At 34.4% G+C, this 125,143-nt stretch overlaps 3 protein-coding genes across 5 annotated transcripts in view; 2 read left to right on the plus strand and 1 right to left on the minus strand.

Annotated features, from left to right (window-relative positions):
• Positions 1–299, plus strand: part of LOC129803306 (endoribonuclease dcr-1) — a 41,442-nt gene extending 41,143 nt beyond the window's left edge. For all 3 annotated transcript variants that reach the window (XM_055849757.1, XM_055849759.1, XM_055849758.1), the window contains exon 6: positions 1–299. This exon is cut by the window's left edge and continues 332 nt beyond it. In XM_055849757.1, coding sequence (XP_055705732.1) covers positions 1–110 — 110 coding nt within the window. In that variant the 3' untranslated portion in view covers positions 111–299.
• A 6,680-nt stretch (positions 300–6,979) lies between these two features.
• LOC129803307 (uncharacterized) lies at positions 6,980–82,873 on the plus strand. Its single transcript, XM_055849760.1, has 4 exons — positions 6,980–7,126; positions 7,195–8,043; positions 14,972–16,783; positions 82,713–82,873. Exons 1-4 carry the CDS (start codon positions 7,066–7,068, stop codon positions 82,724–82,726), a joined length of 2,736 nt encoding a protein of 911 aa, XP_055705735.1. The 5' UTR covers positions 6,980–7,065; the 3' UTR covers positions 82,727–82,873.
• Positions 33,422–35,606, minus strand: LOC129803308 (uncharacterized). The gene is made up of 2 exons (XM_055849761.1): positions 35,248–35,606; positions 33,422–35,097 (listed from the first exon to the last, which is right to left on the minus strand). Exon 2 carries the CDS (start codon positions 34,699–34,701, stop codon positions 33,808–33,810), a length of 894 nt encoding a protein of 297 aa, XP_055705736.1. The 5' UTR covers positions 34,702–35,097; positions 35,248–35,606; the 3' UTR covers positions 33,422–33,807.
• Positions 82,874–125,143: the final 42,270 nt, after the last annotated feature.

A 125,143-nucleotide genomic window follows, 5' to 3' on the forward strand; every position in this document is an offset into this window, starting at 1 on the left:
TTGTGTGCAGGAATAAATTCATGGAGACTCATGGTTTCGGCACCAACAAATCGAATGCTAAGAAAGCAGCAGCAAAAGCTGCTTTGCAATACCTACGGAAGAATCGTTAAATACTTGTTTCTAATTTAAAAATGTTTTGTAGAATTGTATTTTTTTGTATTGTATTGTTGATGCGCATTTATAAATATTCTTCAATAATTACAAAATCATTATTATTTGTATTGCTACTGCCGTTTTAATTTTGTGGCCAGTCGACAGATTAAAATGATGAAAATCGAAAATAAAATCCATGAAAAGTACTTTTGGTGAATTTTTAAATTAAATTTAAATAAAATTTATTGATACAGTCACCATTCCCTGTGAATATTATACAGGTAAGTTAATTATTCTCAAAGTTATAGCGTTTTTTTTTTTCTTAAAAAAAGCATAATCAGACATGTTTTTCATTTTAGTTAAGATAAGAGTCGAATAACTCGGTCATATGTGACCGAAAAAGAGTGGTCGTGTGACTAAAAAAGTAATTGGATCAAATTGATCGCAAAAACTACGAGAAAATGTGAAAATATTTATTAGAAAATGGATTTAAGAGTGCTAGAACGCCTAAAACTGAAAAAAATTGAAAATTTAGTCTTTTGATGAAAATGTTTGTTTGATGGAAACAATTTTGACAGATGATGCGTGATCAGCCGGGGCCTATTGGCAGCGTGGGAAAAACACGAGTTGTTCGACTCAATTCTGAGAATTTTGTAGCGGTAGTTAATAAAATATACAATATACATATACATTATATTGTGAAAATTTTTCCGAAACAAGATAGCTATTGTGCGTGGAAAAGTGGGATTTTTTTTTTTTTTATTTTCAGTGGCAGAAGTCTTTGATTTAAATTTTATTTCTTTTCGATAGTTTTTGGGTTTTTAATTTATTCGAGAATTCCAGGGGATTTGAGGGCAATTGGGGTATGATTTTCAGGTGTAGTTTTATTTACGAGGGATCCAGAGGAAGATGGTAGCAATCCAGGAAGACCTCCTTGTAGAAGCCCAGAGGTCGAATGACTTGAGCAAGGAATATGAGACGACTGTCACAGCCCTTATTAAGGACTCCAATGAAATTGCTAAAGTTTTTTCACCACACTCAGAAATTGGACAAGGCGTATGAGGCGCTCCGCCCTATTCCTCTGTTTCTTACTTGCCTCCATGAAAATACAGGCTCGCATTTTCAGAGCTCTAATACGTTGGGACATCATTACGATTTGTGAAATACATACTCCTGTGTTCATTATTTGTGGATTTATTATTCAGTTTTTAGCAAAACTAATAAAAATCGAGAAGATTTTGTCACAGACACTTTGTATATGTTCGAAATGCCACTTTGACAGACCGCCAATACAAGACTCTCGCTTATCCGTGGACTCTTTTTCCGGGTTGACATAAAACAATCCGTCGTGAGACAGTTGAATTTTCAAAATTTTGATGATACATTGTTCCCGTTTTAGATTTTTTTTGTTAAGCAAATGTGCTCTATCTACTGTAATTCTTACTCACTGTAACTTTTTTGGACAGTACGCATATGTTTAAAGAGACTGTCGGATTCAATCCATAAATTTTCAATATAATCAAAAAATCGTTAGATTTCAAACAATTTGATGGGCATCACTCGAGGTATCACTCTCAAAATCCGTGTGAAATTTTGGTACCGCTATCACGGATAAGCGAGAGTCTACTGTATTCATAGTACGTCAGAAATTAAGCGCTAAGTCTAATTTTAGGTCTGAAAAGATTTCTGGCTCATCCTCAGTCACCTACTAAACCATTTTAGTGAGGAACTGGCATTAGTCTCAAGTCTGAAGCCGGCCTACAGTCTCCTTTAAGACCTTGAACTTTTATCTACACCTAATTCCTTTCCTTTCCTCTCTTTCTTCTGGATTCCTATAAAAAATTAATCTCTTACATTTCATCTAATTTCTCTCTATTAAATAACTTACTTCTTTTGTAATTTTTATCCCTTTTTCACAAATAAAAACTCTTCACTCTTCTCACGCATCTACTTCTGAGCTTAATGAGCTTCTTTTGGGTTTTTTTCTCCTATTCTATGTCCATTATTGCAGTTGCAATAATGAACATAGAATCTATGAATATTAATTCTATCTTTATTTGCCAAGTTTGTTTAGAAATTTACAACAGCTACTTTTGCGTACAACATTAGTGAATTAAATTAATAGATTTATTAGCAAATGCAAATCTCAGCTTTGAATCGCTCTGCTGTAAAGTTGGTCAATCGCGACTTAGTCGTTTTATATTCTTATTCTGTGATGCAATTCTGACGCCGTCACATTGCTATCCCGCCAAAATTTTCCCGATTTTGCGAAATAGAATATACATCATACACAGAGTCTTCACTTTGTATGAGTGGGCACGGATAAAGAGTGTGGCGCTTTCAGAGGGATGGCATGTGTAGTAGTGCACAAAAAGCGGAATAATTGCTGTTATTTTGAATATCCCGCGAATTTTATCTCGCGAGCTCCTGGAGGTCGTGAGATGGCAAAATAGATGCATTTTAAGTGAAAATTTCACGATTTAGTGCTCAAAAATTTTTGGTAAAATTGTTTCTATTAATTTTATATAATATATAATTACATACATTTAATGTCCACGAGGAAAAATTGAAATAATTATCGATGAATACTTTGGGATTTCTTGGTGTCTCCAGAACATATCCCACAGATACTTATGGTCCATCACTTCAACATTCTGAAATATCTAAATGTGAAAATTCTCAAGAAATGGGTAAAAGTATTTGATGAAATGCATGTTATTTCAATAACGAGTAGGATGGTGTTGTCCAGAAACGATTTGTGAAAAAAAAATCAATGAAGATTTTCCTAGAACTACATTTTTAAACTAGTTAATTTTTAATTTTAATTTTTTCTATAATTTTCTTCACTTTCTTCATAAATCCCTGAATATCCTTCGAATCCCCGAAAAGGATTGGGCAAGACTACTTGTCTTTTTCACGAAAATATTCTCGAAAAAAGAGCTAAGTTCTCTAAAGATCATAAACACGGAGAACTTAAGGGTAAGGGACCGGTGTAACAATTTATTAACAACAATAATCTGATGGTCGTTGAATGGAACATTTCAGCATAGAATAAAAAAAATTTCTTCTCAGAGCTTTTTCGGTTCCCTGCGGACCTTTTTCACGGGTCGAAAATGTCAGGTTTCTGGGATTTTGTCTGTCTTGGGGGCCAAAGGGATGTCTTCATTGGATACATGGGTTCTGAGTCACACACTTCACGAACAATTTTACAGCGATATTTTACTTTTTACAAATAAGGTTACTAGTTACTACACAAGTTAAACAAAATAAAATAAAAAAATCTTTCTTGGCTACTAACTAAGTTTTGCTTAACTCATTTAGTAACTGTATTTGTAAAAAGTAAAATATCGCTGTAAAATTGTTCGTGGAGTGTGTGGTTCAGGACCCATGCACCGCATGTACCCAATGAAGACATCCCTTTGGCCCCAAGAAAGACAAAGCCCCAGAAACCTGACATTTTCGACTAATGAAGAAGGTGCGCTGCGCAGGGCACCGAAATCTCTAGGAAGAAAAAATTTATAATCGAAGGACAAAATATTCATATTTTAATAGATTATTTTGTTCATATTTTACGATGATGTTAACATTATCTGCATTATCTCTTCCTTCCCATACTATGATATTCAGTGGCCCCAGATCTTTCTTCAAGGAAATATTTTCGCGAAGGACACAAGTTGTCCTATACAGCCTTATTTATAAGTTTGAAGAATATTCAAGGATTTATGAGAAAAATCGAGAAAATTACAAGAAAAATTAAATGATAGGAAATTAGTTTGTTCTAGGGAATTTTTCCTTGAATTCTCCTGCAAAAATCATTTCTGGATTCTGGACACCAACGTTCTGTAATGTACAATTATTGAGATAAATACGAGTTTAAACAAGCAAGTTTATTAATTTCTTGAGAATTTTTACCTAAAGATATCTCAGAAATTTGACGTGATATTCCTCCATAAATGTCTTGGGAGAACATGTTCATGAAACACCAAAAGGAAAACAAAAGTACTCATCCACTTGCATCCCCCACAAGAAAGGATTTCATTTTATTGCACTGTGTTTTAGAAAAAAAAACTTTAGGTATTATAGTTCATAATGAAATTGTTTATTAAATACCCAAGGCATTAATAAATTCATATGGAAAAATCATTTAAAAACAATTATTTTGTTACCTTGGACCACACTTGTAAAAAAGAAATTAAAATTTGAGTGATTTGATAAAATTGTGTATCTAACGGAAATGATTTTGAAAATATCCCGCAATTAAAGAGTGAACGAGAGTTTGCGAGCGAGAGCAATGGCATATGATTGAGAAATGACAGCCTCATTGAACAAAGCGTTGAATTTCACGGATTTTTCTCTAGTTTTTCGCGAATTTAATGTTTTAGTAAATCAAATTACAATAATTTTCATCTCATAAAGGGTGTTTCTGTGTTTAAATGTGAATAATTTGCTCAAAACCCAGCGAGCACCAAATGCTAAGCTTTTTCAAATCAGCTGAAAATATATATTTTTTCAGCTGAGCTCTGCTGACCTCGAAGTTACACTAGCTATCGCAGTGGCAATTAGTCAAAGTTATTCTTTTTCCCCAATCGAGTGAGAGACTTTAATGCACTTGGTTTTTGTCTTTGCTGAGTTGAGTAGAAGCTAAGGTTAACCTTTTCCATTATTACAATTTTATGATTCTTACAATAACCACATTTGACATTAAAAAATAAAGCAAAAAATTTAAAATTCACAAAAATTTTAAAAAATCATATTTATAATATATTTTGAATAATATATATTCTTAAACCTTTTCCGAACAATAAATTTAATTTTTTTGTCTAATTTTATCAAAAAAATATTGTGAATTCATTTATAAAAAAATATACTACGCCTAAATTAAAATTGCATTGCCAAGAATTCTTGTCCGCTGTGATTTTAGAAAATTAATAACCCAAGAAATTCTTGGGAATTCTCAAGATATTTTGATATTTAATGAATTCTAAATTCGAGAAATATTGAAAAAACTTCGAAACCTCATGGAAATACCAAGAAGATCAAGAACATATAGAATTTAGAGCCTCTATAATTTTTATTTAATGGTATACACAGTCTAATCAAAATTATTTGAAATGATTTCCAACAAATTAGCATATTTTCCTGACTTTAAAGGTATTTAAAAACTCTCTTCTAAAAAATATAAATGCATATCATTTTAATTTAAAAAATGAATCATCAAATTGAATAATTTTTCATTTCAAAAAGAATGCGTACAGTATTAAAAAAACGATAATTCTTGGTTTCTTATTTTACCACGATAATAAAAGTGCTTTTTTTTGCGTAAAAATGCGCTTTAGAAAATTTATAATCGAAAATTTATAAATAGAAAAGTGCAGCATATACATTATGCATATGCATCGTGCACGGATCATACATTTATTTCACTTGTAAAATATAAAACATTTTATAACATAAAAAAAAAATATATTTTCCGGATTTACCGCAACAAACAAAAACGCTTTTATGTAAATTTTTCAACTTAAATTGTGATAAAACAATTATATTTTATTTTGTAGTATCCATAGAAATTTTTTTGTAGTATTTTTAAAAGGCATTATTGAACTCATTAACTCTTTCCGGACCGCAGCATATACTGTAAGCCAATTTCACTTTTTTTTAAATCAAAAATATATTTGCTCAGAAATTAATTGAGGTCCTACAAAAAAATATTTTACATTTAAACATCCTTATAGTTTGTAATCATTCACAAGAATAGGATTTTTATCAGTTCTAAATAATTAAAAAAAACCTTGTTTTCCACAAAGTGTTCATATGCTGCTTTGTGTACTCAGAGTCCCAAAAGAGGCGAAAAAGTTAAGTGGGAGAGTCACAACTTTTAAATGGATTTTTTTAAATGCATCTGCAACTTTATTTACCATAAAAAAGTTAAAAAAGTAGAAAAATCCTGTTTCAAGATCAATTACAATAGTTGTGACCGACTGTGAGCATAATACATCGATGGCTGTTCCAGGAAAGATGCCAATATTTAATTGCGAAAATTGAGGAAAATATGCTTTTTGCAAAAGAAAAAACATATTTTTCATAAATAATGAATAATTTTATAACCCCCGACTGAATATTTGCTCAGAAAAAAAATATTTTTTTTCTCGGGAAAATGACGCAATTCACTAAAAAATGCAACATTTTTGGTCGGGAGTATGTTTAATACTCTTATTTGACCATTCTCTATAGGCAGCATACCGCAGCATAATTCCTAGTAATAAAAATCTTGATTATAATATCCCCCAAGTTGATAAATAATTTCAGGGGAAATTCCAAGTCCATTTTGACATTTTGAGAGAAAAAGAAAAAAAATGAAAGAGAAAATTTGCTGCTAAATGCTTCCTGGCGCCATCTACCGGCAGTATTTAGTTCTGCCATCATCCACTGCGAGCGCTAAACAGTGCCATTTTTATGTATTTGCTTAGCACTTTTTGTTCGAGAGCTGCTGAATGATTGGCCAGCAGACCGATTCAGCAAAAAAATGCTGAAAATCCTATTTTATTCTGCTAACTGTGCTCGCTGGGAAGTGCACAAAATATGAGCTGAAGCGGCTTCACACACACAACCACCATCCCGAAAAATCTGAATAAATTTCGTGACGGACATCGGAATTGGGGGTCTGATTCGTCGACTTAATGTTTTCCTAAAAATATTACAAATCAATTTATACTTTTATCAATCATTATCATATTTTACTTTTTTTTAACAGTAATAAGTTAAGCCACTGTAATATCGAATGTGCGATATTTTTCGTGTGTCATTTTTCCCGCCATTTGTCCATTTTGTCAATTTCCCCTTGGCTTTTGATAGGGTTTTTTGACAGTCAATTTCCCCGCCGGCTGTCAAACAATTGAAATGCTTCTGTAGTTTTTGTTGTGATTTTGCCGGGAAGGCTATTCTCCTGAAAATTGCTTGTGATTTTTCGAGAAAATGTCCCTTTTCCCGGCTTATTCCGGCACAGCCAGTAATGAAAATCCCGAGAAAAATCAAGGTAGTATCTGATTTTGTTTAAAGCCGTAAAAATTATCAATTACTTTTCATGATTTTTCATGCAATTAGGGAAAGAAGATTGGCTGTCCAACACGAGTTTTGTGCCTCTGAACTTTGCTGAGAAAGCCCAAGAGGCATCTCCATCTCCTGGTCCATCAACAGCAGCTACTTCGGAAGTATCCAAGACATCGGAAAAGAAAAAGAAGAAGAAAAAGAGCAAAAAGAAAGATGAAAACCAGAAAGAAGAAGTGCCAGAGATTGTCTTGGAATTCACTGGACAGGAAAATTTCTATGTGGACAAGACAAGTGCAATTGGGTATTTGAGAGTGGAAAAATTGTACAATCCTGCTTGTCCGAGGTACAACATATCCAGGAGTACCCTGGGGAAGCCCCCAAGGAGTCAGCCTGGCAAGTATAAGAGGTACTTTGCGAGGAAGTCCAAGAAATCTGACCAAGTGCCGGATCAGGAAGGAAAGTATCAGCTGACGGAGGAAGAATTCATGGAAAAGAACAAAGAGTTCAATAAAGTGGTTCGAGAACATCCCAGCAACATTGAAAAATGGGTGGAATTTGTGGAATTTCAGTCTCTGACTCCCATGAAATCATCCACAACGAAAGTGAGCATTGCCGAACGCAAAATGGGCATTCTGGACAAGGCCCTGAGCTTAAATCCAACCAATGAGAAACTCTATTCTGTCTATGTGGACACAATTGTTGCGGTATTCCCTTCATTCGAGGTCACCAAGATCCTGGAGAAGCTCATTGCCAAGGATGCTGTCAGTTACACTCTCTGGAATGCTCAGATTCTGGCCACGCAGGGATCAATGGCGCGTTGTGTGGTTCCGGATGTCCTGGCCCTCTATGACAAATGCATGAGTACGATGTACAGGAAGCACAGGAACGACGCCACAATGCTAAGTGAGTATTGCAAATATCATGAAATTTCTTGTTTTCAGATTGAGCTCAAACCTTCGCAAAGTACATTTTATTCCTCCTCGATCGTAAAAATTTAAAAAAAAAAATTTACTTGAATTTTAAAAGAATGCAATGAATATTTCGAACATTTAGAGCAAAATCAAGTAATTCAGAATCATTCCGAATCCGAAATTCTGAAACTTTCTCGGTGATTCAGATGGGCAAAGCGAAAAAGAAAATGGCGAAGAAGATTAGGGGAAGGTTTTGAAGGTTCGTATTAAAAAAGGAGTCCAAGATTTAAGATTTTTTACTGAATGCCACACACACCGAATCACTTATATCACTATATCAAAAAAAAATCTCTTATTGGGTTCATAATTCTGCCTCACAAAATTCCTGGAAGTACTTGGATTTTCCTCTACAGGAAAATGAAAATGTAGCGGCAATTTTTACGAATGTGCCCTGGTTCAGCTTCGTACCACTTTTTCCCACCTTTGTAGGCCTAATTTTCCCCCGAAAACATTACACAGGACACAAAAATTTGGGCATCACTACATAGATGGAAATTTCATCTACTTGTTTTCACCATTTGTAGGAGGTATCACGCATTAAATATCAATTTTAAGCTATTTTTCTAACACATATTTTTTGACACTCGGAAAACCATTTCTACCTGCGTTCTGACAGTCAGTTAAGAGCTTGGTTAGATATGATTCTCTCATAATTACACTTAAAGTAATCCTCTGATTTTCTCTGACATCTCCAATGAGTCTTACATAACATATTTCGGACGTAACTGATTTCAAAAATGACGAGTCACCAATTTAAAGTGAAATTTGGGGAGTTTCACTTTAAAACAAGGAAAATTGAATGAGAAATACTCAAAATACATCGAAGTGGCAATTAAAGAATCACATCTACCATAAGCAATCTAGTTTCATCACTGCACAAATCAGAAAGTAGTAATCACACCCAGTGTAATCCTTGTTTTTTCTCTAACGTCTAGAATCTCTCTTACAGAACATTTTTTGAACATCAGTGATTCTTAGAATTATCAGTAATTAATTTAAAGTAAAATGTGAAAAATTCCACTTGAAAACAAAGCAAATTGGATGAAAAATTCTCAAAACGCACCGCATGGGCAATGAAAGAATCATACCAACCATAAAAGCAGATTCAGGCTTAATGTTTAATTTGACAGAAGTGAAATAAAAACATCTGATGAAGTCTCATTTTGATGGGGAAGTGCATGTTTTCCTTCGAGATTTTAGTGAAAATTGTTTAATATCCCAAAGTTTTCTTGTGAATTTATTCAGTGGAATCTCTGATGATTGAAATATCCCGAGCGGCGTGCACAGTGTGACCCAAAACAGTGAGGAATTCTCAAATTCGGTGCTCAGTAATTTTGACAGATGTTTTTACGAAGCTGCAAAATTCAATTTTCCTGAGCTGCAATGGTGGTAATTTTTATAAATTTTCCTCCACCCACAAAAACGACCCCCTTCACGTAAAAGATTTTCACGGTAAATATTAACCCTAATAAACCCTATATAACTTGGAATAGTTGCTTTTCGAAAAGACACTTACAGTGTGCAAAAATGCATAAAATATTACACATAAGAATTACGATTTTAGGCCCATTTTTTATTTTTGCTTTTTGGACCTAGGAAAAAGGGCCTAGGCTTCCAAGTTTGTCAGGAAATGTGAGATGTAGGACTAGTTTTTACATTATATGTCCATGGATGAAATTCATTTAGTAACTTGGAAAAAAAATCAACTTTTACGAAGCTGCAACATTACGAAGGTACAAAACCTTCCCCTACAAGCCTTTTACTCAAGAGAACTTCTTGTTTTATCTTTTGTTCATCTAAACCAGTGAAGGAAATCTCAAAAATCCGAATTACAGTAGACTTTCGCTAATTCGGCTCTTTTAAGATCGGGCTACTTTTTAATTCCGGCAGCGGTTACATTTGAAAAACGTTTGTTGACATTTTTCAAGTTTGATTATGATTATCAAATGAATCAAATGTGCTCAAATTTGGCATGGTTTGTCTTAGTTTTGATGTGATTTTGCATTATTGAGGGATTTTCATTCAATTTACGTTATATCAGTGTGTAAATTCAATATGTGTATGCACATGAATAAAAAATCGTTGCATTTCAAAAAGTTTGTTGCCCGAATTTCTGTCTAATTCGGCTGACATTTCGGTCCCATATGCCCGAATTTGAGAGAGTCTACTGTATAAATGATTTCGAACTGACCGATATTATCAAATAATTAAAAGATTAAAAAATTCTTTGTTATTTGTACGAATGTTACGTCTCATGAAATTTCACAACTATCCACAATATAGAACCTTCGTAAAGTACACTCTAGGGAGAGACACTAGAATAAAAAAAATCGATTTTCGAAAATTCGATGTCGAATACCGCAAAATTCCCAATTTCGATTAAAGGTTACCATGGCCGGACTATTTTCTTAAAACGATTTTGGACCTATTTTGAAGATGTTCTTTTCTTTATAAGGCCAATTATTTTTTTGGATTTGATCTATTTAAATAGGGCGAGGCTTCCAAGCTTCGCACATACTTTGGCTTCGGACACTTTATATATTTTTCCCATATTATTTAATGGCTTATCTTACGTGATAGAGTTCCTAAAAAATAGGTCAGCTTCACTGGAGGTTTATGGGAAAATTATGAAATGTTCGAATCCAGAGTGTGTGCGAAGCTTGGAACCCCTGGAACCCTTCCCTTAGAAGATCGATGAGCAATACGAGCAATACCCTCTAAGGCACACTTACGCCAGGAGATAGCTTAACAAAATTGTAATCAAAATAATGATCACAATTTATTGCCATCAGTTTAACAAATATCAAAAAAAATTTAATTTAATTTATAAAAATTAAATTTTCGGAAAATACAAATAAATTACAGCCAAGTTTGGAAAATGAAAGACCTCTGAAACAGACAATCCTAACCAGCTTATGAGAAATTTTCACTAGGACTATCTCTAAAACATATCTGAAAACGAATGAATGTGTTTGGGAAAATTTAGAAAAGAGATGGCAAAGCGTCCCAGCTGCGCGGTCTTGGTTTATAGGTACATACCGCTTTACTACCAATTAAATTAATTCTTAAAGTAAAAAAAGCATTTCGAAATAACAAATTGCCTAAGGAAAGCAGATTTTAGAATATTTTAATATGCGGAACAAACATACGGACAAATAAAAAAGTGAATCCCAGAAAGATATAATTTACGAGTAATATACCGACTTATGACCGATTAAGTCCGACGCAACCGGCTTGGAATTTTCAGGATCTTTTAAAAAATGCAAATTTAAGGAATTTAAGTAAATCGGTTGAAAAATAGGCCTTCCAAGGTGGTTAAACTTTTATCTTCGAAAATTCGATATCGAAATTTATCTATCGAATTAGGCCCAAATCGCCCAAATTAGGTGAGATTCTTAATAATCTCACCTACTATGATCTTACCAAAATTTCATGTCGTCCGATCGAGCTCAAACTTGGCCAAAATGTGTTTCGCCACTTCCTGATCACGAATATATGGGGGGGCTAAGTTACGTTCCCGGCCGGCCGGCCGCTCTTTGGAGCTTAATAGCAACTAAACTAAAAGAGATATCGACTTGCGGTTTTCGGCAAAGGTTATATATCGTATGAAAATTGCAACTTAGTGCAGTGACCCCCCACCCCCCACCCCTCCTTCTGCCATTTTGAATACCCCCATTTTTTGTTTTCTATAGCACCACTCCTATGGTATCGATCGGGCTCAAATTTTAGTATGTTATAGCTGGGCCTTAAATCTTTCGATCAATACCAAACTTAAGGTTCCCCGACCCCCCTAACTCGAGCAATAAGGGTCCAAAAAACAATTCTTAAAATGGCCTTAACTCCGGTTCTAATTATGAGAATTTAAAAAGTAAGGGCGTTTTGGAAAGCTCTCGCGAAATGCCTCTTTCCCTTCTAACGTCGCAAGTTCATAAAACCACCGCTAGGGGCTTTCTTATTAAAAAGGAGATTTCTCAATTTTCTAAATTAAATAACTCAAAAATTCCTTTGTGTATCGGGCTGAAATTTTAGTATGTTGTAGCCGCTGATTATACCTATCAAACAAAAAATACTTAAGTCGATCCATAACCCCTGACCCGAGCTATAAGGAGTCAAAGTTCGAAAATTGACCGGCCTCTATCTCCGGTTCTAATTAACATTTTGACCTAAATTTTGGGTTTTTGGTTTCGTCTCGATGAGCACTTTCAGATGTAAGTTCAAAAAGTTATCACAGGCGGCGCTGCGATAGCGTCAAAATTCATCGAAATTTAAACTCATTTTTCTCAAAAATTCCTTTGTGCAAGTAAATGAAATTTTAGAGTGTTGTAGTCCAGTCTAGGACGTTTCCAAAATGGGGCGTAAGTGCGCTGTGCTTTCAATAGAACCGGAGATATAAGGTGTCAAAGTTCATGAAATTCAAAAAATCATATTTCCGGTTCTATGTGATCGATTTTGATGGGTGAGGGCTTAAACGAAAGACCACACCAAGTGCTACAACTTTCTAAAACATTTGAACTTCGTGGGACCAACACCAGGGGCGCCACAGTCGAAAAACCAAATTCAATATCACATAACCTCTATTATCTCGACTGTCGCTGAACCGATTTTGATGATTACTTCGACATAATTGTAGAGGACATTAGTGTCTACATTTCGTCCATACATCATTTTCCGCTCAGATTGCGCTATCTGTCCGATTTTGTCGTTTAAGTGCGAAAAAAATGACTTTTCCCATAATAACGCTTTGAAACCTGGTTTGATGCCCATTTGACTGCTTCTACTCCACCAAGACACTTAATATAATAGTGTTTTAAATGGAAAGTCTCACAAAATACAACAATTCTTTGATATAGTTGAAGTTCATCAAATGAACACTTGGGGCGCTCTGGTCGAAAAAACGAGTTCAGAAACAAACAACCTCGATTATCTCGGCTTCTGATTAATCGATGAGATCAAGTTCTACGGCAAAATTATAGAGAACATTATGGTCTACATTTCACCCATCTATCACTTTTCTGTCACTCCATCCAAATCTTTGATATTTTGGTTTAAATACAAAATTTGTATAATTGCATGAATTTGATTCAAGATAACTGAATGGCGTCCCCCAACTTCAGCTCTAAATCGAATTTGCATGCACTCCGAGTTAGCTCACGTTAAGAATCTCACCTACATAAGCCGGTTAGGATTATCAGTCCCTTTTGGTAAATATTTTGAGTGATTTATAAATCGGTTTAAATCGGTTGTGAACCGGCAATGAACCGGCTATTTACCGATAAGTAATTTTTGTTCGAATATAATTTTTATTATTCTTTAAACTACAGTAGACTTTCTCTCAATCGGGCATATGGGGCAAAATGTCTTCCAAATTATCGATAGATTTGGACGTCAAAGCCATTGTAAATTCCACAAAAAGCGCTCAATTATGAAGAATCATGATAAAATAAGAGGAACTACTAGAGCAAATTTGCTTCATTTTTGGGTATGTTATAGAGCTAGTTGAGACCTTTCCAACGACTACTTACTCATCAAAATCGAATAGAAAATGGTAGAGATATGAACAAAAACCAAAAATTTTTACAAAAAAAAGTGAAGGCAGTAGTAAAATTTAAAGAGGAAAAGAAGGGACAGAAGAAAAGGAAATTTTTCCTATTCGCTATTTTTAAATAGTCAGAAAGAAAAATTAGCTGATATTAAAAATATTATTTGCCTTGAAGAAGTATAATATGTTTACTCGGATGACCAATGACATTACCATGAAAGTGTATCCCATGAAAGGATTCTGACGTTCATCAGTAACTCACGAACAAAGCTTGAATATCATTAAAACGCATTTTCAAAGATATTTAGGTCAAAGAAAAATAGCATTAAATGTTAAAAGAAACTTTCATATATAAGAAATTCATGACTATCAATAGTCACAATGGCTACTTCTAATGGCCGCCGGCAAAATAAACATTCCGGAAATGTTTATTTTACCCTGCAGTATTGATCCGAAATCGGTGTAAATATTTACCCTTTTTAGGTGTATTGGGGGTTAAAGTTACCTTTTTTCATGTTAATTTTACCCTTAAAAAGGTCTAAAATTAACATTAAAAAATGTTGATATATTTTTACACCTAAAAATTGTTTAAGTTATGAGGAAAAAAGTTAATCGCACCCTCTTTTTTTTCTCGGTGCAGTTGTAGATGAAACTAAATGGCTTGTATAGCCTTACAATTTAGACCACGCCCCATATCAGATTTGTTTTAAAATTTGAAATATTTAAAATTGTAAATCATTTCTAAAAACATGAGTAAATAGGTAAGAACTTAAGAATTCATTTGAGAGGCCTGGCAATTCTGAAGAAATCCTTATAATTTCTAATCGGTCATGAATGGATAATGAACTGATTATACCTAAGAATAATGACAATGACAAAATCACAGAATGAGAGTGTTTTAACTCTTTCCGGACCGCAGCATATGCTGCAAGCCAATTTCACAATTTTTAATCAAAAATATCTAAGCTCAGGAATTGATTGAGGTCCTGCAAAAAATATCTTACATTTGGACATCCTTATAGTTTGTAATCATCCACAAGAATCGGATTTTTATCAGTTCTGAATAATTAAAAAAATTGTTTTTCATAGAAAATGCATATGCTTCTTTGAGTACTACAGTCCCAAAAGAGACGAAAGAGTTAATATAGAGTCTCTCAAGTAGTGGGCGTGGTCAATTTTCGTAGGCGGGGCTTCTTGACATAACAATAAATCGATTTTTTCCAAAATTCGAGCTATCGTACAATTAAAATTTTAAGGTTTTCGTCAATAAGGATTCTCAAGCATTTCTTGGGAAGTAAATTTTGCTACTTCCCCGTTTCAGAATTCTTCACAAGTTGCGCCTTCTTCCTGCGTCAGGCTGGTCTCCTTGAACAGTTTTTCGCCCTTGTAAAATTAGCCCTTGAGCTAAATGTCTCCCCGGATAAATTTTCCGGAATAGATCCCCTGGAAGCTGATCAGAACACCCTCGTGGAATATGAGGAAGTTGTTCTGAGCTCGGGACTTCCGATGAATGAAATTTGGTTGCGTATTGAGAAGCTCAGGACGAGTTTTAACTTTCTCCCTTGTCCTGCGGGCATGAGCTGCACGGATCCTCAGCGTTCGGTATTCAATGAGGATGTATGTCACTTTATCTATCCACTGATTAATCACAGCAATTCTCTGGAACTGGTCTTTATAATTTTGAGACTCCTGAAGGTTCCGCTGCCGATTTATAAAGCATTCTGGGGTGATTGTGGTTCACTGTTGGACCTCGATGCGCCCGAAGAGATGTTGAGTTTCCTGCTGTACTGTGATTTCATGCAGGATGAACTGATCAGGGAGTCCACGGTGAATTTGATCCGGGAACTTGCTGTTGGTCCGAGTTTCATGAGTAGTTGGATTGGGAGTGATATTTATACGAAAGTTGTAGGAGAGATATTACTGAGACTGGCTGATTGTCACTCTGGACGTCAGAGGGTAGTTTTTGTGATGCTCTGGATGCACTTTCAGCGGATTTTGGTGATAATTGATCGGTTGGAGGGCAAGTTGGATGGGAATCGGATGAAAAGCTACAGGCGTGGTATAAAGAATGAACTGAAAAAAGAGGAGAATCGCAATGAGATCAATTACTTCACTGAATATGGGCTAATTGAGTATGAAATGGGCGGAAGGGCTACTGCTGAAGCTGTCTTCGTTGGAGCTACTGAAAATTCCGAAGGAGCTCTCAATGGGGATAGATTCTACGCCGGCGTTAGTTTCTGCGAGATGTGGCTGAAGGAGCGGGAGATGGAAAAAGCTCTAGAGGCAATTTCAAAGTTGTCAATTGGGATTGAAAGTCCTGATAATCACCAGAAATTGCTGATTATCAAGAAATTGCAAGATCTTCAGGCCAATCTTGTGGCTGTTGAGAAGAATTCTGAAGAAATGGGCAAGGAGGCCATAATTCTTCCGGATTATCTGGGAAATGTCATTAAGGCTAATGCATATGGATTGTTCTTGGTGAAATCTGTCAAAGAAGCTCTCAATATGATGCAGTATCTAAAGAGAGTGTTTATAGAGAAGAATCCCCGGCATTTGTTTGTCCAGGAGCGGCTGCATGAACTGGAAGCGAATCTGGAGATCCTGAGAGGATGCGGAAGAAAGTTTGACAGTTGTGCAGAAGCTGTCAAGTATTTTCCGGAAAATATTTTCCTCCATAAATGCCTGATTGGACCAATATCGACACCCTGGTACAAATTGAAGGGTGCTCTGATGAAATGTTCAACTCCTCAGTCGATACTCATGCTGACTGTGGCTGCCCGGACGCGGCATGCTGCCCACGCGGAGGAGGATCAAGCACTGCATCGGAGTCAGCAGCTGCGAGTACTAACGGCCATCAGGATGGTGACTGGTGCTGACGGGATTCTACGAAAGAATCCTCTAATGTGGCGCATCCATTTACGCAGCGCGTACGAACTAGAAGCCACACTTCATCAGTGTCGCAATGTTCTCTTTGCTGCTCTCGATGAGTGCCCATGGAATAAATCTCTGTACCTGGATGGGGCGGTTTATGTGCCGCACGAACTCACCCAACTACAGGATCTCATCATTGAGAAGCAGCTGCGAATTTATGCCCTGCCAGAGGAACTGGAAATTCTCCGTAGCGAAGATGGGGGTGAGTTACTTTAATTGTACATTATCCCTTATATTCTCCCAGACCTCCCAGACAAAGATTCCCTCCCAACTCTGCTGGGGCGTGTGTTGCTAATTAACACGGTGGAATCATACACCTTGGCGGAAAGGATGCGATTTACTCATTATGTCCCTGAACTCATTCCCATCACCGTCTCAGTGTCACGGTGTCGTAAAGTTTTACTAATGATGATGAAGAGTTGACATGGTTACAGGGTGGATCATTTCCTTATTACTGTGACAGTCTTTTACAATTTGAAGTTTAATTTTAATATCAATTTTCACCCAATCATTCTTAACGAATATCTGCCATCCTGGATATCAAAAAAAATCTGACATAAGGTAAGTGTAGCAAATTCCGGCCAGCTTGCAATTCCGGCCACTTTTTTTATTCCTCGAATTTCCATGAATTTTTAGATTTTACGTACTCTAGAGTTTATACAATGCAAAAGAATAACAAAAAAGTAGCTTTCGACAAACGAGACGACGTAAAAAAGACATTGGAAGAATTCCCGAAGGGCAAGGAACCATGAGAATGAAGGTGGCCGAAATAGGGCACCAAAGCTATGCCTATATTTTTATTCATTTTAAAATGTATTAAGAATGATTTTAGAGTAAATAAAGACGGTAAACTCTTTACAAGGTTCCAAGCAACACTCTTTAAGAAGAAAGAATAAAAAAATCACTGTAGGGTAAGTGTGCCAAATTTCGGCATAGTTGCATGTAAGCATCGAAGTCCTAAGTTTGAAATGCAATATTTTTAAAAAATATTGATATTTTTTGTTGCTTCCTTTTCGGGAGGGTTGTGTGGAACCTTCAAGACTAGTTTATCATTTTTGTTTTCTTTAAATCACTTCCTAAAATATTGAAAAATTAATAAAAATATGGACATTGCTTTGGGTAGTATTTCGGCCACTTTGTGTGAAATTTCGGCCACCTTTTTTCTGACCACATTTTGTGACGCATCGGATAGAAAATTTCAAAACGTCAAACGGAACGAGTCTAATATTTAGTTTAATACGTTTATATGACTCACAAGCCCAGAGATCTTCCGTGTAATTTGTCCTGAAGACCTGAAGAGTAGCATCTCAAATTTACGCGCAGATTCCCGTAGCAATTTGCACTTCCTGAACTCTTCCAATGACTTTTTCACATAATCTTTTTCATAGAAGCGATGGTTTTTTTTTCTCTGGACATTGTAGAATTCAGAAATTGAAAAAAAACATAAAATGAATAGGAAATTTAGGAAAGCAAAAGATGTTGCCGGAATAGGCAACACTACCTCACCGGAGAGACGCTCACAAAGTATATACTTTTTTACGCAAAATACAGGATCCAGTTGGGAAATTTTACCCGAAATTTAAAGATTGATTCACTATTAACATAAACAGAAACAATCTTTAATGAAAACTAATCAATTTTCATGAAAAACACCGAAGGAAAACCTTCTGCACTTCACCACAAATCACAAGACTGCTAGAGACACAATCGATCTGTCACATTTTTTGTAAGACTCTTTCCACACTGAGTTTTTACAACGCAATTTAAATTTAAATTATACCTGAAATTTAACGTTCTTTGTGTTAATACATCCTAAAATGAATAAATATTTGAAAGCAAAATGAATTCATTGACTATTCGAAGATCACATACATAATTTTAATTAATTTATTTGCATGGCCGAAATTACACTCAAAGTGGCCGAAATTAGAAGCTGGCCGAAATTTGGCACACTTACCCTATTTAAAATATTATATTTCAAACTTGAGACTTTGGCGCTTGCATACAAATATGCCGAAATTTGGCACACTTACCCTAACGGCGTTATCACACTTGCACATTAAAATTTTAATGTGATTTACATTATTTGTCGCTTGTGAGCGTCAAAATATGTTATTTGTGTCTTTGAGTCACTTAATATTTGGGGTTTTTCTATTTATTGATAAAGAAGTGGACTTGGCCTGCAAAAATAAGTTTAAATTTACCTAAAGCATAAATATTTTTCACATTAAAAAATTAAAGAGAAAATCGCATTAATTTTTCGCATTAATGCTATAAATCAATTTATATCAAATTTTGCGGGCCAAGTCTACCTTTTTATCAACAAATAGATCAAATTTTGAATATAAAATGATTCAAACACACAAATTACACATTTGAACTCTCACTAGCGACAATTAATGTGAAACATATTAAAATTTTAATGTGCAAGTGTGATAACACAGTATAAGTCTAAAAACTCTCAATTTATTAATTATTTAATTTAATTTATTCAGATTTATTTAGTTAATTACTTTTTTCGAAAGTGTCACTTTCCTTGAGCTTAAATGTGAAGAGATATTAACTTCTGGACTTCGGTGACCCCCCCCCCCCCCGCGTTCCCATAAATCGATATGATGTAGAAACTTTCCCAAACCTCTTCCTTCCTCTCCAAAACAATGTGCTTAGAGCATTCCTGACCCCCGGGACCCGCGCTATAAGAGTCCAAAAAAAATTTCTTAAAATGCCCACACTCCGGTTCTAATTGTCAGAATTTCAGAAGTGAGGCCGTTTTGGAAAGCTATCGTGAAATGTCACTTCCCCTTCTAACATTGCAAGTTCGTAAAATCACCGCTAGGGGCTCTCTTATTAAAAAGAAGATTTTTCAATTTTCTTAGTAAAAATAACTCAAAAATGGCATTGTGCATCGGACTAAAATTTTAGTATGTTTTAGTCGCATGCTATACAGTAGACTCTCTCTCAATTGGGCATTTAGGGCAAAATGTCATCCAAATGATCGAGAGATTCGGACGTCAAAGTAATTGTAAATTCCACAAGAAACGCTCAATTATAAAGAATCACGATAAAACAAGAGGAACTAAAGTGAATTTGAGCAAATTTGCTTCAAAATGAAACGTGAAAATTGCCAACAAAATTCTTCGCCCGATTAAAAAAGAGCCGATTGAGTGAGAACCTACTGTATTTTCGAATACCGTAGTTCCTCGAATGTCAAAATAAAGTATCTATTTTTGCTTTGTTATGGGAAAAAAAACAAGGCTAATTTCATAATATTTCTCATAACAATTACCAATAAACCGATTACTTTTGACAATAAATTTTCTGCACTTTTCTGCGAAAATTTAATTTAAAAATTCGAAATTGATTTTGAATTCTTCGAACTCAATTTTCTAAGAAAGAAGATTTTTCAATTTTCTAAGTTAAATAACTCAAAAATTCCTTTGTGCATCGGGCTAAAATTTTAGTATGTTGTAGCCACAGATTATACCTATCAAACAAAAAAAACTACTTAAGTAGATCCATAATTCCTGACCCCAGCTATAAGGGGTCAAAGTTCGAATATTGACCGGCCTCTATCTCCGTAATTCAAACTCATTTTTCTTAAAAACGCGATTATGCAATTTGATAAAATTTTAGGATGTTCTAGTCTAGGCCATGAAGTTTCCAAAAACTGGCGTGGGTTCGCTTTGGTTACAATGGAACCGGAGATATGAGAGGTCAAAGTTCATGAAATTCAAAAAATCATATCTGCGGTTCTATTTGACCAATTATGATGAGTGAGGGCTTAAACGAAAGATCTCACCAAATGCTACGACTTTCTAGAACATTCGAACTTCGTGGGACCAACGCCAGGGCCGCCACAGTCGAAAAAGCAATTTTAATATCACATAACCTTAATTATCTCAACACGTGCTTAACCAATTTTGATGATTACTTCGACATAATTGTAAACGACATTTGTGTCTACATTTTGTTCATACAACATTTTCCGCTCAAACTACGCTGTCTCTCCGATTTTGTCATTTTAGTGTAAAAAAAATAGATTTTTTCCAATAATGGCACTGAGAAAGTACATACTGGTAAAAATAAAAGGACCAAATTGATCCTCTTGCAAAGGATAGATCAAATTAACATGTTCTATTATGATAGGGTAGAGTCAGCCCTTTTGGCAATGTAAGCACTTTTGGCCACCTTAGTGAAAATTTTAAAAGATTTTTGTGTGTTGTTGCCATCCAGCTGGAAAATTTTCGACATGTCGGGCGGCTCATTCAGCAATAGTCGAACGGCAAAAATATTCGCAAATGTGAGTAGTGAAACAGGAAAAAATAGAGAAAATTACATAGAACTTAGCAAAAAACAATAAAATATGTGAAGAGTTAATGAGAAAACGGTGTCTAAGGTGATAGTATAGTACAAAATTGTGGAGTGCATTTGACTTTTTCATTGAGAGTACGTAACGTCGATTTCGCACATATGCGGTAGAGAAGGATGGCAAGTGCACTGGTTTTGGCGCGTCATTTTTTCGTACGGAAAAGGACCGTCTCTTGGAGTCGCTTTTATTACTTCAAGTTAGAGTAAATTTTAAGCCCGTAAAATAACTAATGTATTACTAGCTCAATTTTGAGTAATGCTCTGACTAAAATTCGACGCGAATACGACTAATTTTTAAGATTCCAATTAGGAGCAATTTTTTGACCATTTCTTGTAGAACAAAACTCAGTCATTTTTGAGTCGGAGTAATTGTTTGCCCATTGGGTATAGTTTATAATCATCCACAAGAATCGGTCCAAAAAAATTCTTTTTTCCATGGGTACCCAGAGTCCCAAAGAAGACGAAAGAGTTAAAGGTAAGTAATTGAGTTACGCACTTAGTATTATTAAATATACTTAATAAGTACTTAATGTGTTAGCCGTTGTTCATAATAAAAATTACATTATTGACGACTTTTTCTTCTCTACAATCATAAATAATTCATATCGGAAGAACTTTATTAGAGATATTTTTTTGCATAATCTTGATTATTCCATAGTTAAAAGACCATTAAAATTATTCACATGGAAACTAAAATTTTCTATTTCAGTTCAACCATGCTTGTCATGCAGACAGCACTCTATTTCTCGCTACTTACATCCTTTCACTTAACATCGCAATCTGTACGTAAATATCAGTAAAATCAGTAAAAAAAATCAATGTTCGAATAGTGTTCTTATATAGTTCCTATTTTTAATTACAGCCTATGTATGATATTTCTTTTAAGAGATTTCAGTGTCACAATTTTTTTGGGAATGGCATTTCAATGCAATGTACTGTGAATTTAATTAATCGTACTACAACTTACATTCAAGCATCTGGTATTTCGAACTACTCCGATATTTATCCTACGGGTAGACTGACCGTTTACTATCGATTCTCCAACAATATGTATCGAAAATTTCTAGTTGATGTCAACCTGAATTTTTGTGCTATTTTAAATGGGCAACGTGTAGCAGAATGGTTATCAATCCCTTATAACCATTTTCAAAAATACTCCAATATAAATGCATGTCCATTAAGAAAGGTGAATTAATTTTTGATTTTTTTTTGTATTAGTTTTAAACTGGATTCTAATTTTAAATTATTACAGGGTGTGAAATACTACGTTAAAGATTATGCTATGGATAGTAATATAATTGGAACTATACCGCCAGCAATACCTGCGGGTAGTTATCGTATGGATTACACTATATCTAACGCTGCTGATAACAGAAAACTTGTATTAGCTCAGACCTATGCAGAACTTAGAAGAAAACCAGAAGCAGACATATTATGGAATTAGATTTAGAATTCCATGGTTTACTAATACGCATAAAACTTACATATAGGGTCTTTGTATGAAAAAAATAATATTGTGAAGATTCAATAGTTTGATTGTGATTTAAACCGATTTAGACAGATGCATCCGACCTAGAAATTTAAAGACCTTGCCCCATAGCAAAATTCCGCAAAAATTCCAATGGAAAACTTGCGTCCAAATGGCTAAATTCGCTGGAATTTGACGCTAAAATTCCACTAAGTTTTCCTATGGAATTTAAAGCCGGAAATTCCATGGAAATCATAGTGCTCCATGGAATTTACTAGTACGACATGCTGGAATTCCAGCGTTAAATTCCGCGGTATTCCGCGGAAGATTTATATGGAAACTCACACGTGAAACGTCCGCGGGATAAGCTGGAAAAAACATATGGAAATTTCCACTATCTTTCCATAGTGTTTTATATGGATTTTTCCACTAGTTTTCTGAAATGTCAAACAAATAAAATGGTGTTGCGACAACTTTTAGAATTTGTTTCCAAACCTTCCGCAAACATTTCTAGTGATTCATGTGGCAATTATAATATAATTAATTATGCGACACTGCGTTTCGTGTAGATAATAATGAAGTGATTACATTAAATAGGTCGCCAACCTAAAATAATACTGTTTTTATGTTAATTAATAAATATTTTCGAAAAAATTATTTTTTTTTACAAAATATTTTTTTATTGCTTAAAGTGTTAATTCGTTATTGCTGATTTAGTAAAACATATTATAATCCTCGTAATCTTTGCTATTTCTTTAATATTCGGAAGTAAAATCACGAGGTGCATGTGACAGCTTCATTTTTTCTCCATTTTATTTTGGTGGAAAAATCCACATAAATTCCATGAGCATTTCCATGGATGTATTCTATAGAAAAAATCCAGCATAAATCCATTAAATTTTCCTTGGAACCTATTATGGAAAATTCCTATGGAATTTTTTAAGGAAAATAGTGGAAAATTCCAAGGAATTTTTCGCTTGTTATTCCTATTCCGCTTTCTTTTGCAATGGGGATGGTTTAATTTTGACCTTCGAAAATTCGATATCGAAATGTTTTTCTGACATAAGTGTTTAACTCTTTCGTCTCCTTTGGGACTCTGGATACCCATGGAAAAAAGAATTTTTTGGACTATTTAGAATCGATAAAAATCCGATTCTTGTAGATGATTACAAACTATAAGGATGTCCAAATCTCGGATATTTTTTGCAGGATCCCAATTAACTCCTGAGCTAAGATATTCTTGGTCAAAAATCGTGAATTTTCGATTTTTTGCTTCCTTGGAGGTATTGTGACTTTTTTGATATTTCAAGACCCGAATAAGGAAAAACCTCTCGGGGCCAATAAGTATGATAACTAACAATTACAGATTGCATAAATTCGAAAAATATATATTTTTTTTAATTTTTAAAAAACTTGTTCAAACTTTATGGGTACTCTCGTCCACAAAAATCTTGAGGTCAGATGTAAGGTTATCCCGTCAATGCCCGCCATTTGCTTTTTGACACCAACCTTGTAAGAAAATTCCAAGCGGGAGCGAAATTTTTGCCAATATGGCCGATAATTTTGACATTTGGCAGCGAGGGCCCTATTGCCAATGGCCGCGGCGATTCCATTGGATTTCCAATGAATGGATTTCTGCCATGTCCGCTGATTTTACCGCAAAAAATCCGCGTGGAATTCCCTGGATTTTACCGCTCAAAATCCGCGTAAGTTTCCGAGATGGAATTTGACGCTAAATTTCTTTCTAGCGTTCCATGGACGTTTGCGGAACTCCGTATAGGACCGCCTAATAAGAAATGTCCGCGAGTTTCCATGGATTTTTCTCTAACGAATATTTCCACGGCTTTTCCTATGGATTATTAGCGTATAATCGTCAGTCAGCCCTTTAAAAATTCGGAAAAATCCTCTATATTTCCACGAAATTATCCGTGGAAATTTCCATGCAACGGCCTTAAAGGCTTCCGTGGTTTAATATTACGGAATTCCACGACTTTTCCAGTGGATTTTTTAAATATATTTTTCTTCAAAATAATTCCAAAAATTGTTTAAAAATTTCATGGAACTTTCATAGAGAATTTCCAGAAAAAAACATCCACAAATATGGACGATCAGCGCCAATTGGCAGCTTAGAACTTGGAGAGTATTCATCTATCAGACGAACACTCAATTGTTCTACTTTTGCATTGAAAATATTGCTACCATATCGTTCATTTGAGTATGTCTAGCTCGCAAGAATTATAGCGTTAGGGCGAAAAATAATTGCAGAAGTTTCGCGTTTACTTCCATGGAGTCTTGGTCGGAAAGATATCAGAAAATATAGGGTAAAGTGGTATAAGTTGGACAGTGGTACAAGTTGGACAATGGTACAATTTGGACAGGGCTTTTTGTCTTGATAAATTTAGTACTTCATTTTTATTTGTAAAACTAATTCCAAATTATACACTTTACCCTACTCGGAATATTCAAAGGAAATTTTGAATCAATTTCCAGGGAATGCTCTCAGATATGTTGCAAGAAAATTCCTCGGACTTTTTTTCTAGGAAATCCTCGCGAAAAAAAGCTGATAACTCCGCAGAATTACAAGGAATTATACAAGAATTACACGGAAACTCTCGCGGAAAAATAGAAGACAAATTCCAGGGAATTTTCTGTTACCGTGAAACTTTTCGCCCGATCGGCTACAGGGGGAGATTGCTTTCAGGGAAGTTTTTCCTATTCTTCCAGATTTTGGTGAATTCTGATTGTCCAGGAAGTGTTTTTTCGGCTCTTGAGGAAGCTTAATGTGTCTGCAATAACATCGTGTTGAGTGAAATGTGTTTTAAAGTGTTATTGTGTGAAATATTTTGAGGAATCTGTTGGCAGGCAGGATTTTGGTGTCTTCTTGACCACTTCCTGGACATCCCACAAGATACTAGTCAATAATTCTTCTTGTTTTAGTGATCAACATTGTAAAGGAGTCATTTGACACGCAAAAGTAATTCACAAAATTGATATTATTGGCTTTTGGAAAATTCAAGTTTGTCTCCTTTGCGTTCTTTTGGGGACGAGAGTACCCATGAGTTTTCCAATTTCCCAGACGCGTAGAAAATTCTTTCTCTACAAAAGTATCATATTTGACCACTAAGACTTACAATAAAGTGCGTTTTACTGAAATTCGTTCGCTGGATATGTTGTGGTCCGGAAAGAGTTAAGCACGAAATATTCAGCATGACTATCTCTGAAATATATTTGAAAATATAAAAATAAATTTTAGGAGCCGTTTCCGAAATAAATTAATTTTTATTGGAGGTCATCGAAGATTGGTAGTTGATATCTCTTAGGGTTTAAGCTTCAAATCGGTGACATGTTGAAAAAAAAGGCGGATTATTTTTATCTTTTTCTTGGAACTCGATCAATAAAATAGAAATGACAAAAAATCATGTTAATTTTTTTCATTTATGAGTAACCTTTCCGGTTTTGGAAATATAAGTATTTATTTGCCTCTTAATGTGCAGGTTGTGCTATCCATACTAATTGCCGAGTCAGTGTCGTTTAGAAAGACGAATGTGGTGTTCAAAAAGAGAGTGTCTCTCGTTGATTAGCCCCATCAGATGATGTTGGGTGCAAAAATGTCCTGCGGAATCAAATTCAAACGGCTCCTTAATTAGTACAGCAGACAAGAGAAAGCTTCTGTATCAGAGTTGATTTAATTAAAAATTCGAATCGCTATAAAGTTGAAACGGAAACACTTTTAATTTCTCTAATTCAAACGTAATTCCGCGTGCAAACTTATTGTATAAATTTAGTGTAACTTTTAGCCAGAGGGTACAGCTCCTTCCTTCCATTATATGATTCCTTTTCACACACAAAAGCTAAAGTTCTATAGTATTTGTGTTTAATTTAAGTGAAGTTTCTATTGTGTGGTCTTCTTTTTTTCTCTTGCCCCAATCCTCTTCCTGTGCTAAAACTTGACAAGGAGGTAGGTTTATTAGGAAACTCTGTCTTTTGGGTTGATGTGAAAAATTCCCTTTCTCCTTGTTCTCTTTTGTAGGATTTTCCTTAGTGAGAAAATCAGGGAGAAGAAAAAGTGCAGATTGAGAGGAATATGGGAAGAGGGTGAAAAATGGAATGAAAAGTGTTTCAATTCTACTGTTTGTATGAATTAGAGAAGTTTGTGGTATAAAAGAGATGGGGATCAAACTCAAGAAAATAGAGAGCAAAAAAAAAAAAAGAAAACCAACTTACGCCAAAATGTGTGTGTGTATATGGAGAATGCTATGAATTGTTGGAATTGATTTAAAAGTTTTTCACTTTTCTTTCTTGTTTCTTCTCCTTCCCCTCTGTTTTCACTTTGGTTCCCTTTCCTTTCAGGGATTTTCTTCTTTTTAATGACGTCTTCCAAGAAAACTTTGTAAATTATTCTTTTTCTCGCATATACTTCATGTCATTTGAGACAAGTTGAAAATCTCTATTTCTATCTTACACTTCTCCCTCCTAAAACAAATCCATTTGTCTCTGAATCTCTTTAGTTCTTAGAGGCATTTTATCCAGGCAGAACTGAAAAGATATTGGTTAAATCTTTATAAAAAAAAGAAATCCCATATGTGTTCACTTTCATTCAGAGAGACTTTCGCTTCACTTATGTCCAAATTAGATGAGTTTGTTGGCAGTTTGTTTTTCTTTGAAGAATATTCTTCGACTTCCTTTTTTTTTGGTAGTTGATATTGATAAATATATATATATATATAAAAAGATAGATAGTATTTTAGAAGACAGATTAAAGGGCTTCAGTACCGAGAATTATTTCGTAAACAAGGAATCGACTTGTAATACATAATATTGCTTTTAGACGTATACGGTTTTATAGATGATTTAAATCCGTTTTATCACCTCAAAACCAATTAAATAAAAATGAAATTCAGGTTATAACATACTTACCAGTAGAATTCGGTTTAGACGTTTTTGAGAAAGTGAACTTGCTGAGTAATACTCCACTAAAACCACATTTTAATGATTGACATTAAAACAGCAACAATGCAATGGATAAATTGAGGAGCTTAGAGCAAAAAAAAGCGCTTTTTTATTAGGGAAATGCATACGACTTTTAGAGTTTTTTTTTGCTCTGAGCGCCTCAATTGTAAATACTCCAAGTAGCAAGTATTTCAAGGTGTCCTCCAAAGAATCTCTTCTAATTATCTGGGCAGGGGCCTCTCGACATTTCATTTTTCCATACGTTTTTGCATAGAGGCACTGAAGACTAATGGCAAGTTTTTTCCTAAAGAGAATTGACTTATCAGTCTGCTATATTTCAAAATCGTGCATTAAAAGCTATCTAAAAACACATATTTCATAATGCTCGCCGTAATAATACAAGAACTACGAGGAAATTTGTTTAAGTCGCGGTGCAATATCTGCAAAATTTTTACAAGGAAAATTGAAAAATAGCCTCACTTTTTATTACGCTTGATGGACCCCTGTATCTGGGCTTATAATTGGTATTTTTTAATAATTTGATTAAAGAAATTTTACAAAAAAAGGTTCACAGAAAATCGGTTAATAAACGTCAGATTCAGAATCCAATCAATTTCGGTACAGTAACGGTCTCAGTGTACATTGAGTGTGTGACTCACTCAGTGTGTCTTATCGTTGTAAAGGTCTTTGCGTCAGTTACATGATACTAAAACTTCATAGAAATTCATTATTAAACACGGATTGTATAGTCCGAACAAGCAATTTTCGTTTATCTCTCGGTTCGTACCGGGATCAGGGGCTACCGCGGCCTATTTTTGGAAAAGTCTTGATCTCAACTACAACATTCTAAAATTTCATCGAAATCGAAAATAAGGACTTCAGTATATTCGATAGAAAATCTTCGACGATTTTTGATTCCTGTAAATTCGATTTATTGACTTTCATATTAATTGCCTACTTTTGGAAGCTAATTTATAAAATTATTTTTGAAATTCCCCTAAAGGTTATTCAATTTTTACTGCTTGAACTCCACAGAGAGAGCGTTATATAATCCCTCGATTTTCTCACCCAGCAAAATTTCCACCTTCCTCCATTTATAAGAAATTCCGTCATGTTTTTTGTCCGGCTAGAGCTCAAACGGTTAGACATAGTGACTTAGGACCTTCGGGCGACCCCCCATAAATCGACCCTGGGGACCATTAGCATGCCAAGTAAAAACCAAGTTTTTGGAATTGTTCGGAAACGCGTCGTCATGTATTTTTTTTTAATTCTTGGACATGGCTTAATGTTATTCAGCCGGATCCCAGCAATGAAAAGATTCGCGGTTGAATAGGCTGCGACGATGGCGGCCTCCTAATTTGTTCGGAGCGCGGTGGCCACCATGATAAACTTCTTCTATTTCAGAGCGGTGGCCACCGCTCTAGCGCCACTGACCATGCATTGACTAGGGTAAATGTCCTAATTCAAAACCATTTCCAGACGCTTTAACTTCGACAGAAGATTCAACACATTAAGTTCATAGTTTTCCTGAAGAGAATTATATAAATTTGCTCCTTGACTCTTCTAGAATGTTACTGTTTAGTGAAAATTATTTAGATATAATTTGAAAACTTCTTAAATACAAGAAAAATACGCGTGTGTAAAATGCTTCTATTAGAAACATATTAATCCAAATGGAGACAAGGGACAGTTTCTAATTGGAGACAAACTGTGTAAGTGACACCGCGATGAAAGGCTTCCAAAACCTTGTTGGGTTGCTCCTGAGTGCAGGATTTGTTTTTATTCCTGGGTCTTTTCTCCTTTTTCATCTAAAACAATAAGAAAATCTCTCCAAAAAAAAATCATATTTGCAGGATTTCCTATTGAAGCATTTGCAGAAACTTCAGAAAAACTCTTTTTGTTCACGAAATAGTTAATTGTTTCATTTTAAAACTTCACGTACCATTAACAATAAAGGTTAGCACTTAATTTAACTAAAATTAACCAGAAATATGACATAAATGTTAAACAAAACGAATAAACAACAGTCAACTCATTTTGTTTTTCATTGGAAAACATGGCAAATCGATGAAAAATTCGATGGTGAAAAGGTACACTTTTAATTTTTCTGAGAAATTAACAAATTAAAATTTGTGAATATAAATGGATTTTCGCCTTATTTGGAGCAAAATTAAGTAAATAATGAAACTGAGGTATAGAAAATATATAAATATAGTAATTAAGTACTGTAGTTATCATGAAAACAGTGACATTTCCATTTGGAATAGTGAAAAATTTCCATTTGGAGCAGGTTTTGAAATAGCTTAATTTACCCTAGGAGTCACAAAGGGTCACGCTATGTTAAATTCCCATAAGGTGACTGGTAGTTGTTCAGGTATTCTTTTACTGTGGTACCAACCGCGAACTTTCGTTGCTGGGATATTTCGTCCATATACGAAAATACAATTGACATTGAATGATTTCTAATAACGTACTTTCAAGACCAAAGACTTAAAAAGCTCTAAAGACCATATTTCTCAACAGAATAGTATCAACTTTAGGCTTGTTGTAAAGATCATCGAATTCCTTACAAGCCTGAACCGATTCAATTGGTTTATAACCGATAACTGATTTTTATCCACGATATCGCTCGTGCATTTTGGGCAATGTTTTGAATGAACTCAGTTTAAATCCGTTGTGAACCGGTAATGAATCGGTTATGAACCGATAAGCAACTTTTGTCCGAAAATTAATTCTATCACTCTAAAAACTGTTTTCGGCGTTCTTTTGAGTGATTTATGAAATGGTTCAAATCGGTTGAAAACTGGAGAGCATCTTAAGGCACGAGTTCGTCCACTTCAAAGAGCCTGGGATGCTTTACTCGTGTCCTACATTATTCTTAACATGTTTTAACGTAATCCAAACAAAAACAAAGCTTAAAAAATCTGGTGAATATAGGGCTGAAAATAATTTTTTTAAGAAAATTAAAATGTAAGCCTAGGACTGTAAACGCCAAAACCGATTCCATTTTCATGTTCGTGTCCGTCTGTGTACAAATATATCCCATCCAGATCATTTACCTTTTCCAAAAAAAGAAGTTCTAGCTTAGCAGCTATTGTTGATCCGATTTTAGCTCTCTTAACTGTGGATGTATGGATACGGTGTCCTTTTTTAAGAAAATATAGCTTTCACGAGTCATTTTATTAATGGTCCTATTTCAATGAAAAAATAAACATGCTTTTTTAGCACTTAACTGTTCTCATGTGCTTCTGCAGCTACTTTCCTTTGTGTTAGAACTGTTTTCCCCAGCCCTCGCCGTGTTCTAAAACCACCAAACAGTCGTGACAAGAACCAACACAAAGAAAAGTCGATAATGTAGAAGCACTTGAGAACAGTAAAGTGCTTAATGAAGATATTCATTTTTTATTGGCATAGCACCATAAATCATTCGGTTTTGGACTATCTATACTTCGCATCAGGAGGAGTTTGAAGAAATAAAGCTTATTTAATGCTTTAAGAGTTCCAAAAATTACTATTTTAAAATTTCAACCGGATTTCGTCCATAAAACCTGATATTGATAAAAGAAATATTAAAATATTTTAAAATGGTGTTCAAGTTCAAGGTGGTAAGATTGAGTCATCGGATTTCTAAAAATTATATTTGTATACGAGGATTTTTGGAGAATGATTTAAAATACCTTTCAAACGGCACAGTATTTTAAATGATCTCTTATAAGTTGTTTAGAAGAAAATGAAAAAAAAATTTGTTTTCTTTCTGAAAGGATTTATTTATGTTTTATTTACGAAGAAGGTCGTCTTGGAAAACCAGTTGCTTTTCCAAAATGTCTGTGAATAGAACGCGCTTGGAAGGTTTTTTTTTCTTATCAAAAGACGAAAGAAAGTTGCTTCCTAAAGTGAATTCATGGGGAAATGGAGAGTCAAGAATGTTTGTTCCAACAGGGATATTACTTACCACATATGTCTGACGACGAGAAAAGAATTTTGTTACTGTCCCCCTTGTGATCTTCTTTCACTGCAATTGAAGAGTCGTCTATTCTCTGAAGTCCTTCCAATTTATCTTGAAATGGATTAGAAATCCCCTGGACAGTTTCTTCTTTCACTTTTCGCAACTTCTACCCTCTGTCCGATTAATACACCTTTCTCTGGACGTCGTCAAAAGATAAAAGAGATTTTTTTCACCCCATAGTGTGCACACCTGTTTGTTTTCCCCATCGCTTTGAGGTATATATGGGTTAATGATTGTGAAAAGGGGATGGAGTTTTTGAACAACAAAGCATATAGCGATACACAATCCTGCCAATATTCCCTGTTGAACTTTTAATGAGAAACCTCTCACGTTTTTGGGGTTCAATTGGGAAATTTTTGATAATTTGGTCCAATTAAAGCGTGAACATTAATAATTCTTCTCAGTTTTCTTCTCTGAGATCACTCTGTGGTGCTTAATTAAAATTTAAACCTTATATAATCAAATAAGAAAGGTATTCTGTGGAAAATTCAGTGTTATTCATCTGGAAAAGTAATATGATATTAAGGTTCTCATCAGGAAAATTTCTGGTTACACGGGGTTTTGTTTATAATTTAAGTCTAATTTAAAAGTTTTTTTCTTGAGAGAATGGCGAAAGAAAATTTATAAAGTACTTGAACTTAGTAAAAAGTTTAACTATATAAACATTTCTTTTTCATTGCTTTTTTACATATAATTTTTTATGAGTCGAAGTGGTTGGTTTAATCATAATGAAGAAATAATTTAATTTTATGGAAGAAATTATCATGGATTGGATCTATGATCATTTATTGAATTTTATCCACATGGTTAGTAAGTTTAATGCATTTGATTCCACGGGATATGAGACTGACAACCCCATTCCTGTATATGAAAAAATAACAATGTATATATCCCGAACTCCCCTTGCGGGAAGGACTAAGTAAATTTTTGTTTTCCTGTAGAACATTTTACAAACATTTACGAACAAATGACAAAATTTTACGAATATTTTTTGTGCGTTTACGAACATTTACGAACAAATGTTTGTAAAAGTACAAAAAATGTTCGTCAAATGATCATGTTACGAACAATGTTTGTGAAAAAAGTACAAACTTTTACGAACTTGTTTGTTGAATTCACAAACATTTACGAACATTTTTACAAAATATTTTTTTTCTGTGTACGGAACGTTGTGCCACCATTATTATTATCGCATACAATCCTAATTCAGCGGTCTTGAAATTAGTTTTCTATAGGCCAACTTTCATTTTAACCACCTTTACTTCTCTTTTTGAATTCGGTGAATTTCGATTTCCAACTGACTGAATTTAGGGCGCTGAATACGCATTCATTAATTCAGCATTTTTTGGTTGTTTTGCACAAAATACAGGGAGTTCCGACTTGAGAGAAAACGGACTGAAAGAATTTTATATGAATTGCCTACTATTGGGAGCTCATTTATAAAATAATTTTTGAGTTGCGCCTAAATGTAAGCAAATATTTTTCACGTGGTAAATATGAAATACATTTCTTATGAACACCGCTGAAAATAGGCTAAAAAATTGGCACCGAAAATGTTTTGCATACGTAACGGCGTTTCACTCAATTGTCAAAGTTGTCAAAAAATGAATCGATTTCCGGGGTGCCATATGCGAATCTGAAGGTTTTATTTTGGGATTCCTCGGAAAAGTGTCGTGTGATTTTTTTATTTTTGTATTATGTTTTAAAGATTGTCCAGGCGAACATTTCATCCGTTTACGAAAATACCGTTTAATCATTCCTAGCAGCGGTTTTTCAAGGCCGAAGGTTTAAAAGACACTAGAAAGCGCTTTTATCAAGCGAATGGTATCAAATTTGGGCTCGTTGGAAAGGTCTTGGAATTTTTGATAAGCCCGAACCAATCGGTTATGAACCGGATAACTAAATTTTCATCCGAAATTCAATTATATTACTTTTAAGCTTATTTTGGCAATGTTTTGAGTGATTTATAAATCGGTTCAAATCGTTTGTAAAGCGGTAATGAACCGATAAGTAACATTTGTCTGAAAATTAATTCTATTATAGTAAAGAGAGGTAATCCGGATACTTTTCATAGAGTGCGACTTTAATGCTTGTTTTTGGACTGATGAAATATTTTTTTCCCCATTCCAAATCAATAGAATTATTCTTTGTTTAATTTAGAATCATAATAGAAATAGAATTTTAGCAATAATATTGATGAAAATTAATAAAATTACGATAATATTAATATATGCGCAAGAATGTTACTGCGACGCTTTTATGTAACTCCGTTGAATTCGATCAAACTCGGATGCTCATTTTAAGGAAAAGTTTAATGCATAAAAATGAGAAGATATTATTTCAAAAACATTTTTTTAGAGTTTTATTCCATCAATTCATTTCAATAATTTATTATTTAATTATATATATATTTTTATTTATTTTAAGATTGCACTCAATTCTTTGATTTTTCCTCGGTTTTCTTGGCTGACTTCCTTCCACGTTTTTTCTTTTCAGCTTCAATTGGCATTTGAGCCTTTTCCTTTACCATGTTTTTCTCCTTTAGTTTTATCTCCTTTTCTTCTGCCCTTATTTTTTTGTTCCTCTCTCTGGTCAACTTCCGTTCAGCAATTTCTTTCTTTTTTTGTAAATCCTGCCTCAATTTTTCCTCCTGTTCCGCGATAATTTCCTCGGAAGATACAATATACTGGTGTTTCACATTGCTGGCTTTGTCCCTCTTCTTCTGACGACGTTTTGGAATTTCTCCTGGCCAGAAATAGCATTGTTTTAGTGTGTCGAAGATCGGTTGAGTCTCAGAAGTTGCAGAGAGTTGGTTTCCAGGGATGACTGGATCATTTGAAGGATTATTGTCGGTGGCCTGATCGTGCTGGTTATTGATAATGGACTCCTCTGAATGTTGGAAAACAATTTTCGGGAAATAAAGACCAGCATAGAAAAGTGGCCCATCCATCCAGCCACTCTGTGGTGACGTTCCCATTTTCCATCCTTCTGCGTTGTGAATGGCAATTTTTGGAGTAATGTCAGTTTTATGAACAGCCATTGGAGGAGCAAGTTCGCCAGTAGCTGACACCATGAAGAGTACTGTGATACATTGCTTCGGTCCTGAATTTTTAAGAGATGGAACTACACGTGAACCTCTCCTGGACAGGACATTTCCATCTTCCGGTGTCAAAAAGAAGGCACTTTCGTCGCAATTAAAAACACGGTCTGGTGAAATGCTCAGAAGGTTGTGTTCTGTGAAATATTTAAGACAATTCTGAAACCATTCCGTGAGGTCTTCAGCAGTAACAGTAGCTCTTTCCAATGAGAAGGATTTTGGCTTGCGCATGCTGAGCTCTGGATGACGCTTAAGAAAATTCCTGAACTAAACGTCTCCGGGTCTTCCAGCTGTAAAATGGTTTGGAATTTTGTAGACCTCACAGATGAGTTTAACGCTGTCCAGAACTTGTTCCTTCCCGATGGGATGCCAGCCATCCGCACATCCCAGGATCCATTTGACAAGTTCTTTTTCCTGTTCTTTTGAAAGAATTGTTGGCCTGCCATTGGGGCACTCTTCCGGGTATCTGCCAGACAATTTGTTGTGCAGTGTTGTTCTTGGGACATTGAATGTTTTGGATGCATATGCTATGGTAGAACCATCTCGTACACACTGCAAGGCATTCCTAAGACCTTCCTTAGAGTAGGGCTTGTCCTTATAGGTCTTTTCTTTTGTTCCCTTTGGCATCTGAAACAGAAAAAGAGTCCTGAACAATGCAAATTCCTAACCAAAACATTGACTTTCACCGCATCCGACATGCATCGAAATGTAAACATTCACAAAAATCACTTATTTCTGTATGAATTATTAATATATTATCAATAAACTCTTACTCACCTTGTAGATCAATAACTACACTAACTTTTATTAATAATTTTGATTGCAAATAATGTTTTATTATATAGAAAAAACACTAAACTTTTTCCAGCGACGAGCTGTCAACAGCAAAATTTTCTCAGAAATTAAATTTTTAGTACACAACCCAGCTGACCCGAGCTTAAAAAATATTTCTTTTACCCACTTATTAAACCGATAAAAATATAATTTTTGGTTTTTCTTAAAGTAGAATAGTTATATTATGATACTTCAGTAATTAATTACAGAATTAAAAATATAAATTATATTTTAAGTGGATGTATCCGAGTTAAATCGGTCGCGGCATCCGAGTTTTGCAATCGTCGGAGTTACATGGCCTTACTATATTCCTTAAACTATTTTATGGGACCTTTTGAGTGATTTATGAATCGGTTCAAATCGGTTGGAAACTGATAAATGATACGAAAGTACTTTTGACGTATAGCATCTAAAAGTCACGAGTTTCGAGCACCTTGCAAAGCCTGGGACGCTTTGTCATCCCTTTTTTAAAAACGTGACAGATGTAATACTAGCTAAAATAGATTTTATAAAATACTTCTCTTTTTGTAGAATTAAAATTTTTGGTCTGTAGAATATTTAATTTCTTTCTGTAAAAAATTCTATTACAATTTGATCGTAAAAATGACATTAATATTGATCAGAAACCACTTTAAACTTCTTTAAATAACTTCTCAAATTTTTGATTTTTCTGACCCTTATACTGAGTTATGGGGCTATTCCAATAAATAATGAACATTTTTTTTATCATTATGTCTAAACAGTAGAAGTCAAAACAGTCGAAACAGGAACCAACACAAATAAGAAAAGTCGATAATGCAGAAGAACTTTAGGACAGTAAAGTGCTAAAAAAGCACAAGGACTTCCCCTTTTCATTTTTTATTGGAATAGCACAATTAAACAATTTCGTTATTATTGAAATTGATACAAATCTCGGGTTTTGTAAACTCTAAAATGCTGATTAAAGTATTTTAAAGTGAGATATATAATTTACGTGATGGTATAGCAAGAAATAAACACTTTAAGTAATTAGTTGAACCTTTCATTTAATCATACAAGAGGAACTTTGCCAAATTGACAAATATTCTCATATATGAAAGCCATTCTAAAATGTGAAAATGTTTATCTCGGTAAATGGGAATAGATGGGTAAAAAGGGATAGAAAATGTTCTTATGTGTTTTGCGTGTAGGGATTAAAAATGAAATGTCCTGAACAAGATGTAGTGCTTTCTAAGTTGTATTTTGACCATTTATAAAAGAGACATGAGGTACATGGTTTAAGGCCAGGGTTATAAAGTCCCCAATGGGATTCAAAAGCTTTCTCACACTGGGTGTTTAGGTATTATAATCTGTCAGGGAAATCTCTCTTTAAAGATGTTCCTCAGTAATAGCAATATATTAAATCACTTGTACTAATTTCCATTTTGTATATGTTGCCAACATGTTTGGCAAAACCAAGATGCGGGGCAAGGATATGTGATACAACCCGTTAAATTTATATCGGTGAAGTCCTTTTCCCATGTAACGTATGACTAGGGATATCCGGATTGCTGATAAGGGATCACTCTTTAGGTTTTTGATGTGTGTGTTCTGAGCTTTATATGTATATAATATGAATGAATATATATTATAGAGTCCTATTTTGTGAGATATACTCTCGCGTATATAAAGTTTCTAATTAAATTTTATTTGCTCATACTAAACTGACATATGAGTGCTTTCGAATACAATTAAAAACTCATAACTACATTAGTTATATATAGAAATAATTCTAGTTAATAGTTTGAGTTGCCTAATAAATTAATGCATATTACATTAGGTGAGATTATCAAAAATCTCAACTACTTTAATTCAGCACTGTATCTTCCAAGCAGAAAAATTCACAATTAAGGGTCAATGAAGCACATGACTAATGCAAATTAGTAGTAAAAAAAAGTAAAATTTGATCTGCAAAACATCAAATTTGAACAGTTGGGGAAAGTGCCCATGCTTCGTACGATCCCAAGCTTTATAATCACTAAATTTTTCCCATGTTTCTGAATAAATATGACTTCGCAAAATATTTTAAAAACTGAGCACTTTTCTCTAGAATTTAAAAAATGGCGATGAGTCAAATTTATTGAGAAACATTAGAAAAATGTAGCCATTACGAAGCTTGGGATCGTACGTAGCATGGGCACTTTCTCCTACTAAGTTTGGGACTCTAAAGACACTAAAATTATTATTAAATTAAGTTTTAATTTTTATTTTATTTTATATTAATTTTCATGTCAATTGTTCAAAGATATTTCTATCGAATCTAAACTTGTTTGCATTTATCAATTTACAATCTACCGATTTATAGCATATCTAGAACACTCAAGAAATCGTCTCCTCAAAATGAAACTGTTCTAACTGCATTTTCTTTGTATCTGCAATCGTAGAAAACCAGGTTGCAGAAATGCAGAGATGCTGACAAATGCTGATACAAATTAAATTTACTTAGGAGAGTTTCATTTTGAGGAGACGAAATATCTAAAAATAGTGTAGAATCAATACATTTTAGTTTAAAGCAAAAAAGGGATGGCAAAGCGTCCCAGGCTTTGCGAAATACTCAAACTCGAGATATAGACTCTATACCTGAAACGTATTTTCGCATCATTCACCGGTTTTCAAACGATTTGAACCGATTCATCACTCAAAAGATCGCCAGAATAGTTTAATAAGTAATAGAATTGATTTTCAGATAAAAATTAGTTAGCGACTATGAATCGATTCATTACCGGTTCAGAACCGATTAGAACCGGTTAAATTTTATAGGAAATTCCAAGACCTTTCCAACGAACACAAATACGATACCATTCTGTTGAAAAATGCGCTCTCTAGTGTCTTTTTAACCTTTGACCTTAAAAAACCGATATTAGGAATGATTCAACGGTATTTTCGTCTAAGAACAAACTGTCCGCCTGGGTTACACTCAGTCCCGGCATTGAGAGCATGAGGAGCATGTTAACGATCCTTGCTCAATTTATGGGGGGGGTCCTCCTTAGGTCCCAAGTCGCTATCTCTAACCGTTTGGCCTTTAGAGCTAGCGGCAGCCGGACGGACAGCGTGACGCCAAAAAACTCGAAAGTTTAGATTTCCAAAATTGTACCAAAATACGAACTATACTACTATTATACTGTTCTCTCCGTGAAGTTCGAGCAGTAATTAATTTATCAATTCGTACTGAGTTGGTAACGGTTAAGGATTTTCGGGAGTTCCAACTTCAAATGAATCCATATTCTTGACCACATAGCTGAGAAATACGATTTTTGGAAATATCCAAACTTTGTTTCAAGGTTATGCTCATTTATAGAAAAAAAAATATGCGTCTTGCAAAAATCTTTATTGTACATAACTTTAAAATCATTTATATACGGTAGATGTATAAAGAAACTCGCAACATGGTTGTAAAATATAACATATTTATGTTCGATCAAGATACTAAATAAATAAACTTATGGTATACTATTCCAATGAAAAATGAACACATTTTTAGCACTTTACTGTTCTCAAGTGCTGCTGCATTATCGACTTTTCTTTGAGTTGGTTTCTGTCTCGAATGTTTGGTGGTTTTAAAACACGATGAAGACTGGGAAAAACAGTCGAGATAGAAATCAACGCAAAGAATAGTCGATAATGCAGAAACACTTGAGAACAGTGAAGTGCCAAAAAAATGTTCAAGAAAGAGACTTCCATTTCTCATTGAAATCGCACCATTATTCCGTAAAATATCCCCATGAATTTGGGCCAAATGAGAGCATTATTTATTGATTAATTATTATGATTTGTTGTTTGATTTTCTAACGTAAAAATATTTACATATGACTTGGAGATATTTTGGAAAATAATATTTTCTTAATGTGATGCAAATGTTCATGAAAATTAAGCAATTTCAACAATGATTTCATGAGAACTGAACACTAGTAACAACACTCAATGAATATTTTGCATATGGAATTTTATTCTTGTAAAAAGAATAGTATGTCATAGGTAAAATTTATGTAAATTGTATTCTTGTCTTTTACGTTGAAAAGAACTAAAGTATTTTTGTCAAATTGCCAGATTAGAAAGTTGATAAAAAGTTTACTTAGAGCAACTACAACATTTACTCAGAGGACTTATGCAAATAGTGTTTGGTGCGTTTGGTGTTCGTATCACATGTAATTGAATTGACATACTCTGCAATGCAACCAATTAAATTGAAAAGCGTATTATTTTCCAAATCAATAAGTGAAGGAAGTGTGGGGCAGTTCACACCTGTTTTTTTTACGTATTTGAAATTTTCATAACAAATCGCTTAATATACAGATAGTTTAATGACCAGCGCACAAGAACTTTTGTTTGTAAATATGTTTTCGAAATTTCCCATGAGAATGAGCGAGATGACTAGATCTAGATCTCACTCACTCTCATTGAAATGTCAAAAATATGTTTACTAAACAAAATTTATTGTGCGTTGGGTATAATACTCAAAAGAGCAAACAACATGAATACTCTGCCCAGTATTGTTAACAAGAGTATCATGAAAAATTGTTGAACTACGAGAACAGCCCCCTTCTCCCCTATACGATAGGATCTTCTGTTTGTTTGTGTTCCAAAGAGCTTTCTAACGTTTTAATTAATTACTCTGTGTGTTCAATAAATTCGATGTTTTATTCATTTGCAAATTAGAGTGAAACTTCATCAGCCAACGCGTCAATTTGATAACATGATTTGTATTATTATTTTTTGAAACCTTAAATCGCAAAATTTGAGAGATTTTTGGTAATTTTCTGTGGTATAGACTGCAATTATCTGAAATTTCCTAACCTTCGATTAGGCTTAAACCCTAATAAATTTTCTTCATTGGTAAAAATAAAAGGATCAAATTGATCTAAATTTGATCCTTTTGCAAAGGGTGGATAAAATTAACTTGTTCTATTATGATAAATGTACATTCAAACTTTGAAATCTTGCAAAAGGATCAAATTTGGATAAATTTGGTCCTTTTATTTTTCTTGATTGATTTTTTATTGATCAAGTACCAGTCCGTTCGCTGTGTAAAAAAAGAAAGAAAAAAATTACCTCCTAATCAATAATAATAATTTTACGAGTCTCAAAAATATAATCAATATTAGTAACGAATTTGTTCCAAAACGTAGCTCGTCCACGGCCACCGAAAATTTTTGGAATAAATTTGTACCTTCTAGGAGAAACAAAAAGATACCCAATATTAGTAACGAATTTGTTCCATAAAATAGCTCGTTTAGTATAAAATCGTATCCCTCCTCTCACACTAAGTCACCCATCACCAAGGAAGCGAGGAGGACGCCAAATCTGTGGCAATTTTCATGCTACATGGTTTCACTTTTTTAATTCGAGATTCCCTTCCCGTCCTGCTGCCAGCACTCGCATATGATTTCGTCATGCACGCGTCTCTGTAAAACACTCTTAAATTGATTTTTATTTGATGTTTCTTATGAACTTTGCCACCGAAATCCATCTCGACTGAAGTATAGGCCTTAACTGTAAAACGAAATCTTTTACACAAATTTGTTCTCGATAATGGGAACTAAAAGATTCCCCATATGAGTAACAATTTTGTTTCAAAAACTACCCCGTCCACGGACACCGACAATTTTTGGAACAAATATGTTACAGATGTAGGAATAATATTGTTATAAAAAATGTACCTATTTGTTCCTGACAGTGGGTACAAAACAGCTGAGTGCAACAAATTATGTTCCAAATTTCGGGAACAAATTTGTATAAAACGAAATCAACTTAAATTTGTAGACTTTCCCCCGTATCAAAATGGTTCCAAAAGAAAACTCTAACAAAACTGTAACTGTATTTCGTAGCAAAACTGTAAAGAAAACTTTTTAGAACAAAAAATATCTTCTCTAGGTGCAAATCGATTCCAAAAAAATTTGTTCCAAGGAAAACTTGTCCCAATATTTTGGTCAGTGTCCAAAAGTTTTTACCGTGTATATAAAAATAGTGTAGGGAGCTTTAAAACTTTTAAGGATAAGTCGTTCAAGATTATTTAACTTTTTTGTTGAATTATTCGTATCTTTTTTAAGGATGTACGGGTATTTAATGAATATCCTGGCGATTTAGCTATTTAAAAGTATTCCGATATGAATTAAAATCCATTTTTATTTTTCGAAAAGTAAAAATTCATTAATTTGAAAATTATTTGTATGAACGTGAATGGTTATCTTGAAAAAATAAAAATGCTATAATAAACAATATAATAAAGGAACAAGATATTCCTCAATTGGAATTTCAAGAGATTACATTTTTGTATTATATTATAAACGGATGAGTTTATCAGTCCGTTGCCCCGTGGAATCAAGTGCAGTAAAGCTTAGTGGATGCAATTTGAACGCCTTTAATGCCAGACAAATGTCTGGTGACTTAAAGGTGATACAATCGCAATGCATATGCATCATAGAGGGAATACTCTACCATTTGGCTCATCGAGTGCTTCAAAACACTAACATCTTTTAAGGCAATTATTTAAAATTAACTTTTATACATTCGAAAGAATGAGTTTAAACTTTCTGCCAAGTCTTTTTATTTTTCCTATTATTTTATGTCCACTGAAGCTCAGTGAAAATTTAATACCTAGTAAAATGATTTTATTTATAAAATGCTGAATAGGTGTTTCAGCTGTTTTTGGGGAGGTGTATAGTTGATGTTGATCTATGATGATACCTCAGAGAGAGAGAGAAAGCGAGAATAGATTATGAAAATGATAGAGGAGTGTAATTTGTGAACTACCCCATGGCACAACGGTGAAATTTTGTCGGAGATTAGTTTTGGTCGGTATATACCCAGTAATTAGTTCAAAACGCGAGGTATGGGCCATGATTCTAGCTGAAGGCGTCGGGTGTGGTGAGCTCTTGTGAAATTTGGTGTGTTGTGTGAATGTCACCCAACATTGACCATTGCATGGAGATAATAGGTTACCAATAAACCGCCCGTGGTGAAGTTTATCGCTTCTCCCTTGGTGATGTTCCCAAACATCTCACCCAGTCCTGGAAACTTTTCATGGTCCATCCGGGTAACATGCTATTTCTGTGTCCCTCTTGGCCATCGTCGCTGGGTAATCATTATGAATAATTCGCTGGGGGTTGTTTTTCTCGCTTCTCCACTTTCATATTCAACCCTCAGCATGTTTTCACGTATACAGAAAACCACGTCAACATTTTCCGCCTCTGCACGCAAATTGCTTTATCAAATTTTCCCGGATGCATGAACTGACACCTCCCCGTCACAGTTTCCATTCCCAAGTATCCTCTGGACACCATCTATACCCATTCCCATTTCCCATCGACCATGTCTCACATAAGTCTTGTACTACGCTCAACTCTCCCTAGTTTACATGCCATGTTGCGGGAGGATGGGCGGGGATAGTTGAACAGTATTCATCCCATCTTGCCAGTTCACGCATCAATGGCTTTTCTGATCTAACTCGATGTACTACTTAATGAGACGATAACAATCACGTAGGACCAGGAATCTTTACAATATACATCTACATACAAAGTTATATGCATATGACGGCTGCAAAAGCACTTTCTAGCATCAAAAGCATATTTTCAGTATACTTTGTGCTTTGGGGTCTTATGTACCTCGAAAATCCATAAATAGCACATCAGTAAATGAATTTTCCAGAAATTACTTGGATGGCATTTATCAAATACGTATTACAAATGACATTTTAATCACAATTTTGCAATTACCCTCCATGTGAATGTATACATATAAATAATTACACGATACAGCCAGTAACGTCCCAAATCAGCTGATGGTAGGTTTGATTGTTTCATTGCAAAGTTAGTTATTGGGCAAAGATGAAAAGCCCAGATAGGTTAACGGGGATTGAGTTTATTTTTACAGGAAACATCGGAATGTTTGCAGTATCATAATGCGCCAGGATAATTTCATGAAATCAAAAATTCACATCTCTTCCTCAAATGAAAATGTTTAATATCATCTGAACTTTCATATTTTTATCTTTAAAGCAGCATCTAAACGGGGAGATCTTGATTCGAAACCTCCATTTCGAAATTAAAATTTCCCACTGAGCTTTAACCCGGTATATATCTGCCTCTCTTTCCGCACACAAAATCTCCCTTTCCGAAAGCTCCATTTTCGAAGGTATTCGAAACTCCGTTTTCAAAAATATTCAAATGACATTTAAGGGAATTAATATCACGTATTTTTTGGCTTTATAATACAAGTTAAAGAGGAACGTACTTGCTATAACAAACTTCACAAAATCGTAATATTCTTATAAAGAAAATATAAGATATAATTAAAAAATAATGCAAGCACCCAGTGATAGAAGTTCGAAAAGTTTCGAAATAAAATCGATAATTTTCCAGAATTTTTTGCTTTAGTCAGGGCATATTTGGGGAACTCTTAACAGATAGTTAAGAAAATTTATCTTAAGAGCAAACCATATCCTCTCGTTCAAACCTTCCCGTTTTGAGAGCTCTCTCCGGTTGAGGTTTTTCCTTTACCGTTTCGAAGGTAAATCATAGAGAACTTACATAAAAACCCGTTGGAAGTTCGAACGTTTAAACCGACGAGTTACAAAAAAATGAACAAGTTCATCAAAAGTACATTTCTTTGAATGAAATAGCATTTAAGACATTCTTCTATCCTGAAATTCCACAAAACTACACAAAATTTTACAATTCACTTTTCGCAGCAATTTTTGCACACTGTTGTTAACATTGTTGACGATTCGAAGTGTCAAGAATATCGAAATTCGAAATGGCAGAACAATCAGCGCTAAAGCGGCGGGTATATGAACTTTCACTTTAGGCTTCCGGTAGATTTTCGAATAGATTTGGCTTGGCTTTGTCTCTTCGAAAGGTTATTACTGAACGGAGCCTATATGGATATTTCCATAGATACAATGCATAGTACAGTGAGGTGTTTCCAAATATGTTTTCGAAAAGACTTCAGATATATAAGAGACACACTTCTTCAAGGTATCTCTATGAATAAATACTATAATCCACTAAGCTTTTAAAATTTACAAGGCTGTTTAACGTTACCGAAAGCCTATCCTGGAAAAAATCGTAAAATATTTTATCGTTCTAAATACTTTATCGTTTAGTGTGTCTAGTGAAAATTTTCGGAATTGCTCGTTGATTGTTTATTTAGCCCATTAAACAACTTGCAAAAAAAAAGTTTCGTTTTAATCGACATTGCAAAACTGATCCATTTCATGCTTTTACAAATTCGTAGATTTTGTACTCAATTATGCTTTTTACAATTTTTCCTTTATATTTTGCTAAGGTTTTTATTATTATTTTTTTTTATTTTGGGAAATCTTCAAATTAAGTGAATAAAGCACGATTCATAAACATTTATATTGATTTTTTTCTGTGCATTTAGTTGTATTTACTCTGTCAATGAAGCACTATAGAGCTTCCAGACATTTGTCTGAATACTCATTCATATCGCTCTACTTTAATGATATGCAACATAAATGCTTAATTATAAAACCAATTAATCAATATCAACCCAATTAATATAATTCAACAATGACTGAAATTCAACCATCATCATGAACCCTTATATTAATCATATATTATTATGCAGGAGAGAGTGTGGCTATTTTAGCCGTAAAGTAAAACTTCAACTTATAGATTTTTGAAGGAAAACAACAAGATAGAGAAATATCTTAATGTTCTGTGATCTCTTTTTAATTACTGCACAGTAAACGTCATTAATTTTGGGGTGGAAAGATAAAGAATTTTAGAGTGGTATTCGTAATATACTCTTTTGCTTCTTCGGAGAGCACTGTATTCAACGTATATTCACGAATCAGACGATTTCTGAGAAATGATGTCACACTGGACGATCATCAGCTCTAGAGACCAAACAGTTGTAGATAGCAGCTTGAAACTCTCGGAGGACTGCTTCCATAAGCCGACCCAAGGACCATTAACATAAACCTAATTTTTGCCTCCACCCTTGTGTGATTTTAGTGGTTATCTAAACGGGTATTTTCGTCTATTTAAAAGTTAAACCGTACAATGATTCCTATATTTACTACGTCGTTTTGAGAGAGAAGGACTTGCCACCATACCTCTCAATTGTCGGCAGTCTGCAGTCATCACCCGAAAGAATCGAATCATATCCAGTTCTTTAAGGACACCATTCACTACGTCTTCTATCCGGTTCCAGATTCATAGCTTTCTGGGCATTCTCTTTTGTCAGGCATCCGGTGCACTTCACCGAGCCAAAGTTCATTCTTCTCGCCTAGATAGAGGCTACAATCGGTGGCAGCCAAAATTCCGAAAGCCAAAATCCCGAACTCCAAAATCCAGAAAAGGCAAAATCCCAAAAGCCAAAATCCCGAATGTTCAATCAAAATCGTGAAAGGGATAAAATTATATGGAGAAAAATATTTAGAATAATTTCTCAAGACACAGAAGATTTCCCTTTGCCTCCAGCAAGCGCGAGTGCAATCGTGGGAGTAGCTATGACACTTTTAAGAATTTGGGATTTTGGCTTTCGGAATTTTGGCGTTCGGGATTTTGGCTTTCGGTATTTTGACCGGGACCTGGCTACAATATAGGGTTCCCCGTACAGCTGCTCCAATTCACGGTTCATTCTGATTCTGAATTCCCCCAGTACCCCATCTTTCATCGGCCTAAAAAATCCTACGTATGGTCCGCCTGTCGAACACTAGTAGTGACTTCTCTTCGGCGCGGGTCATCAGTGTTACATCAAGACCGTATGCCCAAGCAGCACATCTTGGCTATTTAACAGTTAGATAACGTTTTCATAACTTGTTTGGTTCAAAAACCCGTTTTTTAAAGTTGGCACAACGATAATTTTCGGTTAAGTTATTTTGTGCTGCTTGGGATGTGATAATAAGTTTCACAAGTCCTGTACATTTTGGTTTTCGTTGGCCACGAGACGTTCCTTTTTTTTGTTTCCCCCCTTACCAAGGTCTCAGGCCTAAATGCCTATTTTGACCAGTATGTTATATTGAAAATCCTTTAAAAACTAAAAACATCCATAAAAATAAATACTAAAATTATCAATCTATAATTAATATCTGACAAATACTGAGCCTTACTGGACAAATACTGTGAGCCTTATACGGGCTTCAGACCTAAGCCTTAGCCATATCGCTTAACTTCTCTAATATCTTATCAGTCAAGATTTTTTGGAAATTTTTGACTTAGGATTGGATTATTAAGAGCAAATGACATATTACATTTTGAAAAATCAATAAAATCGGTTGCTGTTTAAGGTTTTGAGATCCTCGGGAACTGGGCTAAACCCCTAGTCTGAAGACGGTCTTACATATTAATAGCCGTACTGACGAGACGTTCCTGGAGCGGAAAACTGGTGAGAGCACGTAACAAGATCTGCTTCCCGCCACCTGTCTTACATTTATCTCAACCCTAACTTCATTGCCCGCAGTCAAAACCGAACCGAAGTACTTGAAGTATTTGACTACGTCAAAGTTACGTTCGTCCATGGTAATGTTCTGCCGGTTACCTAGGCAGATATTTCGTACATTTAAAAATTAAACCGTATAATGATTCCTACTTAGAAAATAAATCGACTCTAAGTTACTTAATTCGATGTAAAATGAACTCTACTTTTTTTATGATTTAGAATTTAGATATATCCGATATATAATTTTACTACACTTAACTGTATGTAGTTCAGGTGTTGTATTTAGAAGAGTTGTTTCAATGGACAAATTGAAAAAATGCATAAATTTTACTGTTTTATGTTTAGTTTTTTCATTTTAGACACCATATTTTTGAACCGAGAGGGGTCATGTTTAGATTTGTGAGAAAGGTCTTAAAATGCGATCGTAAAGAATCTCAGCTAATTTCTGATCGGTCTGAATCACTGTTAAATCAGTAACAAATTTATCTAAAATTTAATTGCATTATTCGTATTTCTATTCTACTTCGTATAGTAAGGTGGAGTAACTGGATCGTTTTCTGTAGAGTGCTACTTAAACGCTGGTTTTTGGACTGATGAAATTATTTTTTACATCTTCTAAATCCATAGAATTATTCACTGTTTCATTCAGAAACATAATATAAAAAATATTATCAAAAATATTAAAGAAAATTTATAAAATAATGATAATACTGAAACAAGTTAGCACGCACTAAGTGGGTCGCCTTTTCGCTAATTGGATGAAATGGTCTTTTAATTGGATCACTTAATTTACAAGCATATTAAAATGAGAAAATAATTTTTTATTACATTTTAAATTTTTTTTTGGATCTTTTTCATTTAACATTTAATGTGAAAGGTAATCTTTGGTGTAATATCAGTTTTATGAACAACAATTTGAGGAACAAGTTGGCCAATAGCACTATGAAAAGTGTTGTGGGACATATCTTCGGTCCAGAATTTTTAAAGAGCTGGCACAACACGTGAACCGTTCTTGGCCAACACATTTCCATCTTTTGGTGCCAAGGAAAAGGCACTTTCGTCGAAATTAAGAGCCCGGTCTGGTGAAATGATCAGAAGATCGTGTTCTGTGAAATATTCTCGACAAATCTGAAACCATTCCGCGAGATATTCTGGATTATCTAGTTAGCGTAGTCATAAACGATCCAGATAGCGAAGCGCCCGGATTAGTACACTTGACTATATATGGGCAATGTTTTTTTGTGATTTTAAATCGTCAATTTTCGTAAAAATTTCAAATTATTGTGACTATTATCAAATTATTTGTTGTTAATCACATTCCATAACAGTCAATTATGGGGTGTTATAAAGTTTGAGGGAAAGAGTAAGAAGGAAATTGAAAATTCGTCCAAATAATGTGAAAGAAAATGGGTGAAGATACAAAGGGTGAAAATGGAAAATACCATGTTACGAAAGAAATGATTCAGCAACAAAGTATATATATATATACATCTACAATATTTTGACGTTATTGATCATCACAATAATGTTGTTGCCACTTGAGCCTCCCGCACTCGAGGCGCCCATCCGACCACCCATTCGCTGACAGTATGGAATCTAATAATCTCCCATCACCCCTATATATTTTCCTGTCTGTTGCATTCCTCTCTGGGCCAGTCACCAAAAAGGGGCCCATCCGCTCGCTTTTATTAAAATCCCCTTGATAAATCGATGAAGAAATTTATGAGTCGATTGGTGAGTCCTTTTTCTCTCCCGTCATTCTTCGTCGCATGTTTTGGATGATAAATAAGGTGGGAGGTTTCAATTTTTTTTTTCAATATTTTTCTCCTCACCTCCTATCAATTTCCCACCCATCATCGCATTCTTTAACCTACATTCACGGCCTTTCTTCCAAAACTGTTTGGGGTGAAATCCATTGAAAGTGAGATTCCTCAGAGGCGAGAAATGTGTCACCAGAAAAAAATCCAAATTTTTTTATATCAATTTTCTAAATCACATTTTTCTTCTATCCAAATTTTTTATACTGCCACTTGCTTCATCATCCAACATATTGCAAATTGACACGTAATTCTGCAGTTTTTTTTTATTTTTGAGAGAAAATTTATGTTCAGTTCACACACCTTGTATACTACCTAACCAAGTCAAGAATTCAATCAAGTTAATTGTAAAGACGTATCAGATATTGAAACCCTGAAGGAATATATACATAAGATCACATAAATTTGTTATATTGATAAATCCTTCGATTGGTGAATTGAATAAAATTCCAGTAGCACAAACATTTTTGTCAGAAAATTATTGGTTCGCTCAGTAAAAGAACTAGTATTGGTCAAAAAACAATCGAAAAGTCCCAAGTCTCTATCTCTTACCGTTTGGCCTTTAGGCGTAGTAACGGCCGGACAGATTGACAGATAAAGCGTGTCCACGATAAAATTTCAACAAACAAAAACACTTGTCATATAAAAACTATTTAACTGTAAAGCGTGTGCTATATTATTTTTAAAAAGTTTATTTTATTAGTTTTTATGTGAACTCTTTGCCTTTTTCAATCTAACTTTTGGTTTACAAATTTTTGGATTTTTCCCTTGAGACGTGCCATCATGGTTTTGATAAGGTCATTTCCATGTGTCCTGTCCTGACTATCCTATTTCACTTCTGAGCAAAACTTTTGGTATCCTTGGCTGGTTTAACATTCCTTTTCATGTTTCTCTTCAAAATATCCCAGTATTTCTCGATTAGCCGAATTTCTGGGCTATTTGGTGGGTTTCAGTCACTGGGCACTGGGCACATATTGGATGTTGTTATCTTCAAAGCATCTTATGGTGTCCTCGGCATAACGACAGGATGCTAGGTTAGTTCTGGCCAGAACAGTGGAGAAATGTCGTGGTCACGATAAAGCAGCAGAAGACGCTTTCGAAGGCACTCCTCTTTTACCCTTTTATGGATCTGGAGACTGTACTTACCGTTAATTGGTTCCCTTACTGGGCCAGAGGTCTATCTAAAAATTTATGGCAAAAAACAAATGAGCAGTAAAAAAATCAAAATGGACAGTAAAAAATTAAGAATGAGCAGGAAAATATCTAATTGGTCAGTAAAAACCAGTGGTAAGCTCAGATAAGCTTATGGTAGCTGAGATTCTTTACAGGCAACCTTCAAATGCGAGCAACTTGGAATGCGGGAAAATTCGATTGTGAATTGAATTTTGTGGGTAAAGAATCGCAAAAATACTAATACAAAATAAAAACCAATTTAATAACGAAGAGGCAACCGAAGACCCTAAATTGGCAACCTACGTGGTCTTGGAGATATCTCGTGAAATGTGTATGAAAACAGGGAAAAAATTACACTAAAACCAGTCACATTTTTCAGAGCTAATGTCACCTCCCTGGTTGTAGTATTCCATGAGACCTTTCCAAAACACCAAAATTTTTGTAATTCCGATAATTAGAACCGGAGATATGTAGAATAGAATAGAATAGAATTTTTATTTCATCTCTTTCTTTTAACCCACCCCCCATGCGGCCATCGCCGTCTTAGCGTCGAGACCAACCTCCAGGGCAAAACGATGGAAAAGCCCTTTCTCAGGTTGTATGTTATGTAACTCAGCATCAGAGTAGCAGGGTTACCAGCCGAGGGAGTTGGATATGCCCAGAGAGAGAGAGAGAGAGAGACGGGAGGGAAATCAAGCCACAATAGGTGTTTGATTCCCTATTACTTTAAGTTTATGAAAGTTCACTGTAGGTGTAGATTGGCAAAGTTCACGACATGAATTGCACTTGCACGATTACATTACACATAGATTGATGTAGCAATTTGACCCACATCCTCATTGTTTGCACTGGCTAACCACGCCCTAAGTGTCTATTTGAAAATTGAATTTTTGACCTCTTCTAACTCGGGTCAGGGAGGTCTGGGGGGCTTAAGTTTAGTACTGATCGAAAGCTTTTAGTACTAGCTATAACATACTAAAAATTGAGATCGATCGATGCCATAGGGGCTGAGTTATTGAAAAAATAAAATTTGGGGGTATTCCAAAATTGCGGAAGGAGGGGATGGGGTGTGGATCTGACATCAACTCCTCTAGCTGTCCATCGATATTTAACCTTTGCCGAAAACCGCTTGTCGATATCTCTCCCCGTTCTCTCTCCAGAAGTGGTTATGTAATGGACGGGACGGGACGTCCACGAAAATCGATTTTTAGCACACATGATACAGTAGATTCTCGCTCAATCGGCTCTTTTTCAATCGGGCGAAAAATGTTGTTGACAATTTTCACGTTTAATTATGAAGCTAATTTGCTTAAATTTACTGTAGTTTTTCCTATTTTATCGTGATTCTTTATAATTGAGCGCTTTTTGTGGAATTTACAATGGCTTTGACGCCCAAATCTATCGATAAACCTGATGACATTTTGCCCCAAATGCCCAATTGAGAGAGATTCTACTGTATTCGTGATCTATGAGTATCAAAATGTGTAAATCTAAAATTTAGGCCCAAACTGACGAGGTCGGATTTCACCTGTGACCACAAAAACTGAGATTCTGAAGAATCTCAGCTAAAACTTAAATCTTTACAAAAATGGGTCTAATTTACATATTTAACATTTGAAATTGTTGCAGATATAATGAAAAACCCTTTATTTTCCCTTTGCCAAAATTTTGACGATAATATCACTGTTTCAAATTTGTTTGTTATGGCTCCGGTACGCCTTTTAGGTCAGGAAAATTTCATAAAGTCAAAATTCACGTCCTGTTCTTTCTTCAAAGCTTTGTATATGTCTATTCCACTCTTTCACACTCTTTTTTGAACGTCAGACCAAATTAAATTTAGTTCAGTCCAATATTGAGACCGAAAGAATGGAATATACTTATGCAAATCATTTGAGTTGGAAAGGGACGTGAATTTTGACTTCATGAAATTATACTGAGCTAAAAGGTGTGGCGAAGGCATTACTGTTCAATTTTAACATTTTACTGCTCATTATATACAATGCCAAAATTTATCTCTCATAATTGTAGGGCATATTGTCCTTAACTCTTTAAGGACGATTGGGTCACCGGTGATCCAAAAATAATATTTTTCCTGCTACCATGGTTAGTTAATGTTTTCTAACCTCCAATTTTTTACCCCCTCATCCTCAAAGGATTGAAACGTAAAACAATTTTGAATAGATAAATCGAAGAACGTAACAGTTTAAATTAATTATAAGGACAAGTTGAGCAATCTTGTTCCCATTGCTGAGGTTTGGCTTAGATTGTCTTAATACTGTATACAAAGCATATTGCTTATTCGGAGTATTCAAGAAGTCATTCAATGTTTGTTTGTGCAACATGCACAACACAGAATGGCCATAATGCTTAAGCATAATTAGTAGAATATGCAATTTGTTCTAATAAAACAATTTCAAAGGTATTCTATGTAAATTGATGAAGTGAAATTTCTCAGCAAAGTTAGTGATAATTTCAGGACGATGCTCTCTCCTATAACCTTTATGTTTAAAACTTTAAAATAATGCCATCGGCCTGCAGACATTTGACCGCATTTCTCAAATAACTTTGTTTCTCACTTGATGGTCGGTGGTGCTTTGAAAAAGGATTTAGGAGACATGGAAAAGTGAGACGGAAGTTACCCAGAGATTAAAACATTCTCCCGACAACTTTAGGTAATGTCACATTGCAATTTTCGAAGTTGAAGAGGTGGGTGGTGAAATTTCTCTTCTTGAAAGTTGCCAAGGATGTGAAGGATCTTTACTGGAGAATTAATGTTCATTATTTTGGCATGGGAAAAGGCGAAAATGTTGGATTTTGAGTGGGAAATGGTGAAAAGTTAAATTGCAAGTCTGTCAATGAATTATTGAAGGGACAAAGGCACTCAATTTGTACACCGACACATCATCAAATATGTAGTAATGTTTCCGTCTACGTTTATCAAGCTAACACTATGGATTGAGTAGTCTCGCTCTCTGCCTTAATTAATATGATCTCTGGCACCATCCACTTTTGTGGGTGGTTTCAGGATTCATTGGCCTTGAGTTGAGGATGGTTTAGCGACTAACGAAACAATGAATACTAAATGAACATAGTTCATGTGGGACTCCATCCATATACAAAATCACTCTTTCTCTCTCTCTCTGTCTGTTGTATATTTGGAATTTTAGTGTGGGGTAGACACCAACAGGATTGTCATGTTGAGTGCCTAACGATGGGGCGATGTTCAATTGAAGTGGAGAGGCACATCCCGACCAGAGGTTGAGGTACATAGAGAAGCGCACGCGAACTTCATTTAAATTCATAACTCTCTAGTAGTTAACGTGCCATATGAAATTTAAATATAAGACACTCCATATGGCAAACTTGCTCATTAGAAAGCCAATCTTCTCCATATTCACATCACGTAATATTTCTATAGACAAAAAGACTATGGGGTGGTTTTGAAGCGACATTATTGTTAGAACTTTACTATCAGTTCGGAAATTATTTTGAAACAATCAAAACAACTAGATATTAAAATTTTGAATTTAAATTTTAAAACCAAAATTTTAAAATTACTGCAAGATCTATCAGTACTCAAATAAGTCAAATGACCCTAAATTCTATCTTAAAAATATTCGCTATGAAAATCTTATTTGGAAATTTTTGTTTTGATGTGGAATGTATTGATATTAATTTATTTTTTATTATGACATTATCAATTATGTTTAAACTTGCCTAAATAGAAAAAATCTCTGGTTTTTGGGTGCAATAAGGGCTTCAGGCCTAATGCTTAGCCATATGGCTTATCTTCTCTAAAGCCTTATGAAAGAAGGTTTTTGGTAAAAATTTGACTTATGATTGGATATTGAAGGAAAATTATTCATTATATTTTAAAAAACCAATAAAATTGTTTGCTGTTTGAGATTTTAAAGCCTTTAGGAATTGGGCTAAACCCTAGTCTGAAGACCGCTCTAGGGCTTAATTCTTTTATCAAACCTGAGGGCCAATTTTTGAAATTCTCACTCGCACCCGCGAGCTCTTTAGTGGCCAAGAGAAATTGACTCGCAAACCCTGGAAATTCTTGAGTACGTGCAACGAGTACTTTATGTTGTAAAGAAGTCGTTACAGAAGGATTTGAATCTACGGGGTGTGCGAGTGGATTTCTCTCGGCCACTAAAGAGCTCGCAGGTGCGAGTGAGAGTTTCAAAAATTGGGCCTCTGTATCTAAATTGAAAAAATAACTTATAAGTCAGACTAAAGACTTTAAATAACTTAAATTTCAGTTAAGCATTTCCTAAATTTCATAGATTCCGCATCGATCACATTTCACTGTCCATTAATTAGCAAATAGTAAAGCCAGGGAATAAGAAGCACTTCAAGCAAAAAGTAACTCTACTGATCAGTCCGATAAATTGGATAATTCTTATAGTTCTTCTAATACGAGAAAAATTATATTGCAAATCTAGTAAAAAAGGCAACGACAACCCTAAATCAAGTTATAGTGGATATGATCCGTTTATTCTAAATTAGGTTTGTAGGTTCACGAAAAATTCTCGAAAGTTTCTCGTAATCGTGAAATGGCGTGATTAGTGATTAACGTGATACGGCTAAAAGTGAAAAATTTCAATTTTCAAATTGCACTAATTCGAGAACGGCTTGTAGACAACTTTCATGATTAATTAAAAAAAAAATGCTATTTTGCAGACGAGTTTACAATAATAGACAAGGTATTTTTTTCCAAACCAAAGACCTCGCTTATTACAGCAAGCCAGCCGAACTTCAAAGTGGCGACTTATCATTTTCGGATTCAGGAACCAAGATAAAAAAGATAGCGGTTTAAATTTTTTTCCATAGATAGCCTCAATGTCGTAAGTTTCTTAAAATTCGAACATGGAATTTAGAAAATAAAAAATATCGAAATTTTTAGCCCCATGTTCGTAACATTTTCCTTTCAGAAGATATCAATTCTTACGTACTTATTTTTCAAACTTGATGCACTGCACTGGTGAATATTTTCTAAATGATTTGGATTCTTTGAATACGTAGCCGCTATATTCAGAAATCCCTTTATTAAAAACGGCCACTTGGGGTAAAAAGTAACAAAAGGTATGGATCAAAAAGTGACAAAAACCGTAGCAATTTCTAATGTCTCACGGCGAAAAAAAACGTCATTGCCATAATTCGCCGCTTGTTTGCACTGGTCAATCGATTTGTAGTCTTTTGTGCGTTTTTTTTTCTAAAATAGCTTGAAAAACACCTTTCTCGTTCAGATAGAGAAAACAGTGGTTTACAAACGTGTAAAGGCATAAATTTTCTATGAAAATAAATCATCTAGGGTAAATGTCCTAATTCAAAACCATTTCCAGACGCTTTAACTTCGACAGGAGATTCAACACATTAAGTTCATAGTTTTCCTGAAATACAATTACATAAATTTGCTCCTTGACTCTTCTAGAATGTTACTGTATAGTGAAAATTATTTAGATATAATTTGAAAACTTCTTAAATGCAAGAAAAATACGCGACTGTAAAATGCTTCTATTGGAAACAAATTAATTCAAATGTAGACAAGGGAAAGTTTTTAATTGGAGACAAACAGTGTAAGTGAAACCGTGACGAAAGGCTTCCAAAACCTTGTTGAGTTGCTTCTGAGTGCAGAATTTGTTCTTATTCCTGGTTTTTTCTCCTTTCCCAACTAAAAAAATAAGAAAATCTCTCCAAAAAATCATATTTCCGGGGTTTACTATTGGAGCATTTGCAGACACTTCAGAAAAACTCTTTTTGTTTACGAAATAAGGTAACTGTTTCATTTGAAAATCTCACGTACCGTTAACAATAAAGATTAGCACTTAATTTAACTAAAATTAGCCAGAAATATGACATAAATGTTAAACAAAACGAATAAACAACAGTCACCTCATTGTGTTTTTCATTGGAAAACATGGCAAAGCGATGAAAAATTCGACGGTGAAAAGGTACAATTTTAATTTTTCCGAGAAATTAACAAATTAAAATTTGTGAATATGAATGGATTTCCCCTTATTTGGAGCAAAATTAACTAAATAATGAAACTGAGATATAGAGAATATATAAATATAATTTAATACTGTATTACCATGAAAACAATAACGTTTCCATTTGGAGTAGCGAAGAATTTCTATTTGGAGCAGGTTTCGAATTAGCTTAATTTACCCTACTCTCTATGTTTTGTTTCTACAATTGACATTTCGTAAAGTGGCCAGAAACACTCAAAGTGAAGTTTTATATTTTTGCCACCTGCACTGATATTGCTAATACTTGTAAATTTAACTAGACTTCATAAATTTAAAAGCTGAGCCTGATCCCCTAAATTTTGGGCTGGTCCCTATGTGTTTTGACACCAATCCTCTTTTTTTTTGAGCTGATCCCTAAGTCATCCCTAAGTCCCTAGACATACTTACGACTTAAGCCGAGAGACGACTTAGTGGAAAATGATTGAAATGCACTTTAACCATTATTTCTAATACAAATACGCTAAGCCGTCTCTCGGCCAATCCTCAGGTCGAAAAATTTGGCGGTAAAGGATCAGCCCAAACTATCATACACTGAGGATTTAGGATCAATGATTAGCGTTTTCAGCGTAAATTTCTATTAAATCTCTACACTTTGATTGCTGAGGGACTTCTTATGTGCATTATCAATGGATTTTTCGTACAGTAAGGAGCACTCTGATCTTCTCTTTACTCCAATCTTAATGCATTTTATGATTTTGCAACATTGCTTACCATTACTCTCCATGTCTTTTCACCCAATTGACATTTCGAAAAGCACCTAAAAACACGCAAAGTGAAGTTTTTTTATTTTCAACACTGGCGCTGATGTCGCCTAATCCCCGTAATTTCACTAGACTTCACGCATTTAGAAGATCAGCCTGATCCTCCAAATTATGGGCTGATCCGTGAGTGTATCGACACCAATCCTCATTTTTCGGGCTGATCCCTAAGCCGGTCTTTGTGTCTATTTTGGGCTTTAGGCTCAACCGATTTGGCCGTATATGGTAAAAATTCAATAATTGCACATCTGGACAGGTTCTTTGAGAAAGTTTGAATGCAAAGGGTATAACAACAGCAACCAATCCTTCTGACTTATAAAACTCAATATATTCTGCAGTTTGAAATTAGGAACTTTCAGTAATGAGGTTAAACCTTTAGTCTGAATTCCGTGTTAGAACACACTCAACTTTCTTATATTCCCATTTTCACAAAATAATTCTTTATAGATCTGTGCCAGAAATTTTTGATGAAATGAAATGAATTCACGTATTAGCAATACGGAGTTTCTCATGTCTGCTAATTCAAATAAGAAATTCTGTTGGAAGAATCTCTAGTGGATTTATTTGTTATTCAAATGATTTCTCTTGTGGTGTTTTTTTTGTCCAAATGAGAGGAAAAAGGTGGGAAAAGCAATGGAGTCACGTGAGGAATCAGTGGGTGGTTGGTAGGTGATGCCACCGGTGGTGAAGACAAATTGAAATGATGACACGTAACGGCAAAGAGAAAAACTCACCGGAGCTTCTCTAAGAGAGTGTAACAAATTGTACACATATTGATACAAGAAATCATTCTGATGCTCGAGTTGTCAGGGATATTTTGTCTTGGGCCACATTATGGTTCATGTTGTTCATCTTATATCGATTGAATTGATTGGGGTGAAACGCATTCGATGTACAGAGTGGAAGTTTGTTCTAGCTTCGTGAACGACATCATTTCCCCGTGTGCTTGAGATGGTTATGGGAGGGTATTGAGGGAGGTTAATGAAATAATCTAATTTGTGAAATTTTGGGCCTGAAGATTTTCTCTTTCTCATTCACTTCGTGGATGTCTGGTTGAGGTGGTATGGGATTTAGGTAAGGTCGCCTTGAGAGTCGCAATTGCTGGTTATATACTCTTTAGGTTGTGCCTTGCTATCGGGCAAAATGTGCTTAGATGAATTATTCAAGAGATGTGCGATGGATACCACTGGAGAAAGGAAGTCTTTTCCCTGGGATCGAATGAATCTCTCCGTGCGCACTCTCTGGACACACTTTCATTTCCCCAGAATTTGCACAAAATCTGTGTAGATACACGTATATATATACCTAAAATTGTATATGCAATTATTTTCCTGACTTTTCATTCTACTATCTCAGTATACACACTTGGATGGAGTTCATTTGTGCATCAGCTTCAATTTCCACAACATTCTTTGTCCAACATTTTCCTCGGGTTTGTTTGTACTTTTGCACACGCTCTGGAATTGCTCGGGTATGAATAATATACTAACCACACAACATAGTTTCTAAGTGCATTTTTCTTCTTTTTATTCTCAAACTTCACTTGCATTTCCCATTTTGCCTGTCTTTTTCCATTCAGGCTAACATCCTTCGGTCATTCAATGATATATTGCACTAGTAAGTTCATCCAAACAGAACAAAATTTATGGAAAATCAAACGCAACCCGTCGAAATAAAATCCGTTCTTCATACTCAAACTCAAATAGATAGCTTTTCAAGTTCGTATACCTACGAAAATCAGGCAAAGGAAAATAAACAAAAAGAAAAATTTTTGTTCACGCTTTTTATGGGTTATATGTAGTTCATTGTTTAAAGTTCATGGTGCTTTTAACACAATTCAAACCACTTATACCAATACAATTTTGTGTAATAGAGAAGGATTGGGTATACTCACGTATACTTTCGAAAATACGCATTTTTAGGACACTTTATCTGGAAATTGTCCTGTACATATTTAGATAGCCTAATGGGATAGTCTAATGGGACATAGCTTGTATATGGTTTGTATTCCTTTCGTTTGGACAGTCAGTTTTGAAAAATAGTTTAGGGGGAGGTGGGGCTACTTTGAACTAAATGAAGCTGGACTAACAAATATTTTATTTAGATCCACAATTGTTTTGTCTATCCGAATTAGATCAAGTTAAAATCCAGTTCCCTTTACAAATATGCGAAAAAATCGTATAACAATTTAGTCCCACAACTCAAAGTAGCCCCACCTCCCCCTAGCTATAAAATTTAAATTTTCATTTATTTGAAGGATGGGGATATTCAAGTGAGTTCTATCATGACGAATATTGGTCGATGAATAGGCTTTTTTTAAAGGTTTCAAACTGTGACTAATTTCCTAATCAACCAAATGTAGAACTGTAAAATCTACAAGACGTACATTTAGTCCTTATAAGAAAATACCCTTGAATCATTCCTAATAACGGTTTTTCAAGGTCAAAGCTTAAAAAGGCTCTAGATAACACATTTCTCGACCGAATGGGGTCATGTTAAGGCTCGTTGGAAAGGCCTTGGAATTTCTAACAAGACTGCATCAGTTTTAATCGATTATGAATCGATAATGAACTGATTCATAACCGATAAGTAATTTTTATCACAAGAACAATTTTAGTACACCTAAAACTATTTTAAGGGATCTTTTGAGTGATTTCTGAATCGGTTCGAATCGGTAGAGAACCGAGAAACGGTAAATTATACAAAAAGGGACAGATAATCCTAACCGGCTTATGTAGGTGAGATTCTTAACGTGAGCTAACTCGGATTGCATGCAAATTCGATTTAGAGCTGAAGTTGGGAGACGCCATTCAGTTATCTTGAATCAAATTCGTGAAATTATACAAATTTTGTATTTAAACCAAAATATCAAGGATTTGGATGAACTGACAGAAAAGTGTTATATGGGTGAAATGTAGACCAGAATGTTCTCTATAATTTTCCCATAGAACATGATCTCATCGATTACTCAGAAGCCAAGATAATCGAGGTTTTTTGTTTCTTAACTCGTTTTTTCATCCAGAGTTCCCCAAGTAGTCATTTGTTGAACTTCAACTATATCAAAGAATTGTTGTCTTTTGTGGGACTTTCCATTTAAAACCCTATTTTAAGTGTCTTTGTGGAGTAGAGGCAGTCAAATTGGCATCTGAGTGATTTCAAAGCGTTATTATGGGAAAAATCAATTTTTTCACACTTAAACGGCAAAATCGGAGTGATAGCGTGGTCTGAGTGGAAAATTATGTATGGACGAAATGTAGAGACAAATGTGCTCTACAATTATGTCGAAGTAATCATCAAAATCGGTTTAGCGACAGTCGAAATAATTGAGGTTATGTGATATTGAAATTGGTTTTTCGACTGTGGCGCCCCTGGTGTTGGTCCCACGAAGTTCAAATATTCTAGAAAGTTGTAGCATTTGGTGAGATCTTTCGTTTAAGCCCTCATTCATCAAAATCGGTCACATAGAACCGGAGATATGATTTTTTGAATTTCGTGAAATTTGACCCCTCATATCTCCGGTTCTATTGAAACCACAGCGCGCATACGCACCATTTTGGAAACGTCCTAGACTGGACTACAACATACTAAAATTTCATTAACTTGCACAATGCCGTTTTTGAGAAAAATGTCTTTGAATTTCGATGAATTTTGACGCTATCACAGCGCCACCTGTGGTGACTTTTTGAACTTCCATCTGAAAGTGCTCATCGAGACGAAACCAAAAAGGTAAAATTTATGTCGCTATGTTAATTAGAACCGGAGATAGAGGCCGGTCAATGTTCGAACTTTGACCCCTTATAGCTCGGGTCAGGGGTTATGGATCGACTTAAGGTTTTTTTTGTTTGATAGGTATAATCAACGGCTATAACATACTAAAATTTCAGCCCGATTGCATAAGGAATTTTTGAGTTATTTAAATTATAAGATTTAAAAATTTTCTTTTTAATAATAGCGCCCCTAGCGGTGGTTTTATGAACTTGCAATGTTAGAAGGAGAAGTGGCATTTCATGAGAGCTTTCCAAAAAGCCCTCATTTTTTAAATTCTGACAATTAGAACCGGAGTTATGGCCATTTTAAGAAATTTTTTTTGGACCCTTATAGCTCGGGTCAGGGGGGTCGGGGGACCTTAAGTTTGGTACTGATGGAAAGCTCTAAGGCCCAGCTATAACATACTAAAATTTGAGCCCGCTCGATGCCATAGGGGCGGAGCTATTGAGAAAACAAAAAAAGGGGGGTCTTCAAAATGGCGGAAGGAGGGGTGGGGGGTGGGGGGTCAATGCACCAAGTTGCAATTTTCATACGATATTTAACCTTTGCCGAAAACCGCAAGTCGATATCTTTTTTAGTTTAGGAGCTATTAAGCTCCAAAGAGCGGCCGGACGGCCGGCCGGCCGGGAACGTAACTTAGCCCCCCATATATTCGTGATCAGGAAGTGGCGAAACACATTTTGGCCAAGTTTGAGCGCGATCGGACGACATGAAATTTTGTTAGGATTATAGTAGGTGAGATTGTTAAGAATCTCACCTAATACTTTTGCGGTATAGCATCTAACTCACAAGTTCGAGGCACTTTACAAAGCCTGAGATGCTCAGTCACTCTTTTTTTTTAGATAGTTACATTAATACAAGTAGGGTAAGTGTGCCAAATTTCGGCATAGTTGCATGCAACCGCCAAAGTCTCAAGTTGAAATGTAATATTTTTAATAATAAATTGAATTTTTTTCGTTATTTTTAATAAGGCGTGTTTCTTGGAACCTTGTAGTAGACAGTTTATCGTCTTTATTTTCTCTAAATTCATTCTTAATCATTTTTAAAGGGAATAAAAATGTAGATATAACATTGGTGCCCTATTTCGGCCACCTTCATTCTCATAGTTCCGTGCCCTCCCGGAATTCTTTCAATGTCTTTTTCAGATCATCGTGCTCGTCGAAGCGACATTTTTTGTTATTTTTTGCATTGTATATTCTCTAGAGTATGCAACACCTAAAAATTCATGGATATTCGAAGAACAAAAAATGTGGCCGGAATTGCAAGCTGGCCGGAATTTGGCACACTTACCCTAAATTGTTATTGATGGCATCTCTTCACGCTCCTTCAATAGATCTTTGTTTTTCACGATAATCATAATGGCTCCGCCTCCGGCACAATTTTTAGATCGAGAAAATTTCATTCAAACAAATTTCACATCCTTTTCTTTCTTTTAGACGCTTTGCATATGCCTATCTCATTCTTTCATATTCTATTTTTTTTAAACATCACTCCAAATTGAATTTAGCTCAATAAAATTTGGAGTGCGAAAGAAAGAGACAGACATATGCAAAGCGTCTAAGAAAGAAAGGATGTGAATTTTGATTCCATGAAATTTTCTCGATCTAAAAGCTGTGCCGTAGCCAAGAAACAAATTCCGAAGTATTGACATTTGATATCAAGTATTTATAATAATACGTTGTTCTTCTGAGTAAATAAAGACGATACACTGTCTACAAGCTTCCAAGCAACACTAATTAAGAAGAAGCAATAAAACAATTAATCTGTATTAAAAATATTAAATTTCAAACTTGAGAATTCAGTGCTTGCGTACAACTATGCGGAAATTTGGCATACTTACCGTAAATTGAATAATTTAGTTTACTTCTCTCTACTTAATTTTAAAATGATTAATACTTTCTAAATTCTCATGCAAAACTACCTCAATTTATTTTAATATTTTTATCTCGAAACAAATACGATGCTTCTGAAGACAAGAAAATCAAAAATAAGGATATATTTTATACATTATTGTGTGGAGTAAACGATGATTTATAAACGCTTGAAAAGACACCAGAAAATAATATAAGAGGTAAATTAGTAAACTTAATGAAACTTTATGAACTGGAATATGACTTAAATATTCTGAAAGTTTTTATTGAAAAACGTAAGTTTTTCAATATTTTAAAAGAGTGACGTAATTTGTAATGGCCTAGTTTTAACACATTTTTATTTACAAATTGGAAAATTTATAAGAATCTAATTATATTATATAAATTTTTTAAGGAAAATATACTTGTAGCCTATCCATTATAAATACGCCTTATAAGCTTTATTTAAAAACTTTTCTTGACTTTGTTTTTGAGAAACAGTTTCCTTAAGATGAACCCATCTGTTGAAACTTCTTGAAAGCTCTTGAAAAAATTCATCGAACATTTTCAATTTCCTGTTTTTAAAATTTCATATCATTTTTCTCCAAAGTGGAATACATATTGCTTTTCTTCGAGTATCAGGAGACCTCTTTTCCTTGAATATCTGAAAAACATTCTTGAAAAGAAAATTTCATAAGGATTTATAACGCGGAAAAGATTAGCAGAAAGTCAATATAAATGCCAAATCTTAATTTAGCTTATCGTAAGAGAGATTTGAATGGAAGTGAATACAAAATGTTCCAATAATTTGGCTTAGAGTTGAAGTTCAGGATTTTAATGTGGCCACGAAAATAATGGAGAAGGGTCTAAAACAGAGGCGTGCAAGAACCGTTGAAACCGAATAAACGTCAAATGAAACATGTGCGTCAATGGTCAAAACCCTACTAGAACAAACTTATTTTGACGTATATTCGGTGTCAACGGTTTTTGCACACCTCTGCTAAAGTGACAATTGACGCTCATCTGTTTGATAGCGTTTGAAGTGACATAACCTTAATGTCTTGGTATTTTACTAAAAAGATGAAAAGGCTTATCGGCTTTGCAAAATGCTTGAACTCATGAGATAAAGCTCTCTAAATTATCATTTCTCACAGTTCTAATAGATTCATACGGGTTTATTACCGATTTTAACTGGCTCATGGATCATCAGTAAAATATTTGGAATTTTAAAATTTGGTAAAAAGGAATGCACTTAAGATTCCTTTTGATCTTTTGCATTCAAGCAATCAATTCGTATTGGCTCTGCAACGATTTTAGAGGACTCAAATCGTATTCGAAAATGAGAGAAATCGGTAAAGCCTTTTTTAGAAAAAAAAACGAAAGAACATTGTTTTGGAGGAAAGGAATAAATGAGGAGAATGTGTTTCCTTTTTCCTTACAAATCTGTAGATTATTATTATTAATAGTATCGGAATACTTTGTTACAATGTAATTATATTATATTGCTGCTGCATTCCGTGGCGGAAGAATCCGCTAAGTCCATGTGTAGACCGCACAGGAGCGCCTTCCCCGTAGTGTGGATGCTTCTTCCATGCTCCCAGAGTTTTTGTAGGCATAGGTTTTCCTGTCGAACATTTTACGAACATTTACGAACAAATTACAAAATTTTACGAACATTTTTTGTGTGTTTACGAACATTTACGAACAAATGTTTGTAAAAGTACAAAAAATGTTCGTCACGCGATCATGTTACGAACAATGTTTGTGAAAAAAGTACAAACTTTTACGAACTTGTTTGTGGGTTATACGATTCACGAGCATTTTTTAACTCCCCCATAGGAATTCACAAACATTTACGAACATTTTTACAAAATATTTTTTTCTGTGTAGGGGGAAGTAGGGCACCTTTGAAAATGAGGCACCTTTGAAATTGGAGCACCTTTGAAATTGGGATTTTCCATCTATTTTTAAATAAAATTAAGCCTTATCGTGATAAGGTACACAAGGAGATTGTGAAGCTAAATTACATTATAATATGGCTCAGTTCCACTTAAACATAGAAGAAAAATCCCAATTTCAAAGGTGCCCCACTTCAATGGGCAATGTCGGAACAAAATAAAGCAATTGCCGATACTAAACCAAATGAACTTAGGAGTGAAGCAGTTGGATTGAAAATTCCAAGGCCTAACAGAAAAATCCAAATTTGGTAAAATACATTAAGAAATAAGCCGAAAAGAATGGTTTAGGGGGAAGTGGGGCACCTTTGAAAGTGGGGTAACTTTGAAATTCGGATTTATCACCTATTTTTAAATAAAATTGAGCCTTATCGTGATATAATTTAGCTGTAAAACAGGTTGATAAGCTCAATTATATTATGATATGGCTCAGTTCCACTTAAACATAGGAGAAAAATCCCAATTTCAAAGGTGACCCAACTTTCCCCTACCTTTGACCTGGAAAAATCAAAATGATAAATTGTTTGGGTTATCGGTTAGTTTGAACGAAATGTTCTCCTGAATTGTTTTCAAAAACCTATTCATCAAGTTCTTAATAAACTAGGAAAGAGATTTCGGATTTTTTTTGAAATGATACTATTTGCCAAATTTAAAAGTTTGAGCAAGATTTGAGCTTGTTTGTAAGATATAAGACTTCGTATAGATAGCAAGAGTTGTGACTTTTTCTAAAAATCTCACTTAGGAATTCTATAACAAAGTTTAGCAATACAGTCGTAAAATTTTCAATAAATTTCTCGTCAAAGCGAGAGGAGAGAGATGCAGAAAAATATCTTCCTTTTACCCATTAATTCTTCATCCTCAAAATTAATCCTTTTCGTCCGCATAATAAAAGGCAATATTGTGGTATGATGTAGAAGGTTAATTGTGGGGATGATGAAAGAAAATTTTACATTGGGGAAAAATCCTTTAAAATTTAATTGGGGCCACATTAATTTGGACTTGATGAAGGAGCGAGTGGGAGAACAAATTTAATTTGACTTCCCATTTTACTCACTTCCACTTGTATGAAAAATTAAATTTTAAATAGCATATTCAACCACCAGGTTTATTTGCAATATATTATGGAGGGAATTTTCATTTTGGCTGGAAAAACATTTTGAACACAAGTTGTCAGAAAACTAATTTTCTGCCTGTTATAAATAATGTGACGCAAGAGAATATTTAACAAGTTAAATTGAGCTGTATTGATATGTTTTTCAATCTAAATTGAGTGATAGAACCGCATTAGCCGTTTTTTTTAAAGATTTGTTTTTAGAGTGTTGAAACAAGCTTGACAGTTTAATATAAATGGAATTTTGGCTGTATTAGCAATAATAAATGTATTTGGGATGAATTCGTTCAAATTTTCGAACAAATTAAAAAAATACACTTTTAGTGCTATATTTGACAAGTATTTAGCCATGTTTCTGCCAAATGCAGCACTATGCGTATACTGCGTCAATTGCGTTGGTAATCATCTTTGCGGTCAATGTCTCTGATTACATAGTCTTACAAAATGTATGATGCATATAATAACTCCATTAAATTAACTAATCAAAAAGTAATAATTTTCATGAAGCTCCTTGGAAATGTGGTTTTCATGAAACTTTTCAAATGAATTTGTTTTAAATGGTTTCCTGCATAGACTTTACTTGGAGGTTATTATCGAAGTTTCTCATCCCGTCAAATATGCAATATCTAATTTCATTTTCCGTCTGTGGGTGAAAACTCTTGAGACATGAGCCAACAAGAGTTCCATATAAATTTATTTACTCCATGAAGGAGACTTAAAGGGGTTTTGTGAGATGAATGTCGTCGAGTTGAGGGGTGGTTTTTCGGGGGACAAAATGAGAGGAAGATGGTGGATTTTTGGGGATGAGAAGAGATATAAAGTAAATCCTGTCGTAAGCAGCCATTTTCGCAGTAGAGCAACAGCATACAGCATCCCTGGATGCTTCTTCCGCTGCACACGAAGGATGTTGGCAATCTCAGAGGAAGAATCTCTCTCTCAGTATGATTCCATTTCAACGGAAAGTACACACAGTCAGAGTCATGTGAATGAAACATAATGAATATTTAAACGCTTACGTTGCCATTTCAAAAACCAAGATTTCAGACATTTATGGCATTTTTCCCACCCATCCAGTATAGCAAACCACCCACCAAATTTTCCACCATACAAATACCATATCACGAACACGTACCCTCGAGGGCTACAAAAATATTCCCGCGGAGCTGAGGGAAAATGCAGTGGAGTCATGATGAAGGATTAAATATGCATTTAGTGGCTGTGCGTTGCAATCTCAGCACTTTGTATCGCATATAATTGTAAAATGGAAAATTGGCTGACTGTACTCACAATTAGTAGGGGAGTAAAATTGATCAGGCAAGCCATTTTTGGGGTGACCCTACTCCATCTACAAAAATATTTACTCATCAAAATAGGAAAAAGGCCACCGGAGATGGGGCAAATAGATTTAATTTTAAACTGAGAGGGGATCCATTGAGAATCCGATGAGGGATTTCAATCCATCATGTAATTAGACTGATGAGGGAAAGTTCACGCATCCAGAAATATTCGCACAAAAATCTCTGATATATAGCCTACGGCTGAAGTATCCTAAAAGGGCAAACACAGGATTGAAACGCAAAAGGGGATAATATCAACAACTCCACTATAGTCTCCTTCTTGGTAGATGTGTTTATTTATTCTTTATGGCTATCTCTCCCGAAGTATACACTGAAGTGGTAATCTCTTTAAAAGCACCAAATTGATGAACCTTTTAAAGTATCATGAGATTCTTTCAATTACTAAATTGGTATTTTGAAGACTTTTTTTCATCCAAATGCTTTTATTAAAAGTATACTTTTTACTTATCCTTATGTGTCGTATTTTGTGAGAACTATCAATTGAGCCTTATACATGTTTCAGACATATTTAGCGGTTTAACCTAGCTACACGGTTTAAATTTTATAATTTTAAAAATGGTCACTTTGGGCGTTTTATTCTTTTATTTAAAAATTTATTTTTATATTCGAGAAAAAAATATTTTCAAAGTTTTAACAATAGTACCTTTGACTTCAAGTACATGCATTCTAAATTTCATGTTATGAATTTTTTCTAATTTGTTCACTGCGTCGAATGACCGGTGTTGTTGAAATGATCTTCTGCGTTTCCTTTTCGGTGATCTCGTAACACGTAACTATTTTGGCGGCGCTGTTGCTGGTATGGCGATGTTGGGGGAAATGTTCTAGAGTTGTCTAGTTGAGATAATATAATAATGCTGGCAGAACATTCCATGGAGGAACAAGGTCTTTCCGCAAGGGGATTTCTAGACATGCATTATTATTTTTTCTTGTACGGGATAAGGTTGTCAGTCCCATGCCCCGTGGAATCAAGTGCAGTGAAGCTCACTGGATGCAATCCGAACGCCTTTAACGCCAGAAAAATTCCTGGTGACCTAAAGGGATTCGAACCTAGGACACTTGCATCATAGAGCGAGTGCTCTATAACTTGATCCATTGAATGCTAGTTCTAGTTGAGATGGAAGATCTGATATTGGAGCGAGGGTAACTTTCCTGATGTAGAGCTTGACCTGATCTCTGTGACACTTCCTGTGAGTTCCTCCGAAGTCTACTACTTAGACTGTCGGGCTGATTCTTTTGTAAACCCTTCCTCTTGCCCAAATACGTCTCAAAGCGTCGAAGTATAATACTTCTTCTTCTCTACCAGACGAATTTTTGATTTCCTTGGCTACTGCCTCCGCTCCTTGTTCTTCTTCTTTAGAAGTCTCTTCCTTTCCCCCATAGGCTTCTTTTCTGGATCATTCCTAATCTTCTTCTCTTATACATTTGGGATACATCGGTTTTTAAGTAAATTTTTAAGCTTTTTGATCATCAAAACGTGCAAAATTTTAGGTGAAATAGCACCGCGGTGAGCATTTCCACCGTTTGGCTCTGAAGGTTGGTCACCAACGCTAAGACGGCGGTGGACGAAAGCATTTCTTTCTGACAAATCTTTATCTTTATACATATCTTAATAAATGTATCCTTTTTCTTCTGCTTTCAAGAGCACTAGCTCAAAAGCATGGTTAATAAATAAATAAATAAAAATAAATACGAAAACTAGGTTATTCAAAGTCTCAGATCCCGCTAGCGACACATTTTAGCCATCTTCTTGGTAATACATGGATACCGCGACAATAGAACGAGTCTTCTTTGGGCCCAAAACTATTTGTTTACCCAATATTTCACTTCTTTAACATTTGCTAAGTGCAGCTGAGATATGTCAAGAAATAATGGCACAAGATATAATTGGAAGGGGCCAGAAATGAAGCGTACATTAGGGGTGATAGCACATCTCAATTTAGTGTATTGATCTTGTTCTGGATCATTAATGTGAAATAGTATGTGAAATGGAGCGTTGTCGTCTAGCAATATAACTCATAAATGTCTCTTGTTTAATTCTTAGCATGATTTCAGCAATTCATGGTTCGAATAGATCAGTTACTATTGTTAACGATGCTTATTGACAGTTTAGCTTGGTTTCAGCATTGTCTTCTTCCCAGAAGCGATTTAGCCGTGCTATTGATTTTGATGCTGTGTCAAACGAAGTTTTAAAGTATTGGGTTTAAGTATACTGAACTATATCTAAGAAAATCCATTTTCATCTCCTGTGCCAATTGAATGTTGGAAACTCTTTCTTTTATATCCCGAAGGCAAAATTTCAGAAGTACTTACTTACGTACTTACTTAACCGGCGCTACAACCAATTACTGGTCTTGACCTAACTAAGGACTCGTCGTCACTCGAGCCTGTTACGCGCCACTGTTCTCCAATTTCACACCCCTAATGAGCTGGCGTCCTGGTCCACGCCATCGGTCCATCTGAGGCTGGGTCGGCCTCATCTCCTGGAAGCACAGAGTTTGTCCCTAAAGACTTTCCAGACTGGGTCGTCCTCATCCTTGCGCAAAATTTCAGAAGTGGATATTCGAATTTGTGTCTATCTCTCTGTTAATACATGATTGTAAACATATTTTTAATGAATTACGTTTACAAAAATTCTGGCCGTTATAAATGTTATTATTCAAATCCGTTCCTGGGCCGCTTCTAAGCCGCTGCGCTGTGGTGTTATTACTTTTTGAGTCTTTGTCACTTACCTATAAGTTGGAGAGCCGAGAGAGTCAGTCCGGTTTAGAACGTCAGATAAGAAGGACGTGTGGACTTGGGTCTCTCGGAAGAATCTGACTGTGTGTTAATAGTTTAAGAGAGCCCATTCCCTTCCAATCCTTTCAACCTAAGAATTCGACCGGTATAGATAATGCACTTTTATCATTTTTATTCCAATATCTTTCGGTATTGTGATTTTATATGTCATATGTCATATCCTGTGTTTGGAAGAATCTGCTATGTCCATTTTAGACCACCCAGGAGCGCCTTCCAGTGATGTGGATGCTTATTCTATGCTCCCGGAGTTGTTGGTCGAAGGTGATGCATTATATCAAAGAAAAGGTGTTTTAGCCAAAATCAATTATTTATTGTAGAAATTGTTAAAAGTTGTTTTGTTAATTGCTGTAAAGTGTCTAAAAGTGTGTAAACTCAGTGATCTATGTACCCAGAAAAGACATCATCCTTGTCCCCAATCGAGACGAAGTCCCAGAAAAAGCCTAACATTTTCGACCAATGAAGAAGGTGCGTAGAGCATCGAAAGCTCTGGGAAGAAAAGAAATTTCTATTCTGGGCTGACCCTCCTCCCATCCGACGATCACCGGATTTTTCATTAAGCATTATATTACGTTATTATTACATGTGAAAATTGTCTAAATAAGGCATTCAGATCTTTGCATCGGGCTGGACTCGAACTCACAACTGTGAGTCGAGCCGTGGAATCTATCCGCCCAAGAGCCAACGCTCTTGCCTATTGCGCCACTGATTCCCCTGTGGTATTGTGATTGTACCGGACCGCTTTGGTAATTTTGTACATTATTCAGTTAATAAATTTTATTCAGTTTACATTCTTGTGGAATACTTCTTCAGACGCGGAAATAACGTTTTTATACCGGGTGGAATCTCGCACTTACAACTACAATAGTGTCAAATCAGAGGTCTCACCGTCCAAGAACCGAACACTCTTACCAAAACGGAAGTCTTTTAGCAAAATCAAACATATTTTCATATTTTTCAATACACTATTTTATGAGAGTTTTGGAAGCGGCGGTAAGTAGAGCAAATGTGGCGGAAAGTGGTGAATTCATCCTATTTCTGCGAGGGGTCTAAGAGCGATATGCGGGCCCGTAATCCCAAGCCATATAATTTAATGCACAAAGATTTGTGTTTGATCATCCGAGTGGGTAAAAAACTGATGAATTTGCTACAAGTGAGGAGTTACCCTCTATGTACCCCCATCTGCGGACATATCCTCAGTTTCAAATCGTTTTTCAATTAAGTCGATGAAGCAGCAGAAAGCGTACTCAAGGGTTGATGCACAGAATGCGCATCTCATTTGCATCTCGAAGCACTTTTGCAACCCATCCGTTCCAAACTATCGTAGAAGGAAATATCTTTGTGTTCAATTGTCGTTGAGAATTCATCCTACTTTCTCGCTTTTCCTTTACTTCTACTCATATATTCGCCCATCTCTTTGACAGAGTTAATGAATTTACATTAAAATTTATCAGCTTCGAGTCGTTTCTCGGTACGATGTCTTCCTTGTATTTAGACGGTGCTTAAAGGGGAAAAATAATTTTGGGTACAAAAAGCCACAAGAGAATCCCCTTTTGACTGAGCAATTTTCAATCTCATCAGAAAACACTTTCCATGGAGCAATTTTGGGAAAGAGGAAGGAATTATAGAGAACGATGGAGAAATCTGGTTGGAAAAGTTATTAAAGTGAAAGGCGGGCAAGATATGAATTTTGCTTGAATTTCGACTAAAAGGCTCAAACGAAGGATGGGATAGTTTCTGCGGGCAGTTTATGTTTATCTTCCAACAATTTCCCTTCTGTGAAGGTTCACATATTTTTTTTTTACTTCCTCATCTAACTCCTTGTGGATGAAAATTTGCAAGCTCACCCGAAAATGGGCGGAAGGCAAAACTCTTGAGGAACTTTTGCTTTGCGTGAATATATTTGAACATCCTCGAAAAGCTTTTGAGAAGAAAACAAATAATTTGCATATTCGTGGTGTTGTAACGCTAAATGCTTTTTTGATCTTACGGTAATTTGGTATTTGTTGAGAAAACTTTGAAACAATGAACTTTTAATATTACCAAATTTCTACAGAGCTCTAAGCAATTTATATTTTAGATGCTTTTTCCATATAAGCAAATTCATTAAATACTAATGTTTTTCAAAACATCTGAAGTAGGTCTAACTCTGCACGTGCCAAGGATTTATGTTTTTTTATGTAAATTAGTCATGGAAAAAAATAAGTGTCAGTAACAACACACAGCTGATGTTAATAGCTACACTGTTATCTACTCATACGTTTTAACTCAAAGTTTGACTTAATGTTATCGACGTTACCGAACTAAACTAACTTCAAATATTTTCCATTGAATAATTATCCAAATTTAGTGCGTAAATATCTACACAATATTTCTTTCAAAGAGACATGAGTTTTCAAAACAATTCTTTCTGTGTGTTAAATACTCCAATTTTTGCTGGAGTGATTTTTTTTGTCAGTGTATCGTATGGCTTTTTCAACTTTTCGACAATTTCGAACTTTTTCTCTCAAGTGCATGGAAGTCCTTTTCAAATATTCTCCCGTTTTCACCGAAACTTTTCCATTATGGTCAAGCAATGTTGTGCATAATAAATCAAAGTGTAGTATTTCATTTCGAAATTGATATTAATATCTCAAGGAGTGAAGAGAAAAAGTAGAAAAAGCACTGCAAGCTATATTTTCAACTTATAGTGACGAAACAAAAAGTAAAGTAAACTTCCATAAGCAAATTATTCAAGAGTTTGAGAGTGAACGAAAGATGGTCAAGATGGAAGAAAACTAAAAAGTTACTAAAATTATCGTGTGTTTCATAAAAAAAACTTGACTTTTCGCAGTTTAAAAATAAAGAAGGCAAAACAATTGTAAGCTCTGATTAGTTTATGTTAGTTGAGATTATTTTCAGGCAAGCTTGGGTGCTTGCAAATCAAAATGCAACAAAGTTCGATTATAGTGTAAGTGCGGGTGACTTTTCCCCTGCGGATGACTTCGACCCCGTCTGTTCGTAAGCTTTTCTTGACTTCTAGGACTGGTCTTTACCAACTGATGGTCTTTATCGATCCGATCTACCATATCCGATCTGTGAGAACCCTTCATATAAACATTGGAATTAATGAAATGCTTACTAACAGGAGGAGGTCAAAGTCACCCACGGAGGACAAAGTCATCCGCATCTACGGTGAGATCGGAAATCTTCGTTTTTTTCTATTTTGTTTTTTACACTTTTGTTTTTCCCAGTTTGTCTTTGGAATCTTAGTCTTCGGTAATTTTTGTTTTTTTGGAAACTTTGTCTTTGGAAATCTTGTCTTTCATACATTTTAAACAATAATTATCGGAAATTTTGTCAGTCACACATTTTGCACAAGTATATTTTATAACTTTCCAAAAATTTGCCTTTTCTCAAAAAATTTCCCTTTGCCCCAAGGGACGAAATTAAAAACTTCTCAAAACACAGAAAATTTTCCTTTGCCCCAACTGACGATACAGATAACTTCCTAAAATACAGAAAATTTCCCCTTTGTCCCAACAGGCAATACTGATAACTTCCCAAAACACAGAAAATTTCTCTTTTCCCCTAAGGACGAAACTAAAAATTTCCCAAAACACAGAAAATTTCCCTTTGCCCTGAAGGACGAAACTAAACATTTCCTAAAACACAGAAAATTTCCCTTTTGCCCCAAAAGGACGAAACTGAAAACTTCCCAAAACACAAAAAATTTCCCTTTGCCCTGAAGGACGAAACTAAACATTTCCTAAAACACAGAAAATTTCCCTTTGCCCCAAAAGAACGAAACTGAAAACTTCCCAAAACACAGAAAATTTCTCTTTTCCCCAAAGGACGAAACTAAAAATTTTCTAAAACACAGAAAATTTCCCTTTGCCCTAATGGACGAAACTAAAAACTTATAAAAAACCAATATGATTTCATTATTTCAATTAATAAAATATACTTGTTTAAAATATATGAAAGACAAGATTTCCAAAGGCAAAGCTTCCAATAACCAAAAATTACCGAAGACAAAGGTTCTAAAGACAAACTGGGAAAAGCAAAATGGAAAAAACGAAGATTCCGCAAACCATCTACCTACGGTATGTTGCAAAAGGGTATAGAATTAAAATAATGGGCTAAAAGCCTGAGCTAAACGCATGTGGTTGAAGTAGAACTATGACACCCCAACTTCATCTGATTTAATAGAAGATCCGATTAATCGAAAAATCGATTTTCGAAATTTCGATTTCGAATATTTCGAAAACTAGACATTGCTTTGTCTTTAAATTTTAGTATGTTGTAACTGAAGTCGAGACCTTTCCAACGATGGGTCGCACTCCTCCATCGATGTTCCCTGACCCGAGCTATAATCAAAAATGTCATAACTGGACTGCATTTTTGGTGTTTCTGAAAAATTTTTACAAAATTTTAGTACTAGGGTCGGAGGAACGTCTGTTCGACAGGGAACCCCTATTGACACTTTTGTGAAAATGTTGAAAATTATTTAATGTATCTAGTAAAATATAAGTAATATAACGTTTTTCCTGTAATATACCTTTTACTATAAACAGAGATGTTCAAATTTCATATCCCAAATGGTACAGAGTAGGGTGTCAATAGGTGCTGACACGAGTTCTTAAAGTGTCAATAGACGTTCCTTTCACCCTATATCTGAGATCAAGATCTTTCTAATGATGGGTCCCATCCGACTGTATACCACTCCACTGTACCACGACCCTTACTATATCAAAATGGACCGGACTCTATCTCTAATGTTTATTAACCGATAAGCTGATCTAGGCTTATCACTGGTTTTCTTCTGTTGGACTTCCCCACTCAGACTATTTAAAATAGAAAATGACCAGTGATAAGCCCCAGATAAGCTTATGGTCGCTGTGGTTCTTTACACGTGACCTCGAAATGCGTGCAACTCGGGGTGCTTGCAACTTGGAATGCGTGAAAATTCGATTATGAGTTGAATTTTGGTGGTAAATAATCGCGTCAAGCCAATTTAATCCATTTCGAAAGACAAGAACAGTTTACTCGACGCAATTCTTTACCCCCAAAATTCAACTCACAATAGAATTTTCACGCATTCAGAGTTGCAAGCACCCCGAGTTGCACGCATTTTGAGGTCATCTGTAAAGAATCTAAGCTACCGTAAGCTTATCTGGGCTTATCACTGATTTTTTCTGGGAACTCACGGGGAACTTGGGTCACATTTTGTCAAAAATTGAGTCATATTTTGTCACTTGGGTATATTATCATATCTTTTTAAAAGGAGTTATAAGGTAAAAAATGGTTTAATTTTGTATGGGGGCTACTAGAAGGGGTGATGGAGGAAGGGTTTGGTATGCATAGTTAAAAAGTCTTCTTTAAGCCGTGTTTGCATGCCGAGTTTCAGCTTTGTACCTCCTCTCAGAAAGAAGTCATAAGGTAAAGTGCTCTCATTTTGTATGGGGGCTACCAGAAGGGAGGGTGGGCAGAGGGAGTGGCATGCATGAATAAAAAGTTTAAGTAATACACTGATCCTATACCGAATTTCATCAAGATCGCTTTAGCAGTTCTTGCGTAATTCGTTGTCAAAACAGCGATTTATAGGAAGGATAAAGGCCTTTTTACAAGGACTCCCAGCGTTTATCGACCTGGGTCTTGGAAATTTTTTATTCTTATATCAGTACCTACAAAATAAGCCTATTTTTTGTGGTGATTCCGTGACCAGCGCCCATATAGTTTTAACCATTCTCCTTTGTCTATAATTACTTGAAACTATGTATACTTGAAGGGGAATAAAAAACTTTAGTGAAGATATAAAAAAAATAATTACAAAAAATAACATAATAACATCAGAATCGTACCTGGGACACTTTCGTCACATATCCTGCGATATGTCGAAGGCACAATAATCATAGTTTTGTGAACATGTTTTCAAAATAACCTATAAGAGTGAGCGAGATGACTAGACTTATATTTCATTCATTCTCACTAAAATATTAAAAGCAGGTGATGGCCAAAATTCTAAAATTAAAAAAACCGAATGCCAAAATCCCAAACGCCAAAATCCTGAAAAGCCATAATCTACAAAATACAAAATCCGGAATACGTTCAAATCCCGAAAACCAAAATCCGGAATGAGTCAAAATCCAGAGTAGCCAAAATCCGGAATGGGTCAAAATCCCTAAAATCCAAAATCCCGAAATGCCAAAATCCCAAAAATCCAAAATCCCACAAAAGCCAAAATCCCGAGTGGTTAAACTCCTAAAAGGGACGAAATTATACAGAAAGATAGTGTGTCGAATAATTTCCCAAAACACAGAAAATTTCCGTTTGCCTACACCAAGCTTTGATGTAATAGTAGGAGTAGCTATAACACTTTGAAAAATTCAGAATTTTGACTTTCGGCATTTCGGCTTTTGCAATTTTGGGATTCGGGATTTTGGCTTAGGGGATTTTGGTTTTTGGGATTTAGGCTTTCAGGATTTTGATGTTCGGAATTTCGGCTTTCGGTATTTTGTCTTTTAGGTATTTTGACCAATTCGGGACTTCGATCCATTCAGGATTTTGGATATTCGCAATTTCGATCGATTCTGGATTTTGGTTTCTGATATTTTGCGTTTTTCGGGATTTTGGTGTTTGGAATTTTGGTTTTCGTATTTTATCCGGGACCCATTAAAAACATACCAAATTGAAAAATAAATGTTATTATGAGTAAGTCAGCTGTTATACTGACTATTGCTGATTCTGTTACAATATCATATCAATAATCAATGAGAGATTGTGAGTATTCCTATAAAGTTGGGGCCTGATCTAACGAAATTGCGTTTTCCTCGGGCCACAATAACTTGGATTCTAAAGAATCTCACTTAACTGTTAAGAAGCATAGGGGAAGTGCTTATAATTTTGGACAGTCTGCTTATAAGCATCGAAGTTCCAAGTTTGAAGTGCGATATTTTCTATACTAATTGACATTTCTTGTTACTCTCTTTTCAGAAGGGTTGTTTAGAAACTTAGCAAGCTATTTATCGTCTTATTTTTATTAAAATTAGTTTTAATACGTTTAAAAATGAATTGATAAGTAGAGGTGACCTTGGCTCTTATTTTGGACAACTTGTTTATTAATTTGGACAACTTGTCTGTAAATTTGGACAGCTAATCCGCCTCAATAGGATGCCCATTGTTCTTCATTTGATGAACCAATCTTACCAAGTCCTCTTCCTGTTCATGTAAGGGAAACGTAGAATGTCACAAGAAGCCCGGAAACTTTCCATATCATTCATTAAAGTGAGTTGACTTCGGTGCTCCAAGTACGTGCGGATTCGCTCATTCCCTGACCTTTCCGGGAGCCTTTCAAGGTATTTCTCGCTACATCTCTTTCGTAGAGATGATGCTCCTTTGTTTCTCCAGGCATTTGTCCAACCTAGTCATCACAAAAGCTAAAACTTCACGAAATTTCGTGAGAAAAACACCTGTCCAAAATAAGAATCATCACCTCACTGGTGAATGTCTTAAAAAATTTCCCATTTTTCACACGAAAAATATAATTCACAAGGCAAATCTCACTTCAGGTCAAATGTACAAATCATCAGTAACGTGAATCAACACAATATTCAATGAATATTCAATAATATCACTCAAAAACAGCGAACAAACTTTGTTAGTACTTCACCAAAACTAAATAAGACTGAAGTAAGCCACGAAGTTCTGTCATATTTCTCGTAAGCAATTGCTCACACTGAATTTTCAACAAAGCAATTTCAACTCAAATCATATTCAAATTTTAACGTATTTAGTGTTAAAATCTTCCAAAAAGAACAAATATTTAGATAGAATTCATTATTCATCAAATATTGGAATAAAAATTTATCATTTTAATCAATTTATTTTTAGTGTCCAATGTTATCCTCAAAGTGTCCAAAATAAGAAACTGGACAAAATTATGAGCATTTCCCCTATAATGTTTTAGTCTACAAAGTTTGTGAACTTCAGAGTTTTTTTCACTCTTAAAAGTTGATTGTTTTGATGTTTTAAATGCATCTAAAATATTCATTGGAGTCCGAAATTCTCCTAAGAAATTATTGTGGTGTGGGCAGAAGTTTGTCACAAACCACTGAAAGAGGGAGGGTTCTTTAAACCGGATGAAAATTACTGTTGACTTTAGAACTTTTCGTCACCAAGATTGAGATGAGTTTCGCATTTTGTGCCAACAATTTTCCTCAACAGTGTTGACTGTTTATCTATGTGTTAACCCTTCTTAGTTTTTTCCCGATTTCACAACTGATAAACCAAAAAAAAACCTGTGAATTTTCTCAAGGGGAAGAAAGGTCAAAAGGGAAATTATTCTCACATTCATCGTAAAAAAGAATTGTGATTTTTTTTAGACGAATTTTGATTGCATGCCTCGCTGTTGATAGTGAAATGGAAATAACAGCAAATGAATAATTTATTGGTTTTCTTTTGCTTCCAAGAACTTTTCTCGCAATCTCTCCTTTTTTTGCACACATCAGCTTGTGAAAATTCTCAGATTGGATTTTGCACAAACATCGACTCTCTCGCCGTGATTGCCTGGGTATTTCATTTGAAGAAAAACTTCTGTCTTTTTCCTTGGCGATGTCTTTATCGATATTTTATTAAAATTTTCATCAAAGAGAATTTGCATAGAAATTATTATTCGGATTTGGCACATTTGTGTTCTGAAATTATTTCTAAATTATTATTCTGACATTTTAGCAATGGAAATTTTCAGGAATATTTTATCACAGGCCAAATGATACAGAAGATAAAAATATGGGACATTAAAGAAACTTTTCAGGTCTCAAATACGATTATTATTATTCTATCGTTGAATTATGTTATATACAATTACATTTTATTAAAATTAAAATTAACATTTTAAATTCAACAATTAATATGCAGTATATTTGCTTTAACCTTTCAGTGAATACGATCGAGATAATTATAATATACATCTTGATTTCACCCACTCGCATTGAAATATTTATTTATTTATTTTGATTTACCGGGCTTTTTTTCATTTTGTATGTTGATCAGTTTACACTGTATATGAGAAATATGATCCTTCAGACGCTTTAACCCTTTAAGGACGATTAGAACACCGGTCTCCCATAAAGAATATAATTTTCCTGACTACCTAAAGTTATTTTTTTCTTATATCTGTACATAATTGTCAAGTAGAAGATTTAAGGAATCTAGAATATTTTTTGCAAGTCTCTAGCTATTTGCTATGTAGTAAATATTTAAGCTCAAAAGTGGCGAATTTTTAAATTCCCAAATTCATAATTGTTTTTATTAATTTTTTATACTTCTAATTTTTTTTTTATGCAAAACCCTTTTGGCAATAAAAACTACAATACTCATATGTAATATTTTTCATTAAAGCGAAAAATATTATTCATTGATATTGTCAGAAAAATTACTTAAAATTTTTGGGCTATTTTTGTCCCTATTGTTCATAGAAGCACAAAATACACCGAATCAGACTCTGTTGGACTTTCCAAGGTTAGATGTAAGACTTATCATTGATTATGTTTCCCACTTTAATTTTTATTGTTGATTTTCAGTCCGTAAAAAGTGTCTCGTCGTTAAACCGTTAAATAATTTGCACTAGGCGAGACTCGAACTCACAACTGTGTCAGTCGAGTCAGAAGTCACACTGCTCATGAGCCGATCGTTCTTACCAATTTCGCCTTGGACCTCCGAATACTATGGAAACACATTTACAAAATAACAAAACCAAACTTATTATGTTCAAGCCGTACATGGTAAATGATTCATTAGATTTTGAGAAATCACTCAAATTGATTAGTATTTAGGATTTTGAGACCTTCAGGAACTTCAACTTACTTAAAAAAAAACTGACCTTAACATCCATTTTGAAATACATGTAATGCCCTAGATACACTTACGATTAAAGCTGAGAGACGGCTTAACGTAATTATAATCAAAATAATGATTTGATTAAATTCCCATTAGTTTCCCATTAACTAAGCCGTTTCTCGGCTTAAGCCGAGACATGGATTAGTCAGAAACTGATGGAAATGTAATCTGCTCATTATTTTGTTTATAATTACGTTAAGCAGTCTATAGTCTTAAATCGTAAGTGTGTCTAGGGCATCAGCCTCTAGTTTAGGCTTCTATTAGGGTCTCGAACTCAGCTACAACACACAAAAATGTCGTCAAAATTCATCGACTAGTTTTTAAAATATTGTTGCGGGCCTGCTTAAGGGAAGATTTTCAAGCTTCACACACACTTTAGCTTTGAATATTTCTTATTTTTGCCATATTCCTTTAATGAATCTGTTCTATCTAATGTAATATATTTAAATTAAATAGCTAGTCCTGAGTCACATATTTCCTGAAAAAAAAATGGTTCAAATTCGTTAAAGGAATATGGGAAAAGATATGAAGTGCTCGAGGCCAGAATTTGTGCGAAGTCTGAAAATTTTACCCTATGCCTTGACTATGGAATGCTACACGACACTTTTCATGGAGCGACTGCCGTGTTTTATGGAAATTTAAAATTTTATACCTAAACTTCGTGCCAGCAACTCATACCCGAAATGAAGTGGTTACGTGTTCTCTTGAGTTCAGTTAAAGCTATCATTTGAACCCGAGTACATACTTGCTGGATTTATCCGCTTTGCTAGAGCAACTATCAAAGCAAAGTCTGTGCGCTATTAAGCTATAGGGTGTCCCATAAATTACGCAAGATTTAAATTAAATAAAAAAAAACACATTTTTTTCTCAATTAAACTTTTTTTATAAATTGAAAAATAAAGTACATAAGATAGGGTTTATGTATTAAATATCGTATCCAGTAATTAACCTCCATAGCTCTGCTGGCATATGAATCTTTTCGTCGAAGGTTTCCCTGATATTTTTCGACAAATGTGCCTAAATTTCGATGATGCAGTGTTAGAACTTCTCTTATAATGCACAGAGGTGGATGTAGGCCTGTTGACTTAGGCTTGTGTCTTCGAAAAACCGAATAAAAAAATATAATGGTCTAAAATTACATGATCTAAGGGACCAATTCTAATCACCAATAGAGAAAATTACATTCAGGAAATGCCTTATGGACGAATTGCATTATTTCATAGGCTATATGACATGTCACACTATCATGTTAAAGCCACATGTCCTCAATATTAATGAATTCATAATTAATTAATTTATTAATGAACAAATCCTCCAATTTTGGCTTCATAAACTCGGTCATCATGTCGCGATATCGAACGCCAGTAACAGTAACGCTTGATCAGCTTTATTTTCAGATAATACACTGCTTCAATATTATTAATCATTTGAAGGGCTTGTTCTTGGATGGAAAGTGTATTTAGCCTTCCCAATTGATTCAGTTCTGTGAATTTTTCAATTAGACTCTTTATAGTTGACGAAGTTAAATCAATTTTCTGACCAATTCTCGAACCAAATTATTTAATTATTTTTTAAATATTTTTTAAGAACAAAAACGCGTTGGTCTGGTATTTAGTGATGGATTTTTTAAAAACCCTAATCTATAAACTGTCACGTAGTATTTTTATTATTCGTTGCGGACCTTTATTTCAGAAATGCCGCTAAATTTAAATCTTGCGTGATTTTTGGGACACCCTTTATATGAGAACAAACCTTGAAGTTGATCTTAGATGAGTCCTTACATCAAGCAACAGGTTGGGGATTTGAACAAGGTAGGATATCGTGACGATTACCGCGAGCACTCTCATATAGTGAATCTACGAAGATTAGATTTAAAGGCCAAGGAAGTTCTCTTCCTTATAAATTCTTTACAGGCCGGGGGAAATAGATCGTATGCACAGTGGACGCCATTACAGTTACGACACTTAATGATTGCTCCAAATGATCAATTTTCAGTTTTATGGAGCCCATTGCATTTCCTACAAGAGGCGGCATGCGACAGTTTCAGGATCCATGATCAAAAAGTAGACAATTTTCGCAAAGAGTGGGTGCTTTGGGTGGTGATCTGTTGTAGCGCCATTCTATGATCACATTAAATATAAACAATTAGAAAGGGTTGCTTTCAAATTATATTCCAAAAAAATTTTTTTTGAATATTTTGTTCTCAATCTCTCACCATTTTGTCTTTAGAAACACGCAGAGAAGTTATGGATCGACCACGAAAATTCAAATTTTACGTTTTCTGTACTCGTGGTGTAAGAGTGTCAAAACGTATTCGTAACCGAAGGTTTTAGTCCAATCAAATAAGGTTGAGTTTCACCAAGAACCACATTTAATACGGTTTTCTCGCAGAAGATAAAATGTAGAGAATATTTAGAGATTCAAAAATACCTCTTATTTTGTATGTATATCTCGTTTTTTTTTTCTAAACTAAAAGTGTTTTTCAATAATTGGTAAAATAGGTATTTCTGTGGAATTGGAAAGCATCACTGGTTTTTTTTTTGAAATGAAATAGAATATGGGGGAAAATATATGTTCAGTGTGCTGCTGACAAGAAAAATTGATGTGATCTCTGCTCCGAGTCTCGTGTTTTTCCCGTTTTTGGCCCCCGTTCGCCACCCAAAAACCAACCATAGTTCTTTCTCAGTCTTGCCCCTTTCCATAATTTACTTTTTATATATAGTTAGAGAATTAGTTTTGCTTCGACGGAAACGTGACTTGAAAGTGAAGTTTGTGCACCCTCTTGGCTCTTGGACTTCTTCTTGAAAATTTTCATGGGTACTCGTGATGCTGAAGATGAGCACGGTGATCCCAAATACGGATCTGTGTGAGGCTGCCTCAGAGTCGACGCGTCACAGTCTACAAATCTACCCAAAAAAGGGGGAAGAAGAATTAAGAATGTGGCAAACATGCCAAAAATCACCCACATACACGGAAAACCCCAAAGGAGGTTGGGCTCTTGTATTCGTTGTGGTTGAAGATTACGCCATGTAACGATAGGAAATATAGGGGTTGATGACGGGATGAGGTTAGCATTCCTGACGGAATTCTTCTAAGGGTGATTGAGTAAGAAAATCAAAGATGAGAATGGAGTCAGGGTTGAGATAAATCAGGAAAACAAGATGCGAAATAGGGTGGAATTTTCTCATTCCTTATTTAATATCCTTATATTCTTTCTCTTTTCACACCCCATCCAATAAACATTGAAAAAAAATATCAAAAGAAATAAAGAAAGAGAATATTGAAATTTTTCTCAACCACTCTTCTCAAGGAATTCATCTGTGATCTTGTAAAACTCAATTACTTTTTTCGTCCTATCCGTCAACAATTTTTTTATAGTATTTATTCACGATGAATTGATTAAATATTTGAGAAATTACATACAATATAAAAGAGTCAAGGAAGAAAACAACATTGATGGGATTTCAATCTACTTTTCTTTCAGAATTGAATCATTGAAGAATGTAATCATGATGCTGTGGACTGCTTCAAAGAATTTTTTAAGGAATTCCCCATTATTGATAGAAAGGTATGTTTCTTTTGGTAAATATTAAGAGAAATTTATTTATTATTTGGAATAAAATGAAACATGAAGTATGACTAAAATTTCTTTTGTACTTACTAATTCATTGAATTCTTTACATTTTGTCCAATGCAAAGAGAAACCTTTTGGAGATACAGAAATAATATGAGATAAGTTTTCAAAATTAAATTTAGGTCCAAAATTTTTCTGTTTTAGGGTAAAGTAGGTTAATCGAACAAATTAATTAAAAGATTATGGGAAAAGTATGAAGTGTTTGAAACCAGAGTGTGTGCGAAGCTTGAAAGCCATCTCCTATTGGAGGAAAATTGTCATTTGTTGCACGCACTCGACCTAGAAGAAGTCAATAAATATCTTAAAAATGTCGACAAATTCGGTTAACTCTTTCGTCTCCTTTGGGACTCTGGGTACCCATGGAAAAAAGAATTTTTTTAGACTATTTAGAATCGATAAAATTCCGATTCTTGTGGATGATTACAAACTAGAAGGATGTCCAAATCTAGGATATTTTTTGCAGGATCCCAATTAACTCCTGAGCTAAGATATTTTTGGTCAAAAATCGTGAATTTTCGATTTTCTGCTTCCTTGCACATATTGTGACTTTTTTCATATTTCTAGACCCGAATAAGGAAAAACCTCTCGGGGCCAATAAGTATGATAACTAACAATTACAGATTACATAAATTCGAAAAACAGTTTTTTCTTAAATTTTCAAAAAACTTGTTCAAAGTTGATGGGTACTCTCGTCCCCAAAAATCTAGAGGTCAAATGTAAGGTTATCCCGCCAATTGTTTTTTGACACTAACCCTATAAAAACATTTCAACATGGTGAGTTGGTGTGACAACTTGAGGTTATGATGTCTTCTAATTCGATCTGAAGGTCTTCCAAAAATATTTGACTGAATTGCGTGCTTTGATTTTCCATCAATTTGCCCCAAGAACAAGTACAGAAAAGGTAATATTAGTGATTTTCTCTTTTTCTTGTGTGTCTCGTAATATATTTTCTGGGTTTTCTGTTTAGATGACAGCTTCAATGAAAGATTTTCATGGTGAAGAATCTTTTATAGTCTTTGTGGACAACAGCGATGATGAGGAGTGTTTTGGAGCATTTCAGGATAGAGAGCTCATCGAAGTAGATGTCGGAGATGATGAAGAAATATCTCAGGAAAAGTTGAACCCAGATCTAGGCGAAACCATCCCCACTGTCGCGAAAAAGTCAAAAATCTGCATACTTTTTCCGGACAATAGCGATGATGAGGAGTGTTTTGCCGGATTTGATGAGAACGTGTTGATGGCAGAAGGCGTTAATGTGGCGGAAGCCGAAAGGGTATCCCAGGAAAACTTGATTACTTGCAAAATACTTGAACATATTTTGCTTGCAAAAAACATATTTGCATGCGGCACCGTACAAAAAAATCGCAAAAATTTGCCAGAACTGAATCCAGATAAGAAGATGAAGAGAGGAGACATTGATTGGCAGTGTTCAGGACGCATTGTATGTGTAAAGTGGATGGACAATCGCTCGGTCATGCTCCTCTCAAATTATATGTCGCCAACAGAAATGGTGAAGGTGCAGAGACGGCAGTCTGGGACATCACAGAAGCTGGAGCTAAATTGTCCGAAAATTGTCCACACTTACAATCAACACATGAATGGGGTGGATATCATGGACCAGAAGATAGAAAGTGCGCGGCAAAGTTCTACCTAAAATTATTCTTTGATATTCTGGACATTGGTATAAACAACGCGTGCATCGTTTACAACGAAATGTCACAGGAGAAAGACATTGGAAGATCACTCACACTGCTGCAGTTCAGACAGGAAGTGGCTAGGTGTCTCATTGGTGATTATAGGAGTAGGACACGAGCGCCTCCCACTATTAGACATTCTAATGAACTACTTCAACCCCTCCAGCACTGTCCAGTTTGGATAAAAATAAGAAGCCGGTGCCACCTGTGTTATACGAAAAATAAAGTAGACAACAGGACCTTTTGTAAATGTGAAGCATGCGGAGTGTATCTATGCTTCAATTCAACACGCAACTGCTTCAAACAGCATCATGATCCAAAAAGTATGTAAAAGGTGAAAAGAAAAGAATGTTTGGTTACATTTGCTTTTATTTATCAACATGGGGTAAATTAAGCTAATTCAAAACCTGCTCCAAATGGAAACTTTTCGCTACTCCTTATGGAAACGTCATTGTCATCATGATAAATACAGTACTAAATAATTATATTTATATATTTTCTATACCACAGTTTCATTATTTAGTTAATTTTGCTCCAAATAAAGCGAAAATCCATTCATATTCACACATTTTAATTTGTTAATTTCTCAGAAAAATTAAAAGTGTTCCTTTTCACCATCGAATTTTTCTTCGATCGACCATGTTTTCCAATGAAAAACACAATGAGATGACTTTTGTTTATTTGTTTTGTTTAACATTTATATCATATTTCTGGCTAATTTTGGTTAAATTAAGTGTTAATCTTTATTGTTAATGGTACGTGAAGATTTAAAATGAAATAATTACCTATTTCGTGAACAAAAAGGGTTTTTCTGAAATGTCTGCAAATACTTCAATAGGAAACCCAGAAAATATGATTTTTTTTTTTTGGAGAGATTTTCTTGTTGTTTTAGATGGGAAAGAAGAAAAGACAAGGAATAAGTACAAACCCTGTACTCAGGAGCAACTCAACAAGGTTTTGGAAGCCTTTCGTCGCGGTTTCACTTACAGTGTTTGTCTCCAATTAGAAACTTTCCCTTGTCTCCATTTGGATTTATTTGTTTCCAATAGAAGCATTTTATGCTCGCGTATTTTTCTTGTATTTAAGAAGCTTTTAAATTATATCTAAAGAATTTTCACAAAACAGTAACACTCTAGAAGAGTCAAGGATCAAATTTATGTAATTCTCTTCAGAAAAAATATAAACTATGTGTTGAATCTTCTGTCAAAGTCAAAGCGTCTGGAAATAGTTTTGAATTAGGACATTTACCCTACTTTCTTTGTAAGTCGATACAGCGAGTTCAACGATTGTCCTTCTGAAGCTGAGTTTCTTATTTATGTAAAATTTCTGGTGAACAATCTTTTCAGATTTGTCATTGATGCGAACGGATTATTCTGGACTTATCCATGGAGCAGTCCAACGAACCTTAGAATGTTCCCTCGAAAATTCCAAGCACAAGTGTTATTGGAGTGTCTTTTTTTACATTCTGACGGATTGTTTGACAGATAGAAGTGTGCTGATTTTCCTCGGGAAAATTTTTCCTGATAATGATGAATCCAGATTGTCCAGGAAGTGTTTTTTTGACTCTTGGGAAACTTTAATGTGTCTACAATAACATCGTGTTGAAAGAAATGTGTGTTAAAGTGTTATTGTGTGAAATATGTTGAGGTATCTGTTGGCAAGCAGGAATTTGGTGTCTTCTTGACCACTTCCTGGACATCCCACAAGATACTGGTCAATAATTCTTCTTGTTTTAGTGATCAACATTGTAAAGGAGTCATTCGACACGCAAAAATAATTCACAAAATTGATATTATTGGCTTTTGGAAAATTGAAGTTTGTCCAAGTTTGTATCCTTTGCGTTCATTTGGGGACGAGAGTACCCATGAGTTTTCCAATTTCCCAGAGGCGGAGAAAATTCTTTCTCTACAAAAGTATCATATTTGACCACTAAGACTTACAATAAAGTGAGTTTTACTGAAATTCATTCGCTGGATATGTTGTGGTCCGGAAAGAGTTAAGAACTAAACTTGGGACAACGTTATAGGGTAAGTGTGCCAAATTTCGACATAGTTGCATGCAAGCGCCAAAGTCTCAAGTTTGAAATGTAATATCTTTAATAGAAATTGATTTTTTTTTCATTCCTTCTACTTAAGGAGTGTTGCTTAGAACCTTGTAGAAAATTTATCGTCTTTATTTACTTTAAAATCATTCTTAATACATTTTAAAATGAATAAAAAAGAAGACATAGCTTTGGTGCGCTATTTCGGCCACCTTCATTCTCATAGTTCCTTGCCCTTCGGGAATTCTTCAAATGTCTTTTTCACGTCATCTGGTTTGTCGAAGCTTCATTTTTTGTTATTCTTTTGCATTGTATAATCTCTAGACTACGTAAAATCTAAAAGTTCATGGAAATTCGAGGAACAAAAAAGGTGGCCGAAATTGCAAGCCGGAATTGCAAGCTGGATTTTGTAATTAAATTAAAATAAGGTAAATTACCCTCGAGTCGATCGGTTCCTCGACTCGACCGGTGGTCAATTTTTAAATGTTTGATGGTGAATTTCTATAAAATTGTCACTGATTCGTATTTATTAATGGAATAATTGACCTATTAATGTTAGATGATACGCCAAATCTTAGTGCAAATATAAATAAATTGAATAAATAACTCTATACCGGTCGAATTGAGAAATCGGTCGACTTGAGGGCACTTTACCCTATATCTGAGATTTAGATAGACTTTATCGGTTGCTCACGAGCTTTTTTAATTCCTTTCAAAAAAGTCTTTTCGACTGGAGTATCCCTACTGTCCATAATACGAACTTCAGTCATATCATAGAATGGTTGAATTACTCGACGTGGTCGAGTAAAAGAGGTAAAAGATTGGTTATATTTGTGCTGTTACGAAATAATAGGGTAACGTGTGGTATTTTGGGACACTTTTTAGCGCTTTCAAGTTTCAAACAGCTTAACGACTTGTCAAATTATTTTTTTCTTTGTTGATGTAAATATTTATGTTCCTTATGCTATCCAGAATAAGATTTTTATCGAAAAAATTTGAAAAATACATAATTTTTTTATACAAAATAGCAAAAATATAAAGAGTGGTATATTTCGGGACAATTAGGTATTTCGGAACAGATAAAAGTCGCTATTATGTAAGTAAATTTCACCGAGCCTGATTTTTTACCTTTAAATAGTAGGTCTAAACTTCACTCTTTCATAAAAATTTTGTTTAAATTTAACTTGTAAAGTGACTTAAATCGAAAAAAAACTAAGCCATGTTTGTGTTGACATCTGCAAAATTGAACCATACTGAAGGTTTTTGTAAAAAGTGTAATGTCATACTCACAATTCACGCGTATTTCACGCTTTAAATTAAATTAAATTTCAGAAGTTTAATGTTTATCTGATACGCCAAGAGCTTATTATTTCATATAGAACTTAAAAATAACTAGAAAACAAATATTTATAGGATTTTTGATGTGTCCCAAAGTATCCATATTATGTCCCGAAAAGCACCTTGTCCAGAAATACCACACCTTACCCTATAGGAAAAAGGAGTGGCAAAGCGTTCGAAGTTTTGTAAGCTGCTCGAATTTTGGAGAAGGATCTCAACTCAAATATTATTTTTGGGAATTTTTTTTGGAGTGCATACAAAATTAATATCGATTTAAATTTGTCTTTAAATCATCATAAAGCCATCTCGAAGTTGTAAATTGATCAAGAAGAGGTAATTTTAAAAGATCAGTACCATTTATGTTTTGTGGCTCCGGCACACTTTTTAGATCGGGAAAATTAAATGAAATCAAAATTCATATCCCTTCTTTTCTCACACGTTTTTCATACGTCTATCTCATACGTCCCTAATGCAAATTCGATTGAGCTAAATTGAATTTGTTATGATATATAAAAGAAGGAGAGAGTGCTAAAGAATAAGACAGGAATATGCAAAGCGTGTGAGTAGAGCAAGAAAGCGATTAAAATTTTGACTTCATGAAATTTTTTCAATCTAAAAGGTATGGCGGAGCCTTAAAAAAATTAGAAAATTATACCGAACCTTTATCGAATATCAAAACTTTACAAGTAAATCCAAATTTGACCAAATACATTGAAAAAAGCGCCTATAATTGATTAAATTTGACCTTGAATAAATGAATATGGCGATTTAATCAGTCATAAGCGTCTATGGACGAAATGTTCATCTAGATTGTTTAGAAAATATAATAATCCGAAAATCATTGTAAAGTTTGGGTCAATTTTGAGATAAGTCAACAAACATGCTTTTGGAGGTGAAAGGTAATTTGGGCAAGTTTGTTCGCTAGGGAATATTGAATAGTGTGGAGGGGGGTCACTGAAGACCAGAAGTCAATATCTGTTAACGTTTAAAGAAGCCAGAATGGTGAAAAGATTGAAAATGTTAGATGGTGAAAAGTGCTCTCTCTCTTGGAGTTCGAGCGTCGTGTCCACGATAAGAATACAAAATGTATAGGCTAAATATAGACAAAAAATGTTCCCTACAATTCTGCAAAAGTCAAAATCGGTTAAGTGGGAGTTGGCGTATAGGGTGGAATAACCGTCTATCGCCATGTTTAGGAAAAAATTAAATTCATTTAATCATAACTTTTGAATCCTTGTTACAAGATAAGTCAAATTTGACACAAAGTTACTTAGATGTATTGGCTCTAGATACGTGAAAACAATAATCCTAGAACATAACGCTGGACTACTTAAAAAACTGATTTTTATTAATAATGCAAAAATAACCATTTCGTCGCCACTTTTTATCACTTTTCGCCAGTTTTGTAAAATTTGTAACCACTTCTCACCACCCACTTGAAAAGAACCACACTCGGTTATTTTAGGCAATGCTATGAAAAGAATACATTCACCATTTCACTTTCCTTGTGATCACTTTATTATTCCTCTCTTTATATGATTTTTCTTCACTTTTATTTGAGAAATCAAATTATGGGGCTTTTGCAGAAAGTAAACAATGCAGATTTGACAACTGAGAATGTACGAAGTGAAGTTAGCGTCGCCTATTGAAAAGATATGGCGACAGGTGGTAAAATCAATTCCAGAATATTACCACTTCTCGCCATGCCTCATTTTTATACAAAAATAATATAAAATGAAATATTAATTGACTAAATACAAATTTTATGTATTCCACAAGTGCAATTAAATATTCAATAGACAAATTATTTACCCAAATAGGTATTTTTGGCCTGATGAAAATTTGACGACACTTAGTACATTTGGTAAGAGATGTTGGATTCGATGCACTTGCTTAAAATATTGCTCTAAAAAGTGATCAAAATCGTGAATCCAAAACGAATAATTATTATTTTTCGATTCTATGGGTAGAAGCAGAAACAATACAAAAAAATTGCGACTCATTTATTTCATGAATTGCGAAAAATAGCGATTTCAATGTAAGTGGCGAGAAGTGGGGCACTGGCGAGAACTGGTGATTCCACCCTATGAGGGTATGCGTTATGTAGATTGGTTCTGCGACCAATCATTCTGTGACCAAGGTGCCTATAGCGTTGGCCCTAAAAAAATCAAATGTTTTTAAAATTTGTCGTATTTTATGAGACCCTTTATTTACGCCCTTATCAAATTCGGCCCAATTGAACAGGAAATACAACGTTTTCAACTCCATGAATTTAGATTCCATGTATCTCCGGTTCTATTAAAGCCTCAGGAACCCGCGCCACTTTTTGTAAACTTCATAGCCTACAATGCTCTAAAGACGTTTTTGAGAAAAGTAGTTTGAATTTATTAAACTATCGAAACATTACGGGTGGCGATTTTTTCGACTGTCATCTGAGGGTGTTCATCGGGACACATAAATTCAAAAAAGATAGTCCAAATGTTTATTTAAACCGGAGATAAAAGACGATAAATTTTTGAAGTTTAACCCTTTATAGATCAGGTCAGAGGTGTCCGAGAGTCTTAAGTCCTGTTTTTGTTTGATAGGTATAAAATACGGCTATATCATACTAAAATTCTAGCCTGATCCATGCTAGAGAGTTGGAGCTAATAAATTTAGAATATTGGAAAATTTTCTTTCTTCTTTTAAAATTCGTATAAGATGACCTAACGGTCATCTTACGAATTTTCTATAGGGACATGGGGTATTTCACAAAATGTTCCCAAGACATTCAGAATGGCCAATGACAATTAGAACCGGACTTAAAGCCATTTTAATTGTGAATTGGCTCACGCTAAGAATCTCAGTCGTGATAGGCCGGTCTAGACAACTTACCGGTTTTAAGGACATGTACTAAAAATGATATTGTATTAACAATTTACATTTTTTTCGATTCCGTGAAAAATATAGTTAAGCTAAAGCTTAAAATAAGCCAAAGTGGCAAAACCGCGTAATGTGATTTTTGACTGCTTCGGTGGGTTTGAGTTGTTTTGCCTCTCAAACTACTTTGCAAAAATCAATGCAAATAGCAAAACATAGTTGAATTATTCATTTTTTTTATGATTACAAAAAACTCTGAAATGTTTGAATTGAATTGAATTGAATTGAAATTAAGGTCAAGGAGTTTAGCTAAAATTTTTGCAAATATGGATTAAAATATAAATAAATAAATAAATCAATAAATTTCTAGCAATAAATTTTCATTCCTCTGACATACCTATTGATATTTCCTATATCTAAGAACCCTAAGAATTTATATTGAATTTCTCTGGAGTATAGCTTGTCGTTAATTTCCCATAAATAGATGCAAGAAAATACAATCTTGTTGTTCACTATTAACCTTGAGTGAGTATTGTCTCGGAAAAGAAATAATAATAGCCCAGAAAAGAGTCGTTTATTTTCCTCTTCGTTCTCTATTTTATATATTTATATAGAGCACAATTATTTTCAAGAGCCCAAGCAGCAATTTAAATGAGCTTCTTTCTGACATGTTTTTCCTCAAAAAGTGAGAAAATATTGAGACGAACGCGTGTGTATACAGAGACAATGGGTTTGTTAGTGGTAATGTTGCCGAAAAAGGAAAATGCAATTTGACAAAATGAAACTTTCAACAAATTATTCACAACGAGACGTGTGACATGGTGCACTTTTAGTCACATTTGGTTTTGGGGATTTTCGCGACAAAATGAATTAATCAAAAGTCGGTATTGAAAGTTGATTTAATGTGACTTTGTGGCGGATGCGAGTTGGAAAACTGCAGGGAAAAGGGAATGTTTCCACAAATGCATAATTTTTCAGTAGGAACTTTTTGAGCTTCATATCAACAGATTGCTGCATAAAAGTTTGCAGATGTAGAATCACAAGACTTCAAGGCTTTTGTTGATGGTGTGCATTTTGAAAGAAGTGGTCGCGTTACTAAAACTCAGACGTTTAGAGTTGAAACATAATGCATAGATATGCATATTCTTATACATTATGAATGAATTGGCCTGATATAATTGGTTTTTGCGTGATTTATTTATGCATTTTGCCCAATTAGATTTTGTACTAAATTTAGAAATAATTAGCTGTGCAGAGAATTGGTATTACAAAAGGTCTATTCAATTATTATTATACCCTTTATGTACTCCTTCAGTTCATAAATGAATAGTACAATAAATGAGGAGCCCGGAGCATGAACTGGGTTTACATTTTGCACGAGCCAAAGCTGCGTTCCCATTTTAACGAGGAAGAATTGGGAATAAGAACTTTCGGTGGCAGAATTGTGAAAAGAATTTTAGGGAGCTAGAAATGGGATTAATTATCGGTGTGAGTTTGCTATATGTATTGGTGTCGCTTCTCTGCCGCATCTCTCCATGATTAGATGGGAGGCTGAAACAATATCTATACGGTACTTCTCATTCTCTATCGACAAAGATTATTTTGCACCATTTCGATTGAAAATATATTTTTCTGATTATTTTTCCTAAAATGATATGAACCAAATTTATTTTCTCAACAAAAAAAAAAGTATGTAGAGTTGCTTTCGCTTTGAAGGGCTTTTTTTACAGGAATGAAAAAAAAATGTTTTTATGTAAGAACAAAACAATTTTATGATAAAATTTAGATCCTCATAAATCTTCTAAGAATTTTTTTTTGTGATATGAGGCCATTTAGCCACAAAAAAGTTCTCTTATATATTGGGATATATACAAGAAACATCAATAATTCAATTGGAATATCAAAAAAAAACAATTCTTAACCCTTTAAGGAGAACTCGTGACTCATAGAGAAAATAATTTTACCTGACTACCTAAAGTTATTTCTTTCTAATGTTTGTACGTAATTGTATTGTAGAAGGTTGAAGGAATCTGGAATAGTTTTTTTTTCAAATCTACAGCTATTTCCTATATAATAAATATTTAAGCTCAAAAGTGACGAATTCTCAAATTACTGTATTGATGAATGTTTTTTATAATTTTTTTTATTAACAATTTTTTTTTAACAAAGACCTTATAGGAATAGAAAGTACAATACTCATACATCATATTTTTCATTAGAGTGAAAATTTATCATTCATTGATATTTTCAGAAAAAATGCTTAATTTTTTGGGCTATTTTTGTCCCTATATCGTCAATAGAGGTAAGAAAACTACCCAATCCGACGCTGTTGGATTTTCCAAGGTTAGATGTAAGACGTTTTATTGTTTTTCTTTGTCGATTTTATTTTTATTGTTGATTTTCCGTCAGTAAAAAGTGTCTCGTCCTTAAAGAGTTAAACAATTTGTGAAAGTTTTCACGGGAAAAAATTATAATTTACGTAAAACCCTTATGGCATCTATACTAGAGAAATTTATGTCCATATTTGACAGGTTTTCTTACACAAGCGTAGGGAATTTGGTTCAATATAGACATAAATTGGAAAAACCTCCAAAACATGAACCATATGTCAACAAAATTTTTGAAGTTCAGTCGTCTCACGGACTATTTTATTTCACCCGGATGAAGAGCCCACGAATACCCTTTTGAGGAAGAGATACTTTTCACTGACCAAAAATCAACAAAAATGAAACCGGTAAACAAAATCAATGAATCGTCTTACCTTTGAAAATCCAATAGAATCTGATTCGGTGTATGTTTTGCTTCTATGGACGACAGAGACAAAAACAGCCCAAAAATATTTTTTCTGACAATATCAATGAATGATAATTTCCGCTCTAACGAAAAATAATATGCATAGTTATTGTACTTTCTAGTGGCCACAGATTTTTGCTTAAAAAATTTTGGAAATATCAAAAAATATTAAAATTCGTTCATAAATGCAGTAATTTGAAAATTCCTCACTTTTGAGCTTAAAATTTTCTATATACACTTGCGTTTAAAATAATAGAATCATCCATGAAAATCCTACATTTTAACCTTTGCGATTTTTTACCAATTCATGGGAACAATCTTGATATAGCAATGCTCAAATAATTACTGAACATTTTTTATTTTTTACTGATCACTTTTTTTGTTTTTTACTGCTCATTATTAATTTTTTTTCTGACCAATTTTTATTTTTTACTGCTTATTTTTAATTTTTTGCTGACCACTTTTTATTTTTTTACTGATAATTTTCAATTTTTTGCTGCTAATTTTTAATTTTTTACTGCTTTTTTTGCTGACCACTTTTAATTTTTTACTAATCAACTCAAATATTTCCACTGATCGATTCTAAGCTTTTACTGACCAAACTTATCTTATTACTGACCAAATTTTACTTTTTACTGAAAAAATTCAATATTTTTACTGATAATTTCGAATTATTTGCTGATAAAATTTAATTTTTTGCTGACCATTTTTAACTTTTTACTGCTCATTTATTTTTTCCCATTTCTTATTTATCCTAATCTTTTTTACGTAAAGACTGTATATCTGTACCAAATACTTTATTAACACAATTTTTTAGTTTTATTTTAATTAAATATTTTTTATTTAATAAAATTTTATTAAATATTATTTTATTAAATATTTTACGGATATTTGTGGCATTAATGCCTAAAAATGATCAAAAATACAGGAATATAATGAATTTTAAAACAAAAGTAAGTTTCAGGCAAAATTTTCAGAAAAAATGAAGGCGCGCTATTTAAAACTCATAAAATTACAAAAACGCTTAGTTTTAAAAGATAGGAATATTGATTAATTATAATTTTTATTGACAATAGGCATTACATTTTCTAAAAAAAAAATAAAGCATGATCACGTATAAAGATTGATATTGTAACATAAAAACATCAAATTGGGGAAATTTCTGAAGTGTTCTATTAATGTTGCCGCCACTGTATATATACCAATAAATAAGAGAAATTTTGTGGCTAAATGGCCTCATATCACAAAAAAAATTCTTAAAAGATTTATGAGGATCTAAATTTTATCATAAAATTGTTTTGTTCTTACATAAAAACATTTTTTTTCATTCCTGTAAAAAAAGCCCTTCAAAGCGAAAGCAACTCTACATACTTTTTTTTTTTTTGAGAAAATAAATTTGGTTCATATCATTTTAGGAAAAATAATCAGAAAAATATATTTTCAATCGAAATGGTGCAAAATAATCTTTGTCGATAGAGAATGAGAAGTACCGTATAGATATTGTTTCAGCCTCCCATCTAATCATGGAGAGATGCGGCAGAGAAGCGACACCAATACATATAGCAAACTCACACCGATAATTAATCCCATTTCTAGCTCCCTAAAATTCTTTTCACAATTCTGCCACCGAAAGTTCTTATTCCCAATTCTTCCTCGTTAAAATGGGAACGCAGCTTTGGCTCGTGCAAAATGTAAACCCAGTTCATGCTCCGGGCTCCTCAAATTAACCTCTACATATATACATAATAAGCAAACAGTATACTAAATTGTGCATAATAATAATAAGCTCTTTAATGTATGACCAACAAGTGATGTTTAATCCTTTAAAATCGACATAAAATTGATACTCACACGAAAGATTATTTATCACAGCTGTGCTGTATTAATTTGAAATACAATCGGTCACGGCAAGTGGTTAAATATTCAAATGATTTCGCTCTACAATACCCATTCAATTACTGCAATTTTTCATTTTTATCAGAGATAAATCCTGAATTTACAATGCAAATATGGAAAGGGTTTTTTTTTCACAGATTTAACGAACGATTAAATGCAATTCATGGAATTTTTTGCGGTAATTAAATTCTTGAATGTGATAATCTCTATATATTTTTTTGATTTTTTTTGCAATTTCATTTATATAATGGGTAGGAATATTCCATTTTCATATTATTTCACATAATATTACTTAGCCAAAAGTGATAATCCTTTCCACACTACCATAATTTTGTTTTTTTAATATAAAATGCAATTACTAATTTATAATAAAGTGAGAGGACACTAATAGAAATATTAGGTGAGATTCTTAACAATCTCACCTACTATAATCCTAACAAAATTTCATGTCGTCCGATCGACCTCAAATTTGGCCAAAATGTGTTTCAGCACTTCCTGATCACGAATATATATGTGGCTAATTTACGTTCCCGGCCGGCCGGCCGGCCGGCCGGCCGCTCTTTGGAGCTTAATAGCTCCTAAACTAAAAAAGATATCGACTTGCGGTTTTCGGCAAAGGTTATATATCGGGTGAAAATTGCAACTTGGTGCATTGACCCTCCACCCCCCACCCCTCCTTCCGCCATTTTGAAGACCCCCCTTTTTTTTGTTTTCTCAATAGCTCCGCCCCTATGGCATTCAGCGGACTCAAATTTTAGTATGTTATAGCTGGGCCTTAGAGCTTTCCATCAATACCAAACTTAAGGTCCCCCGACCCCCCTGACCCGACCTATAAGGGTCCAAAAAAAATTTCTTAAAATGGCCATAACTCCGGTTCTAATTATCAGAATTTAAAAAGTGAGGGCGTTTTGGAAAGCTCTCGTGAAATGCCACTTCTCCTTCTAACATCGCAAGTTCATAAAACCACCGCTAGGGGCGCTTTTTTTAAAAAGAAAATTTTTAAATCTTAAAAGTTAAATAACTCAAAAATTCCATTGTGCATCGGGCTGAAAATTTAGTATGTTGTAGCCGTTGATTATACCTATCAAACAAAAAAAACCTTAAGTCGATCCATAACCCCTGACCCGAGCTATAAGGGGTCAAAGTTCGAACATTGACCGGCCTCTATCTCCGGTTCTAACTAACATAGAGACCTAAATTTTACCTTTTTGGTTTCGTCTCGATGAGCACTTTCAGATGGAAGTTCAAAAAGTCACTACAGGTGGCGCTGTGATAGCGTCAAAATTCATCGAAATTCAAAGTCACTTTTCTCAAAAACGGCATTGTGCAAGTTAATAAAATTTTAGTATGTTGTAGTCCAGTCTAGGACGTTTCCAAAATGGTGCGCATGCGCGCTGTGGTTAAAACAGAACCGGAGATATGAGGGGTCAAAGTTCAAAAAATTCAAAAAATCATATCTCCGGTTCTATGTGACCGATTTTGATGAATGAGGGCTTAAACGAAAGATCTCACCAAATGCTACAACTTTCTAGAATGTTTGAACTTCGTGGGACCAACACCAGGGGCGCCACAGTCGAAAAACCAATTTCAATATCACATAACCTCAATTATCTCGACTGTCGCTAAACCGATTTTGATGATTACTTCGACACAATTGTAGAACACATTTGTCTCTACATTTCGTCCATACATCATTTTCCACTCAGACTACGCTATCACTCCGATTTTGCCGTTTAAGTGTGAAAAAATTGATTTTTCCCATAATAACGCTTTGAAATCACTCAGATGCCAATTTGACTGCCTCTACTCCACCAAGACACTTAAAATAGGGTTTTAAATGGAAAGTCCCACAAAATACAACAATTCTTTGATATAGTTGAAGTTCAACAAATGACTACTTGGGGCACTCTGGATGAAAAAACGAGTTAAGAAACAAAAAACCTCGCTTATCTTGGCTTCTGAGTAATCGATGAGTTCAAGTTCTACGAAAAAATTATAGAGAACATTCTGGTCTACATTTCACCCATATAACACTTTTCTGTCAGTTCATCCAAATCAAAATACAAAATCATTAAATACAAAATTTGTATAATTTCACGAATTTGATTCAAGATAACTGAATGGCGTCTCCCAACTTCAGCTCCAAATCGAATTTGCATGCACTCCGAGTTAGCTCACGTTAAGAATCTCACCTACATAAGCCGGTTAGGATTATCTGTCCCTTTTTCCATGCCAAAAAGTGTACATTAGTGAAATAATTTTCTCATTGGTCATAATAAATCTCTAAATGAAAATAATAATGTTGTAAAAGGCTGGTAGAGCGTCCTAGGCTTTTGTGAAATGCTAGAACTCGTAACACAGATGTTATTACATCAAAAGTACTCTCGCATCATTTACCAATATTAATAAAGCTCTTTATAGTGGTACAAACCTTAGAAAAAAGCATGATGTCCACAAATTCGAATTTCTTTTTAAGCTTACCGATTCACGACCAATTTGAACAGATAATTGAATCACTCTAAATATCGCCCAAACTAGCTTAGGAGTAATACAATTCAATATCGTATAAATTTTATAAGTTGGGCAAAAAAGAAAAGAGCAATAAGAAACTTTAAAAAAAAAATGATCATTAAAATATCCAATTGTGATCTGTAAAAAAAACTAAATCATTACTAAAATAATTCTAATTCATATTAGATATAATGATAAGTTCTGAGCTCTTATTAGGTGAGATTCTTAACAATCTCACCTACTATAATCCTAACAAAATTTCATGTCGTCCGATCGACCTCAAACTTGGCCAAAATGTGTTTCGCCACTTCCTGATCACGAATATATATGTGGCTATTTTACGTTCCCGGCCGGCCGGCCGGCCGGCCGGCCGCTCTTTGGAGCTTAATAGCTCCTAAACTAAAAAAGATATCGACTTGCGGTTTTCGGCAAAGGTTATATATCGGGTGAAAATTGCAACTTGGTGCATTGACCCCCCACCCCCCACCCCTCCTTCCGCCATTTTGAAGACCCCCCTTTTTTTGTTTTCTCAATAGCTCCGCCCCTATGGCATCGATCGGGCTCAAATTTTAGTATGTTATAACTGGGCCTTAGGGCTTTCCATCAATACCAAACTTAAGGTCCCCCGACCTCCCTGACCCGAGCTATAAGGGTCCAAAAAAAATTTCTTAAAATTGCCATAACTCCTGTTCTAATTGTCAGAATTTAAAAAGTGAGGGCTTTTTGGAAAGCTCTCGTGAAATTCCACTTCCCCTTCTAACATCGCAAGTTCATAAAACCACCGCTAGGGGCGCTATTATTAAAAAGAAAATTTTTAAATCTTATAAGTTAAATAACTCAAAAATTCCATTGTGCATCGGGCTGAAATTTTAGTATGTTGTAGCCGTTGATTATATCTATCAAACAAAAAAAACCTTAAGTCGATCCATAACCCCTGACCCGAGCTATAAGGGGTCAAAGTTCGAACATTGACCGGCCTCTATCTCCGGTTCTAACTAACATAGCGACCTAAATTTTACCTTTTTGGTTTCGTCTCGATGAGCACTTTCAGATGGAAGTTCAAAAAGTCACCACAGGTGGCGCTGTGATAGCGTCAAAATTCATCGAAATTCAAAGTCACTTTTCTCAAAAACGGCATTGTGCAAGTTAATGAAATTTTAGTATGTTGTAGTCCAGTCTAGGACGTTTCCAAAATGGTGCGTATGCGCGCTGTGGTTAAAACAGAACCGGAGATATGAGGGGTCAAAGTTCAAAAAATTCAAAAAATCATATCTCCGGTTCTATGTGACCGATTTTGATGAATTAGGGCTTAAACGAAAGATCTCATCAAATACTACAACTTTCTAAAATATTTCAACTTCGTGGGACCAACACCAGGGACGCCACAGTCGAAAAACCAATTTCAATATCACATAACCTCAATTATCTCGACTGTCGCTGAACCGATTTTGATGATTACTTCAACATAATTGTAGAGGACATTTGTCTCTACATTTCGTCCATACATCATTTTCCGCTCAGACTACGCTATCACTCCGATTTTGCCGTTTAAGTGTGAAAAAATTGATTTTTCCCATAATAACGCTTTGAAATCACTCAGATGCCAATTTGACTGCCTCTACTCCACAAAGACACTTAAAATAGGGTTTTAAATGAAGAGTCTCACAAAATACAACAATTCTTTGATATAGTTGAAGTTCAACAAATGACTACTTGGGGCACTCTGGATGAAAAAACAAGTTAAGAAACAAAAAACCTCGATTATCTTGGCTTCTGAGTAATCGATGAGATCATGTTCTATAGGAAAATTATAGAGTACATTCTGGTCTACATTTCACCCATATATCACTTTTGTGCCAGTTCATCCCAATCCTTGATATTTTGGTTTAAATACAAAATTTGATTCAAGATAACTGAATGGCGACTCACAATTTCAGCTCTAAATCGAATTTGCATGCACTCCGAGCTAGCTCACGTTAAGAATCTCACCTACATAAGCCGGTTAGGATTATCTGTCCCTTTTAATCTTTCTTTTGAGGATAAAATTATTACAGTTCGGATTATCCGATTTATATGAAATAGGGTAACGTGTGGTATTCTGGACAAGGTACTTTTCGGGACATAATATGTGTATTTCTGGACACAAAAAATCCTCTAAATAGGGTAAAGTGATACAAGTTGGATCAGGGGCATAACATTTCCTATGTTTTCCATATGTTTTTAGCGAGCCGAAAAAACTTTTGAGTTTATAAGCTGTTTTCTGTTATTGTAGAATGAATTAGAAAAAAAACACTAATACAAAATAAAAGCTAATTTAAAATTTAATAACGAAGAGGCAACCGAAAACCCTAGATTGGTAACCTACGTAGTTTTGGAGATATCTCGTGAAATGTGTACGAAAACAAGAAAAAAATTACACTAAAGGCGGTCGCATTTTTCAGAGCTAATGTCACCCCCTCCCCCGAGTTGGACAGTGGTACAAGTTGGACAATGGTACAATTTGGACAGGGATTTTTGTCTAGATAAATTTAGTACTTCATTTTTATTTGTATACTTTTAATGCTTTAGTTTTATAATTTGGTTCCTTGTGCTTATAAAAGTTAGTAGTATATTTATCAAGAAAAAAGCCCTGTCCAACTTGTACCGGCGAATTGTCCAACTTGTAACACTAATTCCAAATTATATCACTTTACCCTATTTGTTTTCTTATTATTTTTAAGTTTTATATGAAATTTTAAGCACTTTACGTATAAGATAAACATTAAACTTCTGAAATTTAATTTAATTTAAAGCGTGAAATACACGTGAATTGTGAATATCACATTCCATTTTTTACAAAACCTTCAGTGTGGTCAATTTTGCAGATATCAACACAAACAGTACTAACTGAGTTTTTCTTTTCGATTTAAGCCACTGTACAAGTGAATTTAAACAAACTTTTTATGAAAGAGTAAAGTTTAGACCTTCTACTCGAAGGTAAATAGTCAGGCTCAGTGACATTTTTATGCTTAATAGCGATTTTTGTCTGTCCCGAAATACTCAATTGTCCCGAAATACACCATTCTTACTTCTTTACATTTTTTGCTATTTTGAATAAAAAATAATGTATTTTCAACATTTTTCGGTAAGAATCTTATTCTGGATAAAATAAGAAACATAAATATTTGTGTCAACAAAGAAGAAAGTAATTTGAGAAGTCATCATGCTGATTGAAATTTGAAAGTGATAGAAAGTGTCCTGAAATACCACACGTTACCGTATGCACTCTTTTCTTCGATAACTTTCGTCGTTTTTGATGAAACTTTCATAATTCAACAATTGAAGAAGTTCTCGTCCTTATGACAGTTTTATACCATCAAAAACAATTTGTAAATTCTTGAAAAGGTGATGTTCGCTTGGAACCAGGACTGAAACGGCGGTTGCGATAGAATGTCCTATCCAAGATCTTGGAACTGAACTTCTGGCGCGTGGTTAAAGATGTGTGCGGCTTGTCGTTGCCTTGATTAAATACAATACCTTATAGGGGAAACAGGGGCAACATTTGTCAAAAAGCATATTTAATTCTTTCACAAGCTCTGAGAAAACTTAAACGTTTTATAATGAGCATTTTCTTATAGGAAATTAACTGCTCTACAACATTGCAGAAGACTATTTTCCTCTACAGTAGAGCCTCGCTATAGTTCATATTTGGTTCCAGATTTGACACTTGGGTCGCACTACTATAGTCCATGTCATTTTTTTTAATTATCAACGACTTTTAGTATTGAAATTGCTCGACGGCTTAAACTTTCTTTGCGATTGTGGTACTTGTCCTCGCTCTCTTCATTATTGATCACAATTATCACAACTACTCAATAAAGTTTGCCAAGAATATTAAAATAATTATGACAACATTGCATGTCGCGTACTAAAAAACATAACCTAACTTAAAATCAGTGTTTTGAAATCAACGGTCGATAAATTGAGCGATGGCCTATAGCGGGGTTCTACTGTATCTGGAAAGAAATATGATTTTCGAATCATTTTCTAAAAGTCGATTTTGTGGAGATTCTCAAAATTGCTCGGACAAATTTTGTCAGTCTTCGGATAATTTGTGACGTTTTACTCTCGCAAACGTTAAGAATATCAAATAGACATATTTTTATAGGAAATTTATTCCTCTATAACTTTGTCGAAGATAATTTTTCTCTATCTTAACGAGAAATATGCTTCAAGGGGTTACTCAAGTATGGAATACCGACACATTTTTCCGCTAGAATCCATGGAATCCATGAAATCACTGATCAGATTCTGATAGAATCTCAAATGGAATCCATACAGAATCATTAGAATCAATTGGAATCACTGGAATCAAATGGAATTACAGAATCCCTCATATATGATTGCTATCATTTTGAAAATTAAGAAATAAAAAAAAAGACTTGAAAAATTAAATAGAGGTGAATTCGGTATTTGTTTACCTTTAAGAACGATTGGGTCATATATGATCCATCAAATTTAAGAAATATTCCAGAAAATACCGAATAATGGTAACTTTCACTTTGTTGAAATTATGTAGCTTTTTGTTTCAAAAAGTTTTTGCTTAAAAAGTATATCACAGCCCTTCTTTTTGAGTTCGAACAGTAAAAATAGAAATATAAAAAATATAAAATTCAATCATTAATGTGAAAAATTTAATTTATTTTCACTTGATCTGAAATATTTATTATACAGCAAATATCTAGAAACTTGCAAAAAATATCTGAGAAATTTGAAGACTGGAATAAACTGAATCACAAATTGGAATAATTGAGAATCACGGAATATCAAGTTCAATCATTAAGAGAATCACTTACTTAGAATCATTGGAATCACATTGGAATCCCATGGAATAATGGAATATGGACACAAATTTTCGCCCTTGAGTAACCCCTTGATATGCTTAAATTGAGCTAATCAGAATTGATATTTTCTGTAAGCCAAATATTCCAAATAGAGGACTCAAAATTTCATTATTTTTTATTTTACATAATCCTTCCTCGAATCCCTTGAAAGTTTGTAAGTTTAAGAAGGTTCGTGAAGGCTATCTATAGTAAAAATTTCAAGCCTCATTCTCTTTTTAGAAAATAGTGAATATTGAAATTTTCGTTTTGACAAATTTTGCCCGAGTCTTCCCTAATTATTGACCTATTCTGCATGGTTCTAGTGAGTCGCCTGATTCACTCTGGTTCGTTGTTGGCAATAGATATTAGATTTATGCATTTGGCTAGTAGGCGGCAGCTTAAAATTGATGATATCCCTTCAATTCCATTAAATAAGTAAAAAAAACTTTTTGACCGTTAATCCGGGGAGCTTGGATCCTTCCAAAAGGGATGACCCTTTTGGGGTCCAAAAGGGCTCAATTTCATAAAAGAAAATGCGTAAAATTGATCTTTCTTTAAAAGATAACTTCAGTGATCTAAGTAAAGGGGCCCTAGAGTGACTCTTTGAAACAACAGTTAAAATAACATTCCGGAAAAGTTTATTTTATCCTGCAGTATTGATCCAAAATCGGTGTAAATATTATGCTTTTTAGGTGTATCAGGGGTTAAAGTTACCCTTTTTTATGTTAATTTTACCTTTAAAAAGGTGTAAAATTAACATTAAAAAATGTTGATATATTTTTACACTTAAAAGTGTTAAAGTTATGAGAAAAAAAGTTAATCGCATCCCCATTTTTTTCTCAGTGAAGAGGATCTTTTTAATTGTTCAAATTGATCTTTTTGAATGGTAAAAGTCTTAGAATTTGACCCCCTGAAAGGATCTCGAATGGGTCAATTTGGCCCTATTATTTTTTCCAATAGCCCTGTGCAAATGCTTCCAAAATTTTTTTTGGATATTCTTCAGTTCTTGGGAAATAGGGTAAAATGAGGCAATTTGGAGCCATTTATAATTTGGGACATTTGAGACTTTCTCATTGTTTCAGATGAGCAAGTAGAAAACAAAGACCGTGAAATAGAAGAAAAGGCGATTAAGCTTTTCTTCCTTTTGAATTTCTAAAACAGTGAGAAAATCTCAAATGTCCCAAATTATAAATGGCTCCAAATTGCCTCATTTTACCCTACTCGCGTGCCGGTCCAACTCGACGATTTCCATAACTATATCGACATTTTCGACAATTGGCCTACTAGGGCGTGTCTCATCTTTGTCGTTCATTTTACAAGAACGGGATCATGTGAACCACTGCATTGCTGTTGCGTCAGATACTGTATTGAGTCTATTAACCCTTTAACGACGAGACACTTTTTACGAACTGAAAATCAACAATAAAAATTAAACTGAGAAACATAATCAATGATAAGTCTTACATATAACCTTGGAAACTCCAGCAGAGTCTGATTCGGTGTATCTTGTGCTTCTATGAACGATAGGGACAAAAATAGCGCAAAAATTTAAGTAATTTTTCTGACAATACCAATGAATAATATTTTTCGCTTTAATGAAAAATATTACGTATGAGTATTGTAGTTTTTATTGTCAAAAGGGTTTTGCTTAAAAAATATTAGAAGTATAAAAAATAAATAAAATCAATTATGAATTTGAAAATAAAAATTCGCCATTTTTGAGCTTAAATATTTACTACATAACAAATAGCTAGAAACTTGCAAAAAATATAGTAGATTCCTTTAACCTTCTACTTTACAATTATGTACAGACATAAGAAAAAAATAACTTTGGGTAGTCAGGAAAAATTATTTTCTTTATGGGACACCGGTGTTCCAATCGTCCTTAAACGGTTAATAGCACATATCCTTTGGTTGCCAAATTCATTAAAGGAATATGGGAAAAATATGAAGTGTTCAAAGCTAGAGTGTGTGCGAAGTCTGAAAGCCTTCCCCAACAATCTCAGCAGTTTTCTAAAATTGAACTAGTAGGTTGGAAAACAAAATTAGAAAACGATACATACTGATTGATTTTGTTTTCAATTTTGAATTGGACTAAAAATTTTGGCAAAAACAATTTTTTTTTCTTTTAAATAAAACCTTCAGCTGCCTGAAACTTCTCCACTCTCCCGTCCTGTCCTCAAACGTTCTGATATTACAATCAAATTCCATTTTTTCGTGGAGATTCGAATTAGTTGCTAGAACGACATGAGTTTTTTAAGTATACATGCCTCAAAAACTACACTGGTAAAAATAAAAGGGTCAAATTGACCCTTTTCCAAAGGATGGATCATATTTGACTCTTTGAAAGGGTCACCAGGAACCTTTCGAAAGGGTCACGGTTTTGACATCTATTTAATTCCGGAATAAACGAATAAAAAAACAATGAAAAAGTGATCTTTGGTGTTCGCTCAGATGAGAGAAATATGATATCAGTAATAAATTTACAATAAAACATGATTATTCGTGATAAATGTGCATACTAAATTTCAAGAGATACAAAAGTGAACCTTTCAAAGGGTCAAATACGATCCATCCTTTTGAAAAGGGTCAATTTGACCCTTTTATTTTTACCAGTGTATATCTATAGCTTTGTTTTGTGAAATAAGAGCTTTTCTGCGCAAATTTGCTGCATAAAAACATTTCACATTTAGGAATAACATCAATTTTCTAATTATTCCACACAAACATAAAAAAAATCCATGATATTAATGTTTTTCCCAAAAAATTCCCCTAAAATCGCACAAAACGATGGACATTGATTTTCGTTGGTTTCTTTTCGTGTCGTTCAATTTGTGTCAGGCACTTTTTTTTATGGACACCTCGGAATGGAAAATAGAAAAGAGTTCTTTGGTGGAATAAATGAGGATGAAAAAAACTAAATTTGTGTTGGAATTTTCTCATTTAAAATTTCCATCTCTTTTGCATATCTTCGTGTTAAATCGTTTATATTATCTCCGTGGAAAAATTTCGAGTTCTTCACTCTGCCATCCGTTTTCCCATCGCACATATGTATATTGCTTGGTCTTGGGGTTTTCCTTTTGGTAGTATGTGGAAAATCGGGACAGAGATTGATGCATTCACCCATCCACCCTCAAAAATGCTGAATTCACTGTTGGGAATTGATTTAGGAATTTTTATCGCTTTCGCGTGTCTCGCACTCACGCGAAAACTTACAATACCTCTTCTACCTATTTTCTTTTTTAGGCAATGGTACAGAAGGAGCTTTTGGGTGGGTACAGCTATATTGCTCTATATAGCGCAAAAGGCATTAAAGTTGTGTGTGCGAATGACATTCACAAAGCACAAATCTCACTTTAGCCCTCCAAGTGCTTTTCCGTTGGGAATTTCCTCCATGGAGACTTTCGTACTGGCAATAGGGTTGAAATCCTTTTCGCCATTGGGGTTGGGAAATCAGTTGGTGATTTTCTCTAAGCTTTTTCGCGCTTCTCAGAAATTCATTCACCAATTTTTTTACCGTTCCTCTATTTTGAATATTCCCACGACGATATACCAAAAAAAGGATCATAGAAATGAAAAGAGATACGGAATTGTATGAATGGTGCGAAGTTTTGCAGAAATATGACATTTTTATTAATTTTATTCTACTTCTTCGTTTCTCTCTTTTCAAAATTAATTGGATGATAACATTCCACCGTGCATTAAGAAAATAGATCACAATCTTATTTTACTGCTGCTGTGGTACGGAATTATCACACTAGAAAATTTCACATTAAAGTTAAAGTGAAAAGTTGCTCATTAAGACTTCTAGAACCACTCGAAATCGCTGATTTAGTCAGGACACATTGCTAGAATTGCTCAATGTCACGATGGCACACGGTTGTCAGATGAGTGTTTTTGTAGCATTTCAGACGTTTGAGCGAAAATGTGCAATTTTAGTGAAGAAAACGAAGTTTTCCTCCTGTACACTACTTTTATGTCGTGCAAAAGGACCCGCTAAGCGAGAAGAAGAAGGTTGTGGGCGAGAGATTGGCTTATAACGCGACCTTCACATGGTGTCGCTGAAATTCTCTGGGGCGATTTTTTTGGACAACTGGGGCACCGCCAAACACGGAGTAGCACCAAACATTAATTTTTATTTCTAAACTACTTGGACTATCTCGACCATTTCTTCAATGGAGAAGCATCCCTAGTGCCTATAAATTCCTATAGGCCTTGTCCTCAGAAGTCGAATGTCTGATTAAAAATCGCAGTGTTTGGTGCTACCCCGTATTTAGTGGTGCCCCAGTTTCCCTTAATAATTTTCTCCGGATGATTTCTGAGGAATTGAAAGAGCTGCTTCAAATCGTAGGGCTTTATTTTCAAAAGAAGACTACGAAAATGAGGGAGCCAGTATCACCCAAATCCCGACTGAGGTGTGAGTTCCGGCGATAGGTGACTCAATTTGTCGCAAACGGCCTGAAAACCATCAGATCGCCTGCCTCTATTTTTATATTCCCGGCAGTTGTAGTCCCAAATGACGGTTTCCTGATGCACAGTCTCAATTAATTCGGCCACCATCTCATTTGACTACGAAATCCTAGAAGTTTATGAACGAATATAAAATGTAGATCGAACACATTTTTCTTTAGCTTTTTTCTTACTTTTGTCCTTTGTACTTTTTATCACAATTTAATCACGAATAAATTGGTGAGAAAATTGTGGCGAAGACACTACCCGAATGACTGCAATAAAGTAGTTACCTGATGAAAATTTAATGAGCAAATGTTGCTCATAAATTTGCTCAATTCTCATTAATTTGCTCATTAATTATCACTCGTATTCATGCTATTTTAATCTATTCAAACCAATTTTTGTGATTCGAGTCCACTTTTTTATGACTAAATGAATCGATTTCTAAAAGCTCTTGACGAAAATTGCACATTAGGACACATATCAACAACAATTAAAGTGAATCACATTAAAATTTTAATGTGAAATTCTCTAGTGTGATACCACGGTAAAGATAGTCCAGTAGTGTCGGATAAGATAAGGTCCAGCTCAGAGTAAAAAGTCTTTTCCTTTCGGAGAAAAGGAAAAGTTACACTCAGCTACATGTATCTCAACAAATTTGGTCGTATTTGTATTTATTTTCAAAATATCTAAAATTTATAAGGTAATCCATGCCTTAAATTATTTATATATATATATATATATTTTTTTTTTTGAATATTTTTCCTTCGTCCGCGTAGCTTTTATCGGTCTGAAGGCCAAACATTACGAGATAGCGACTTCCAGTGTTCGGTAACCCCACCATAAGTCGTTATTAACTAGACATGTTTCGCTCTCAATCCCTGCAGTATCCCTAATAAACCATGTGTTTTTGTTTGTTTATTTCGAAAATTATTAAGCTTCGGATATGTTTGGAAGATAATGCTAGATTTTTGTTCTACTGATTTTCTAAAGCCATATAAAAACCCTCTAAAATTATTTCCCATAAAATAATATGCTAAAATTGGTACAGAACAAAGAATTTTAAAATGTGTACTTCTTACTCAATTTTCAATTTTGAAATGGATATATGATGACCTATGAACCGTGTGAACCAATTAAAATACGTTCACAAATGCACTCACATAATACTCATGCAAAATGAAATTTCGCACATCGAATAAGTTCGAACATTTTGCATATGAATAAGTTTTTTACTGCTGTAGCAATTTTCCAAAAATTAATTTGATATGGAATATCCAATCTGTATTTCTTCCAATTTTTTATTAGCTAGGTCCCGAACTCGATTTTTCACAAGAGGATATACAAATACATTTTTGTTTTTCTTTTCGGAAAATATATTCAGGACAAAATATGATATCAGTTTTTTTTGTTAGGGAAAAAAATAATAGTGTAATATATTTCCAATAGTGCAGTGGTTGTTTTTGCATCTATCATAAATTATACATTTTATTGGGTGTGAAAACTTTTTGTTCAATATTTCTTCTCTGTTCACCATTCTGTATTTTTGCTGCTTCGGCTGCTTTCATGGTGTCTATTCAATTAAAAAGTTTCACACAAATTATTTTAGGTTCCACAAATAGTGTCAAAATAATATTCCATCCTCAAATATTTTCGTGTGGGCATTGGGAGCATTTTTATTATAAATTTGCAAAAAAAAAAAAATTCCCTCCAAACCATATTAAGCTATATACTCTGACACTTATATTTGATTGAGTTTATTTCATGCTAAAGTATCGCTGTGGTATTTTTTTGAATCGTCACCCTGCTGTAAAAAATAACGCGTTACCCATGATGTTTTGTGGTTGGAAAAGCCTGGCGTTAGAGAAAAATTTTTGAGGGGTAAATCAATCAAGATGTTTTGATGGTCTAGGATTAGGCCAGAATATTCGCATGAAATTATTCACGGTTACATAATTTGATTTTTGTAAAATTGACATGATGAAAGATGCTTTCAAATTGTTAGGGATTTAGAAAAAGGGGAACATAAATCAATATGGTTTTCCTAACGTTAGGTGATATTTTGTAAAATTTAAGCTTCTGTATCTCAAGATAAGGCATGCATTCATCTGTTCGGGCCCAAACTTTTTAAAGTACACATTTTTGCACTCATACTTTACGATAGTTTACGAAAATCTGGATAAGTATAAGGAAAATGGAGAGATATAGGGATATGGTTTCTTTCTAGGAAAATATTTCATGAGTTATCCTTTAGGAATTGTTTTTTTACAACAACAACATAAGATATACCGTAATTGTGGGAAAAACCAATGTTTATAAAAATAATTCTGCCCATTTCTTGAGAACTTTTTCTATAAGATATCTCAGAAACTTGATTATGTTCAAGACACACCACCAGTGCCTCCAAAAATACCGTTGGTTTCCCGAAACACGAAAAATGTTTTCATTTTATTGCACCACTAAGAGAAATCCGAAAAAGTTAAAATAACATTCCGGAAATGTTAGTTTTACCTTTCAGTATTGATCCGAAATCGGTGTAAATATTATGCTTTTCAGGTGTATTAGGGGTTAAATTAACCCTTTTTCATGGTAATTTTACCCTTGAAAAGGTTTAAAATTAACATTAAAAAATGTTGATAAATTTTTACACCTAAAAAGTGTTAAAGTTATAAGGGAAAAAAGTTAATCGCACCCCCGTTCTTCACTGTGAGAGAAAAAAGAGGATACGTTTAACTTTTTTCCTCGCAATTTTAACACCTTTTAGATGTAAATATATATATCTACATTTTTTTAATGTTAATTTTACACCTTTTTAAGTGTAAAATTAACATGAAAAAGGGTAATTTTAACCCATAATACACCTAAAAAGCATAATATTTGCACCGATTTCGGATTAATAATGCAGGGTAAAATTAGCATTTCCGGAATGTTAATTTAACTTTTTCAGATTTCTCTCAGTGTTTTCTCAGTGACTGGATTACTTGAGGTTTGTTCCATCTCAAGTTAAATTGAAGCCTTATCGAGTGTATATAAAAGTCTTGTCGGGGAAATTGTTTTCTTTGTTTATTTATTTTTTATATTATGTGATTTACGTAAGTTCAATATAGGACAGAGTTAAAGCCTCTCTTTTTTGCAACAATATAAATTGAAAAATAAATTATATTACTATTTTGTTTACTTTTTAATTTTTTTTTAAATTTCTTCATGATATATTCTTTTATTTCCTTGCTTTTATTTAATTTGCTTTTTAATTCTTTTTCTTTGGAGTCGAGGACTTTAATTCCAAGACCTGCACATATTGTTCATGTGTCTTCACGAAACATTCTTAAGTGCATTTCTATTTAGAAGATGATCTGATTTAGTCATTGAAATGATATCAATAAGCACTGAATGTACTTCTGGGGAATTAAATAAATATTCCATATGATTTTTAAAACGAAAATCATTTCGACTGAAATATACCCTTACATCGAAAACATTTAAGCATTCAGCCGAAATTAAATTTTACATTGAAATTGATGAACTGTGAAGTGCTACATTGAGACTTTCTTCAGTGAAGTGTTTATGGAACACTCGCGAGTGTTTATGAGACACTCACGAGTGTTCATATAAGACTCGCGAGTGTTCAAAGAACACTCACTACATGAGTGTATATGGGACACTCGTGAGTGTTCGTGGGACATTCACTAGTGTAAATGGGACACACGCGAGTGTTCATGAGACACTCACGAGGGTTCATGTAACACTTGCGAGTGTACAAAAAACACTTACTACATGAGTGTACATGAGACACTCGTGAGTGTTCGTGGGACATTCACAAGTGTAAATGGAACACACGCGAGTGTTTATGAGACATTCACGAGTGTTCATCTAACACTCATGAGTGTACAAGGAACACTCGCTATATGAGTGTACATGGGACACTCGTGAATGTTCGTGGGAAATTCACAAGTGTAAATGAGACACACGCGAGTGTTCATGAGACACTCACGAGTGTTCATGTAACACTCGCGAGAGTTTATGAAACGCTCGATGACATTTATTTGAATGTTGGTGTTAGTCTCATCATAGAAATACAAGGCTTGTACCAACACTCATATGCATCAAGCATGATGGAAGTTTAGCCAAGTCTTAACCTGACTTGTCACAACACTCATTTTAAGAAAATAACTTTGATTGAACACTAAATATTGGAATTGAGTGTATTATCAAGTCTCATTCTGGGCGGAGTTGTTTCAACACTTATTTTCACACTCATTTATTAAAAGACCTTCTCTCAGTGCATCACAACATTAGGGGAAAGTACTCTCCCTTCGAACGTTCATGCCTTCGAATAATGTTAATTTATTTTAGTTTTTCTAGGAGACTTACACATTTCTATTAAATATTAGTTGGTTTATCATCAATTCTTGATAATTCCGTGATAATTTAGTGTAAATCTCTTAGGAAAAACAAAAGAAATTCACATTATTCGAAGGCATGAACGTTCGAAGGGAGAGCACTTTCCCCTATATGTATAATTTTTTATCTTAAGAAGTGATAGATAAACTTAAAAACGGTTAATTGACTGAGAATTGCAATAAAAATGTGTTATTTTAAATCGTGAAAACTATGATGGTGATGTTTGATTGTTGAGTGATGTTGATGAGATTTGATACTCTCTATGTGATTCTCCCCTTAGTTTTTATCAAATTGCATCATTACTGTGCTAAAAGAATGAATACCACTACACCAGCAAATGTGCAATTCGATTTATATATCCTTCTGTTCTATTAAGAAAAATCCCAATGTTGAAAATAACTTAAACATTCCGCCCACGAGTTTGCAATTTATAAACCCCCACGCGGAAAATGATAATAGAGAAAGAGAGAAAGCAGAGACGATCATGTTTCATTTTAATTAAAATTGCTATAACAAGTAAAAATAAATTGTGCATCGATATCATTTTTCATAAGGGCCGCATGGTAATTCCTCACGCGACCAAATATACTATTTAGGTGAAAAAAAAAAATGTGTGTTTTCCACCAGAAGTATACATTTTTCCAACACTGTTTTTCATGTTAAAAGTATAAGCAATGTGGGGGAGATGAATATGTGAAGGTATATTTTTGGTGGCCAGGAAAGTCGAATTAGGAAAGCTATTTCTGGCACACTTTCCCCCTTCTCAAATAAACATGATGTGTTTGCCCAATAGCACATTCATTGACTGAAGTGATTTTTTTTTAAAGATTCCACTAAACTCAGTATGGAAAATCGAGAAGGGTTCACGTATTGTTAGGAAGAGTGACTAAGAATTGGAAAAATCCATTACACTCTCACTTCAAGTACTTATACAATTCAATTTTATTTATCCCCCATAGAGAAGAGGATAATATGGAAAATAGAGGATATTGGGGTTATATTAGGTGAGATTCTTAACAATCTCACCTACTATAATCCTAACAAAATTTCATGTCCTCCGATCGCGCTCAAACTTGGCCAAAATGTGTTTCGCCACTTCCTGATCACGAATATATGGGGGGCTAAATTACGTTCCCGGCCGGCCGGCCGGCCGGCCGGCCGCTCTTTGGAGCTTAATAGCTCCTAAACTAAAAAAGATATCGACTTGCGGTTTTCGGCAAAGGTTATATATCGGGTGAAAATTGCAACTTGGTGCATAGACCCCCCACCCCCCACCCCTCCTTCCGCCATTTTGAAGACCCCCCTTTTATTGTTTTCTCAATAGCTCCGCCCCTATGGCATTCAGCCGACTCAAATTTTAGTATGTTATAGCTGGGCCTTAGAGCTTTCCATCAATACCAAACTTAAGGTCCCCCGACCCCCCTGACCCGAGCTATAAGGGTCCAAAAAAAATTTCTTAAAATGGCCATAACTCCGGTTCTAATTATCAGAATTTAAAAAATGAGGGCTTTTTGGAAAGCTCTCATGAAATGCCACTTCCTCTTCTAACATCGCAAGTTCATAAAACCACCGCTAGGGGCGCTATTATTAAAAAAAAAAAATTTAAATCTTATAAGTTAAATAACTCAAAAATTCCTTATGCAATCGGGCTGAAATTTTAGTATGTTGTAGCCCTTGATTATACCTATCAAACAAAAAAAACCTTAAGTCGATCCATAACCCCTGACCCGAGCTATAAGGGGTCAAAGTTCGAACATTGACCGGCCTCTATCTCCGGTTCTAATTAACATAGCGACATAAATTTTACCGTTTTGGTTTCGTCTCGATGAGCACTTTCAGATGGAAGTTCAAAAAGTCACCACAGGTGGCGCTGTGATAGCGTCAAAATTCATCGAAATTCAAAGTCACTTTTCTCAAAAACGGCATTGTGCAAGTTAATGAAATTTTAGTATGTTGTAGTCCAGTCTAGGACGTTTCCAAAATGGTGCGTAAGTGCGCTGTGGTTAAAACAGAACCGGAGATATGAGGGGTCAAAGTTCACGAAATTCAAAAAATCATATCTCCGGTTCTATGTGACCGATTTTGATGAATGAGGGCTTAAACGAAAGATCTCACCAAATTCTACAACTTTCTAGAACACTTAAACTTCGTGGGACCAACACCAGGGGCGCCACAGTCGAGAAACCAATTTCAATATCACATAACCTCAATTATCTCGACTGTCGCTGAACCGATTTTGATGATTACTTCGACATAATTGTAGAGGACATTTGTCTCTACATTTCGTCCATACATCATTTTCCACTCAGACTACGCTATCACTCCGATTTTGTCGTTTAAGTGTGAAAAAAATGATTTTTCCCATAATAACGCTTTAAAATCACTCAGATGCCAATTTGACTGCCTCTACTCCACAAAGACACTTAAAATAGGGTTTTAAATGGAAAGTCCCACAAAATACAACAATTCTTTGATATAGTTGAAGTTCAACAAATGACTACTTGGGGCACTCTGGATGAAAAAAACGAGTTAAGAAACAAAAAACCTCGCTTATCTTGGCTTCTGATTAATCGATGAGATCAAGTTCTACAGCAAAATTATAGAGAACATTCTGGTCTACATTTCACCCATATAACACTTTTCTGTCAGTTCATCCAAATCCTTGATATTTTGGTTTAAATACAAAATTTGTATAATTTCACGAATTTGATTCAAGATAACTGAATGGCGTCTCCCTACTTCAGCATCAAATCGAATTTGCATGCACTCCGAGTTAGCTCACGTTAAGAATCTCACCTACATAAGCCGGTTAGGATTATCTGTCCCTTTTAGTCAATTCTTGTTTTATTTTTAGAGAGTTTTTCCATAAGATAAAAAAATTCTATATTAAGACCGTTCGGTTTCCTTTTGAATATCGGATTTATGAAAATATTTCGGTGTTTATTTGATTTTGTGAACTATCCCGTCTGACCAAGTAAGCGTGGATTATAGCCTCAATTAACCCCTATCTTTCATACCTTACTTTTAAGAAGCTCCCATACAAAATACCCCTTACCAAATATATGTGAAGGACACTGTTTTGCGTTCATGGTGGTGAAGAGCGGAACTACGAAAATTATGTTGCTGGCCGTGTTGCTCAGCTGTCAGTGACAAGATGGAATATTTTCCAAAAGATTTTAATTGTTTTGAAAATTTGCATAAAGTTTGTGAGTGATTTTGTGCGATTTGAGTGATTTTATTAATAATAATAAATATGCGTCGGTGAGTTTCGTATAGAGAAGAGTGTCGTGATTACAATAAACTAGTTTGCAACCGTGAAATACGTGTTTTTCTTTCCTTTCCGTGAGTTTTTAGGAGACAATTTTTTTATACAATTGTTTTTGCTTTTCTATAGTGTTTAATCGTTTATACTGGTTAATTAAAATATATCACTATCTTTGTATCTTCTATCGTTTGTGTAAAATTCGAAAATGAAATCAGGATGTGCAATTGACAGTTTCATTCCACCGCCATTGATGTACTTAGCAAAATCTAGTCCTTAATTGGGGCCTACCACTCGGATCTTGCCGATGAGGGCTAAAATATTTCCTATAGATGGGTGTTAATGTAATGGTTCAACGCTGGGCCCCCTTACCCTGTGTCAGACGGGTTGTGTTAGCGGGGCATCTACTAGCCCTAGAATACATTCAAAATTTTTCGGTTAGAGACTGACGAAAGAGGAGATCTCGTCTTAGCGATCTGATATTGCTCAGATTTCGGCAGATGAGGATTTGTGGCGTTGGTGGGTTTGTCACCAAAGGGTGGTGTGGGGAAGAGCGAGCGTTTTACTTGCCAATAAACGGTTCCACTATTCAGATATGGTTTTTAAATTGGCGTCATATGGCGACCAGTCGTGAAATTCAAAGCCAAGCGTAAGGAGAGAGTGAGGAAAAAATTAGGATCATATTAACGGTCCTTGGGTTGACTTATGGGGTATCTCTCGAAGGTTCCAAGTCTCTGGTCTCTAACTGTTTGGCCTATAGAGTTGGCGACAGCCGAACTGACAGACGTATCCCGACTTAGACGAACAAACGGCGTGACATTATTTCTCAAAAATCGTCCGAAATGCGTAGATGTGTTGAGAAAAGTGATCCCCGGGGAGTGGAAGGTGGAAATTTTGGGGTAGGGGGTGAAAAAATCGAAAAATTCCTATTACTACTCTCTCTGTTGGAGTTCGACCTGAAAAATAGCTTTGTTTTTGCTTAATTAAGGTTGGAAAAAAAATTTCAATTTATCTGTTACACTTTACATCTCTTTGATATTGTAATACAAATAATGAAATATTTGTAATTCCACATAAAATTTTTTGGAATCTCTGAAAATATAACACACAAAATTTTCAAATAATTCTCTAATATTATTAAATATTGCAACCAGATAATAATTGAATATTTTATTATAATATAGTATGTTTCACATAGAGTCCTATAAAATATTTTTCCGTAATTGATGCTTTTGAAAAACTGAAACAATAGTTATTATAACTCCTCAAATGTGCACAAATTAAACCCATGGACAACCATATTTAGTGAAACGTGCAATATGAGAATATTTTGGAGTAAATTTTGGTGTAATGTAGCTAAGCATTCGGGAAGTGCTCGAGGGTAGAATTTGATGTGGTTACCATACTGCGAATTGCAACTAATACACAAAATTGTAATTGGTGCATATTATGCATTATTGTGTTGGGGTTTCTTTGTTCCAAATGGACGGAGAAATTAATATAATAGATTTACGTATTTCATGCACTTAATACAATATTAATATTTGGACAAATTGGTTCGTTAACAAAATTACCTATTTGCCCTTTGGATATCATTGTTAGGAATATTATATCTCTATCTGTGGGTATAAAGTTAGAAATGTTTCGGTTTTTGAAGATCACTCCAACACTTCAAATTACGGTTATATTTTTGACTCTAAAAATTTATTTTTAGGATAATATTATACAGTGAGAATTTTCATTTTACACAAAAAAAAGTTCATCTTGCTGCTCGTCTACCGTCGTTATCTTTTATTATTTTCATAAATTTTTCTTTAATCATCTTCGCCCTGTATCTGCCTTTCTCTTCGTCAACATTGAAATTTTATGCGTTGTGAAATTCATTTTCATTTTTCTACTCCCCATTTTGTCACACCCACACTTTCCCTTTTCATGATTGATAAGATTTAAGATTATTGTCTCCCTTGAGAGCAAGAAAAAAACAAGGGGAATCACTAGGAATGTCTTTCTTTGTATCCCACAATAAAAGAGCTTTTGTGGTGAAAGAAAAGCTCATTGAGCTTACGTGCTATGTATGCTCCGTAATCATTTTAATGTATATAGTTCGTAGAGAAGCTATACTAGAACTGCGTTTCCATAATTGAAATACAAACGTTCTAAAGCAAAAGCAGCATTTTCAGATGATTTTGTCCGTGAGGGAAATTAAGGCTGATAATGAAAGCTCATAAGCTCTTATGAGTTTGAGTATTGGAGATTAAGTTACGCGATTTTATGTATTAATGAGCTATGTATTGCTACTTGATAATGTTGAAAGATGACTGAAAATTCAATTGAAACCATTGATAAGCTCTGATTTATTTATTTTTTACGTAAGATTCTTTAATTGAAGTTGAAGGACATAATGCAGGAATTTTCAGTAAAGTTTCTAAATTTGTAAAGAAAACTAATTCTGAATTTAAATATTTATGTGTAATATGAATCAGTTTTTGTAGCCAGAACGCCTCTGATGTCTCTGGTATTTTATTGGTTTGACGAACTTGAAATATTTCAGAGAGTTTTGCATTTTGGGAGATTTTCATTTAAAATAATTAATATATAATAAATTGAAATAATAAAAAATAATGTCACTTACAATTACCCCGGAGCGATCATCGAAATCGGTAAACCACAAATCGGGATATTTAAAATTGTTGTAATATAGAAAAATTGTTTTTTTTTTATTCTAGTGGATCTAACATTTGTCTTTCATATTTTTATAAACTCGCTTTAAAAGATTTTGAAAATAGTTCATGAAAATAGTTTTTCATAAAAATTTTGACAAAGTTACCCTTTTTCATGTTATTTTTACCATTAAAAAGGTGTAAAATTAACATTAAAAAAATGTTGATATATTTTTACACCTAAAAAGTGTTAAAGTTATGAGGAAAAAAAGTTAATCGCACCCCTTTTTTTCTCAGTGTACCGAAACTGTCCCTAAGCTGACCATATTCCCTAAACTGTCCGGAGATATCTCCGCAATTTTCACAATAGAGAAAATACCCATAATTTGGAACACAGTGCTTGCACCAATGCAATGTCTCACGTTTGAAGTGCAATATTTCTAATAAAAATCCCAGTTTTTCGTTACTTCTTTTTCAGAAGTGTTCTTTAGAAACTTGACAAGCAGTTTTTTATTCTTACTTTATTTTTAAATTAACCTAAATACGTTTAAAAACGAATAAATATGTAGAGATGCAAATGATTGTAATTTTGGACACCTTGCTTGTAATTTTGGACACTTTGCTTGTAATTTTGGACAGCTGATTAGCCTCAGGATTCCCATTGTTGTCCATTTTGAGAACCCAACTCACCTAGGTCTTTTCCTAATTATAAAAAGAAACCGTAGGATGTCCCAAGAAGCACAGGAAACTTCTCATTCATTCATGACAATGAGTTGTCTTCGGCACTCCAAGTACGTGCGAATTCATGCACTTGTTTGCTTTTCCAAAATTCTTTCAATACTTTTTGTACTGCATTTCGTTCATACAGATGATGATCCTTTGCTTCTATAAGCATTAAATGTAGGGGAAAGCGCGCTACCTTTGGGTGACTCAAGCTCCGGACAATTCAACTTCTTCTCTATGTTCCTTATGGATTTCATCCATAGCTCTTTTCTGAAAATATGAGGCATGGGACTAGCTATTGAAATATAGCATTATAATGGGGCAAATTCATTTATTACATATTGAAAAAAAATGACTTGTGCGAAGCATAAATCGTCCGAAGGTAGCTCGCTTTCCCCTAGCCCAGTCATCACAAAAACTAAAAATTTACAAAATTTTGAGAAAAAAACTTCTGTTCATAAATAACGTGTCGCTTCATTGGTGAATCTCTGACAAAATTATCCATTTTACTGCCCGAACTCCATAGAAAGAGCAGTATGAGTATGTATCCCTTGATTTTTTCACGACCTCTGTGCGTCTGTGTCTTGGGAGACTTGGGACTTTCTGGGAATACTTCGTCCTTATACGAAAATAGCATAGAATCATTTCTAATAACAGTTTTTTCAATATCAAAGGTTTAAAAAGGGTCTATGAAAGCTTTATTTCTCATCCGAATGGTATCACGGTTGGTCTCCTTGGAAAGGTTTTGGAATGTCCTATGAAACTCAACCGGTAATGATCCGGTTCATAATTTTTATTCGGAATTCAATTATATAATTCCTGAAGTGTATTTTGGAATGTTTTGAGTGATTTATAAATCGGTTCAAATTTGTTGTGAACTGGTAATGAACGGGATTGAACCGAAAAACAATTCTATTAGGGGGAAGTGGGGCACCTTTGAAATTGGGATTTTCCACCTACAGTAGACTCTCTCTCCCAATTGGGCATTTGGGGCAAAATGTCATCCGGTTTATCGATAGATTTGGGCGTCAAAGCCTCAGTTTGAATCAGTTTAAATCGAATGAGAACCGGATACCGGTAAACGATGCGAAAGTAAATACTTTTGATGTATAGCATCTAAGTCTCGAGTTTGAGCACTTCGCAAAGCCTGGGATATTTTGCTATCCCTTTTCACGCGCAAAACGTAATTTTCAAGGAAAATTTCACTCCAAAGTATGAATTCTGAGGTTGTGAATTTATCACAAGATAAATTCACTGATCTGAGATCGTCTTATCTAAATGTTTCAAAAGGTTTTAACATAAATTATTATGTAAATTCTAGGGTACCGTGATTGTTTCACATGACACTTTATTCGAAAAGCTCGTGAAATTCTCACTAAAGGCGATCTAAGAGCTGTGAATTTATCACGTGAAAAACTCATAAATTTCAGAATTTACGCCCAGGTCTAATGTATTACTATTAAGTTGAATTTACACAATATTCAAATATTATTAAATAATATCACTTAATAATATCGATGAGAAGTTATTAGTACTTTACCACAGCTTGAAAATCAATAGTTAGCAGATGGTCACTTAAATTATAAAGGGCTTATGAGCTTTGAAGATGACCCATGCAATGAAAATACAAAATGTAATCCAAAATGACTACGTGTTAAATTGTTCATATCTTAGGCATCCCAAACCAACAGATTTTAGTATTTTTTTTAAAAAAAATCACACTTGAAAAAGCTATTGGGAAAATGATGAGTTGCATGTAAATAATTCTTCAAAAACTTGTTCGACTAATTATTTAAATCGTTAAAAAATTAAACAAATTTATTGTGTCATTTTCTAGTTGTGGATAAGATTTGGATCTTTCACAATTAGGGGAAGTATGCCAAATTTCGGCCAGCTTCTAATTTCGGCCACTTTGTGTGTAATTTCGACCATGGAAATTAATTAATTACAATTATGTATGTTATCTTCGAATAGTCAATGAATTCATTTTGCTTTTAAATATTTATTCATTTTAGGATGTATTAACACAAATACCGTTAAATTTTAGTTATAATTTGAATTTAAATTGCGTTGTAAAATCTCAGTGTGGAAATAGTCTTACAAAAAATGTGACAGATCAAATGTGTTTCAAGCAGTCTTACGATTTGTGGTGAAGTGCAAAAGGTTTTCATTTTGCACTTCCGGTGTTTTTCATGAAAATTGATTAGTTTTCATTAAAGATTGTTTCTGTTTATGTTAATAGTGAATCAATCTTTAAATTTCCGGTGAAATTTCCCAGCTGGATTCTGTATTTCGCGTAAAAAAGTATATACTTTGTGAGAGTCTCTCCGGTGAGGTAGTGTTGCCTATTCCGGCAACATCTTTTGCTTTCCTAAATTTCTTATTCATTTTGTGTTTTTTTTTCAATTTCTGAGTTCTACAATGTCCAAAGAAACAAGCCATCACTTCTATGAAAAAAATGATGTGGAAAAGGCCTTGGAAGAGTTCAGGAAGGGCAAATTGCTACGGGAATCTGCGCGTAAATTTGAGATGCTACTCTTCAGGTCTTCAGGACAAATTACATGGAAGATCTTAGGGCTTGTGGGTCATATAAACGTATTAAACTAAATATTAAACTCGTTCCGTTTGACGTTTTGAAATTTTCTATCCGTTGCGTCACAAAAGGTGGTCAGAAAAAAGGTGGCCGGTATTTCACTCAAAGTGGCCGGAATATTACCCAAAGCAATGTCCATATTATTATTAATTTTTCAATATTTTAGGAGGTGATTTAAAGAAAACAAAGATAATAAACTAGTTTTCGAGGTTCCACACAACCTTCCCGAAAAAAAAGTAACAAAAAATGTCAATATGAATTAAAAATATTGCATTTCAAACTTAGTACTTCGGTGCTTATATGCACCTATGCCGAAATTTGGCACACTTACCCTATTCGAAATCGCGACAAAAATTATTAATTTTGTGAATTAAAAATTAAAAGAATTAACACTAAATATTTGCATTTGAAGTGAAAGAAAAAGTTTTCATCAAAACCAAATACGTTTTCAGAAAGATGTTTCGTCAATGTCAAAATTCAAAGATTCGAAGTACGAATGACAGGATCGTTCGTCGTATTTTAAAATATAGTTCAAATTAAATTACTTTTCGAATTACGTATGGTCTTTTTCACACCTGCTCCTACAACTTTTTATTCGATCTCTGAAAGAAAGAAAATATATATAAGAATCATTCAGTTCTGAAGTTCTGAATAATCCGCTTCATGAAATTCGAAACGAATTCTCCTTCACACTCAATGCAAAAGTATTTGATATATTTTTTTCCGCAAGGCTTGTAAGGGTGTCAGAAATAAGTGGGTATAAGAAAAATCTGTTGCTGTAAATTTGTCTTTTCCTCCATCTGGCAATCATCGGGATCATGGCTATGCTGCAAAGTGGAGAGCGGAATAATAGACACCAAACAACAATGACTATATAACTGAATTTATTCGTGCTGGGAAATTCCCTTGGGGATGGTACACCAGTAGCTGATGCTCTACAAAACTGAGAAAAATACAATTTTATCGTCTCACCCACTCAGACGGTCATCCCAATGCCACCCACTTGGCCAATGCGCAGTTCAAATGGTCGAAGTGTTACGGTAGCAAATTTGAGAAATCAACCCGGTATACTCATCCAGGAAATGAAAATAAATCCTCTGGCCACGATTGAGACGCACCCTCCATAAGAGTTTGTGAGAATTAATTGGTGAGATATACCGCGCCAAATGAGCCTCAATAACCGTGGATTTTCACTAAACCTCTATGTGGTGGGTAATTTTTTTGGGGCGGATATATTTTGGAATGGAAACGTTTCCCATTGGGATTCATATGGATTAACAAGAAATTTTCGCACATTCCAAATGAACCCAATTCGGTAGAGGATTAGCAAATGCGAGAGATTTTAAGTTATTTGTTTTCAAATAAACAGAAATATTTTCTTTTCGAATACGTACCTCTGAGTTTCACCCTATTAGTGCGGGATATAGACATTATCTCAGTTTCAAAAAAAAAGTTGTATGAATACGCTCAAGTTCCCTTGGTTACAATTGGTCAGTTCTGATATTTACAAAACCTCCGGGATAGCTAATATTAAGAAAAGTTGTCCTATAGGTTTATTATTAGATTTCTCCTAGGTGATACGATGTTAGTAAAAAAAATATTCACAGAATATCCTTCCAAAATTTATTTCGACCTAAAAGATACGATTCGTCAAAGCATTTAGAGAAGTAAACAATCCATCCTTAATATCATTTCAAAAGTCTAAAATAATCTCTTGCATAATTCAGTAACTTCTATTTTTCCTAAGAGATCAACACTTAAGCGTATACTTCGGGGGAGAAAGTCATAAAGAAATATTTAAACAGGGGTGGAATGATAACTTTTCGATACTATCGAATCGATAGTATCGATAATTCTATATCTGTTAGATTATGTGATTGTTGACTTTTTAAGGATTGTTGCGCCATTCATTGCAACACTCTTAAAAGAATGAGGCTATTGATACTCATCTATATTGGATACAGGAAGTGCAGCATTCGTTTAAAGTTTTCAGAATCGACAGTCGATAGTATCGAAAATAAGTTATCATGCCACCCTAGAATACTCTTCCAAGAAAGAGATAGATCAGTTACGTTCCATACGCAACTGAAACCATCAGGGCAATAATCCTTCTGTAGACAAAGATATCCTGGCCAGAATATTGGACTGCTTGGGCTGTTTCTGAAGGTTTGATCAGAAGAAACGGAAGAATATTAATGTATAGAGGAATAGCCGACGGTGTTGTAACTGAGCTAGGTTTTTCAGGACAATCTGTCCTTCCGGTGAACGTCGGAATTTGTTCTGTCAGAATCAAACACACAATTTCACCAGAGCTTTCGACACTTATCTGTCTTCCTCAGTGGTTCTTAGTTGGAACGGATTGGTACCAGTCCGTTCGCTGTGCAAAAAAGAAAGAAGAAAATTAGCTCCTAACCAAATTCAAAACTTATGCATAAAAAAGTAGAGGAATTTGTGACAAAAATCCTAAAGAAAAGACCAACCAAGAACTACTGAGGAAGACACGATAAGTATCGAAAGCTCTGGTAAAATTGTGTGTTTGATTCATAGGATTCGATCAACAAATTCCGACGCTCACCGGAAAGACAGATTGTCCTGAAAAACCTAGGAAGAATATTAAAGTTATGAAATTCATCAGCACAATGATTGCCTCTAGAATCTTCCTTATTCTTAAGGCCTTATTAATTTCGCTTTTAAGAAATCCAATAAAAATTTAAAATTTACATACCTTAACATAGTCTCAAAAAGATCAAACATAACAGAAAAACAATAATTTTAAAAATTATATTTTTCTTAGTTTCCCGGAACGATAATAAAAAGTTCTAAATGAACTCTTAGATAAGATGTGAATCTTTCTTTTCACATTGATGTTGATATCATCACCGTTATATTTTCAAATTTAAGCCCTTTAAACCTACAAATCGTCACAGGCCGACTACACGTTGAACAGGTTTTCATACAAAGATCAGTTAAAAGCTTTTGTGAACTTACGAGTGTGGTCATTCCTCAAAATAACTCTACATAATTTAAAAACATAGAACCTAAACTGATTTAGAATTATTGTGCCAAATTTCAAATTTATTTTTTTTTGTTGCATTTTTTCAAGAGTGTGTTTTGGAACCTTGTTAAGTAGTTTATCAGTTTTGACTATTTTTAAATATTTTCTAATAAATAGAGGGCTTTTCGGTGAGGGGCATTCGCTCTCAAGTCGCCACAAAAAGAAAAAAAAAACACTTCGTCAGGGTCCCGGTCAAAATCTCGAGCTAAGCTGACTTAAGCTGATGTTGCTTAGGATATCGATTTTGATTAGTTTGAAAGGCTAGCTAAACAGTTTAGACCTCGCCGCGATTTTTTCGCCCAAATACTATAATAAATGGTAATAAACTGTGATTGGAGTCAGAATTTGATAGTCCTACCACTGGATCACGCCTAAATACGTAGTCTAATCTCTGTGATATGGCCTACGTCATGCTTTGTAGCCATTTTGTTGGACAAAAATCCGTTATTGATACACTTTTTCATATAAGAGCGTATTTTACTCAAACCATTACTTAGGTTGTTAGTAAAAAAAAATCCGGAAGTGTTCATGCGAAATGCATTAAAAACAGCCGGAAGTCATTATATTAAATTACTTTTTACGTAAATAGTTCATAAAATAAAATTTTAGAACAAAAAGTAGCGTTTAGGTCCAAGTGACAAAATTGTACCAATGCTTTCTTTTTTAAAAGGCTATACAAAAATATTAGTCCTTCTTCTAAAAAATTCTAATAAGGCACAATTTGTAGCTTTATAATAAAACTATCTAAGAAAAAAAGTTTCAGTCAAAATATAAATTAGATCTTGAGATATTAAATCCTTTATAGAGAATTTTGAAACTGGTACAATTTTGTCCGGTACTGTACATGTAATGCGTAGGTCCTCGACAGACCTGAAAATTAGTCGAGCGACGGCTTAGCGCAATTATATTCGCAATAATGGTCAAACTACCTTTGCATCATTTTCCACTAAGCCGTCTCTCGGCTTAAGTCGTAAATCTGTCTAGGACTTAAGGTAAAGTGTCCTCAAGTCGACCGGTGGGTGGTCAGTTTTTGAATGTTTTATGGTCAATTTCTATGAAATTGTAATTAATTCGTATTATTTATTGAACAATTGACCTATTAATATTAGACCATTACGCTGAATATTATAGAAAATATAAA

The sequence above is a fragment of the Phlebotomus papatasi genome, chromosome 2 (assembly GCF_024763615.1).
Source record: "Phlebotomus papatasi isolate M1 chromosome 2, Ppap_2.1, whole genome shotgun sequence".
In the NCBI taxonomy this organism is placed as follows: domain Eukaryota; kingdom Metazoa; phylum Arthropoda; class Insecta; order Diptera; family Psychodidae; genus Phlebotomus; species Phlebotomus papatasi.

Coding starts and splice junctions, on each gene's coding strand:
- LOC129803308 (XM_055849761.1), bottom strand. CDS start 34,701: ATGCGCAAGCCAAAATCCTTCTCATTGGAAAGAGCTACTGTTACTGCT.
- LOC129803307 (XM_055849760.1), top strand. CDS start 7,066: ATGTCCCTTTTCCCGGCTTATTCCGGCACAGCCAGTAATGAAAATCCC. Junction 7,127..7,194: donor AAATCCCGAGAAAAATCAAG/GTAGTATCTGAT, acceptor TCATGCAATTAG/GGAAAGAAGATTGGCTGTCC. Junction 8,044..14,971: donor GAACGACGCCACAATGCTAA/GTGAGTATTGCA, acceptor TCCCCGTTTCAG/AATTCTTCACAAGTTGCGCC.